This window comes from Urocampus carinirostris, chromosome 4 (genome assembly GCF_059441175.1).
Source record: "Urocampus carinirostris isolate Australia breed hairy pipefish chromosome 4, RoL_Ucar_1.0, whole genome shotgun sequence".
Classification (NCBI taxonomy): domain Eukaryota; kingdom Metazoa; phylum Chordata; class Actinopteri; order Syngnathiformes; family Syngnathidae; genus Urocampus; species Urocampus carinirostris.
In genome coordinates, this window is record NC_142352.1 from 52,117,818 (window position 1) to 52,228,267 (window position 110,450).

The window sequence follows — 110,450 nt, forward strand, 5'->3', positions numbered from 1 at the left end:
AGCCGTTAGCATAATTTGTAAATATGAATTCATTAAAATATAGCCATTACCAAAGATTTTGAGCATGAAGTAGTTAGCATTTCGCTGTTAGCATCACTTTTTAGAAAGTAACCATTAGCATAACTCATCAACAAGCACCATTAGCATAGTTTGTAAATATGAAGTTTTTAAAATACAGCCATTACCAAAAAAATTTAGCATTGAGAAGTTAGCATTAAGCCGCTAGCATCACTTTTTAGCATGTATCCATTAGCATAACTCATCAACATGTACCAATTAGCATAATTTGTCATTATTTAGTCGATAAAATATTGCCATTACCAAATTTTTTGGGCATGAAGAAGTTAGCATTTAGCCGTTAGCATCACTTTTTAGAATTGAGCCCATTCATTTTGCTGATTCGTTAGCATGTGGCCATTAGGATAATTTTTTAGCATGAAGCAGTTAGCATTTAGCTGTTAGCATCACTTTTTAGCCTTTATCCAGTAGCATAACTCATTAACATGTACCCATTAGCTTAATTTGTAAATATGAAGTCGTTAGCATAAAGTCATTAACAAAGCTTTTCACTATTAAGCGGTTAGCATTTAGACGTTAGCATCACTTTTTAGCATGTATCCATTAGAGTAACTCATTAACATGTGTCCATTAGCATAGTTTGTAAATATGTGTCCCGACGGATCACCACCTTATCGTGGTGGGGCACTTTGTGTGTCTCCATGACCCCTAGAGCTATGTCGGCGGGAGTCTCGTACTCCTGGCAGGGTTACCCAAGCCGAACAGGTCGAAGGGTAGAGTCCAGAATAAGAGTGATCCCAAAAGCTGGTGGCGGCACGCTTTGAGGCGGTTTCCCACAGACCGGGATCCCGGCAGCCGCCTGCAGTTGTAGGAAGATGCCGGTCGTCTAGGGTCTCCCTTGCCACTGGAACCATCTTCTTTACAATCAAGATAGTGGCGTTGGGGAAAGCACACCCCTTACGCCACTTTAAAAAACATCATTGCGCAGGTATCCTCTTTTACCTGAGTCTCCGACCACAAAAGTCTGGCGGCGATGGAGTATCCAGTGACGGGAGCAGGTTTGAATGAGCTGGAAGCTCTTAGCTGGACCTCTGCACGTCAGTGGCACAGGGCAAGGGTCGTTAGCAGCTGGGATTGAGTGGCAGCTGTTTCCGGCAGACCCCTGTGCGTCTGAGCAGCACTATTTAGTGGCCGCACTGCTCACCCCAATTGGGGAAAGGCCTAGAAATGGTGGCCTAAAGATTGCCCACTCAGCACAGTACCCCGACAGGAAACCGCGCCTGTCGGGACATTCCACTATGCGGTCGAAAAACAATAGCATTTAGAATTGCAGCGTGGAACATAAGGACACTCCTGGATACCAGTCTGGACAGACCACAGCGCAGAACAGCACTCATTGCCAACGAGCTGAAGCGATATAATGTGGATGTGGCAGCGCTCAGCAAGACCAGACTCCTTGAGGAAGGCTCACTCAATGAAGAGGGGGAGGGTTATACATTCTTTTGGAAGGGATACCCCATGGGCGGACACCATCTTCACGGAGTTGGTTTTGCAATTAAGAACACCCTACTGCTGAAGCTCACAGAGTCACCAGTGGGTGTCAGTGAAAGACTAATAATGACTCTTCGCATCCCACTTGCAAAATGCAGACATGTCACATTAGTTAGTGCCTATGCACCAACACTGCCATCGAATGATGAAGAGAAGGATCGCTTCTACCAGGCACTCGATGACATCCTCAGTCACATCCCGAGAAATGACAAAATCATGCTGCTTGGTGATTTCAATGCAAGAGTCGGAAAAAACTTGCAAAACTGGAATGGTGTGATTGGTGCCCATGGCATTGGAAAAGTTCATTCCAATGGCATGAGACTTCTTAGTCTGTGCGCGGAACATAACCTTACCATCACAAACACCGTCTTCCAACAAAAGAATAAATATAAGGCATCCTGGATGCATCCCAGGTCCAAACACTGGCACCTGATCAACTACGCGATCGTGAGGAGGGCTGACCTGAAGGACATGCTCATTACAAGAGCTATGCGTGGGGCAGACTGTTGGACCGACCACCGCATGATTCTGACAAAGGTCAGAATGCATGTCCGGCCCCTAGCACGTCAGGGTGGTTCAAAGAGGAAGACACTCAACTGTGCCGAACTCTCCAGTAGCGACACCCTTGACAACTTCCGTTGCTCTCTAACTGAGAGGCTGGCAAACATTGAGCAGCTGGTCATGTCAGAGGCTGGGATGGATGAGAAGTGGACCTATATATCTACCACCCTCTTTGACACTGCAGCCCAAACCGTTGGTTTTAAAACTAAAAAACACCAGGACTGGTTTGACCAGAATGCCGGAGAGATCTCAACCCTCCTTGACAGAATGCACAAGGCGCACAGAGCCACCCTGAACAACCCACAATCTCAATTCCATAAAAAGCTATGGCAAGCCCTTCGTTCCGAGGCCCAGAGAACTCAAAAAACTGCAAGATGAGTGGTGGATCTCAAAAGCCAATGAAATCCAGTCTCACGCTGATCGAAGCGATATGCACAGTTTCTATGATGCAGTAAAAACCATCTATGGCCCCAGAAACTGCTCCCTGGCACCTGTTAGATCTGCTGATGGAACATCTCTAATCAAGGATCAGGCTATGATAGTGGAGCGGTGGGCTGAGCATTTCAACACCATGCTCAACCAGCCCACCCCAGTGGACCCAACTGTCCTTTCAGAGCTCCCTGAACATCCTACATTGCCAGACCTCGACCTCCCGCCAACTTTCAATGAAATCCTGCATGCAGTCAAAACCCTGAAAAACAATAAATCCCCTGGACCTGACAACATCCCAGCTGAACTTCTCAAGCTAGGAGGCTACCTCTGTACACGGACACTGTTTCAATACATTTCAGAGGTGTGGAGACGATTGTGTGTCCCGCAACTGTGGAAAGATGCGAACATTGTGACCATCTTCAAGAATAAAGGAGATGAATCCATCTGCTCCAACAGTAGGGGTATCTCTTTGTTGGCCACTGCTGGAAAGGTCCTTGCCAAGGTCATGCTCCGCAGACTCATCTCCAAAATATTGGAACGCGTCATCCCAGAGTCACAGTGTGTTTTTCGAAAGGACAGGGGAACAGTCGACATGATCTTTGTGACACGTCAGCTCCAAGAGAAATGCCGGGAGCAGCACAAGGACTTGTTCATCGCCTTTGTCGATCTCTCAAAGGCATTTGACACAGTGAACAGGGACCTACTGTGGCAAGTCCTGAAGAGATTGGGTGTCCACCCAAGTTTCTCACCATTCTTGCACAGTTCCATTCAGGGATGACGGCCAGAGTGGTAGTTGGAAGACATAGCTCAGAGCCCTTTGGCGTCGAAACTGGAGTGAGGCAAGGCTGTGTGCTGGCTCCAGTTCTCTTCAACATCTTCCTCGTCTGTGTTACAACACTGCTACGTAGAAGGATGGAGAAGCAGGCTGGAGTTACCATCAACTTCAGGGTTGATGGTAACCTGTTTAACATCAGGAGGCTACAGGCAACTACCAAAGTGACTTCAGAGACCATCATTGAGCTACAGTATGCTGATGACTGTGCCCTGGTTGCCCATACACCGGAGGCTCTGCAAAACATTCTCTCGGCAGCTGTAACTGCATACACCAGAATGGGACTGACGATCAACACCCAGAAGACAGAGGTACTCTGTCAGTCCAGTGCTGACCTCTTACCAAACCCAATAATCCTCACTGCAGCAGGGCAACACCTGCTCATGGTGCCCACCTTCAAATATCTGGGGAGCATAGTGTCTGACACCTGCTCATTGGATGATGAGATCCAGAGCCGTCTCAAGCAAGCATCAGCATCTTTCGGTCGACTAAGGAGAAGGGTCTTTTAAAACAACAACCTTAGACTCCACACCAAAATGCTGGTCTACAGAGCTGTATTACATTACTGTATGGATGTGAGGCATGGACTATCTACAGCCGCCATCTGAAAAGCCTCGAGACCTTCCATGTAAGATGTCTTCAGAAGATCCTTGGCATCACATGGAGGGACAGAGTGCTGCACACAGAGGTGTTGGAGAGGGCGGGCAGCTGCAGCATGGAATCCATTATGGCCCAACGCCAACTCAGGTGGCTGGGGCATGTTGTTCGAATGCCCAGCCACAGACTGCCACGCCGTATCCTCTATGGTCAGTTACATCTAGGCCAACGCAGTGCTGGTGGGCAGAAGAAGCGGTTCGAAGACCAAATGAAGAACATCCTGAGGAGATGTCGGATAAACCCCTCCTCACTGGAGGAACTTGCTTCCTGCCGAGACCTCTGGCGCTCCCACTGCTCACAGGGAGTGGATTACATGGAGGAACAGCGCATGCAACACCGTGCAGCAAAGCGTGCAAAGAGACATGCTCGCCAGGCCACCCCTGCTCCCCCCAGCACCCCCTTCACATGCTCTGTCTGTAACCGCATCTGTGGATCCAGGATCGGACTGTTCAAACATCAGCAGACTCACAATTAAAAGAAGATGGTCATCATCGAATCGATGGACAACCCCAAGAGATTGTAAATATGAAGTTGTTAAAATATATCCATCACCAAATTCTTTTTGCATGAAGCAGTTAGCATTTAGCCGTTATCATCGCTTTTTAGCATGTACCTATTAGCGTAACTCATCAAAATGAGGCCATTAGCATAATTTGTAAATATGAAGTCTTTAAAAATATTGTTATTGCCAAAAAATTTTAGCATAATGAAGTTAGCATTTAGCCGTTTGCATCACTTTTTAGTATATACCCATTAGCATAACTCATTAACATGAATCCATTAGCACAATTTGTAAATATGAAGTTGTTACAATATAGCCATTACCAAAATTTTTTGGCATGAAGAAGTTAGCATTCGCAGGCACAACTACATTGCACTGTGCTTACAGCACTTGGCAATATAGTTGTGCCTTGCTGAAGCAATCACAACTAATAATAATAAAAAGATCTCGGGGGATTATATTAGTTGTGCACTTGGCAATGTAGTCGTGCCTTGCGGAGCCATCACAACTAATAATAATTTGGAAGAGATTAATAGTGTTGCATTGTCACTCAAAACACATTACAACTGTGCTTTCAGCTCAGTTAGTAATTAGTGTTGTGTGTTGCATTGCCATCACAACTAAATACCCAATTTGAAGACAGCATCTACTTATTTTGCTGCATTGATATTGAAAACCTTGACCATATTTTCTTCTCATGTCTAATTAAATTTACAAAGTTCTGGCAAGATATTCAGCTCTAGATCAATACTGTCATCGTGACGATCAGGTCAGGACCTCATGTCATCTGTGGTCCTGGACTTGTGTACTTCAATACGGTTGTTGTCAGTGAGGTATATCCTTACCTGTTACTCCTTTTGGAGTTTCAGTTAGTATTTTAGCCATGATCATTGATTTTTGCAATCCGGAGATGGAATAAAAGCTTGCTCTGTCCACTCCACGCATTGGCCCGGTATTGCAGTACCTCCGTGAACGGTGCATTCGCAATGATCGCAACAAGGCTTTAAGGGCTAGGACCTTAGCTTGGCCTTTTGGCTGAGAGTAAGGCCCAATCCCATTTCTCTCACTCGGCCCCGAGAACCCTCCAGTGAGGTCCCTCGATAGAGGAGTGCCCTCATCGAGTGGAGTGCAAAGTGGAAAAGGTTTGGACAAGACTTGCAAGGTTCCACCCCTGTCCAGGAGATGGCGGTAATATTAATTGGCTGTAGACCTTAGTGACGTATAGGCCTACGTCACATGTAAACAACTCGAGTCTCAACCTGTAGTGTGTCAGTTGGAGATTTCGTGCAACGTTAAGATGCCCGCTACAGCTGTGTTATTACCGATTGCCTGAAAGCTCATCATCTTTTCCGTGTCTCCAATCAACGGAGGAGAAATGTGCTATACTGAAGACAGCTTCGGCGCTATGTAGTGCTGATTCACCTTTACAAGGTACGTACACTCAGTAAAAAAATGACCCGTTCGGTCAAATACAGTAAGAGTTAACATACAATGCACGTTCACATAATACCCTATGTTTGTGTAGACATAAATGGCAATCTACTTATTAGTATCTTAATGCCATTTTATGACACATAGTAGGGGTCTTGAATGTGTGACATGACGAAAAGTAAACAAACACAAGAACAGTCCACCTGACCCTTAAGCTGACATAATATCGTCACCAAACTTCCCTGTACGACCCAAAAACCTTAGTTCATAAGTAATTTAATTCAAAAGAGTTGTCATTGGATATAAAAAAGGTGCTTGATTGCTGTTGTTTGGTCATGATTGTTTTCTGTTGTTGGTGTCAAGGGATTTGTTCAGACCAAAAAAGACAATCGACTTTGGCTTGGACAGATCTATTGACACTAACAAAGATATCATATAATGAAATTGTGAATATGCTTGATTGCAAATAGGATTTTCGAGAAGGGTTGTTCAAACCCTCACATTGTGTTTGCTGTTAATAACATCATATTGGAATATAATATTGTGAATGTGCTTGATTGCTGTTGTGATTGTCATGATTGTTTTTTTGTTTATTAGTGTCAATAAATTTGTTCAAACCAAAAAAATTTCAACATTTTTTCATGATGCTTACATTACAGTTAAAGCGGTCTTTTTCTTTTCTATGCCCACATTTATGTCTAAAATGTTTGTTTTCTATTGTGTTCCAGAGTGGCTGTCCCATAAGCATGGACAGGTTGGACAGGAATGTTCCCACCCTGTGCTTATGGTTGGATGTGGAGTCAGAACTCATTCAGGACTTAAGGTTGAGCAAGAAGGTTATGTGGGCCCTGCAGGAGCTGCTAAAGAGGGAACAGGGCCGTGGCTGGAGGTCCTGATCTACGTGTACTGGCTGGCCCACGCTCTGTCCTACCGTGTGGTGTCACGGGTCTTCAGGGTTCCCAGGTCCACCGTACAAAGAATTGTCCACAGTTAATATGGAATAAATTGCCCAAAAGCCATATTTTAGGCTCTTTAAGTCAGACCCACATTTGCATTATGTGCTTTTCTGCATTACTATTCAATAAACATCTTCATTTTGAGTAACACCTTGGTGGTTTATTTCATAATGATGTGAGATACTGCGTGTGAACTATGTGACTGTTGGACTGAAAACAACTACAAATCACTCCAGCTTAAATAATACTTTACTTTCAGAAAAACAAACTCACATTGGGCCAAAATACATAATAGTAAATAAATAATGTGTCACAAATTTTAGCAAAAATATACCAATACTTCCATGAAGCTGGAAAACACAAACTGGAACTTCATTGAGTTCTTAATAAAAAAAAATATTTTCCTTTTATAAAACAAAGGGAAACATTGCAGAGATGTCACTGTTCTGGAAATTTGTCCACGAGCTTCCCAAAAAGGACGGGAACCGCTCAGTTTTGGCCACAGTTTCTTCGAGACTTTTCCTCACTCCGGCAGACTCCACTTTCAAAAAGTCAAGGAGTGTATCGTGCTTCCTTTTTTTTCTGGGTGATTTGGGGTTTGGCGCCGGATTAGAAGGTGCCAACGACGTGCCCGGTGGTGTGGATGGCGTGGTAGCTGTGATGGTGACCAGCTCTTCCACGGGACGTTCTACAATGGCCTTTAGGTTGGGTGGAAAAAACAAGAATTACTTAATGCTGATGTATTGTACAAAAACAACTGTGTATACGATGCTCAACTAGTTGATGTGAGACATGAAATTGACATGTTATTCTTATGGCTGTATGAGCCTTCTATTGGCCAGCATCACATATGCTTTAGAATTGTCTCCACATTTGGACAACATTTTGAGAAGGTAATTCGTTCACTTAATATGTGTTTCCAGAGAAGACAGTGAACTATGTGATAGTAGTTTGTTTCAACTGTATTTCCACGTGAAATTCGGAGACATTACTCGTAATGCATGATGAAAACTAATGCATTCTGATCTCACATGAAAGAATCATATTGTAAATAAAACACGACACCCGAAATTGTGTGCAGTAAACAAGCGCTTATGTCCAGAACGGTATTCTGACTATGCTCCTTTAGCGACTGGCCATGTACATGAAAAGCACGACTCGTTTAAGATAAAAACAGGGATGGGCTGAACCGTGATTTTCTGCACAGTTATCCTACTTTACAGTTTGTAGCGTGAAGGTTTTTTTTTTGCCAGCTCCCTTGGTAGATTAGTGCACTTCGTAAAGTAGCGATTTTGCAATGTTCGTGTTTTAACGCGAAAATACGATTTTCTATTGCATTTACGTCTAACTAAGATATCTCAATACATTTTATTGCAAATACATGCGTGGTTGTGGAAAACTACTTACATTTGTGTGGTTCCTTTTCGGGCATGTTTGTTGATATTGAGAATTCGCAAAGCCTTCTGGGTAGTCACTTCGCTGCCAAGTGAGGTCGAGAGCCCCCTCGGTCTTGAAGTGGTTACGACTTGGTTTGAGGGCACTTCTGCCTCGGTCTTGAGAGTATCGGGACACACCCCATTTTCACGTGAACGCGCAAACCGAGTGACTAGGGCACATAGCGAGTGAAAGTGCGAAGAATGGGACGCAGCCTAAGTGTCCCGGCTCCTAGGCTTTGTAGCGTATTATGAACTGACCGATAACGGATAAGGGATAATGAATAACGAAGATAGAACAATAACCCTTAAAAATCCCCCCCACTTTATCCAAAGATCAAATTACATTTTGACTTTTCACATAAAACAAGAACGATGAAAGAACAATACATCTTATTTTCTGTATAGCAATGGATAAAAATCCAGATAAAAGAAATGGCAAAAACGTAGACGAACTTTTTCAGATTATTGTTAACGAATTTGTTTTTTGGGGGGTTCAAACCTTAAATATGATAAAGATTTGATCAAGATTCCCAATGTGCTAGCTATATATTATATGCTGAAGAATCCAAGTCAAGTCAAGTTAAGTTCCCTTAAAAAATATGTAAAAAATACTTTTGATGCAATGTTTAAAAAAGTGTTAAAGCCCTGATGTTTGTTCGCGCCCCGGCCGAGTCATTCCTAAGACTTAAAAAGTGGTCAGCGGCGCCCTCTGTTGGCTGCGGCTGCATCGGCTCGCTACAACGGGTCAGGTGCAATCGACATTTCGTTCTGTGTACATTGTTACACAGAATGACAATACAAGGAAATTATTATTATTATTAATTATTATTATTATATGACCACTCACTATAGAGCATTGTGTTGTCTGATGCGAGCAAGGATCAGTGCTACGTCGCACAGTGGGCGGAGTGTGTACCCACTGTGTAAATGAAATAAATTCTCGGCCTATGATTTTTTTTCATGTTGTTATAAAAACTAACACTAGTATGACAATTCAAGTATTTTCCAAAGTATTTGAATGAATATTTTTAACTGCATGAATGTTTTTCTACTGTTACTTAATATTATACACTGTCCCTTTAAAAAAAACTAAGCGCGGAACATGAATCAAAGAATAGTTTCGACACGGACGCACTTGCGAATAGAGCAAACATGAGTTGAAAGGCGTCGTGCTTATGGTCTTGTGCTTCCATCCTCCTTTTATTATTCTGTCCGAAGGCATGGCTTTATCTAAGATCGTTTTGGGTTTTCTAGACGAGGCAGAGTCTTGGAGGCTTTCATCCCAGCAGTTTCCCAGTAAAGTCGGCGGCAAGCCCGCGTGGCTGTGCCAGCTAGGCCTGCCCACGCTGGATAACTTGGAGTGCGAATCATGCCGCCTACCGATGGCCTTTCTGTTGCAGGTTAAGCCCCCTTATTGTTTGATTGTTATGTAGGGGGTTGTCGTCACGGGATCGAATTCATCTACCAGCCTTCCTGTGCAGAGTTTGCATGTTTTCCCCGTGTTTGCGTGGGTTTCCTCCGTGAAATCCGGTTTCCTCTCACATTTCAAAAACATGTATTTGAACATCATTAAGCTTCTCAGAGTGATTATTAGTTCGAGACCCCATTCAAATAGTATACAATCAAAATTAGCAAAGGGCATTGCAGTTATGAGTAGATGCAGACATACATTTGACCAGAAACCCCCTCAAATAATGTATACCGTAAATTCCGGACTATAAGCCGCTACCTTTTTCCCAAACTTTCAACCCTGCGGCTTATTCAGTGATGCGGCCAATTTATGTAATTCTTCTAACAGCCGCCAGCGGCGCTCGAGTACAAAAGGTCAGATTTAGACCGGTGGAATATATGCGCCGAGGAAGACTGCAGCTTCTCAGTTTGTGCACAATTTTAATTAGCATAGACATATCCTCACCGTGTAAATTGCAATAAGAAAGGCACATGACACAGCTTTCAAGCTAAAAGCAATCGAGCAGTCCGATAAAGAAGGAAACTGAGCTACTGCACGTAAACTTTACTTTGCGTGTGTGTTGCTAGCGTGTTTTTGAATAAGGGAACATGGAACGACGTCTATATGACAAAGTCTCTTTCCCATACTGGGGAAGACGACTTTGATGACGTCAGTTAAAAGGAGGAAGATGAGGACGGCTTACCGTGATTTCTACAAGTAACGTATATTTTTTTTAACTAACCTGTTTACCGTGTTGCGAGCGTGTTCCTAGTAGCGTTTTGCTACCCTTCACAGGCACGGATTGGAATGAAAGTTTTAATACTATTATTAAAGCGTTGAAAAAACTCTCGGTGTACCGTCTTTCTTTGTAAATATGTGTAACCATGTATAATATGTATTTGCAACAGTATATTTTTGTGATGTATTTATTTTAGAGACTTATTCTGATATGTTTTCCACGGACGAATCAAAAAGAAGGGGTGAAAACAATGGGGGCTGATGGGAAGTGGAGTAAAGGTGAGACATGTTTGTGGGCGCAGCGGACAATAGTGGATATATATTTTTCCCACCCTTACCTTTGGAAATATAATTTTTTTTCCTCTGATTATTTTCAACGGGACCCGGACTCTGCAGGTCTGCATCAAACCTTAAGTACCGGTATCATTTTCTGTTCATTTTGCTGGCTGTGGGTTTTGGACTGTGTACGTTATATTCAGTTACAATCGCGGGACTCAAAGTCGGGTTTGGGTTAATTTTGTGATTGTGTTACATGTTTTAATGTGGGCGCATGCGGCTTATGTACAGGTGCGGCTTGTGTATGTACAAAAGCGGTTAGCCTCCAAAATTGTGGTGGGTGCGGCTTATAATCAGGTGCGCTCTATAGTCCGGACTTTACGGTAATTCATTAACTTTGCCTTATTTCAGTTACAGTGTAGAGATTTCTCAAATACATACAAGAGCAATATAGCTTATTCGATTTACATAAGAAAGCTATCAGGATTGTGCATCCATCCATCCATTATCTGTACCGCTTATCTTTTTCAAAAGATTTACTTGGAGTATCATATGCAATATAAGTCCCTAGTGACACTATTACAAGTTTGAAATGTAATTTCCTTGTTTTGTAATTTTCCTTTATGAGGTAAAGTTCTGTTTTCTTGTTTTGATTTTTTTAATATGTCTTCTGCAAGGGAAAAAATGTAACAGGGGTGGGCACTTAAAAGCTTCGGCTTCAGCCTACTCCCTTTAGTCACATCCATTCATTATCTGCTCCTCTTATCCTCAGTAGTGTCGCGAAAGTGCTGGAGCCCATCCCAGCCATCTTCAGGCAGTGGGCAGGGGACACCCTGAAATGGTTGCCAGCCAGTTGCAGGGCTCACAGAGACGGACAACTCAATCGCTCATTCACACGTAGGGACTTTTTGGACCTGGCAATTAACCTGACATGCATGTTTTCAGAATTTGGGAGGAAACCAGAGTGCCCGGAAAACTCACGCAAGCACGCGGAGAACATGCAAACTCCACACAGGAAGGTTCGATCTCATGACCTCAGAACTGTGCCAAACATGCGCTAACCACTGCGCTGCCATGCTGCCCTCCTTTGGACACATGTTTATCTATAATATTATTGTATTACTCAGCTGTTTTTTGTGCAGATATTTTGTTGTTCATTTTTTTAATTAGTTGTTGATGCCGTCTTGTTTTTTTTCGCTGTGCTCAAATGAACTTTATTCATTCCTTTCCTCAGGTATATGCTCCGATCTTCGGTCAGGACAGAAGTTTCCACAGAACCCTCTTTGTGTTTTGTTGTAAAACTCCTGAGTGCTACACTCAAAATGACAGCGGTAGTGTGAAAGGTATGCTGATATGGTAGTCATTCTACTAAGGTTGACCAATTCATTGTGTTTATATTTAATTTTTAGTGTTCAGAAGTCAGATACCTCGGAAAAATGACTTCTATTCCTATGACCCACCTCCAGGTTTGTGGATTTTTGATTATCGATCTTGAAAAAGAACAACAACACAATTTGCCAATAGTGACAATGATGTACACAGCATAATAGTTAAAATAATAAACAGCCCTGGCTTCCTATACACTCTTTTCTTACAGGCGTCCATTAGTAAAAACAGAACTACTGTGCATTCTTTATTTTATGCAAGCAGAATATCCTATTAGTGGTCTTCGTATTGATAAAAAAATATCAAAGAGTCATTTCTTTATTTGAAATGGCCCTTCTTATTTGTAAAACCATTACCAGTAAATTACAAATAGTTGCATTACGTTAAACTGTAACGGGGTAAAATGTAGTATTGGTTAATGAACAGTGCCGTAAAAAAGTATTTGCCTGCTTTTGGGTTTTTAATCACTCACAAAGGTTTTTTATCATCAAACTAATTTTCATATCACACAAAGACACAACCCAAGGGAATACAAAATGCTGTGCTGAAATGTTGATTTAGAAAAAAAAAAAAAATATTATTATTATGGCAAAAAAACAACCTATGTGAAAAATTGCCCCCTGAAGCTAATGGCCAGTTGAGCCACCTTTGGCAGTGATAACAGTAATCAAATGTTTACGATAATTGGTAATGAGTCTTTCACAACGCTGTGGAGGAATTGTGGCCCACTCTTCTTTGCAAAATTATATCAAATCTATCATAGTGGTGGATTTTTCTTCATTTTATTTCTTTTGAGCCATTCAGAGGATGAGATGCCGGTGAGTTCCTGATAGTTGTCCTGCTGCATGATCCAGATAGCTTGGGTTTCAGGGCAAAAATTGATGGCCAGATGTTTATGACTCCACCATAAGAAAGACTCTGGCCAAAAATGGCATTGATGGAATGAGCTCCCAAGCGAAAACTACTACTGTCACAAAAGACCACAACAACTTGACCCACATTTGCCAAAAAGCTTATTGATTATCTTTAAGACTTTTGGAGAAACATTCTGTGGTCTGATGAGTCTAAAACTGTTTTTTTGGGAAGTGTTGGAGCAGCCTATTACATCTGGTGTGAAGATGGCACAGCATATGACCAAAAGAACATGATGCCAAAAGTTAAACATGGTGGTAGCAGTGTTGGGATCTCAGGACTAGGACAACTTGCTGTGGTTGACAGAATCACGGAATTCTGGTTTTACTAAGATTTCTTTAAGAACATCTGGGCATCAGTTTGTGCCTTCAAACTCAAGCTTTCTTGGATTATGCAGCAGCACAATTCAGATTCAGATTTACTTTATTGTCATTCGTGTACACGTGTATACAGAACGAAATGTCGATACATCTGACCCGCACAGTTTCTTTGAACGTCAGCCGGGATAGATAAGATTAACCATGTCTTCGTCAGAATTTTAGCGCAACAGTTCGTCATCTCGCGGTTCGATGCCACTTCCAGTTGTTAAATGGTCCAGTTTATTGTCCAGAGAGCGAACGTTGGAGAGGAAAATGGATGGGAGAGGCGTTTTGCAGGGTTTAGCCTTTAGCCTAGCTGTTAGCCCGGCCCGACAACCTCGCTTCCTCGTCCGGCGGTCACGCCGCTGTCTTGCCACTCTGCTTCGCTGCTTTGTAGGCCGCTGGGTCTTGTTGACATAGCAGTCCGTGGCTAATAAACACTCCCGAGTGGTCGTAGCACCGAGCGCTTGATGTCTGGATGATCGCATATCCAGCAAAAAAAACTGCGATCGTATCTTAATCTGCAGTTCGAGCCGACTTTGTGCGCCATCAAAACTGAGTCGAAGACTGGATCTTATGGCCGACGTGTAAAAAACCGTTGCGAGCCGATGCAGCCGCAGCCGAACAGGGGCGCCGCCATGATGAATAATGCGAAACATACCCTCAAGTCCACCTCTCAATGGCTAAAAAAAGGTGAAAGTTCTGGCCAAGTCAATATCCGTATTAAAATTCAATTAAGATGCTCTGGTGTGACCTAAAATGGGACGTTAATGCTAGAAAGCCCTGCAATATGGCAGATTTGAAACAATTTTGCAAAGAGTGGGCCACAATTCCCCCCCAGCGTTTAGAAAGACTCATTACCAAATATGATAAATGATGCACTGTATATCAATTCTTTACAGCAGTGTTGGGCAACATTTTCTGGCTCATTGTCTGGCAATAATATTCTCACAGCTAGCTGTTAGCATCCTCTTGCTAGCATCCACTCTTTGGAATTCACCATTTACCCATGGTTAAAGGTAATGTGGGTCTCATCTCATTATCTGTATCGCTTATCCTTATTAGGGTGACGCCGCGTCCGCTGAACTCGCTCCGCCGAATCTTTTTTTAAAATTTTATTTTTTAACCATTACAGACCGCGAAGTTCTGAAGCCGCGAACGTCGAACCGCAAAGTCGCCAAGTCCCACTGTATACATATATACATATACATGTATGTGTGTGTGTATATATACAATATATATATATATATATATATATATATACACACAAAGCACCGCATCCATATGCCCGGGCATGTATCCCTGTTACCCTTAAATTGTCCAGCCACCATGGCGTCACAAATTTTTATGCGTAATAATGTTTGATGAGAAAAATCATTTTGCATCATGTTTCCTGTATTATTCTACACATTCTCAGATGTTGAACCCTCTAGCAACTCATATCAGGAACAGTGTGTGCTGCCTGCATCGGGAGTGAAATTATGTTGGGTGTGTGGTTGCGTTGGCAACAAAGCATGCTCTCGCTGCCATGCCACCACGTATTGCAGCAAGCATCACCAGATGTTTCATTGGAAGAACACGCACAAGAAGGAGTGCGGCGGCCAGAAAATGCCAGCGCCATCCACTTTTCTCTTCCCGGAGTTTGAGCTTTTAACCGAACCAGGGGATGAAGACGATGACGAGAGCTGCGAAGGAGATGACAAGATGGCTGTCACCCAGAACAATGGGTGCTCTCCGTCCTTGGCAGAAAGTAATATATATTGTTTTAATATACAAATGTGTAACATTTCTCAATATACAATGGTGCCTCTAGTTACGAATTTAATTTGTTCTGGAAAGTAGCATTGTAATCTGTAAGTCGTGTCTTAAATGCAAATTAGCATATCCGTTCCAAGCACTGCAAAGGTATAATATAAAAAAAAAAATCTTTAATACTGCTTAACATAAAACAAATACAGATTAAAATTAAAAGACTGCACAATAAACATTAAATCGGAGGGACATGTATAAAAAAACACAAAGAATAAAGAGAAGGATAAAAATATTAATTCACTTTTTAACTGGCCTCCTTGTTTACTGGTTTTCAGCAGTGTTTTGGGCTTCGCATTTCTTGACAAATTGATCCAATGATGTCAGCTTTTGCTGGCTTTTGACGAGTTGTCCTAAATGTGCGGGCCAGGCGTCATAAAGAGTGAAAGCATGACCTGTCAACACTTTTTCGGGGTCAATCCTTTCTTCAAATTCTCAAGACTTCATGGAATTTTCCCCAAATTTTTAATTCGGGCTGATGAAATGATGTTTGCATTTTTCTCCTTGTCGGCCAGAAAAAGTCTCTTTTTTTCCCTTGCCCACTTTTCTGCACGTCTTTCGTGGGGTCCATGGTGAATCGTAGCGGTACCATGCAGTACAGACTGTATATAGAGCAAAAAGGTGATACCAAGAGCATGCTGAGCGGGATTCACGCATAAGCACCGGTTCACCCAGTAAAACCGAGTGGCAGATTGCAGAGTTTAAAAATGGCATATTTAAATGGCAGATATATTTGGGCTCTTCAAATATGATTGACATTGGATTTTTTATTTTAATTGGACTGGAGAAGTTCAAAAGTTGGCTTTGAAAGTTTTCAAAACGTGCTTTAATTAAAAAGGTTAAAAAGATGCACAATAACAAGTATAATGTTTATAATACCGACATATGGTAATGAGTCAGGTCATGTTTATTTGTATAGTCCTTAATCACAAAGTGTCTCAAAGGGCTGCACAGATCAAAGACTGTTGCAAACTATTATTACGGAGTGGGGGTGGGGGGATATTTGTAAGGTTTATTGTTCTATATTTATCAATTATCCGTTATCGGTCAATTGATAATACGCTACAAAGCCAAGAGGGCAAATGATACACATATTATCAACATAAAGTAGAGGTTATTCATATGCTATAGAGTAGAAGTGTGTTTTAAACTTAGATTTTAACAAACATAATGAGCGCAAATCCACTTTGTAGTCATGTGGAACATTAACATGTCCTTGTAACATCACCCCAAAATAACATTAATTTTCTGAACCGCTTATCCTAACAAGGGTCGCTGGCGTGTTGGGCCAATCCCAACTGTTTTTGGAATGTGGGAGGAAACTGGAGTGCCTGAGGGCACGTGGAGAACATGTTAATAGCACAAAAATCCAATAGCTGAAATTGTACCCAAGAGCTCTCCACTGTGAGGTGGACGTCCTAATGGCAACAGACTGGTCGCTCTTTTGTAATCTTAACCACAAAATGTCAGGTCGGTCCACGTGCCAAGTCAATACAGTGGCTTGCAAAACTATTTGGCCTCCTCGAACTTTGACCTTTTGCCACATTTCAGACTTCAAACATAAATATATAAAACTGTAATTTCTTGTGAATAATCAATAAGTGGGACACAATCATGAAGTGGAACACACTTTATTAGATATTTTAAACTAGTTTAACAGATAAAAACGAAAAACTGGGTGTGCAAAATTATTCAGCCCCATTGAGTTAATACTTTGTGGTGCCACCTTTTACTGCAATTACAGCTGTAACACGCTTGGGGTATGTCTTGATCAGTTTTGCACATCGATAAACTGATATTTTTGCCCAGTCCTCCTTGCAAAACAGCTCGAGCTCCGTGAGGTTGGATGGAGATCGTTTTCACTTCTTTCCACTGATTCTCAATTGGATTGAGGTCTGGACTTTGACTTGGCCATTCTAACACCTTATATGTTTTTGGTGAACCATTCCATTGTAGCTTTCGCTTTATGTTTTGGATCATTTTCTTGTTGGAAGACAAATCTTCTTCCCAGTCTGAGGTCTTTTGCGGACTCCATCAGGTTTTCTTCCAGAATGGTCCTGTATTTGGCTCCATCCATCTTCCCATCAATCTTTTTGTGTCCAAATCCAGCTTTAAACTTCTCCGCAACAGTATCTCGGACCTGCCTGGTGTTTTCCTCGTTCTTCATAAGGCTCGCTGCGCTTTAAACAGACCTCTGAGACTCACAGTGCAGGTGCATTTATACAGAGACTTGATCACACACAGGTGGATTCCATTTATCATCGTTAGTCATTTAGATTAACATTGAATCATTCAGAGATCCTCACTGAACTTCTGGAGTTTGCTGCACTGAAACTTTAAAATATCCAATAAAGTGTGTCCCACTTCATGATTGTGTCCCACTTATTGTTGATGCTTCACACGAAATTACAGTTTTATATCTTGATGTTTGATGTCTGAAATGTGGCAAAAGGTCACAAAGTTCAAGGTAGCCAAATAGTTTCACAAGCCATGTAAATATACAAACTCACAAAACTCTGCGAAAAGATAGTTGTTATGTGGTCTTTGTATCGAGTTTTTGACTGCATCAAATCCATAAGTTGTCCAAATCCGTTGCCTAACATTTTTCACTGGCAGTAAATTATCTACAAGAGTTCTCACATGACGCGGTTGATCATTCTCCATGCTGATGGCTTTAAACGCAAGAGTTTGGTTTGATTCATCCTTCACTACATCTTCAGAAGGCAGTAATTGTTTCTAACACTTATTTAAATTCTAATTTACCACCTCAAGTTCCGTATGAAACGTAGACGGGTGAGAAAAAAAAACATTACGTTAAAATGAATGGAACTTCTGTGCGGCACGGTAATAAAAAATTCCTGGCCAAGTGGTTGCCAACCATTGTTCAACAGGATAAAAATCTAACTGCATAACAAGTTTAACAAATTCCACTCATGTTGTGTAATTTCAATTGGATACCAGTTTGCCACAAATAATACTGTAGTAAATATGTATTTTATATATATTTAGAATTTGCAATTGTTTTGACTTTTTGATTATTTTTTAGTTCTGGCAGAGACTGATCTGAACAAGATGGCTCTGCATGAGACTGAAGAGAACAATGTGTTCCAGCGCTTTAAGAGAAGGATTGCTCCAGAGCCACGGCAGGTCTATAATTTTCTGTTTTAATTGTACCTAATGGGACATTATGTATTATTTAGCGCTTCTTAGTTAAGGCAAAAAATGTAATCGGAAAAAAACATGCTGATTTAGATAAGCAAAAATATATAAACTCTCATATAAGCGTGCATTTTTTTAAATACCTAACATCCATCCATCCATTATCACCAACGCTAATCCTCAGTAGGGTTGCGGGGGTGCTGGAGCCCATCCCAGCTATCTTCGGGCAGTGGGCAGGGGACACCCTGAACTGGTCGCCAGCCAGTCGCAGGGCACACAGGGACAGACAAGTTTCTCGCTCATTCACACCTAGGGACAATTTGGACCACCCAATTAACCTAACATGCATGTTTTTGGAATGTGGGAGGAAACCGAAGTGCCTGGAGGAAACCCATGCAAGCACGGGGACAACATGCAAACTCCACACAGGAGGTTTGATCTCATGACCTCAGAACTGCCGCACACGCGCTAACCACTTTGTCGCCGTGCTGCCCTAATACCTAACATATGTATATATGTTTTATTTATATATATATATATATATATATATATATATATATATATATATATATACACACACACACACAGGCGTATGCAAAAGTTTGGGCACCCCTGATCATTTTCAAGATTTTCCTTTATAAATCATTGGTCGTTCGGATCAGCAATTTCAGTTAAGTATATCAAATAGCAGACAAACAGAGTGATATCTGAGAAGTTAAATGAAGTTTATAGGATTTACTGAAAAGGTGCAGTAATTGCTTAAACAAAAGTAGGCAGGTGCAAAAACAGAAAAGTTACTTCAATATTTAGTAGATCCTCCTTTTGCAGAAATAACAGAACAGTCCAAATGCTCGCTATAGCTTCCTAGGGTCTGGATTCCAGTTGAAGGTATTTTTGACCATTTTTCTTTACAAAACATCTTCACTTGAGTCAGGTTTGATCATTTCCAAAAATGGACAGCCCGCTTTAAATCACACCACAGATTTTGAATAATATTCAGGTCTGGTGACTAATGTGGCCATTCCAGAACATTGGGCTTGTTCCTCTGCATGAACGCCTTAGTAGAATTTTCGCAGTGTTTTGGTGTCGTTGTCTTGAAGTATCCAGCCTCGGCGCAACTTCAACTTTGTCACTGATTCTAGAACATTGTTTCCAAGAATCTGCTGATACTGACAGGAATCCATACAAGCCTCAACTCTTAAGATTGCCAGTACCTGCACTGGCCACAAAGCCCCACAGCATAATGAAACCACCACCAAATTTTACTGGGGAGAGCAAGTGTTTGTCTTGGAATGCTGTGTTCTTCTTCCACCATGCATACCGCCCCTTGTTATGTCCAAATAACTCAATTTTAGTTTCACCAGTCCACAGCACCTTATTCCAAAATGAAGCTGGCTTGTCCAAATGTGCTTTAGCATACCTCTAGTGACTCTGTTTGTGGCATGTGCACAGAAAAGGCTTCTGACGCATTACTCTCCCATACAGCATCTCCTTGTGCCAAGTGCACTGAATAGTTGAACGATGCGCAGTGACACTATCTGCAGCAAGATCATGTTGTAGGTCTTTGGAGCTGGTCTGTGGGTTGAGTTTGACTGTTCTCACCATCCTTCGCCTCTGCTTATCTGAGATTTTTCTTAGAACTGGCTTGTTGTGAACTGGGGCGGCATTAGCTCAGGAGGTAGAACGATCGTTTTAGGATTAAGGGATCCCAGTTCGAATCCCGGCTTGTCAAGTCAAGTCATTTTTATTTGTATAGCCCTTAATCACAATAAGTCTCTAAGGGCTTCACAGATTAGTACACTATGTTACACAGACTATTTTTCAGCCGACAAGAAGAGTAGGTTATTATTCATATGCAATGGAGTAGAAGTGAGTTTTAAGTTTAGATTTAAACATTTCCACTGAGGTTGCAGATCGGATCTCAGGGGGAAGAGCATTCCACAGCACCGGTGCCCGGATGGAGAACGCTCTCGAACCAGCAGAACACTTCTTTGCTCTCGGGATCACCAGAAGACCGGCACTCTCAGATCGTAGGCTTCGGACCGGGACATAGGGGCAGATAAGATCTGAAAGATAAGAGGGAGCAAGTCCATGTATGATTTTGTACAATACTAAGAGAACCTTGAAGTCACATCTTTGGCTAACTGGGAGCCAGTGCAAGTTAGCCAAAATCGGAGTTATGTGATCGTACTTTTTTGTCCTAGTTAAAAGCCTCGCTGCGGCATTTTGTACTAGCTGAAGAGACTTGATTCTGGACTTCGGGAGACCGGAGAGTAGTGCATTACAGTAATCGAGACGGGAGGTAACAAATGCATGAATTATAGTTTCCGCATCAGACTGAGACAGTATTGAACGGATTTTGGCAATGTTACGAAGATGGAAGAAAGCGGTTCTAGTAATTTTCTTTACATGCATCTCAAAGGTTAGATCAGGGTCAAATATGACACCTAAATTTTTAACTGAGTCACTCTGTGTGATGTGACATTTGTCAATGTTCACAGCAGTTTTTGAGAATAAGTCACGGCATTTAGATGGACCAATGACTAACATTTCGGTCTTTTCAGAGTTATGACGCAAGAAATTGAGTGACATCCACTCTTTTATCTCAGTGAGGCAGGCCTCCAAATTTCCACAGTTTAGTGTGGAAGATTCCTCCAACGGAAGATAGAGTTGAGTGTCGTCTGCGTAGCAGTGGAAGCTGATATTGTACTTGCGAATAATGTCACCTAATGGAAGCATGTAAATGTTGAAAAGAAGGGGGCCAAGCACTGAACCCTGCAGAACACCGCAGGTAACATTAAAGGGCTCAGATGTCATTTCACCATATTTAACACAGTGCGTCCTATCTGAGAGGTAGGATCTGAACCACGAGAGGACGGTTCCTGAGAGACCAATCCATTTTTCCAACCGTTCTGGTAGGATATTGTGGTGCACTGTGTCAAAAGCAGCACTAAGATCCAGCAGCAGCAAAAGTGATGAAGCGCCAGAATCCATTGACATTAGGAGATCATTTGTTACCTTGATCAGAACTGTCTCAGTAGAGTGGTTAGCCCTGAATCCTGATTGCATGGATTCAAAAAGGTTATTCTCGGATATGAAAGCCTTCAGCTGCTGTGCCACTACTTTTTCGAGTACTTTAGAGAGGAAAGGTAGGTTTGACACAGGTCTGTAATTACTTAATATTTCTGGATCAGGGTTGGGTCGTTTCAGTGTGGGTTTAATAACGGCGGACTTAAAAGCTGCTGGAACTACACCTGAGGAGAGTGATATGTTTATAATATTTAGAACTGAAGGTCCAAGGACGCCAAAAAGACTTTTAATAAGTGAACCTGGGAGCGGGTCGAACTGGCAAGTTGTCGGTTTGGCCGCATTTACCACCTGTTTGAGATCATCAAGTGACAGTTCACTAAAACCGGCCATTTTCCCAAGGCAGCCACCCTGTCGTGCATCTGTAAATTTCAGTCCTTTAATATGTGTGGTATTAATAATTTCTTTAGCAATTTCTTCCTGTATGCATTGAATCTTCTTAGTAAAGAAGACCATTAAGTCCTGAGCAGAGTGTGTCGAACTATCTGCGATAGTCTGTTGCCTTGTAAGCAATGCTACAGTGTCAAAAAGGGCTTTGGGGTTGTTCTTTTGAGACGCAATCACCTTCGAAAGGTAGGCCGATTTTGCAGAGGCAAGGGCCGCTTTATACTTTAACAATAATAATAATAATAATTTCCTTTGTATTGTCATTCTTTGTAACAATGTACACAGAACGAAATGTCGATACACCTGACCCGTTGTAGCGAGCCGATGCAGCCGCAGCCAACAGAGGGCGCCGCCATTATACCAATTGAAATCAAATGAAATGAAATTAGGTATGACTCGGCCGAGGCGCGAACCAGCGACCTCCCAGTCTCAAAGCGGGCACACTACCATCTAGGCTAACAAGCTGTCACACCAGGTTTGATGGAAAACCTCAAGCTTGGTAGCGCGCCATTTTCTTTCCAATTTCCTGCATTCTTGTTTAAGGGTTCTAGTTTCATCAGTAAACCAAGGCGTGCGTCTTTTAGGACGTGATCCAAGGCGTGCGTCTTTTAGGACGTGATTTTAGTTTTATGGGCGCTATTGAATCCAGCACACTAGTCAGGGTGGTATTGAACTCATTCATGAGTGAGTCAATCGAGCCATTGTATGTAGGAAAGGACGCAACTGCTCCAGGAAGGAGTTCAAAGAGCTCAGAAACTGTGCCAGTGCTTATATTGCGTCCGCTAAATACTTCAGCTTTTTTAACACTACACTTAGCTAGCACCTCAAATGTAACTAAATAATGATCCGAGATAACGGTAGTACACGGTAACACCATAATGTTTGAGGTTAAAACTCCTCGAGTCAGAATCAAGTCTAGCGTGTTCCCATTTTTATGGGTTGGCAAATCAACCAGTTGATTAAAGCCAAATGCATCAATTAGAGACCTAAACGCAATAGTAAGTGAATTGAGTGGGGTGTTCATATGAATGTTAAAGTCTCCCATAATTATAATTTTGTCTGCATAGGTTACTAGTTCAGACAAAAGTTCAGCAAATTCGTCTAAGAAAGTTGTGTATGGCCCAGGTGCACGATAGATAGTTATTACATAAATTGACAATAGAGAGGACCGCATCACAAGAGCCTCAAACGCCTTGTAATTATTAGAGGTACGTGGATTAAATTTAAACGATTTTTCAGAAATTAGCGCAACACCACCACCCCTTTTCAACGTGCGTGCTATATGGCTACTCTCGTAGTCTGGGGGAGAAGCATAATTTAGCGCTAAGTACTCATCCGGGCGTAACCAAGTTTCACACAGACCCATACAGTTAAGTTTATAATCACGAATGATGTTATCAACAAGTAAAGCTTTTGGAGCAAGCGATCTAATATTTAACAGACCAAATTTCAGCTTTGCTGAATCATTTGACTTAGCTGAACTCTTTGTAGTCTTTGTCGAAATCTTCAAAAGCTGCCGCTCTTGTGGCTTTTCGTGTGGGTTGTCCGGCGAGGGATGAATGGTGGAATTAGCTACATCCTCGCGTCCTTCCTCGAGTCCATCTTGCTGCTTAGACTTCGCACGCTTCACACATCTACCTGCACGGCAACCACGCTTCTGTTTTCTGTCCTTACGGCGCCGTCGTCGTTTATTAAGCGAAATAGCCGTCCACAAGGATGCCGGGTCTCTTTGAAGTTCGCTCGGTATATCATAGGCGGTATAAAAAGTGCCCGAAAAGTCGAAATTTAGACGTCCCTACTGTAAGTATTTTTGGCCACACGTGTCCAAAAGTGAAAGCAAAAAAGACAAGAGAACGGCAATAAATAGAAGATTAGCTGGAGAGCAACGAGCCGCAAGCATGTATCCATGCGCCGCCATGTTGAGTGTCTTACATGCCGAAGTGTCCTTGGGTAAGACACTGAACTCCCAATACCCCCAATAAGCAGGTTAGCGCCTTACGTGGCTGCACAGATCACGGCCGCTATTGGGAAATGTGAAGCACAATGTAAAGCGCTTTGGGAAGTCATTGACTTGAAAAGCGCTATATAAATGCAGATCATTTCAGATCATTTCATTAGAACTGTGCCTTCCATTTCCTCATTATGTTCCTCACAGTGGAAACTGACAGCTGAAATCTGAGCTAGCTTTTTGTATCCTTCCCCTAAACCATGATGTTGAACAATCTTTATTTTCAGGTCGTTTGACAGTTGTTCTGAGGCTCCTATGCTGCCGCTCTTCGGAGAAGAGGCAAAGAGGAGAACAACTTGCAACTGGCTGCCTTAAATACACTTTCCCATGATTTGCTTCACATGTGTATGTAGGTCAAGGGTCAATGAGCTTACCAAACAAATTTTATGTTCCAATAATTTCTTCTAAAGGTATTCAAATCAAGAAAACAACAATCATGCCCAAATTTATGCACCTGGCTTCTTTTGTTTCAGTAATTACTGTATTGCACCCTTTCTGTAAATCCTATGAACTTGATTTCTCTTCTCAGATATCACTGTGTTGGCCTGCTATATGATATATTTCACTGAAATTGCTGGTCCGAACAACCAATGATTTATAAAGGAAAATCTTGAAAATGATCTCTGGGGTGCCCAAACTTTTGCATATGACTGTAATATATATATATATATATATATATATATATATATATATATATATATATATATATATATATATATATATATATATATATATATATATATATATATATATATATATATATATATATATATATATATATATATATATAACATGTGGCTCATCTAGAGCGAGCTGACATGATTGGGGCGGCAGTAGCTCAGGAGGTAGAGCGATCGTTTTAGGATTAAGGGATCCCAGTTCGAATCCCGGCTTGTCCGTGTTACTTGTCGAAGTGTTCTTGGGTAAGACACTAAACCCCCCAATACCCCCAATAAGCAGGTTAGCGCCTTACATGGCTGCACAGATCACGGCCGCTATTGGGAAATGTGAAGCACAATGTAAAGCGCTTTGGGAAGTCATTGATTTGAAAAGCGCTATATAAATGCAGATCATTCAAATGCAGATCATTTCATGATTGTCCGGTGATATGCTGATATGGGTACCTCCCAAAATATTTTGTGAATCGCCGGGTAAAAAAAAAATTGAAGAAAAAGGATGCTTTTCGTTTCGTAGTTTGCAAGCTTCCTTGTGCTTCGTAGCACTCGTTTTGGTTCCACTACACAATGCAGTGACATCTAGTGGTCAATTTTATAAAAATCTATATCAAATAGTATCCATTTACATCTACTTGAATGCCACCGGTTTTTGTCATTTTTACAGGTTTTGCGCTACAGTAGGGGTGGTTCTCCTTTGTGGGTTTCTTCGCAGCATATCCTTCTCGATAAAGATATTCCAAAATGCACCTGTGGCGCCAAAAGAATTTTTGAATTTCAGGTATTTTTCTTTGTGTTAAAATTTGTCGTCCACACATTCACACTCACCTTTGGGATTTTTTGTTTACTTGTTAAGGTGATGCCCCAGCTTCTGAACAGCCTGCGTGTGGACTCTACAGGTTCCAGTATTGACTGGGGGACTTTGGCTGTCTACACGTGTTCTGACAGCTGTGACCAAGGTGATCACTACTGCATTGAGTTTATTTGGAAGCAGGATTTCAGTATTGACAAATAAAAAAAATATTAATAGCCCTGGGACTTTTGATGACTGATTATCTATCTATATCTATCTATCTACCTTGGTCATGTCCCTCAAGAGGGGTGACCGACAACAAGACAAACACATACAGAAACAAAGAAAATAAAAAGGGAAAAAATATCAGAAATACCCCTGCCACATCATACAGGTGCCCTGCCCATCCCTTAGAACGCGTCCACACATCCCACTATCCTTTTACAACACCTCTACACTTATGCCTATCACCAACAAGAGCTCTAGCTTCCACTAGATTTAGACCTCTTTCCTGCAGTGCACTCATAACAAATATATATATATATATATATATATACTGGACTGTCTCAGAAAATTAGAATATTGTGATAAAGTTCTTTATTTTCTGTAATGCAATTAAAAAAACAAAAATGTCATACATTCTGGATTCATTACACATCAACTGAACTATTTCAAGCCTTTTATTATTTGAATATTGCTGATTTTGGCTTACAGCTGAAAAAAACTCAAAAATCCTATCTCAAAATATTAGAATACTTCCTCAGACCAAGTAAAAAAAATAATTTTATAACAGCAAAACTAAATCAAACATTTGAAAATGTCCATTGATGCACTCAGTACTTGGTTGGGAATCCTTTTGCACGGATTACTGCATCAATCCGGCGTGGCATGGAGGCAATCAGCCTGTGGCATTGCTGAGGTGTTATTGATGCCCAGGATGCTTCGATAGCGGCCTTCAGCTCATTTGCATTTGTAGGTCTGGTGTCTTTCATCTTCTTCTTAACTATACCCCACAAATTCTCGATGGGGTTCAGGTCAGGGGAATTAGCAGGCCAATCAAGGACAGTGATGCCATGGTCAGTGCACCAGTTACTGGTGGTTTTGGCACTGTGGGCAGGTGCCAGATCATGCTGGAAAATGAAATACTCATCTCCATAGAGCTTTTCAGCAGATGGAAGCATGTAGTGCTCTAAAATCTCTTGGTACACAGTTGCATTTACTCTGGACTTGATGAAACACAGTGGACCAACACCAGCAGCTGACATGGCTCCCCAAACCATTGCTGACTGTGGGAACTTCACACTGGATTTCAAGCAACTTGGATTTTGCTCCTCTCCAGCCTTTCTCCAGACTCTGGCGCCTTGACTTCCAAATGAAATGCAAAACTTGCTTTCGTCTGAAAAGAGGACTTTGGACCACTCTGCAACTGTCCAGTGCTTCTTCTCCAAAGCCCTAGTCAGACGCTTCTTCCGTTGTCTTGAGTTCAGAAGTGGCTTGACCATTGGAATACGGCTATTGTAGCCCATTTCCCGGACACGTCTGTGAACTGTGGCTTATGATACCTGGACTCCAGCTTCAGCCCACTGTCTTTGAAGCTCCCTCAAATTCTGGAAGCGGCTCTTCTTCACAATTTTGTTAAGGCTGCGGTCATCTCTCTTGGTTGTGCAGCGTTTCCTGCCACATTTTTCCCTTCCAACAGACTTTTTGGGGATATGCTTTGAAACTGCACTCTGTGAACAGCCTGCTCTTTGAGAAATTTCTTTTTGTGTCTTACCCTCCTGATGGAGGGTATCAATGATGGTCCTCTGGACAGCAGTCAGATCAGCAGTCTTCCCCATACTTGTGATGTAGTTTACTGAACCAAGCTGAGTGTTTTTAAGGCTCAGGAAACCCTCGCAAGGTGTTTCGAGTTAATTAGATGAATCAGGTGATTAGTTGAATAGCCTACTTGTATACTTTTTCATGATATTCTAATATTTTGAGATAGGATTTTTGAGTTTTCTTAAGCTGTAAGCCAAATTCAGCAATATTCAAATAATAAAAGGCTTGAAATAGTTCAGTTGATGTGTAATGAATCCAGAATGTATGACATTTTTGTTTTTTTAATTGCATTACAGAAAATAAAGAACTTTATCACAATATTCTAATTTTCTGAGACAGTCCAGTATATATATATATATATATATATATATATATATTAGGGCAGCACGGCGGCGCAGTGGTTAGCGCTTGTGCGGCACAGTTCATGTCTTGGGAACCTCCTGCTTGGGTTCAAATCCAGCTCTAGACTTCCTGTGCGGAGTTTGTATGTTCTGCCCGTGCTTGCGTGGGTTTCCTCCGGGCACTCCGGTTTTCTCCCACATTCCAAAAACATGCATTTCAGGTGAATTGGCCGGTCCAAATCGTCCCTAGGTGTGAATGAGCGAGTGAGTTGTCTGTCCCCGTGTGCCCTGCGATTGGCTGGCAACCAGTTCAGGGTGTCCCCTGCCCACTGCCCGATGATTGCTGGGATGGGCTCCAGCACCCCCGCGACCCTACTGAGGATAAGCGGTGTAGCTGATGAGATGAGATTTTATATATATATATATATATATATATATATGTATATGTATGTATAGTAAAGAAAATAAGTATTTGAACATCTGTGTATCATCTGGTAATCTGACCCTGAAAGACCTGTTCGTCCGCTTATTCGAAGTCCACCTGCACTCCATGTATCACCCTGAATTATATGCACCTGAGGCGTGTTCAGGAGAGTGAGTGATTGCTATCGCGAGCTATCGCTAGCTTCTGAACGGCCAGTGATTATTGAGCGCTCGCGTGCCCGAGTAATCACGGGAGAAAGACCGCTTACTTTGATTTCCAACATGGCGTCGACAGTGCAGAAGATGGAGGATCTCACCCTGACGAGTGCTGTTGGCGATGTAATATATCGTCTTACATTGCCTGGTAATGTTTGTGAACAATGCAAGACAGGTATGACCCTTCCACTGCGTTTAGGATAACCTTAACTGGGTCAATATGCGAACTGTCGCTCATATCAGCCAACTCGCTCAAAGCAAGCTGTAGAACGAAATCCATTGTACTGTCGTCGGCCATTTTGGATCAGTAAGGCAATCACAGTGAGCGATTACAACCGTTCAGCAGTGCGCGGCAAGCGATTAACAAGAGACTACATGTCTGATCACTCTCCTGAACACGCCTCTGTTTGAGGTTGTTAGCTGTATAAAGACAACTGTCCACCCCATACAATCAGAAAGACTTTAACTTGTGACATGGCGATGACCAAAGAGCAGTCCAAAGATACCAGAGACAAAATTGTACACCTCCACAAGGCTGGGAAGGGCTACGAAGCTATTGCCAAGCATCTTGGTAAAAAAAGGTCCATTGTTGAACCAATCATTAGAAAATGGAAGAAGCTAAACATGACGGCAAATCTCAATCGGAGTGGAGCCCTTTGCAAGATATCACCTCGTGGGGTATTAATGATTCTAAGAAAGGTGAGGAATCAACCCGTAAGTATACGACAAGAGGTTGGTCAATGACCTGAAAAGAGTTGGGACCACCACTTCCAAGGTTACTGTCATGATTTTATATCATGCATGGCTCGAAAAATTCCCCTGCTTAAACCATCACATGGACATACATATATATACATATATGTACATACAGTCGTATTCAAAGGTTTGGGCACCCCTGATCATTTTCATGATTTTCCTTTTTAAATCATTGGTTGTTCGGATCAGCAATTTCAGGTAAATATATCAAATAGCAGACAAACACAGTGATATCTGAGAAGTAAAATGAAGTTCATAGGAGTTAAAGAATGTTTGCAATAATTACTTAAACAAAATTAGGCAGGTGCATAAATTTGGGCACCCCAACAGAAAAATTCCATCAATATTTAGTAGATCTTCCTTTTGCAGAAAAACTAGCCTCTAAACCAGGGGTCTCAGACTCGCGGCCCCCAGGACAATAATTTGCGGCCCGTCTTAATATGAGCGTTATTAATGTTAGTGCGGCCCGCAAAAGTGATATGAATGACACTTGTGTGCGGAGCTGAATGAACCAATCACGGTTAGGTATATGGGTCTGGTGGGCGGGAGCTGAATGAACCAATCACGGTTAGGTATATGAGTCTGGTGGGCGGGACATCGGCCGGACTGTCCGGTGCCCCGGTCGAACTGAAATTTAACAGTAAAGCCGGGTATACACTGTGCGATTGTTTTCGGTCGCGGCAAAAGCTACAGCTCACACTGTACGAGTGAATCGCTCAGAAAATGCGTGGTCAATAATAAACGGAGCGGGCTTTCATGTCTTGTTCTCTGTGTTTGAACATGAGCATGACAGCTCATGCTGTCACAGCTCCGGACCAATACAGAGTCGCCACATTTTGCTGAGGCGCATGCGCAAAGTTAAACCCGTGAATTTAAACCCGAGACTGACTGCGGTTGAAGTGGAAAAACATATTACAGAGCCCCAAACATGTCTTTTTCAAAGCCTGCAGTGAAGAGAAAGGTCGGTGATGAGCACAGACAATTTCAGAAAAAGTGGGAAGTGCAATATTTCTTTGTTGAGCACAGTGGCGCCCCAACATGTCTTATTTGCACTGAAAAAGTTGCCGTGCACAAGGAATACAATTTGAGACGTTTGAACTAGACATGCTGAGGAGTACAAAAAATACCAGGAGAGATGAGAGAGTCAACCAGGCTGCCAGTCTTAAAACTTGTTTAATGAGGCAACAAGATTTCTTTAAGAAAGCAACCAACGAGAATAATGCAGCAGTCGAAGCTAGCTACGTAGTTAGTGAGATGATCGTTATAGAGCAGGAAAGCCATTCACAGGAGGTGAATTTGTCAAAAAGTGCGTGATACAGATACCAGCTCAGTAGCCTAGATGGTAGGGCGCCCGCTTTGAGACTGGGAGGTCACTGGTTCGCGCTACAACGGGTCAGATGTATCGACATTTCGTTCTAACAAAGAATGACAATACAAAGGAAATTATTATTATTATTATTATATTGTCTGTCCAGAAAAGAAAGGGCAGTTAAAAACATCAGCCTTTCTGCCAACGCCGTGGCAGAGTGCATTTCTGACCTGTCAAGTGACGATTATGATCAACTGCATGAGAAAGCAAAATGTTTCAGTGTATATTCAGTGGCTCTTGATGAGATCACAGACACTGCCCAGCTCGCAATATATGTCCGTGGTGTTGATGACAATTTTGAAGTGATAGAGGAACTGCTCACAGTAATTCCAATGCATGGCCAGACCACCGCTCAAGAAATATTTCACCAGCCATGTCATGCTATTCAGAATGCCGGTTTGCCATGGAAGAGTTTTGTGGGAATAACAATTGATGGAGCCCCATCAATGACAGGGAGGAAGAATGGACTGGTACCACTTGTTAAAAAAAACTGGAAGAGGAGGGTGTGGAGGAGGCCATAGCTCTGCACTGCATTATCCATCAGCAGGCCCTTTGTAGCAGATGCCTCAAGTTTGACAATGTGATGCCTGTCGTAGTGAAATGCATCAACCAAATCAGATCCAGGGGCTTAAAGCACAGAATGTTCCGTGCTTTTTTTAGAGGAAATTGAGTCAGAATATGGGGATGTGCTGTCCAGGTACGTTGGCTCAGCAGGGGAAACGTACTGAAGAGATTTTTTGTGTTGAGAGCAGAAGTGAAAGACTTCATGAAGAAGGAAGGGGTGGCTGTTCCTGTGCTAAGTGATCCCAAATGGCTCATGGACTTAGCTTTTCTTGTTGATATCACACATGAGCTTAATGTACTGAACAAGAAGCTACAAGGCCAGGGGCAACTTGTCAGTGCTACCTATGACAATGTGAGAGCATTCTGCACAAAACTTGTGTTGTGGAAAGCCCAGCTCTCTCAGACAAACCTTTGCCATTTCCCAGCATGCAAGGCACTCGTGGATGCAGGCGCATTATTCAGTAGTGAGAAGTATGTTGGGGCCATTTTGAAGCTACAGGAGGAATTTGATCACAGATTTGCGGACTTCCAGACGCACAGAGCCACATTTCAAATTTTTGCGGACCCCTTCTCCTTTGATGTGCAAGATGCCCCTCCTGTGCTTCAAATAGAGCTCATTGACTTGCAGTGCAACTCTGCACTCAAAGCTAGGTTCAGGGAGGTGAGTGGAGAAGCAGACAAGCTTGGGCAATTTTTGAGAGAGTTGACACCCAGCTTCCCTGAACTTTCCCGAGTGTTCAAGCGGACCATGTGCCTTTTTGGAAGCACATACTTGTGTGAGAAGCTCTTTTCCACCTTGAACTTCAATAAGTCCAAGTACAGGTCCAGACTTACTGACGAGCACCTTCAAGCCCTACTGAGGGTCTCCACTGCTTCCTCCCTCAAGCCAAATGTGGCTCGGCTATGTGAGAAGAAGCGCTGCCAGGTCTCTAGCAGCAAGAAGTAGGCAAGAGAAGCCTCATTTAGAACAGTTCAGGTTTAATGTTATATTCATGTTCAGAAAGTTTAAGGTTGAATAATCGTCTGTATCTGCTGTATCATCATTTTCATTTATTTATTTAATTATTATTTTGTGTTAAAAATAAAAGTTTGAGAACATTGGAATGTTTTATCAGCGCTTTTCTTGTGGAAATCCTGATGCGGCCCAGCCTCATCCAGGATCTGCCTCCAGCGGCCCCTAGGTCGATTGAGTTTGAGACCCCTGCTCTAAATGCTTCCTATAGCTTCCAATGAGGGTTCGGATTCTGGTTGAAGGTATTTTTGACCATTTGTCTTGACAAAGCATTCGACTTCACTCAGGTTTGATGGTTTCCGAACATGGACACCCCACTTTAAATCACACCACAGATTTTCAATAATATTCAGGTCTGGGGACTTACATGGCCATTCCAGAACATTGTACTTGTTCCTCTACATCAGGGGTCAGCAATCTTTTGGGTGTGGAGTGCCACTTTCAAATTCCCTTGTAAATCAGTGTGCCACACCAAGATTAATGACTCGCACAATTCTTTTTTCATATCAAACAGAGCTGTAATTTTACACCAGTCCAAAAATACAACATGGATATATATTGAAATTGTATAACTGACCAATTTTATCTTCCACTATTCTTGTTCATCAACAAACTAAAAAAATGAATGTGAGCAACATGTGGAAAGGCCTGTAGACATCATGACCTCATCACAACCTTTCATCAACAATGAACCACAATCAAGAAAGAAGTGATATGGACAGCTACCATACCATTCATCAATAAAATCTTATTCGAGAAACTATCAAAACTTGAAACACACACACTCACATTACGACTTATTCAGGAGTTAGCAGGGGGGTGGAGGATTTTGGCAGGCATTTTACCTGCCAAAATCTTGACACCCCTGCTTAAATGGACCCTGTTTGAGATATAGACTTGTGACTTCTAGGGTAACCTTCTGTGACATAAATATGTCAGCACAGTGATTTTGGGGTTATTCTGACTTTTTATTCAGGAGTTAGCAGGGGGGTGGGGGGGTGGGGGGGGATTATGGCAGGAATTTTGCCTGCCAAAATTTGACTTCCCTGCTAAAATGGACCTTGTTTGAGATACATACTTGTGACTTCTCGGGAAACCTTTTGTGACATAAATAGGTCAGCACAGTGATTTTGAAGAGTTTCAGACGTTTCTCATAATATTACTATTATTAGTAATAATGGTAATAATAAAAACAATCTAAATTTGTCGAGCACCTATTCAGTAACACATCACAAAGTGGAGGTATTCCTCTGTAGCTGGATCCCAAAGCCAAAAAAACATAAGTTTAAAGTGTGTCTTACTTTGCAAACAGTTTAGGCAGAGAAGTCCGATTTTAAATTTAAAAAAAAAACCCGATTTGTTTACGGCGCGGGATCCAATGCAACCAGGGTTTCATTCACAATAAAAATACATTACATATGGCTATTATAATAAATCAAATAAAGGCTATTTGTGTACAGTTAGTTGTGATCGTGGATATCATAGCGTACATTGATTCGTCTCCGGTGTTGGTGACTTGAATTAACATACGCATTTTGTAGAATACGATCGCGCTTTATTGTTTTAATAAACGCGTTATATAGACAGTGATCGCTTAATTGTTTTAATTAGCTTGGTTTAATGTTTTAATAAACTTATTATATATAATACGATCGCTTTTGTCAGAAGCGCAGCAGAATGCGCGTGCAAGCGAGGTGGGAAGGATTTTGAAGGGGAGTCGGATTTAGGCACTACACCGTACCTGGACATAGCGCGTTTTAATGTATCCGCCTTTTTAGACTCGTCCTTGAATTCATGTCCATTTTTCGTTTCGTAATGACGTTTAACACTTGACGTGCGAGGTACAATGCTCTCGAGGCATAATGCACAAACAGCGCGGTCATTTTGTGCAGAAAAAGCCCCAGTCATCTGTCTACGCTGGCTGAAAAGAACGAGATTCGTTCATTTATCGCGCGCCGGTGTTTCTATGGGAGGGTTAAAACACAGATCTCTCCTCTGCGAGACACCGCGCTGACACACGCTCACCTTATATGTCTAAATTTCAGGTGAAAATACGCATTTAAAGAAAATCTTTATTACTCTGCCGTGCGCTCGCGTGCCAGTGTTGGCACGCGTGTCATAGGTTGCCGACCCCTGCTCTACATGAATGCCTTAGTAGAATTTGAGCAGTGTTTGGGGTCGATGTCTTCTTGAAGTATCCAGCCCCGGCGCAACTTCAGCTTTCTCACTCATTCTAGAACATTGTTCGCAAGAATCGGCTGATAATGACTGGAATCCATGTGACCTTCAACTTTAACAAGATGGCCAGTACCTGTACTGGCTGGCCACACAGCCCCTCAACATGATGAAACCACCACCAAATTTCACTGTGGGTAGCAAGTGTTTGTCTTGGAATGCTGTGTTCCTCTTCCGCCATGCATACCGCCCCTTGATAAATCCAAATAACTCAATTTTAGTTTCATCAGTCCACAGCACCTTATTCCAAAATGAAGCTGGCCTGCCACTCCGGGCCTTAACTAGAACTGTGCCTTTGTTCTTCCATTTACTCACTATGTCCCTCATAGTGGAAACTGACATCTGAAATCCCTGAGCTAGCTTTTTGTATCCTCCCCCTAAACCATTCTGTTGAACCCTCTTTGTTTTCAGGTCATTTGACAGTTGTTCTGAGGCTCCCATGTTACCACTCTTCAGAGAAGATTCAGAGGAGAACAACTTGCAACTGGTCGCCTTAAATACCATTTCTCATGATTTGCTTCACCTGTGTATGTAGGTCAAGGGTCAATGAGCTTACCAAACAAATTTTGTGTTCCAATAATTAGTGATAAAGTTATTCAAATCAATAAAACAAGGGTGCCCAAATTTATGCACCTGCCTACTTTTAATTATTGCTCACTTTCTGTAAATCTTATAAACTTCATTTCACATCTCAGATATCACTGTTTGTCTGATATATATATTTAACTGGAATTAATTATCCTAAAAACCAATTTTTTATAAAGGAAAATATTGAATATGATCAGGTGTGCCCAAACTTTTGGATATGACTGGATATATGAATACCTCTATTTCAATTTCACCCTGGTCGTCCTGGAAGGGGGATTACCACTTGTGAAGCCCCTTCTCAAGGTTTCTCTTTTTACTCACGCTGACGTTTTGAGTTGTTCATTGACCGCATGTTGGTTTAAGATCAGGTAATTGTGTAATTGTAATCTTGTGCAGTTCTTGAGACATTTTTGTGATTAAGGGCTATATAAATAAATGTGACTTGAATACATAGATATATATGTACACACATACATAAAAAAACTAGCTGGGGAGCCATTAGCCGCTGCACTCTTGCACGCGGCATCGAGAAGACAATTGTCTGTCAGCTTGCTGCCACGGGTATCCCCCAAAAACTGGCGAAAGGCTGGGCAAAAAAATAGAAACAAGGGTGATTCATGGTTACTTTGGGTCTTTAATTTACATTGTGATATCTAGCAATTGCTTTTGGTTGCGCGACAGAGTCTTCTAACATCTACTGGTCAATTAATACACGCTGTCACTTGAACTCTCTTAAGACGGTGGCCTCAAACTGTAATCCTGAGGGCCGCAAGTTTGAGACCACTGCATTGATGGCATGTTTTCTGTTCAAAATTTTAGTTTGAATACTTTTTATGGTCGAGTGCTTCAGACTTGCTAATTGTGATTAGATTGCTGCCAAGAGTCTATATTGTGGCAGAAAGCATGATCTGTCCCTTTAATATGTTTTGAAATTAAAGTTGGTTTTCATGCTTTAAATATTTTCCATTACCCATATACCCATGCTGTCTAAATGGCTTATTGGGTAAATATTTATTAAAGAAGATAACTTGTGCAAGCCACACGGCGACACAGTGGTTAGCGGATGTTCGGCAGTTCTGAGGTCGTGAGATCAAACCTCCTGTATGGAGTTTGCATGTTCTCCCGGTGCTTGCGTGGGTTTTCTCCCACATTCTAAAAACATGCATGTCAGGTTAATTGGCCAGTCCAAATTGTCCCTAGGTGTGAATTTGCAAGTAAGTTGTCTGTCTGAGTGCCCTGTGACTGGCTGGCAACAGTTCAGGGTGTCCCCTGCCCACTGCCGATAGCTGAGATGGGCTCCAGCACCCCAGCGACCCTACTGAGGATAAGCGGTGCAGATGATGGATGGATGAATGGATAACTTGTGCCTCAGATGTGTTGGATTAAAAAATAAAACAAAGCAACAACAATCAATACCTAGATTTATTGTACATTTGTAAATTTTAAAGCTGCATTTTTCCATCAAATAAGCAGGAAACATTTAGAACAAATTTATGAAAGTAAATTAGATGCTATCCGTTTTAAGAGTTGGTGCTCAACTAAGAGCAGACCACAAGATCATATTGGAGAGAATGCCAACCAATGCTTCATGAAATATGCTAAGAAAGAAATTGGGAACTTTATACTACAATAGATATGATTGAAAAACTAATTTGGGGGAGTTTTCCAAACTCAAACCCAGAAATCCAGCATCTGTAAGTGACTACATCAGAAAGTAAAACGCAAAAATATTCAAAAGGGACTATTCTCACTGTAAAACAGAGCAGAAATTAGTTTAAAAAAACAAGTACAAAATACTTTAAAACAGCCTGGAAAATATTTGAAAAACAAAATACATTTTTCTTTTGGCCTTGTGTCCAACCATGGGCTTGAAAAGCTTTAAAGTGTGGACAACAACAAACACAGGTGCTAAAAATAAAGTCACACTTGTGCAACTGCAGTTAACTGTTACAGTCTCAATCTTGGTAAGAAGTGTTCACGTTGTTTTTCGAAAACCTTTCAGGATAGGGTAGATGTTCTCAAAGGCTTCATAGATTTCACCTCGTACCTTTGCACCTTTTGACACAGATGCAAAGACAAATATTACAAAAAAAATTGTTAGACTTGCATGAACATTAAAAAGGTGAACTGGGTATTATTAAAAATCCCTTAGAGCAGACTTTCATGTTTAAGATAAAAGATTACCTGTTAATACTACCTTCCCGGAAACAAAGATGAGCAAAACGATTCTGGGCTTGATCATTCTATAAATCAACCCAGGAAACAGCTCGGGTTCATAGCTGAAAAAAGTAGAGTATAAATGAAATCACAATATCAATCTTGTCAATACTATCCATTTACCTGGTTGTTTTTTGTGTCCAATAAAGTAATAGAACACACCTGCTGAACTGTTGATGTGTGAGTACCAAGCCTTCCAGACGTATAGGGAACTTCACATCGCAGCTGCCCACCATATTCTGAATCTTAAAGTCCAGAAATTTGGCAGGGAAACCAAGCTTTTGCACCACACGGGCGTATTTCCTGGCCGCTAAACGTGACTGCTCCTCACTGTAAAAAGATCCAGATGAAGCTTTATTAAATAGTGTTTTTGATGCTTCACTAGATAATATCTTCTGACCTCTTTGCTCCTGTGCACACCATCTTCCCAGAGCTAAAAATAAGAGCAGTTGTGCGGGGTTCTCGTATTCTCATGATGACAGCGGCAAAACGCTGAAATTGAAGCAATGTTGAGAAAACTAGTCACTCTACCAAATTGTTTTTCAACTTGTGTGCCGGGCGCACTAATATACCGTAGGAAATTTCCCAATTTTATCTTTCCATAAAAACATACGATTGTTCAGTATCTTTGCGGTCTTCAGTGATCAGCCAAGTAACTGACCATTTATCCATATCAGTAGGTGGCAATGGATTAATTTTTATATATTAATTATGATTATAGGGTACTGCAGGGATACGTATTCAATCACTTATTTTGTTTGCCGGCAGTGGGCAGGGGGCACCCTGAACTGGTTGCCAGCCAGTCGCAGGGCACACAGGGACAGACAATTCACTCGCTCATTCACACCTAGTGACAATTTGGACAGGCCAATCAACCTGACATCCATGTTTTTGGAATGTGGGAGGAAACCGGAGTGCCCGGGGGAAACCCACACAAGCACGGGGAGAACATGCAAACTTCACACAGGAGGTTTGATCTCATGACCTCAGAACTGTGCCGCACACGCGCTAACCAATGCGCCGCCGTGCTGCCCGCACAAAAAAATAAAATATTATTAAATTCAAACAACAACAAAATACACATACCTGCTGATTTTAATTATTTTCTTGTTTTAACCAAAAAGCTAAATAATAATAAAAAAAAAAATCTAATTCTAGTTAATACATTTTAGTTCCAGTGGCAGATATTTTTAGAAAATGTTTTGTATTTAGGTTAGTGATGGTAAAACTTGACAAATGGTTAAAAAATCCCAAATTACAGCTAAATGAATAACCGGTATTAAAATACAACCAAAAATTGTATATTGCCATTTTAAACAGCATAATTTAGCCATCCATCCATTATCTGCACCGCTTATCCACAATAGGGTCGCAAACGATGCTGGAGCCCATCCCAGAAGTCTTTGGGGAGTGGGCAGGGTTGCCAGCCGGTTGCAGGGCACACAGACAGACAACTCACTCGCTCATTCACAACTAGGGACAATTTTGGACTGGCCAATTAACCTGACATGCATGGTTTTTGGAATGTGGGAGGAAACCGGAGTGCTCAGATGAAACCCACTCAAGCACCGGGAGAACATGCAAACTCTGCACAGGGAGGCTGGTAGCTGGATTTGATCCCATGACCTCAGAACTGTGCCGCAAAGGCGCTAACCGCTCAGCCGCCGTGTTGCTATGTTAATTTGATCTTAAAAAAATATAAAACTGGTGTAGGCAAAACAATTTTTAAAAATATTGTCAACGGAGTGTCTCAATTTTTTGATTAAAAAAAAAAGGTTGGGAAACATTCTTCTTCTACCCCATTATATATAGTTCAGTTTATACAACTTTTTAGCAAACAGTACATATTTTGTTTATGATTCAGATTTTCTTCTAGAAGATGTCTCTCTTCAGTTATAATGTAGTTTAGAAACCACTATCTACAACAGTAATGTTTGAAAAAACTTACCTTGGGATTGTATTCAGCATTCCTTGCTCTTAGAGCAATGGTCTTCAGATCCAATTTACAGCCTAGGTTGACTGTTGACACTATGTTTCTGACAGGGACAGGATAAAAAAATGGTAAATAGGCCATTCCAGAGAAAATAAGACTTTGGAAAATGTTAAAAAAAATGTATTTAGCACATTCACAACTATGCATTTTCAATCTGTAATGTACTGTAGCTGTGGCACAATTCCAGAGCTCTCTGAGGCTGGTGTAGCTGGTGTGATTGGGGTCATGGGGGTCAGTGGGTTGTAAAGTGGGGTGTTCCCTGGAAGTGCCGTGGTAGTTGAAGGGATTGGCTGGGAATGGAAAAGCTGAGGAGTCTGCCCTGATGTTCCTGGAAGTCCTGGGAAAACACCACAAGTTTTTCCTCTCAATAGCATGACACCAAAAGTAAGATCTTAAGCCCGAGTCGGCCTAAAGTTATTGAACTGTGAAAGATGATGACTGTCGGACACAATTGCACTTTAACAAAGACTGATTTAACAATGCTGCTAGTGAGTTTTTAATGGTACCATGTTTGCACTTTTAATGTTTATATTGGGTTATTTATGGGTATTGGGTTTGTATCAATATTTTTTCTGAATATTTAATTTGTGGATCTTTGCATTTTATTCAACTGTGAATGGATGAATCAATGCTCCAAACAAAGTTTTGTTGTTCTTTGACAGTAGATATTCTTAATCTGAATCTCAAATGTCAATAATTACGTTTGGGTCGGGCTTATCGAGCAGACTTTTTTTTTAAGCTAGTAGCGTGGGTCATGATGTGGAAGAATTACTGTGATCAGTAAATCAGTATCTTGTCACTCACAACTCACTGTGATGTTCCTACGCTGACATCACAGTGAGTTGTGATTTGTAAAACCATTACCATGCTACATTAACGTCACGGTGCGCCGGGGCGTTTCAGGGCCACGAGAGACCATGGTCAGCAAAAAAATAACATATGTCGCCTCATCACTAAACGTACTAGGAGTTGGACGATATGCTTTGGTCACAATTCTATTGTATCATTAAACTAAGGCGCTAATTAAATTTATATCACAATTTTTAATAATTGGTATTCTAGTACTGGGATTTGATATAATTGAGGATTGCGATTCAATCTTATTTCTTTAAAAAGAAGAAACTTAAATCATAAACTTCTGGGCCAAAAAAAAACCATGAATGATGTTCAAACAATGCACATCAGTCTGTGTCAGTCAGTCTGGAAGCTGACATTTATTTACTATACTACATACGAAGACATTGAGTACCTAACATGAACACAGGTTCACAGCCACGAATTGTCATGAACGGAAATGTCAACGTAACACAAATGTGGTCCTTAAATCATCCCATTTACAGTTAACACTGGAAGATGATAAAATAAAATAGATCCTCTAAAATAAAAAACAGCACATGTGCAAGCTATAAAATTAAGATCAATATTCTTCAAATAGAAATTTGAGTGCTTGCGTCTTCGTTGCTCATAAGGCCTAGGGTTCCCAAGTTAGAGCAATTAGTTTAGCTCTGCACAGCTTTTCTTTGAAGCCTGACTTCACTTTATGTAGATTTGAGGAATAGCAGTCTATGAAAAAAACTTCTGACAATATAATATAACACCACTCCACATTGTAGACCATGTTCCAAAATACAATATTTCCCACCACGCTGTATGGGTGAAGCTCTTTGCACATAAAGTGTGCAACTGATGTCGTAATTGTTTTTTCTCTGTCAGAACTATTCGGAGGTTTGCTCAGTGATCCATCTAGTGTATGCTGACATGCCGCTTCGGGTCGTTTGGGTTGATATTGGGATGATGGTGCAAAAGATGTGCAGTCATGTACATCCTGTTACCACAGTATAATATGGATCTGCGACAAAGTTTGCTGACAGTTTTATTAGTCATGTCTATCTATCTATCTACCTACCATGGTCATATCCCTCAAGAGGGGTGACCAAAAGACAAACACATACAATAACAAAGAAAATAAAAGGGGAAAAAATAGCAAAAAACACACACAAACATTTTTGGACCATGGCCAACCCAATTGCCCAAACAAGTTAGGCACCTCGGCACGTAAGTTGGTCATGCTTTCGTCCCTCCAGATGAAATGGGACACAAGAAAGCGGCCATGTCACTCGGGTCAGGGTGACACAACACACTCTTTTGTTCAACAGCAGGGCCCGACAGCTTTCACTGGTTTACCCCTGCCACATCATACGGGTGCCCAGCCCATCCTTAAGAACGAGTCCACAATCCCACTATCCTTTCACAACACCTCTCCACCCATTCCTATCACCAACAATAGCTCTAGCTTTCACTAGATTTCGACCTCTTTCCTGCAGTGCACTCATAACACCATCCTTCCACGTCAATCACGGCCTTCCTCTTGGTTTCCTTCCATTGACTTCTGCTCTGTAGATCCTCTTCAACATTCGCTCCTCATCCATCCTCTCCATGTGTCCAAACCAACCGAGTACTCTCTTATCAATATGCTTGCTCAGTTGCACGACTACTCCAGTTCTGTCTCTCACAATTTCATTTCTCAATCTATCCAATCTTGTCACTCCTAACATAGTCCTAAAACACTTTATCTCAAAAATGTTCAATTTCCTTCTTAAATCTGAATTCAGGCTCCAAGTCTCTGCACCATACAAAACAGTCGGCACAATCACACTCTTATACAGTCCCCTCTTAACATCCCTACTCATACTCTTGTTGTTCATCACTCTCCTCAGAGAACCCAAAACCTTGCTTCCTTGATTCACTCTGTGCAATACCTTGCACTCCATTCCACCAACTGCAGCCACATCACAAGCAAAGTATCTAAAGCTTTCAACATCTTCCAGCACCTGTCCATGCAACCTGATTTCTTACGTCATGCCCACTCCATCACGTGAACACTTCATCACCTTACTCTTTCCAACATTGACACATCACTTACGCTTGTCACATACTCTTCCAAATTCCGTTATCAACCTTCTCAATGTTTCCTCAGAATCAGCCACAAGCGCCGTGTCATCTGCAAACAACAATTGACGTACCTGCCACACTGTTCCACTGTTGTCCATCATCTCTACACCTCTGCCAAATACTCTTGCATTCACCTCTTTCACCACACCATCCATATACACATTAAACAGCCATGGTGAAGTCACACACCCCTGTCTCACACCAGTCAACACAGGGAACCACTCACTTGTCTCACTCCCTACTCTTACACATGCTCTGTTCATATAAAAACTCTTCAATGCTTCCAACAACTTTCCACCCTCTCCATACATCACCATCACTTGCCACAACGCCTCTCTATCAACCATGTCATACGCCTTTTCCAAGTCCATGAAATCCAAACAAACATCCTTACCTTTTGCAAAATATTTCTCACACACCCAGGGATCAGAATGGAGATTTTCATTTTCAGCTGAAATAGCCAGGGTCCAGGAATAAAGCAGGGCGGATCTGATCCCCTGCACACCTGTCGTACTGCAATCACCTGATCCACACATCCTCTTCCTTTCATCAAACCACTGTGCTCCTCCGTCACCACCTCATTTGTTCTTTCTCTCACTGTCCTAATCAAGACTCTTCCATACAGCTTACAGACAACAAACTGATACCTCTCGAATTGCTACATTCATACTTATCACCTTTACCCTTATACAATGGCAACACACATGCACTACAACAAACAACAGGAACTACACCACTTAAAAAGCATACATTCAACAAGCGTACTAACCAGTCAATCATAGCTGTGCCACCATTTTTCAGGCATTCAGCAGTACAACCATCCAACCCAGATGTCTTCCCGCCTTTCATTTCTTTCACTGCCTCTGCACCTCCCATGTTTCCACAAGCTTCACATTTAAATCACCCAACATGGGCATTCTCTCCATACCATCGATCATCTTTAATACGCATCACCACTCTTACCTTGCAGCCACTCCTCAAAGGCACGTCTCTTTTCTGTCATAGCCTCTGATACCTCATCATTCCACCATTCACTTCCTTTCCTAATACCTCGACCAACTTTTCTCATTCCACACACTTCTTTTGCACTCCTCAACCACTTGCATTCAATTTCCACACTCTCCATTTCTCTTCTACTAATCCGTTTATACTCTTCCCTTATCGTCTCTTTACACTCTTTCCTTTTCTGCCTCACTCAACTCTGATATTTTCACTTCTTCCCTCAAACTCTTCTTTTAACTAGCCCTCCACGATCCATCTATTCTAAGTTTTCCTTCCACATAAAAATGATCAGACATACCACTCATTTCACCTCTGTAAACATGCACATCCAACAATCTACTTAACATCCCTTTCTTAACCACTACATAATCCATCAGTGCTCTGTCCACCATCTTGCCACAGGTATACTTATTCACGTCACTCTTTTTAAACAATGTATTTCCAATCACCAACTCATTTTCCCCACATAACTCAATCAATTTCTTCCCACTCTCATTTCTTCCTGGTACTCCATATCTACCAACCACATTTTCAACCGTTTCATCACCCACTCTAGCATTCAGGTCACCTAGTATTACCACTTTCCACCCTTCTTTCGCACTTGCCACACATTCAGACAGGTTCTTCCAAAACTCCTCTCTCTCTTCAGCGCTTCTTTCTGAACCAGGTCCATATGCACTTATAAACATCCATACTTCTACACCCCACTTCAACCTCACCCGCATCAATCTGGAAGATATCTCTTTCCACTCCACTAGTTTTTCCTTTGCTTTCTCACTCACAAGCACTGCCACTCCTTCTCTAGCATGTCCACCCGTAACTCCAGACCTTCTACCATACATACCTCCAGGCTGTAATCCACCCTTTCCTTTCATCTTTGTTTCACTCAAGGCTAACACATCAACCTTCCTTTTAGTCGTCATCCTTCCAATCTCCTCTTTCTTCCACTCAGTCGCTTTACTTCCACATCCTCTCACATTTAGTGACCCTATATTATAGGGTGGTCCTTAATGGGGGTCGAAATTTTTTGGGGGGAAATATTGGGCTCTGACCCCCCGCATATGTTCTTATATCGATAAAAACACACTGTGTGCAATTTTGAACAATTTGGATAATATTTAGAGGTAGCTCAACGACTTTGAAATTTCCCAAAATGGTAAAATTTTGGCAATTTGAGAAAAAAACGGAAATCTTAACCCTATGTGTACGGCGTTTTAGAACATCCAATTTCAGTCCATTGCTTATAATTGTAACACAAGAAAAGTTACAAGTAAATATAACAATATTGTATTTATTTTTACCTCAACAGCCACCACCCTTTCGAGGTTTCATTCACTGTGCGTGATCGGCATTTCCAAATAACATCCAAATTTGGGCGTCAATAAAATGAACTAAATTTGCAACTTCACCAACACAGATCATGTGCATTATGCAAAACAGTGTGAAAACAAATCTTACAGTTTGATGTGCATACAGTACAAAAACAATATGATAAGTGAAAATAGAACCAAGCCAACACCAAACAGTCTACCGAGTAATAGTCGAATAATAATTTCCAAATCACCAGTTCAGAGTTCACATAAAACAGGCCGATTGTCTTTGGAAAAACAATGCGTTTGCTCTCAGTTCAGCAATTACCTCAACGAATCATTAAGTTTATCATTGTAACATAGCCTATCATCAAATGTTGTGTATGTTCACAAAGTGTTCATTTCTGTTTCACGATGGTCTGTTTTTGAGTATTTGGGAACCTTTTGCGATGTTCTGCAACCACCAGTAACAGGTACTGTAATTGTTCTTCATTGTGGGTGAGACGACTATTGAAGTTTTGAATCAGTGCGACGCCTCGCTCTGCGTGGTCATTGATGACAGACAATGCTTTCACCTTGTCACATGCCTCTCTATAATCAATGCGGCCATTCCATGTGGTCGGTTCTGCATCCAAGAAGCTGGTGGAGATCTCGAGAAGCTGCAGCAGCTTGATGGTATTAGTGGTTGCAAAATCTGCGAGTTTCTTGTCATTGACGCACTTCAGATACACTTGGCCTTTAACTTCTGGTTCTTCCGCTCCTGGGGTTGACTTCATGGCACTCGAGATGTCAGTTTTCGTTTCATGCGATACGTCGGGATCAAAAAGGGACAAGCCAACAAGGACTTCAGAAAGATACCAGAGATGAGTTGCAAACTTTTTGCTTGTCGCTTGAGAGATGGCTTTGTTGATGTTCCCATAGTTCACCAGGTCCTTTGGAAAAGCGAGATCATGGCGAGGAGCACTGGCTGCCACAGGACACAGGAACCAAGCCTTAACATATATCCTAGCATAGAAAAGACACACGTCACGAAGACCTTTTTCCTCACGGGCAGTCAGTCGGAACTGGTGTCGAAACATCCACACCTTGAATGAATATATCACCTTGGCCATCCATCTCGCCTGATGCATCGCCCCTGGTGCCATAAACTTCACTTCTCGCTCAGGTATGCCTCAGAGATAGACAAGGACAAGCTCGAGCAACTCCCGGTAGTCGTCTCTTGGTTGGTTCGCTTGAAGGGTTTCAGAAATGAAACCGTTGAGGCTGTCTCTAACATCTGCGATGTTCTGTCTGGTGTACTCATCACTGTTTGCATTCTGAAAGTCACTGGAGTCGATGAAGCTCCATTGCGTTTTAAATCGCTTGAAGATTTGGATTTCTGGACTAGAAGACGATCCCATGCACGTCCAAATAGTTTCTCAACTTTTTTCACCATGTCTTGTGTGTGACGTACAGGAATCCGTGCTCTGAGCCAGAAAGATGTCAATTTCTCTACAGTGGCTGTTGCTGCAACTCTGATAGTCTCTTTGCATTCAATGTGTCGATACAAAAAATAACCCAAAACTTGTTGAATCGAAGGTAGTTTACACCCTGTTATATCCTCTTCATGAGGCAGAAGATATTTTTTTGATCTCTTCGATGAAGCCATCTTGATTTTTGTGACACGTTTGACAATCAGAACTAAGTGTGGTGAATATCTGAAACCACTAAGGCACTGTGATACTAATCGATAATAGAAAGCCAGTCAAAACGAATGCCACAATAATCCCAATCCATTTTGTGACAATTGTTCTCCTTGAAATCCGAAAGACAGTCAAAATTATTTACTGGTGTGGTCAGATAAGTATTTCGTTGACATGTATTTATGCAGTTTTATTATTGAACAATTATTTATTGTGCCAGTAACTTTGTACACTAGGTCTGATATAATGTGCGAAAAATCCTTATTTTTCATACCAAAATTTCAGAGGCCTTGAGCGACCTCTAAATATCCTTTGATTTTGATGAAACTTTGCCTAATTACGTTTTGTATATATTGGAACATATTCAAGGGGTCAGAGCATGAAATTTTAAAAGTCGAAAAATAAGGACCACCCTACCCTATAAGTAGGGTTTGTGAGACCTTTCTGTCTCCCGCCCCCCATTCTTTGCCTTGCTGTCTCTTAGGGAGCAGAGATAGAGGAGAGGATCCCCAGTCCCCTCGCTCCCTCCACTTTAGTCGCCTCTTGCGACACACAGCGGACCATGGTGGGAGAATTCTCTTACCTCTCACAAGGAGAGGGCCCCCTCACCACAGTCTAGCTCAGTCTTTCCAGGGAACTGAATAAAAACGAAAAATGTGTCCATACTTTGGGATTTCAAATTCATGGGCCGGCCTTTGTTCTCATTGCTCGCTTTCTTCCTCCATTTACTATATCAGTTTGCTTTCCCGTATTTTTACATACCAGATATGACTTCACAAAAATCAATTCGATTTTAATAATAGCCAAAAATAAAATAATGATTTATTTTTTTGTCCTAACTACTGTACTAAACTCTTGCAATGTCAATTAAAAGAACTCCTTCCTGTCTCTGTGATTATCCACCTGTCATTGTTCCTCTCTCTCTCTCGAAATGTCCCGCTAGATTCTTAAGGGCGTCTTGTTGCAGTGGTATGTGACCCAATTTTTAATCCCTCAAAATGATGGACGGCCTTAAAAGTCTCCCGTCAACTCTTAAAAAGAAAATCAACCAGTGATAAAAAAAATTGTGTTATGAGTTAATGTATCCTAAATGTACAACATATACAGCGCTTCACTTTTTCCACATTTTGTTATGTTACAGCCTCATTCCAAATTGTATTAATTTAATCTCTTATCTCAAAATTCTACACAAAATACTCCATTATGACAATGTGAAAAAGTTGTTTTTTTTTCACTTTTTTAAAATTTATTAAAAATAGAAAACTAAGAAATCACATTTACATAAGTATTCACAGCCTTTGCCATGAAGCTCAAAATTGAGCTCAGGTGCATCGTTTTCCACTGATCATCCTTAATATCTTTCTACAGCTTAATTGGGTCCACCTGCAGTAAATTCAGTGTATTGGACATGATTTGGAAAGGCACACACATGTCTATATAAGGTCCCACAGTTGAGTGTGCATGTCAGAGAACAAACACCAAGCATGAAGTCAAAAGAACTGTCTGTAGACCTGCGAGACAGGATTGTCTTGAGGCACAAATCTGGGGAAGGATACAGAAAAAATTCTGCTGCTTTGAAGGTCCCAATGAGCACAGTGGCCTCCATTATTCGTAAATGGAAGACATTTGGAACCACCAGGACTCTTCCTAGAGCTGGCCGGCCTTCTAAACTGAGCGATCGGGGAAGAAGGGCCTTAGTCAGGGAGGTGACCAAGAACCCGATGGTCACTCTGTCAGAGCTCCAGTGTTCCTCTGTGGAGAGAGGAGAGCCTTCCAGAAGGACAACCATCTCTTCAGCAATCCACCAATCAGGCCTGTATGGTAGAGTGGCCAGACGAAAGCAACTCCTTAGTAAAAGGAACATGGAAGCCCGTCTGGAATTTGCCAAAAAGCACCTGAATGACTCTCAGACCATGAGAAACAAAATTCTCTGGTCTGATGAGTACAAAGATAGAACTCTTTGGTGTGAATGCCAGGCACCATGTTTGGAGGAAACCAGGCACCGCTCATCACCAGGCCAATACCATCCCTACAGTGAAGCATGGTGGTGGCAGCATCATGCTGTGGGGATGTTTTTCAGTAGCAGGAACTGGCGGACTAGTCAGGATAAAAGGGAAAATAAATGAAGCAAAATATATAGATATCTTGGATGAAAACCTGCTCCAGAGAGCTCTTGACCTCAGGCTGGGGCGAAGGTTAATTTTTCAGCAGGACAACGACCCAAAGCACACAGCCAAGATCTCAAAAGATTGGCTTCAGAACCACTCCGTGAATGTCCTGGAGTGGCCCAGCCAGAGTCCAGACTTGAATCCGATCGAACATCTCTGGAGAGATCTGAAAATGGCTGTGCACAAACGTCTCCCACCCAACCTGATTGAGCTTGAGACTTATTGCAAAGAAGAATGGGCAAAACTGCCTAAAGATAGGTGTGCTAAACTTGTGGGATCATATTCAAAAAGACTTGAGGCTTTATTTGCTGCTAAAGGTGGATCAACAAAGTATTAAGCAAAGGCTGTGAATACTTATGTAAATGTGATTTCTTAGTTTTCTATTTTTAATAAATTCAAAAAAAGTGAAAAAAAACAACTTTTTCACATTGTCATAATGGAGTATTTTGTGTAGAATTTTGAGATAAGAGATTAAATTAATACAATTTGGAATGAGGCTGTAACATAACAAAATGTGGAAAAAGTGAAGCGCTGTGGATACTTTCCGGATGCACTGTAAGTGTTTATACGGTCTTGTTTAACTTAGAATTAGTTACAAAAGACAGGCTTTAATTTGTGATCATAAATCATTTTCCCCTCCTGGGACCTCAGATAAAATTTCTAATTTTATGTTTTCTTTGGGTGCATTTGGACGGGCTAGGGATGGGTCATGCTTTGATATCCGCCGGCCTGTGTTGGACTGGATTTTTTCCAAGACTCAATCTTATCTCTACATGAACATCTCCAGAAAATATTTATTAATCTTCCTGTTTAAGTAAAAAAAAAAAACGGGTCCATGGCGTATACCTGCACTGGCCTGCTGTGTTTGTTGTGCCTGCTGCTGCCGTTGATGTTCCTCCAATATAGACAAAGTGTTTGTGTTCTGAACAGGTTGAGGTGTCAGACCTGACCCATATGGCATCATGGGACTGAAGATGGGAATTCCTGGTGTCATGACACCCTAAACACAGAAAAAAAAGAATATTCAGGATGCGACTAGCTCTAAAGTTCCTCATTACCAAATCTCCTTCTAGCCACCTCGTCACCTCTGTCCAACAACATCAGTGGCTCCAGATAAAATCAAAGAATTACATACAAAATCCTTTAGCAAACCTATCATGTCATCCATAACCTTAAGTAACCCTTCCTTTTCGACGCCCTACACATCACCATTCCACTACTGTGTCCTGCGCCTGCCATCTCACTGGACCTCCATGGGGAGCAAAGCTTTGAGCTGCTCCGCTCCCCAGCTCTGGAATTTGCAAACACCTGACCTCCGAAACCAAGGTGCTCTTCTTCCAATCCAAACTCAAAACTCATTTTTCAAACTTGCTTATCCGTCATTAACTACCTCCATGCCCCCGCCCCTCTTTTTTTTTCACGGTAGTCATGTTTATTTTCATAGCTCTTAAATAAAAATAAGTCTCAAAGGACTGCATAAACCAACATTAAAACATCCCCTGATCTGAGACCTACATTAGTAAAAGGAAAAACTCAAAAACCTCAGAACGAGGAAAATGGAAAAAACCTTGAGGGGGGGGGGGGGGGGGGGGGGGCACATGATGTAATCCCTCTTCCAGGATGACCAGGGAGCAATGGATGCTATGAAAGCATCGGAGGACAATACACAGGTATCATCAACATGAAGTTACAGGTAAAGACAGAAATTGCAGACATCAGCTTCCTGCCCCAAAATCTTGACCAATGCAGCAGGTCCTAGATGCAATGTTGCGAAAGTGGAAAAAAGCTATTCTAGTAATATTTCTAATGTAAAACTGAAATGATAGATTAGGGTCAAATGTGACACCTATATTTTTGACTGAGTCACCCTGGGTGATATTACATTTGTGAAGGTTCAGACTTTTTTGAGAAAAAAAGTCACAACATTGAGCTGGACCAATAATTGACATTTCAGCTTTTCCAGGAATGAGAGGCAAGAAAAAAAACTGGCATCTATTATTTTATCTCAGTGAAACAGGCCTCCAAATTTTCCCAACTTAACTGAGAAGTTTCCTCCATTGGAAGATAAAGTTGAGTGACATCTGCATAGCGATGGAAATAATATCACCAAGCAAAAGCATATAGATACTGAAAAAGAGGGGACCAAGTACTGAGCCCTGGGAAAAGCCACAGGTAACAGTGAAAGGCTCAGAGGTCATATGATCGTATCTAACGCAATGCATCCTATCAGAGATGTAACCCACGAGGGGACATTCCTGCGAGACAATTACATTTTACCATCGGATCTAGTAAGATATTATGGTCCACAGTGTCAAAGGCACCACTAAAGTGCAGCAGCAACAGTGATCAAGAAGAAGTCCATTGACTTTGGTTTTATTATTGATATCACGGTTTCATTCTGTATACAGCAACCAAGGGTCCTGAATGTCACTTTTAAATAAATAGTATTGATATTATAATGAAGCCGTTATACCTGAGGGGAGGCCAGACCCTGAAAGGCTGGCATGCTGTTATTCTGTTCCATTTTCTTCAAGTATCACCCCAGGGAACACAAACACACGCTTAATAGCTTGTCTGGCAATTGCTCAAAAGTGTTGTGTCCAGAGTTTGTGTTGCAGGAGCAACAATTCTCTGGGTCGAGTCGTCCAAATGGAGTTCCCTTTCGGTCTTCGGTATGACAGTTGGACCCTGCAAGTAAATGTTTTAAATGAACATTAATGGCGGGAGATGACAGAAAACGTTTACAGCGCATTTACGCAAGGGATTTGATTCATTTCAATTTTTGTATTTCTGTAATTTTCTTCTTTGTAGTTTTACTTGCTACTGTACATTCTAGGACTTTTTACCAAAACAGTGGGCGCTAACCACGAAGCTACAGTTAGCAACAAAAGCTAGACCAAACCACGTGCTGCAACCCAACCTACGGGCAACACACATGTGTGTAAAAAGACAATGATACGCCCGCTAACTTACGCAATAGATAAACAATCGTAATGTCTTCAGTTCGCAGCTAGTGACATCCTTTACCTAGCTCCAAAGACTCATTCAGTTGAAGAGATGTGTGGTTCATGAACGAAGTGGCTCTATACGCCCACTCATTTATGTTACCAAAGAGAGCCGGAACATCAGCTGTTCTCCTTGAAACACTTCTTTCCCCTCTTTCGCTCTTAACCTCTTAAAGATGGAGAAAAAAAGAAAGTCAAAGCAAGAAAATGAGACAAATTTAAACTCATTTGAACAATATCGTCGGGTCAAAACCCAGACAGAGGAAGACGAATTGGTTCTTCACTTTTTTTTTTTGTCAGGACTTCTGTGTTTTTTACAGTCTGGATTACAGTTGAATTTTAAATAGTCAAATGTATTTTTCTAGTTTATTGCTACCACTGAAGAATTTCTATTTTTGGTATTTTGCATTTTTTTTCAGGGATTCTGAAGAGTCGTTCTGGAGTCGAAAGAGTCTCTTTCGGTAAGCCGAGCCGAAAATGCAAATTTTTCTAAAAAAAAAAAAAAGAAAGAGAGAGGGAAAAAAATGAGAAATTTCCACTACTCAAAAGTAGGTTGGCGACTACCGGAATAGCAAACTTTAACTTCCCGTGTAAGAGGTCACGAGCTTGCGCTAGACAAAATCAAGATGGCGTCGCTGGGTGACAAATCAGTTTGGGACGAAGTAGAAGATGGGATCGGTCAAGAAGTGTTAAAAATGTCTACAGAGGAAATCGTTCAGCGAACTCGACTCCTCGACAGCGAGATCAAGATAATGAAGAGTGAAGTTCTGAGGGTGACCCACGAATTACAAGCGATGAAAGACAAAATTAAAGAAAACACCGAGAAGATAAAGGTGAACAAAACCCTGCCGTATCTCGTGTCAAATGTGATCGAACTGCTTGATGTAGATCCAAATGATCAAGAGGAAGACGGAGCTAACGTCGATTTGGATTCCCAGAGAAAGGGAAAATGCGCCGTCATAAAGACGTCCACCAGGCAAACTTATTTCCTGCCGGTAATCGGACTGGTGGACGCCGAGAAGCTGAAACCCGGAGACTTAGTGGGTGTCAACAAAGACTCCTACTTGATTTTGGAGACTTTACCCACGGAGTATGACTCCCGAGTCAAAGCTATGGAGGTCGACGAGCGTCCCACGGAGCAGTACAGTGATATTGGAGGGCTGGACAAGCAGATCCAGGAGCTGGTGGAGGCAATCGTCCTGCCCATGAACCACAAGGAAAAGTTTGAAAACCTGGGCATCCAGCCACCAAAAGGAGTCCTGATGTATGGACCACCGGGAACGGGGAAGACCCTTCTTGCTAGGGCCTGCGCAGCTCAGACAAAAGCAACCTTCCTAAAGTTAGCTGGTCCCCAGCTGGTGCAGATGTTTATCGGAGATGGAGCCAAGTTGGTGAGAGATGCTTTCGCCTTGGCCAAAGAGAAAGCCCCGTCCATCATATTTATCGATGAGCTTGACGCAATTGGTACCAAGAGATTTGACAGTGAGAAGGCAGGAGACAGAGAGGTGCAGAGGACCATGCTTGAGCTTCTCAATCAGCTGGATGGATTCCAACCCAACATGCAAGTCAAGGTAATGCTTCAGAACACGAATTCAAACTTTAAAGAAGGATTCACCAAAGTTTGAAACTAGTACTGAAAAAGTTATATAAGGGTTAGGGATATAAATTTCTTTAATTCCAATAAATAATTTATTTATTACCCTTCTGGTAATAATTTATAACTTTCACTGATCTGAAGACACTGATTCTGGTATATGAAATTAAATGATCTACAAATTAGTTCGTAAGCAAGTGATCATTCAAAAAGTTAGGCATATTGATACTAGAATATTTTCAGGAACTCAAAATGTAAGTTTAGGTAAAAAGTAAAGGATGCAGGCTCTTGGATGGAAAGTAATGATGGAGGAAGTGAGGAGAAACTGCTAGCCTTCTCCCAATACATGCCTAATATTTTCCATATCCCGATCAGTTTTATGTGGTCTGTAGAAAATCATCACTTTCTTGCTGGCGGACATTCCCTGCTCTCAAGACTGCAGCACAGCTAATGATACTAGTCTGTGGTTTGCAATAATCTGTGGTCCTTGCAGCCCTTCGATACTCTATGATTAAGGGCTATACAAATAAACTTGACTTGATTTTAAAAAAGACTCCTCTTACAATTGCTGCCTGCTGGTGGAACCTACATGTCCCTTAAACAAGGGTTACTCAAATGATGGGTTGAGGCCCAAAAGTGGGCCACGGACCTATTTTCAGTGGGTTGGTCTTGGTTAAATAATGCTAGTAAAAGACGGTCTATCAAACTCTATAATAGTAGATAAGTATGATTCCCTGCAAATACTCCTCATTTCACACCACAGAAAAGAACGATAAAGTTTGTCTACAACACTAGTTGCAAATACGCAGGCAATATATAAGATATGGATTTTATGATCTTTAAGACATAGCCACAGAAGTGAAGCAGTTTGGATATAATTAAAAATGTAGATAAATGAGCATTAAAGTTAATTTTATTAAGTATATTTGGTTATTTTCTTATGTTCTGTGAATATGTTCTACTGTCTATGGTTTACACTGCACAATACTTTCAGTAAATTTGTGAAGTGGAATGTCGTCTGGATTCGGGTTACCGCCTGTAATTAGGGTGGAACAGTGAGTGCTGATTCAGATGAGTTGAGACCCTTAAAACGAGGACTAACAGACTCTGAGACATCGCCATGCTAACAAGTGTAAAAGACTGTGAAAAGGATAATGAGTGTCTAATTTCTTGACTCCATTCTGGGATTTTTTTTGCTGCTAATGTCATTACAGCATATTTTCATAGCACTATTGTTTTGATGCACTTACATCTTAGGCCTGTCTGCAAGTACCACCTTGTACTTTACAGACGCTGCCTTACTTACTAACGAGATACATTCCAGACGATCGTTCATTAGTTGAATTTGTTTTTGAGTTACTTCAGTGCTATATATTTTATGTTTAAGGTTTATATAAGTTTGTTTAAGGCTTTTATAAGTAACCTGGATTGTTTTGTACTGAAAACTAAACATCTTGTGAAATAATGCTCTATGAATAAAGATAAGTGTAACTTACTTTTGGAAGATAAGCTTCAAGAGGTCCTCCTCTGTGTTAGAGAGTGGCCGAAAAAAAGCGATCCAACCATTTTCTCAACCGCATCAAGCTTTCTTATTATACTTTCGTTTCAAAAGAAACAGCTCGCCTCTTCTTTACACTTTACACCAACTGTATTGGATGGATGCACGAGATATCAAACAATAAAAATGTAAACATTCTTAGCACGCTGGAGATAGAAATGACATTGTATAGACAGTATTGAATGTTTACACACGAAATATGAAGCAGATTTTTTTCCTTCCGGGTGGATGCTGGGTGACTTCCCACAGCGCCACACACTAGTAGCGGCGGAAAGAATTCCTACAGTAACGTCCTGTACTCGGAAAAAGGTGAACACAATACAAAATCTAACAGCAATGTCCGGATATTTTTTGACATCCCTGAAAAAAAAGGTTCGTATCTACCGTTCATAAGTCGAATATTCGTAAGTAGGGGAGCGTCTGTATACATTTTTGCCTATTTACCCTCTTATCATTTTTTTTTTCTCTTAAGTTTTATTAAATGTTTATCCTTGAGTGCCATGATGGCACACACGCACTAACCACGGCGGCACAGTGGTTAGTGCGTGTGCGGCACAGTTCTGCAGTCATGAGATCGAACCTCCTGTGTGGAGTTTGCATGTTCTCCCCGTGCTTGCGTGGGCTTCCTCCGGGCACTCCGGTTTCCTCCCACATTCCAAAAACATGCATGTTAAGTTATTTGGCCGGTCCAAATGGTCCCTAGGTGTGAATGAGCGAGTGAGTTGTCCGTCTCTGTGTGCCCTGCAACTGGCTGGCAACCAGTTCAGGGTGTACCCTGCCCACTGCCCGAGGACGGCTGGGATGGGCTCCAGCACTCCCGCGACCCTACTAAGGATGAGCGGTGCAGATAATGAATGGATGGATGTATTATGATTGTAGAGCAATAATCATGCCATTTATTTTGCCGTTGCAGGTTATTGCTGCCACCAACAGAGTGGACATTTTGGACCCGGCACTGCTGCGTTCAGGCCGTCTAGACAGGAAGATTGAGTTTCCCATGCCAAATGAGGAGGCCAGAGCCCGTATCATGCAGATTCACTCCCGCAAGATGAACGTCAGCCCCGACGTCAACTACGAAGAGTTGGCTCGCTGCACTGACGATTTCAACGGCGCGCAGTGCAAAGCCGTTTGCGTAGAGGCGGGTATGATCGCGTTGCGGCGCGGAGCCACAGAGCTCAACCATGAAGATTACATGGAGGGAATCCTGGAGGTGCAAGCCAAAAAGAAGGCCAACTTACAGTACTATGCTTAAGAACACTGTTGGTTCATGCTGGTAATTTGAAAAATGTTGTGAAAATATTTACAATGTCACAGCAAATTTACTTGAGGCTAATAAAATTGTATGAAAACAAAACACCTCATTTATTTTCTATGTAATATCAAAAAATTACCTGCATTTTTTATATGTGCACTGGATATCACCAAAGCTAAACAGCACTCTCAAAGCTGTATTTGCTGACTACCATTCATCAAACGGAGAACAATGAAAACAACTTTGTCATGGTTATTTTACTTAATAGTCACAGACGTGCTCTTTATGGCGATACAAAATAAACAATTCAATTTTAAAAAAGAGTACCTGGGAGTCATTGCAGTAGGTTAAAGCTTTAGCTGGTTTAAGATCAGGTAATTGTGCAATTTTGTAATTGTAATCCTGTGCAGTCCTTTGAGACATTTTTGTGATTAAGGGCTATATAAATAAATGTGACTTGACTAGCTACTTTCTGTAATAGATAGGAAACCTTACAGCATAATCAAAAAAATATAGTTGACAGTTGTAGTGTCAGATGTATCTCTGGTGATATTCTTAGCCTGGTTGTTAGGCTGGTCTGGAGCAGGCTTGCTGTAAAGAGTAAATTACCCAAAAAACGGAGCCAAGCTAAATTTGACCTGCTTTCATGCAACAGATTTGATGCCTAGTACCATATCCAGGCTTAATCCCATATTCTGATATCAAGCAATATCCCCAAGGTGTATGTGTGTGTATGGTGACTCCTCCAGATCACTGAAACACTGTGTGGGTCAACAGAGCCCAATATTTTGTTGGGTTGTACAGTGTCCCAAAAATATCTTTTTTTAACTCTCACCTTTTTACCATTAACCATTATCATGCCGGTTTCAGGAGTCCCCTGGGATAGATAGATAGATAGATAGATAGATACTTTATTCATCCCCGAAGGGAAATTCACTTTTCCAGCAGCATCCCTAAGCTGAGAACAATCAAAAATAACTGAGAACAATCGAAAATAACACGGGAGCTGCTGGAGTGGCTGCCATTCGTGACGGCGCCGGAGAAACGATTCAATGTTGGAGACTGCGTACTATGAAATTGATCATTATTTTATTTTAAATGTATTTCTCTTTAACAGTAAAAGACCTGTTAGCACCAGAGGTGGGTAGTAACTGAGTATATTTACTCCGTTACATTTACTTGAGCATGTTTTGGGAAATGTGCTTCTATGAGTATTTTTAAACCTCTATCCTTTTTCATTTACTTTAGAGAAATTGTGAAGAAAAAATGATACTTTTAATCCACTACATTCGGCAACATTGAAGTAGTTAATCGTTACTTAACAAATTCCCTCCACGCAAATACGTGTCCTACTTTATTATGACGGAAATCTCTGCCAGCCTCTACAATGTTTAACCAATCAAACATAGCAGCCTTGTCACGTGACCATTTTCAACTCCAGCGGGGGGCTTTTTGCAATTCAGATGAAACAGATCGAAAATGTCACTTTGCAATACCGACTATAAAACCACAGAAGAGGAGCATCCCTGGCCTCACACCAAAAGTTACTGAATAGTAGATTGGTAAAATTCCAAAGGGTGCCAAACACCAGCTACAATATGTAATGTCTCCTATGTTCGAGTTCATGGACAAACTTGTTGTTTTGCTTGCAAAGCCTGTCGAGATACGTTTTGGGGCTTTAAATGTGCTACTTGGTTCTACATGTGGTTTATTTTTTTGATTTATAATTTTTTTATTGTTTATCAAAGCTCTTGAATTTACGTTGATAATTTTAATCTACTTGCAATTAAATGTATTTTTTGTTGGACAATTTGACAATTTAATTATCTGATTGGTTGTTTAAAAAAAACAATACGACGTTGCTACAGTTACTCAGTATTTGAGTAAGCAAGTACTTTTTTAAAAGTAAGATCTTATACTCAATCAAGTATTTAGATGACTACACTTCTACTTGAGTAATATTATCCGGAAGTAACAGTACTTTTATTTGAGTAAAATATTTGGCTACACTACCCACTCTGGTAAGGACCCCTTATTAGGGGGTCCTATCCAATTATTTATGACGATTATACAAGGGAGGCTTGGATATTTCTGTGGTTACTGATGACTCATTCTTAATTATACCAAGTGGCTTATTCCGGGGTCCCCCAACCTTGAGCCAAGGCACACCTTTTCCATCACTAAATCTCAGGTTGGTGTTAAGAGCCTCTGTCAAGCTGTTTGTGTGGTGCCTGTAAGTACGTGCGTTTAATTAGTCTCACTCAAAAAGACTCTTATTTTTTCATCTTTTGGGGGGTTTGGGTTGGCGTTTCGACTGGATTTGGAACAGGACTTTTAAAAATCATTTTCATGCCACAGTCACAAAAAACTGTGATGATGACCATAAAGTCACACTCCAAGCTTACTGAGCCGGCTGATCAACTGAGGAAAGCAAAGATACTGAACAATGGCATGATTTTTGCAAAGATAAAATTGGATTATTTCCTGCGGCACACTAGACAATATTCATTGGCACATTAGAGTCCCCCGGCACAGTACTTGAAACACACAGGGTTGGGTAGGGTTACTTTAACTTGATTACTTTCCATTACTTTTGGATTGCTCCAATACCAAATATGCTAATAAAAGACAAAAGAAACTAAATATGAATACTGTTACTAAATTTTGTGCAGGCGTGGGGAGTAACGGAACGGCAAAAATGATGTTGGCAAGCTGTTTGGATTTATTTTCATTTTGTTTCTGTTGCATTTTATGTTAGTTTTGCCGGAGATCAAAGCCAGGAGAGAAAGCTTACCACATGTTGAGTCATAATTTTATTCATATTTAGTTTCTTTTGTCTTTTATTAGCCTATTTGGTATTGAAGTAATGCAAAAGTAATTGAAAGTAATCAAGTTAAAGTAATCCTACCCAACCCTGGAAACACATTCGTTTATTCAATTAGTACTGTATATAAACAAACGTTTTCATAATAACCCTGCCCCTCAATAACTAAAAAAAGGATAGATATATTCCATTGTCTGTTTCTATATAGCGCCCTATCTATTACGTTTACAGTATGTCTATGCACCTAATTTTTGAGGCGCGCGCACCAAACTCTTCTCATTTTACTTGAATGGCCGAAAGATTCCCTTTGTGTCCACCAAGTAGGATTCCATCCGGGAGAAAAATACTTTCTTAAAGCGAAATTAAGGTTGAAAAGATTACAGAAGAGTTTGACACCGCCATGGATATTAAGCATCAGACGGTGAGTGGAAACGATGTGCCTCTGTTTGAGTCTTTAATCTCAAAATCTCGTGAAGTGCATCGTGTCCCCGACATGTCTGCTTCCATATTGTTGACATGTGCTGCGCTATGCTAGGCTACATATAATTGTTGATCAATGGCGTGTCAAAATGTGATCTGCTTATAAAGGTTGCCCTATGTTTATAAACCGATTGTGCATGTTATCGAAGTTTGGTTTGATATTGGGTCCGAAATCTCCGAATTGGGGTTGCATAGGTGATCACGTTTAACGCCACGTGAGCAAATTCGGGTATTTAATGTAAAGGCACTGGAAGTTTAAAGCGGAAAGCAACAAACTCAAGTAAAATCCACGGTTTCTTTTTAGAAGTATTGTAGTATTACAACGTTGGTTAAAATATTTAGACATTATTTTTTAAGATCTTCCTAACCTGTTATGTCGTATGACACAACAATCTGATTTCGCAGTCATAATGGTATATTCCTTCTGCGTTACTTTCCACTTTTTAAAATTGCAAACAAGAAGTATATGATTTGGTTCAGTTCAATTTAACACAAAACACGATCACACACCGGTGTTGTGCCCTTTTCCTACTCCTATGCAAATTCCTCCCCCCCTGATCATATTCTATATAAAACGCTTATTAAAACAATAATGCAAGCTAATTATAATAATTGGGTGATCCTAGTCTATATAACTCGTTTATTTAAACAATAAAGCGTGATCTTATTCTACAAATTGCGTTTTTTAACGCAGATGAAAATGTCACCAACGTCAATGTACACTTCCGACAAAAGCAATCGTATTCTATATAATTCGCTTTAAAAAAAATAAAGCAAGCTAATTATTATAATTGGGAGATCTTAGTCTATATAACACGTTTATTTAAACAATAAAGTGCGATCCTATTTTACAAAATGCGTTTGTTAACGCGGATGGAAAAGTCACCAACGTCACTGTACGCTATGATTTCTGCAATCACAACTAATTGTACACAAATAATATTTATTTGATTTACTATAATATCCGTATGTAATGTTTTATTTTATTGTGAATGAAACCCTGGTTGCATTGGATCCCGCGGTGTAAACAAATTGTTGTTTTTTTTTTTTCATTTAAAATCGGAGGGGGGGAGGAATTTGCATAGGAGTCGGAAAAGGGCACAACACCGTTCAAAAAAATCTAAACTGTACACCTATCTTGATTGTGTGTGAAAGTGAACAAACACACTGGTAATATATCTGTTGATACTGGAAAAAAATGTGATTTGATCATCAACAATTTATTGATGTAAATGATTTTCTCACTAAGTTTGGTTTTCTGTAATGGCTGTATTATATGTCTGCAGTTCCCGAAAATTTATCATGTAGTCTTAAAAATTGCAATGGGATAGTTACACTAGGCAAGATTTACAACTACGGATTCTTTGCAATGCTATTGACCATTACATCATATGGAGAACCTACACAGCAGTAATTACTGTAGTTCTTGGTGTACACACAAAGTTTTTTTAACCTAAAAAATGAACTCAAAAGTTTTGGGTGTGCGTTATACCTGAGGTTTGACTGCATATTACTGTATTTGTGCAACTATTGTTGACCAGTCGAAAAATTGCTGACCACGATTGCAAAATATTGGGTGCAACGGGAATTAAAAATTGGTCGCGAGTTTAAAACGCCAAATCCACTTGACCATGAGTGATGTACCTGCCTTACATAAATTCAGTAAAATTATCTAATTATCAGACTTTTATTCACGGTACCTGCGATGGATGTTGCAGAGTGGAGAAAACAAACTTGTCAAATGCAAAAAAACAGATGGCAAAGGATCTAACATGAGATGAATCTCATTCAGATTCAGATTCAGATCTACTTTATTGTCATTCTAGTACACGTGTATACAGAACGAAATGTCGATACATCTGACCCGCACAGTTTCCTTGAATGTACAGATATAAATAAAATGTTGTATTGAGTTGTAGTATGGTTGATAAACATTGACATTTTGCTCCTATTTTATTCTCAAAATAAAACTTATAGGCAATTGAAATGTTAATTTTATTCACATATTAATGTGAGCTGTATGTAAAAAGTACAGAAATGGTCCTTAAAATTAAGATAACACGAGGTGTAATCATATCGACATGCTTTACTAGTAAACAGCGACTCCTGGAAGCTATGTTGTGGATGCTGTCTGCTTAAGCCACAGTGTCTGACGAGCACACAATCGCACTACATCACATAGATATTGATTTCAGTTAACCGTGCAGCCCTATTTCCTAGTTCTGTTTACTTCACTCTTGCATTACCTAGTCCTGATTACTAATACATTTCTTTTTTTATTTAGTTTTAAATTTTATTGTTTAATGTTTACACACTGCCAGAGATGCACCAATTTTGATTACATGTTGTTAATTTTGTACTCAATTGTCCTTTTTAATTTAAAAAAACGGACATTCAATTGTAGCTTCTGATCTGTGGCACTTGTGTTCTGTAAGTCTACAAATACTCAAGTATCATGTTGACCTAATAAAATTAAGAAGCTTTCTCTAACACCCTTTAATGTTAAGATCAAATCTATGGATGGCAAGAAACTGAACATAAAGAAAGAAGTGATTAACAAGCTGGACCTTGGTTGTCCAGTACCGAAAAAGAAAAAATACAAGCTTGCAGAGGACCAGGTCAATGGCCATGTAGAAGTAGCCACCGACCTGAACGGCAACACTGATATTTTTGAGCCACCAAAGAAAAAGAAGAGCTGTGAAACAGCCAAGGAGGTGGGTGTTGGTTATTTTATCAATTTGTATTACTAATTAATTGTATAACTATTTATGTTAAATCTTGGGGGGGTTTAGAAGAAGAAAACGAAAGCAACCGCTAAAGTTCAAATAAATGAACATTCCATGCCAGACACACCAGCGCCAACCCCACAGCAGTCACCATCCCAGTCTGACTCTCCAAGTGAGAGTGAAAAAGAAACGGTAAGACTGGTAATTATATTCTAAGAGGCAAATTGTGTGTATTACTTTAACAGGGGTGGTTAACCCGGTCCTGGAGAGCCGCACATTGTTTTGGGGGGTTCTCTGCTCCATCACAGGTGACGCCAATTTTCAGCTTGTTAGCAGGCTTTGTGAGAGCTTGATAACGATTCAAGTGATTGGAATCTCCTGTATTGGAGCAGAGAAACCTCCAAAACATGCAGGACATGCAGCCCTCCAGGACCGGGTTAGCCACCCCTGTACTATAAGAACATGAAGATGTAAGAACTTAAACATTAGTCTGATGGCTGTTGTGCTTACAACAACCCCTAGCAAAAAGTATGGAATCATCAGTCTTAGATAAGTACTCACCCTGACATTTTATTATCTAGATAGATAGATAGATAGATACTTTATTCATCCCCGTAGGGAAATTCACACTTCCAGCAGTCTACCCCGTTGTTTATTAACAGATTAACATGATGCCCTAGGGGTGCTTGTAGCGGAGTGGATGACGTCACGCTAGTCCAAAAGTTCGACATCCCTGCGGCAGATGGAAATCTTTTCTTTGTAAAAATCCAGGGATACACCACCTCGTGTTAGCAAGTCCGCCTCCTCTCCGATTCCCCCCGGCTTTCGTGTCTCTGTATAGCGGCGTTGAAGCCGGGTAGCTCCGGGTGGCTACACGTTAGCGTCCGGAATGCTAAACGTGAGCCACGTTTCCGCAAAACACAGCAACTGCGCTCCCTGTGCGCTTTAATGTTTTCCACCAGCACTCGATGATCTTTTTTGGTAGTGAGTTCGCATTTACCATGATTACGAATGGTACCGAAGACTTATAACGCCGCTAGCCGCTTAGCTAGCTCCGGCTCTTCTTCCACGATAGGCCCCTTCATTACGCCGGCACGAGAATTTTTCAGGGCAAGGAGTTGATTCCTTGAATAAACACATTTTTGTGCGCTAAAACCCATGTCCATAGGATAGAAGTAATCCAAAGTGTAGTTGTCAAAACGGGAAGAAAAACACCGAAGATAGGAGCAGACAATAAAACAATAAATCACAAAAAGTGAGAGATAACAGAACAAACCTAGAAAAAAGCATTCTCCAAGCTTTCACAGTTTTGGCTCTGTGGCATGTCATCTTGGAAAATAAGTTCATCATCCTCAAACATTATTTTAGTTAATGGAGTAATAAAGCTGTCCAAAATGTCAATGTAAACTTGTGCATTTATTTCAAATTTGACCCCAGCAATCTCGGCAGTGCCTTTGCCTGACATGCAGCCCCATATAATTAAGGACTGTGGAAATTTTTATGTTTTCTTTAGGCAGTGCTTTTTGTAAATCTCACCGGAACGGCACTAAACAAATGTTCCAGCATCATCACCTTGTCCAATATAGATTTGTGAGTCATCACTGAAGATAGCCTTTATCCAGTCATCCACGGTCCATGATTTCCTCTCCTTAGCCCATTGCAGTCTTGTTCTATTTTGTTTAAACGTCAACAATGATTTCCTTTGAGCTTTCCTATTTGAAAATTCATTTTCCGGTCGGCTATTTTCCACAGTTCTGTCACATATAGTGACTCCCAACTTCCTCTCTATTCTTCTTAATTGGTCTTGTTGTGCGTTTTCTGTTAATAAGTCATATGGCCTTTCATCGTTAGTCTTGGGGACTACATGTCTTCCTTGGCCTACCAGTACGCTTGACTTTAACAACCTTCCCATGCTGTTTGTACTTGGTCCAAATCTTTGATACCGCTGACTGAACTGCCCACATCTTTGGCAACCATACAGTAGAGTTAGCTTCTTCAAGAAGTTTGACGGTCCTATCTTTGGTCTCAAGACGTCACTCTTGTCTGAGCCATGATTCTTGCAAATCCATTTAGTCCAGGAGTCCTCCAAGGTGTAACTACTGCACTGTTTTTAACTAATGACTGACGAGCAGACTTAATCTAAGGCAGGTGCCCAATTAAGGAAAGGAAATTGACTGGGTATGTCCTTTTTTTCTACTCAAAATGCACTGATTCCAAATTTTTTTTCCCCTCAGAATCGAGCGATACCATATTTATTTCCCTGCAATTGCCCTAAAAAAAGTATCATTTACTGACCATTGCAATATTTTTAATTTTATTTAGTGTTTTTAATTGCCAATATGTTGCACTTTGGAATGACCATGAGATTTTTTTCATCTTTGTGATCTGAGTTTTTCTACAAAAGAAAATTCCATACTTTTTGCCAGGGGTTGTACATATCTAATTGAATTTTGCTCTGTCCCCATACTTTGTCCCCTTTCTATTTCCTTCCAATTGCTTAGGAGGAAACGCCAGAGCAGAAAGAAGGCGCTTTCTCCAATTTCAGAATTTCTGAAGGCACAATTCAAAAACTCAAAGGTGCTAGTCCCAATCCTTAAATGTCACTTGCATTTTAGGTGTTTTTGTTCGCTTTTAAGCTAGCTTTGACGGTTCCTTCATGTTTGAAATTTGCATATTTTTTACGCTATTAGGAAGCCTTGCTATGCTTGCCATTGTCCTTTGATCTAGGAAGCGCTCACCACCAGTAGCTTACATTTATGACGATTTACCCAGGAGCCTCCAATGTGGCGCTCCTAAGGACAACTGAGGTGCCCACAGATCAGTTCACAATTAGCCTGATAGCATAGTAACAATATTGTAAAACATGGTATTTCAGAAACGCGCATCAGACTGGTTACCCATTGTTCTAATTATCGACAAAAAGTAGCTCTTAGCTACAAAATGGTTTGGGACCTGTGATTTACACCGATTAACATTGAAGCTGGGGCGGCAGTAGCTCAGGAGGTAGAGCGATCGTTTTAGGATTGAGGGATCCCAGTTCGAATCCCGGCTTGTCCGTGTTACATGCCGAAGTGTCCTTGGGTAAGACACTGAAACCCCAATACCCCTAATAAGCAGGTTAGCGCCTTACATGGCTGCACAGATCACGGCCGCTATTGGGAAATGTGAAGCACAATGTAAAGCGCTTTGGGAAGTCATTGACTTGAAAAGCGCTATATAAATGCAGATCATTTCATTCATTTCATTTCATGAAGCGACCAATGACCAAGTAGGGATTTTGTGCCCTTTTTATGGTCACTTGATTGCTTTGTGCTCTGTCATCCAATTTTGTTTTTGGCACTCACACAGCCACACCTGTTTTCTTTTTTAGCTCGAGGAGTCTCCTACTTGTTTGATATTCAGGTCCAGACGTTTGATCACGTCTATGATGGGCATGATGTACTGGCCCAAGCCCGCACAGGAACAGGAAAGACTTTCTCCTTTGCAATACCTCTGGTGGAGAAGCTCCAGTTGGATAAATCAGAGGGGACCAGAGGTCGCCCCCCTAAGGTGTGAACACTCATAAAATTCATCATTTTGTTTTTGCTGTCTCCTCATGAAGGACAGATTTCCATCTTTTCCCCTCATACTGTATTTGCAGGTGTTGGTGTTGGCTCCCACAAGAGAATTAGCCATCCAGGTCGCCACAGACTTTAAAGACATAGCCAAGAAAGTAAACGTCTGCTGTTTTTATGGAGGTAGTGCGTACAACCCACAAAGTAAGTCTATTGTAAACAAGCTTGATTTTATTACAATAACTACTTGAAAGTAGTAAAAGTGGTAACTTAATGTGGATTTTCATTTCTTATCTCGACACGATATATCTCATAATCGATTAATATTATTTTCTCTCAACAGTTCAGGTTATCCGGAGAGGAATTGACATTTTGGTCGGAACTCCAGGCCGCATTAAAGACAACATTCTTAATCATAAACTTGACCTAACCAAACTGAAGCATGTAGTTCTGGATGAGGTCGACCAAATGCTGGACATGGGATTTGCTGAACAAGTTGAAGAAATTCTTGCTGCTTCATATAACAAAAAAGGTATATGTTTTTTATTTTTATATACAGAACTCACAACAAAGAGAAACTAAGCCTTAATTCAAATTTTTATAGTTTAAAACTCCTCTCTCATTTTGAGGAAATATTTCTATAAGCAGTGGCTTAAAAAGCTTACCTACTTTTTGACTCACCATTTAATGGGGTGAGCAATCCTTACTGACATCAGTGTAATTTTAACTTCAACATTTCTATTTTTATTTAGTGATGACTACACCAAAATTGTTCATGTAATGCCTTTCATGAGTTGCAAAACTGTTTTAAAGTAACTACTATGGATGTATAAAAACTGTTAACATTTTGTCGTAGTGTGAGAAAAATAGTGTTTTTTTTCTTTTTGATGCGTGTGTGTGTGTGTGTGTGTGTGTGTGTGCATGCGTGTGCGCTCCAACCAGATGGTGAGCCGAACCCCCAGACTCTTCTGTTTTCTGCAACCTGCCCTCCATGGGTCTACAACGTTGCCAAAAAATACATGAAGCATGATTGCAAGCGTGTTGATCTGATTGGTACAAAAACCAAGAGGACAGCAATGAATGTGGAAGTAAGTGGTTGTGTGTACCATAAATTCCAGACTACAAGCCACTACCTTTTAAGCATGGCGGATCAAATAGAGTGCAGTGCAGCTTTTATTTATTTATTTATTTATTTATTTTCAGCACTGAGGAAAACGGCGTTACTATAATGCATGCGCTCGAAATACAAACATAGCAATGACGCCTGAAAACATTCATGACACAACAGGGGCAGGATGTTAGGTATAACAGTAGTTAATTGAATGTTTACCACATAGTCTTTATATCTCAACTTATCCACCAACAAATTAAGTCCTCAATTTATACATCTGAATAGAACAGCAGTGGAAGTCAACTATCAAAAACCTATGATCGGCGTCAATGTCAGGTAGCTAAAGTTAGATTTAATCCTCAAGGAACAATAACAAGTGAATGCAAAATGGTCCAGTACTGCGCAACCACGAATGGCAACACAAACACGACTTCCACGTCTTTTGCAATCAGCCACTATTCTCCACAGTAAGGTTGCCTTGGTGTTTTGTCTAGAAATGTAGGGCTCAAATTTTACACGATGTAGCCCCTATTAGCGTTTTCTTTAGTCGCAGAAGTAAATATGTACCCGTCTTTGTAATCACCATTTTGAACGGCCCTGTTGGTGTTCTACAGCCAAATGTGTCAATGCTAAATTCCCAGCACTGTTTGTGCCTGTGTGCGTGGGCTTAAAATGTTGGATATGGATGTAAATTGTTTCATTTGTATGGCTGTTTAAGCCTGGCTTTAAATCGGGTGAAGCTCGAATAAATAATAAAATAAAGTTTTGTCGCGGATTCCATTCGGTTGTTCTCTGTAATCCGGGATTTACAGTTATTTGTCAGTTACAACTGTTTTGGCAAATGTAAGCCTTTTTAGTGTTCTACATAACACAATTTTGGTAGCAAAATTAAGTTCTTCATCCAAGCAATGTTCATCTATGGCATCTCAAGTATAAATTAGTCAGAAGTCAGTTTTATTTCTTTGTAAATTTAGAAATCCAACATAATCAATTAATAGCATTAATATGTTCCACTCTATGCAGCACCTGGCCATATCATGCCACTGGTCACAACGTGCAGCTGTGCTCGGAGATGTAATCCAAGTGTACAGCGGCAGTAACGGGCGAACCATAGTCTTCTGTGAGACTAAGAAGGAGGCCAATGAACTTTCCATGAATAGCTCTATCAAACAGGTAAGCAAATACTGATACTTTGATTTGACAAGCTTTACATGATGAGTAGGCTTGGATAAAGTCTTTAATTGGAAATTTAGGTCAGTTCACAATCTTTTGTCCACTCTTTGACTAAACTACAGTTTTTTTCACTCTTTAAGACACCCCCCCAAAAAATAGTATTTTGTCATATTTGCTACTTACAAACATTTGAGCTAAGAAAAAAAAACGTAGATACGAATATTGGTTCCAGGATGTCACCAAATATCCAGAGATTGCTGTAAGTTAGATTTTGTATTGTGCACCTTTTTCCGAGTACAGGACAGTACTGTAGTGCTTCTTCCCGCCACTACCGGCGTGTGGCGCTGTGTGAGCTTACCCAGAATCCACCTTGAAGAAGAAATTCGGCTTCCTCTTCCTAGTTCATGTGTAAACATGCTATATTGTATCTCCAGCGCGCTAAGAACGTTTTACATTTTTATTGTTTAATGTCCCGTGCATCCATTCAATATGGTTGGTGTAAAGTGTAAAGAAGAGACGAGTTGTTTCTTTTGAAATGAAAGTAGAATAAGAAAGCTTGATGCGGTTGATAAAATGGTTGGATCGCTTTCTACTACAGAGGAGGAAGTCTCCTAACTCTTCAAGCTCATCTTCCAAAAGTAAGTTAAACTTGACTTTATTTATCTTTATAGAGCATATTTAAGAACTGTTATTTTTTTAGTACAAAACAATACAGGTTACTCATACAATTCTTAAACATACTTGTATGAACCTTAAACATACATTCCATACAATATATAGCACTGAAGCTTCTTACGAACAAATTAAACTTACGATTGATCGTCCGGAATGTATCTCGTTCTTAAGTAGGACAGAGTCTGTATGAGGCCCACTGGACTGAGGGGCATTAAACTAAAATTTCAGTAAGTGGTACCGTATTTATTCATAACTGTTGTTACTTTTATACACTTATGGTACATATTAGTGCAGGGGTGGCCAACCCGGTCCTCGAGAGCCGCATGTCCTTCATGTTTTGGAGGTTTCTCTGCTCCAACACAGGTGATGCCAATTTTCAGCTTGTTAGCAAGCTTTGTGAGAGCTTGGAATCACCTGTATTCGAGCAGAGAGACTCCACACACATGCAGGACATGCGGCTCTCGATGACCGGGTTAGCCACCCCTGTATTGGAGCAATAGCTGATCAGTTAAAAAATGTCTCTGACCAAAATTGCAAAATATTGTATTCAATATGCAACCCATCTCTGCGGGTCTGACTTAACTGCAGATGTTAGAGTTACAAAAATTTTCTCGAAGAGTGCATTTAGAACGCGTAATGACTACACCCAGGTATTCGATTATACGACATCTCGCTGGGCACGTGATTAACTGAGAAAAGTTCACCATTATAAATGTTTAGCTTGTACAGACGCTCCCCGACTTACAAACATTCGACTTGGGCAATACGATAGATGCGAACATTTTTTCAGGATGTTGAAAAATATCCGCACATTGCTGTAAGTTAGATTTTGTATTGTGTGCACCTTTTTTCGAGTAGAGGACAGTGCTGTAGTGCTTCTTTCTGCCGCGTGGCGGTGTGAGAGGTCACCCAGCATCCTCCCCGAAGAAGAAATCCGGCTTCTACTTCCTAGTTCGTGTAAACACACTGCACTGTATCTCTAGTATGCTACGAACTTCGACATTTTTATTGTTTAATATCTCGTGCATCCATTCGATATGGTTGGTGTAAAGTAAAGAAGAGGCAATCTGTTTCTTGTGAAATGAAAGTGGAATAAAAAAGCTTGATGCGGTGGAGAAAATGGTTGGATCACTTTTTTCGTCCACCTTTTACCATGGAGGAGGAAGTCACCTAACTCTTTCAAAAGTAAGTTAAACTTAACTTAATTTATTTCTATAGTCAAGTCATGTTTATTTGTATAACCCTTAATCACAAGGAGTCTCAAAGAGCTTCACAGACCACAGTTGTCTAGCTTTGTTTTTCAGTACTTTGCTTTATTATTCAGCCTGGTTTGTAACCTTATAGAGCATATTATTTTATTAAAAGTGTATTTTTCTGTATTAAAACGATACAGGTTACTTATACAAGCCTTAAACATACATTTCATACAAAATATAACACTGAAGCAACTTGCGAACAAATTCAACGGATAACCTGAACTGTTGAGAGAAAATGATATTAATTGATTATGAAAGTTGCACAGCGTCTTGATCCAAAAATGTCACCAAATGATACCAACAAATTGAGAATATTTGGGATGCTGGTGAAGGGGGTCACAAATATAAAGGAGCAGATTATCGGCATACAAGGCCAGCCTTTTTTATGCCTTTGAATCCACTCATTGACTTTAAAGACAGGGGTCCAATAGCAAGAGATGAAACATGTACTAAAACAAAGCATTGCAAAAAATAAAATGGGTATGTCCACTCTGCCCTGTTGAAGGCCTTTTCTGCATCAAGAGAGATCACAACCTCTGGCTCAGACGAGACTGAGGAAGTGTGAATGATGTTGGGCAGCCGTGTTACATTGGCGAAAGAATGCCTTTGCTTTATAAAGCCTGTTTGGTCATATATCACTTTTGACATAATGCCTTCCAAACGACGCACCAGCACTTTGGCAAGAATTATGTCAACAGAAAGAAAATAAATTGGACGATATGAAGCGCAAGCTGTTGTGTCCTTGCCTTTCTTATGGATAAGCTATACAGTCTAATTGTGATCCGAAGGGTGCCCTCGGTAAATGACTGCTTGTACATGTCGGTAGGAGAGGTTTAAGCAAATTCGAGAATCGTTTGTAGAACTCAACAGAGTAACCGTCAATACCAGTTGAGGTACCATTGCGCATTGAATGAATGGCTTCCTTAATATTCCTAACGGTCAGAGGGGCCTCCAGTATCTTTTTGTCGGTTGGCGAAACTTTCAGTAGAATCAGCTTATCAAAGAAATCAAGTAATTGACTTTCAACATTAGGAGATTGGGACGTGTATAAATTAACATAAAATTACCTGAATGTTTCGTTTATCTCCAGAACAAGAAGTTGGGTAACTTGACGTATTGTACACTTTGGAGGCCAATCTAACTTTCAGATGGTGTGCCAAGAGACGAGCAGCTTTATCGCCATGTTCATATAATACCCCACAAGAGTGGAGTCTACGGTGTTCTGCCTCTAGTCAAGTGGGGATCAAGTTCCGTCCTGAGTTTCAACCTATCTTTGTATAAAGCAGATGAATTAGTGGTAGACAGTACCACATCCATTTTACTTATAGCTTCCTCCAGTTCCCTCTGACGGATTCTATGCTACTTCATTAGATATGTTGAATATGAGAATTCTTCCTCTAGCATAAGCTTTCAGAGTTTCCCAAAGTAACGAGGGGGAAATCTCCTCACTTTTGTTGGTCTCACTGTAAAACGTAATTGATTCTGCCATGTATTCACAGAAGTTCACATCAGCCAGTAAATGAGGGTCAAAGCGCCAGGGCCTATACTCTTTGGGTTTAAGGTCCCAACGTAACCCTAAAATTACTGAAAAGTTATCTGATGTGGTGTTGAGGCAATATTGAGTAAAGATAGCAGAGGAAATAACTGCTTTATTGACCAAGAAGTAATGTATTCGAGAAAATGATCTGTGGGTATGCAAAACAGGAGTACTGTCTAGCTGAGGGATTTAAGAACCTCCATGGGTCTACAAAACCATACAGTTCCATAAAGTCCATGAGGGCTGTTTTAGGTGTTGATACAGAACAAGCGCTAGATCTGTCCAATGACGGATTTAAAATGCAATTCATGTCACCCGCCATTATCGAAAAAATGAGAGTTCGGGTTTGGAATGGTATATCTAAATGTTCTCATAAAACGATGATCGTCCAGATTCAAGGCGTAGACTGAAACTAGGACCACAGGTTTCTGAAATAAAGTGTCAAGTCAAGTCAAGTCATTTTTATTTGTATAGCCCTAAATCACGAAGAGTCTCAAAGGGCTTCACAGATTGTTACACTATATTACACAAACTATTTTCAACCGACAAGAGGAGTAGGTTATTCGTATGCAATGGAGTAGAAGTGAGTTTTAAGTTTAGATTTAAACATTTCCACTGAGGTTGCAGATCGAATCTCAGGGGGAAGAGCATTCCACAGCACCGGTGCCCGGATGGAGAACGCTCTCGAACCAGCAGAAGACTTCTTTGCTCTCGGGATCATCAGAAGACCAGCACTCTCAGATCGTAGGCTTCGGAACGGGACATAGTGGCAGATCAGATCTGAAAGATAAGAGGGAGCAAGTCCATGTATGATTTTGTACAATACTAAGAGAACTTTGAAGTCACATCTTTGGCTAACTGGGAGCCAATGCAGGTTAGCCAAAATCGGTGTTATGTGATCGTACTTTTTTGTCCTGGTTAAGAGCCTCGCTGCGGCATTTTGTACTAGCTGAAGAGACTTGATTCTGGACTTCGGGAGACCGGAGAGTAGTGCATTGCAGTAATCGAGACGGGAGGTAACAAATGCATGAATTATTGTTTCCGCATCAGACTGAGACAGTATTGAACGGATTTTAGCAATGTTGCGAAGATGGAAGAAGGCAGTTCTAGTAATTTGCTTTACATGCATCTCAAAGGATAGATCAGGGTCAAATATGACACCTAAATTTTTAACTGAGTCACTCTGTGTGATGTGACATTTGTCAATGTTCACAGCAGTTTTTGAGAATAAGTCCCGGCATTTAGAAGGACCAATGACTAACATTTCAGTCTTTTCAGAGTTAAGACGCAAGAAATTGAGTGACATCCACTCTTTTATCTCAGTGAGACAGGCCTCCAAATTTCCACAGTTTAGTGTGGAAGATTCCTCCAACGGAAGATATAGTTGAGTGTCGTCTGCATAGCAATGGAAGCTGATATTGTACTTGCGAATAATATCACCTAATGGAAGCATGTAAATGTTGAAAAGTAGGGGGCCGAGCACTGAACCCTGCGGAACACCGCAGGTAACATTAAAGGGCTCAGATGTCGTTTCACCATATTTAACACAGTGTGTCCTATCTGAGAGGTAGGATTTGAACCACGAGAGGACAGCTCCTGAGAGACCAATCCATTTTTCCAACCGTTCTAGTAGGATATTGTGGCGCACTGTGTCAAAAGCAGCACTAAGATCCAGCAGCAGCAAAAGTGATGAAGCGCCAGAATCCATTGACATTAGCCAACGGCGAGCGAATAAAAAAAAAAAAAGCACAAGCCGGCTTCTTCTGGCGGTTCTGCCGGATCCGAGAAGAAATCCCGCCTGTTCCCTACTCGCTCATCGACGGTGCCTCTTTCGTTCGGTGTCGCGGTCGCGACGGTCACGCGACCGGCGTCGGCCCGTCATACCGTCCGGTGGCGCCCCCCGCCCTCCGTAGGTACTGGCAGTGCCTTCTTTTGATTTGTCTGGACTCGCACTGTGACACGTGGACCCGCACCCTTTCAGTGTTTTGCTGCCTTAAATGTTGATTTCTCTGTTTTGTACCGGATCAAACGCCCGTGGAGTTGCCAATTGTGCCAGGCCAGTCCAGGCAGCCATGCACTTTTCCCATCCAGCAGTATTTGAAGAAAAGGCGACGCCGTTCCTCCCCGTCCGCTCCCGGAAAGCATGCCTTCTTATGCAAATTTTCTAAGCCCGTGTCGGGTCGCGGGAAAGGGCGGAGAAGATTTTCTGGGCGGGGGTCCGGTCGGGACTGTGGCCTTCTCGTGTCGATTCCATCCCCCTCCCCCCTTCCGATCCTCCTTCTTTTGAAATCTTCCACGTGCTCGGACGCATTGTAGCGCTTCTATAAAAGAACAAGTGTACATGGGGAACCTTTGTAGAATTGTTTGTATTTTTTCATAATTTTTCGAAAGGAATGTGTTTATTTTTTGGGACTTGTGTTCCACACGTGTCTTCTTTTGGTGGGATTCTTACCTCTGTATTGAGCCTCTTCTTCTGCGGCGCCGATGCCGCCGATCGGATGGCCAGAGCCGGCCGGACGACTCGCCGGCCCGTCGGCCGCCGCTAGAAGCGTTTGACCAATTTCTAAAGATTTATTAGCAAACTGATAAAGTGCCCACCACAATAACAAAATGCCCCTCAGGATTTAAAATTGTTTTTATAAACTATCAAAATACAATAGCATAATAATCAAGCTAACGTTGTGGTTTATTCAAATGGTGCCAGTTTAAGTTCTTAACTTCTAGTTGTCTTTTTTTCTTATTATTATTTTGTGTTCTATTCAAGCTTCTTCTGTCGATGATTAGTAAAAGAAAGGTCTATAAATCTAAGAGTGTGTGTGTCTTGATTAAAGCATATTGAACTATCAAAACGGTAAAATTTACCACTTTTATTCACTACAAGTGTTTAAGGAGACAAATCTCACCTCACATCCATGAGGCTTCCCCAGTCCCTTAAAATCAGCTATGTCATAGACACGGCTGCACCAGGTCCAGGCTGGTTCTGAAACATGAGTGTCAAATATCATTGGAAATAGATGAGCTTTTAGACAACCATGTAGCATTTCCATTCAACCCAATAGCCGCTAAATCCCCAAATGAAGAAACAAAAAACAAAAAAATGAATTTAGTTAAAAAAAATAAATGAGTTCAGAAGCCTATGACAGTTTCCCCCGCGCAGCTGGTAAAACAATAGCTACAACAAACCAAAAAATCCTTCCCACGAATGAAAGGTTTTTCCACTCCCTGAATATCTTTACTAATTTTGATACCCCCTTTCAAGTCTTGGTAGTGGAAAATTATACAAATAACTAACATATGTGTACTTTCCTATCATAATCTACTTTCTAATTCTTTCTAGTCCCGCAACTCTTAAGGGAAATAAAAAGAGAGGGAGAAAACGAAAGACCGTCCTTGATAAACAGAATAATTGTAATTTTCACAGATGTCAACACATGGTGGGTATCTAAAAAAAAAAAAATCAAGACATAAGAAATATGATTTAAGTGAAATAAGTTATGTCAAAAATGATCCCAAACACTGCTATAAGTCTTAGCAACCAATAGTCAAAGTAGAAGTAGTAATAAGAATAACACATTAATTACCTGATAAACAAAATGAGAAGCTCTACTCATTAGCCAACCGTCGATGCTGAGCAACAGCAATGACGTGAGTTGCACCACCAAAAATTAGCAGACAGCCAATAAGGCATGCGGCAGTAGACCAATAAAGTGTATAAGAGGAAAAAAAATAATCTACCGTCACTGCTAAGTATATCACAAAAGAACGTCAAAATCAGAAATGGGCAAATCGGTACAGTCTTAGTGGGTGAGGTCAAGATAAGATAAGTTAAGATAATCCTTTATTCGTCCCGCATTTTGGAAATTTGTTACAGCAGTAAGACGGTAAATAATGAATAATGGCTAATAACGTGAACTGTATGAACAAGTATTTAGAAATATTTAATTAAAAAAAACATACTTGAAAGTGAACGTTCATATTGCCAAGCAATGAGCAGGTGAGCCGACTTCAGTCTGAAAAAAAAGAGAAATAGTTGTGGTGCTATGTGGGGCCCGGAACACGCTGGTAGTTCGCCGTGAAGTTGTCAGCCTTGTCCGTAAATGAGAACCTCCTCCTCGAACCTTCATCAAGCGTTATGAGCAGATGCGCGGGTAACAGTAGAGCAGGTCTCAAATCAAGTTTATACAACTCTGGTATGACCTCCCGGTATTTGGCACATTCCACATGCACCTCTGTAGCAAAATCCTCGTAGATTTGGATGGGAGTTCTACTATTGCAGCCTGCCTCGCCTTTTACGTGCCTCATTGCGATCAGCTTCTTCATTTGGTAGCGATGCAAGCTAACGACCACAGGGCGCAGGTGTGATCCTTGTTTGGAAATTAGTGCTCTGTTTGTCTGGTCCAACTCTGGTGAAGATTGGAACGTTGATTCGCCTAATACCTCCACGGGAAGTCTGAAAAAATGCTATCCCATTCGGGCCCTCGACAGACTGGAAGGCTGATGATCCGGCTGTTGTTGCGGCGACTCCTCCCCCTATATCCGTGATCTTAGGGGTTAGCCTAGCACTGCTATCCGCTAGCAGCACACACATTACCTCGAGAGCTTAGATTTGTTGTAGGCTTTAGGCTGATCCATCTTCGAGAATCATAATACGTTGCCAGTGATCTACTAGTGTAGACTGGATGCTGTCCAGTTTGACCTCCACTGCGGCGAAAGTGGTTTTAAAGTCAGAAGCAATGCTAGCTCTGTGGTCCCCCAGAAGGCCCGCTATATTACTCACACAGGCACTTGCATGTGGTTGGGACGCCGGCTTCAGCCCCACACCAAGTTATGCAAGATTCAGACATCATACTGATGTGGAGCCACCGCTGGGATCTTCTCGTATGTATTCAAAAAAGATGCGGGAATCAGCGACGTCAGAGAGAGACTTTATTGAAGCAAAAATCTCAAAGTCTCTCCAGATATGAATGGCTCTTTATAGCCTTAACGCAGCATGAGTAAAAAGTAGAGCCCGTCCCCTTTCACGCCACGTGAAAGGGGTTTTGTAATTATCACTTCTTAGGAATGTTTTCCTCTCACTTTTCTCAGAAAAAGTCTTGGGTCACCCTGCTTCCTGCCAAAATCTTACTGCAATATGTATTCTGTGTAGCACTATTTAGTTACTCTATATAACATGCTACAGTGGGCATTTGCACGTCACACTGGGTATTTGTATATTGTATTCTTTTGACTTTATTATTGTACTGTTCTCAGCTCAGGGATGCTGCTGGAAATGTGAATTTCCCTTCGGGGATGAATAAAGTATCTATCTATCTATCTATCTAGTCCTTCGTCCAAGGCCATCATTAATAATATTTGTTTGCCAAGAATTTCCCGTAATGTAAGCAATCTCTAAACCACAACAATACCAGAGAAAAAAAAGTTGTTGGGTACAAAAATGTCGCTCATAGGGTAAGGGGTGAAAAAAAAGATGGCTATCTTTTTAAATGGAAATTGAGTTGCAGGACTCCCAATCTCTGTTCCGCTCTCATGCTCACCCAATCAGAAGTCCGTCCTTCAATGTTTCACTCTCTAGCAACTAGCATTAAATCCGCTGCAATTGCGTTGCTGAAGATCCGGAGACATGCGTGGGGCGTACCTATTGTTTTTGTTTTCGGGTTTCAAGCAGATCCTCTAGTTTTAATCTAACGTTTCTACCACTGGCCACAGCTTATAAAAACAAAAGCTTACTTGGTAACACTAATCAGGAAACTTGCACTCACCTAAATGACGCAGTTAAAATTGATTTACATTAACGTGCTAATAACGAGATATTTTTGACAGTACTATTTCATAATATATGCATTTATAATCTTATCCACTGTCTTTTGCAGTATGTAAGGCGCATGGGGTTATAAGGCGCACTTTCACCTTTTTCGCCAAGTTGGGTTTTCTAGAGTCTAGGAAATATGGTACCTTCATTGAATATATGCAAATCAAGTCTCTTAGTCTGCAACGCCTGCTAATGAAGACTTAATTGTGATTGGTTTTAATGTTTTTTTTTTAAATATATATATATATAAACAATTTTAGTGTGATGGTGATTTCAATCGGTGTAATATTCTGGTGTGTTGACATCTCTCCCAGGGTACGCAGACCCTCCACGGCGACATTCCCCAAAAACAAAGGGAAATTACCCTGAAAGGCTTCAGGAACGGAACCTTTGAGGTTTTGGTGGCAACCAACGTGGCAGCCAGAGGGTTAGATATTCCTGAAGTTGATCTGGTAGTTCAGTGTTCTCCACCTAAGGTAGGACGGGCTGCTAAACTTCACATAGAACTTTAAATAACTACAGCTTATACACGTTTTTGTGAACCCGTTTTTACCTCTTTTTCCCTTCATAGGATGTGGAGTCTTACATTCATCGCTCAGGAAGAACTGGTAGAGCTGGAAGGACAGGGGTTTGCATCTGCTTTTATCAGAAGACAGAGGATCACCAACTACGCTATGTCGAAAACAAAGCTGTAAGTGTACTGTCAGACTTTGTAGTGTAAAATAAGCACTGCTTTTTTGTTGAGAAAGAGAGGGATGTTAATTTGGGGGGTTAAAGTGAATTCATATGAATTTTCCAGGGCATTTCATTCAGACGAGTGGGAGTCCCCTCTACAAAGGACATTATCAAGTCATCTTGCAAGGATGCTCAAAGGTGTGTTATGCACAACAGTCTACTTTGATTACACTGATTTTGAAATATACACCATTTGAAATATTTTTAGTTAAAATTATTATTTTTTTCATTCAGGTTCTTGGACTCAGTTCCAGCATCAGCCATCGAATATTTCAGAGAGTCTGCTGAGCAGCTTATCAAAGCAAAAGGCGCAGTGAATGCACTTGCTGCTGCCTTGGCACACATTTCCGGAACGACCAGACTTGAGCAGCGGTCTCTGCTCTCGTCTGATGCTGTAAGTTCTAACTGCATACATTTTCTTTCTCACGCTCACTTTTAAAAAAATTAGCACAGAATTGTGCTTATTAGTCATCCATCTGTATACCAAAGCCACATTCTCCTAGTGGGGGTGGCTAAAGTCGAGAACACACTCACATTCACCAAACCCTTAGATCTTCCCAACCGCAAATTAAACCCACAGCACAGGGGAGAATTGTTGTGCCTTGCAACACTTCATCAGCAGAGAGGCCCGTCAGCATACACTGGTTTACCTCATCCACATCATATGCATCTAGCAGTATATCAGTCATTCTTAACCATCCTTCACCATTCACATCTATACCTAGCACACACTCTTGCATCCATTAGATTAACCGACCTCACATCCAGAGCACATATCACACCATCCATCCAACTATATTTTGGCCTTTCTATCATTCTATTTCCCACCACTTATGCACTCCAAACCCTTTTAGTAAACAGCCTTCATACATTCTTTCCATGTGTCCAAACCATCTCAGAACATTTTCAACAACCCTTTCAGCAAGCTCTCTCACCACACCAGTTTTTCTTACTACCTCATTCCTCAACCTATCCATTTGTGTCATACATTGATCGTAATTCAATCAATGTCTTGTTCACAATATATATTGTTGCTTTTTTTCCTCATCAGGGCTTCACCACCATGCAGTTGGAATGCTCTCATGAGATAAATAATATGGGTTATGCCTGGAAAAGTATCAAGGAACAGCTAGGAGAGGACGTCGAAAATCACATTCATAGGATGATTTTCCTCAAAGGGAAAATGGTATGCATTGCTAAAAGTACTTTAAGACTAAATACTGTATATATTGTTTTCACTTCATTTAAAAAAACTCTGGCTACTGGCCATTTTTCTGTAAAACATTTGACCCAAGTCAACGAAAACAAGAGCAAATGACAGAATGCGTTGGGACGCAGTGATGTTAATGAATGTTATCTATACTTACTCATTGTAAGCCACAGTACTAATATATAAAAATGCGTTTTATCCAACAACCCAAAAGCAAACCAAATCCCACATGTAATTTTATCCTTTTTTTTTTCCCGTTAGGGTGTTTGTTTTGATGTCCCTGTTGCCAAAGTCAAGGAATATCAGGTAAGGCAGTACAGTAATCCCTCGGTTATCGCGGTTAATGGGAACCAAAACCACCCGCGAAAAGTGAAAATCCGTGAAGTAGCGACGCCCTTCAAAAATGCAAAAAAAAAAATTTTTTTTTAGTTTTTTAAATTATTTTATTATTATTTTTTAGACCCGGTTAATGGGGACCAAAACCACCCGCGAAAAGTGAAAATCTGCTAAGTAGCGACGCCCCTTCAAATATGCTTACAAAAATTATTTAAAAAAATATATATATTTTATCTTATTATTATTATTTTTTGGACCCGCAAAGCTCTGAACCCGCGAACGTGGAACCGCGGAGTTGCGAGGTCCCACTGTATTGTATTTACACTATAGTTTGAAAGTTTTGGGTCACTTAAAAATGTTCTTATTTTTGAAGAAAAATACGTGTTTTTTTTCAATGAAGATGCATTAAGCTAATCAGAAATACCCTTCATTCATGGTTAATGTGATATATAAGTATTTCAGTGTAAGAGGCCCATTCGCAGTAACCAGCACTCCAATGTTCTGATAGTACATTGTGTTTGCTAATTACAAAAAAATCTAATTAGTGATTATAGTATAGTGAGTTTTTATTTGAAGAATTTTTTGTTATTTTCTGGGAATTTGTCCTCCGTTTTGTCGTTGAATTTAATTTAAAGGTTTGTTGTTTGATTAATTAATTAGTCATTTTGTGGTGGTTTTTATGGGGGGGGCGTCATTTTTCTAGCATCAAAGAGTAGGCAAGAGAACCCATGTTTAGAACAATTCATGTTCACTGTTCCTTTTATAGTTTAGAAAATTATAAGTTAAAAGAATTGTTCACAGGCAATTGAACTGAAAATATTTTTGTAGTCCGCGCTATGGGTTTTTTCAGTCGTTTATATCTCCTGTATCATTATCATTTTATTTATTTATGAATGATTGATTTTATTATTCAACCTATTTTGTCTTAAACAAATGAACATATTTAAGAACATTGTAATGTTTTTATCAGAGCTTTTCTTTTAGAAAACCTGATGCAGCCCAGCCTCACCAGAGCCTGTTTCCTGTGGGCCCTGGGTAAAATGAGTTAAAGGCCCCTGAGATAGACTCGAGTAGCGCCATCATTTTTTCTCGTAGTGTGCTGGCCTCCCTTGGCCATGGTGGACAAACCAGAAGGAAAGCACAATTATAGCATAAGACTGACTACATTTTCATGTGTATCAAACATATTGTGGACAAAAATGAATGTGCTTTTTTTTTTCATTTCATCCATCACGCCTCTGCTCTTTCAACAGGATGCCTGGAAAGATGGTCGCCGTTGGCAGCTGACCATGCCCACAGAGCTCCCCGAACTGGAGCAGAAGCCGGCTAACTTGCAAGGGGACCGAAGGGGGGATAGAGGGGGAAGATTTCGAGGTGGAAGGGGCCATAATTCTGGGGGCCGCAGTGGTAATGATTTTCGTAGAGGCAACGACCGGAGGAGCGGCGGTAATGGTCAGAACAGAGGTGGCCAAAAACGCAGATACAGCCTAGCGTTTTGATCGTTAAACAGCCCACCAGTTGGGCTTTTGGACATTCTGCTTTTTCTTTGGGTCTGCTAGTCTTTGCTCATGTTTATCTGTTGACCAGTTTGATTTCTCTTTATTATGTATAAATATTTTAAAGTCTTTTTTTTTTTTCAAACTAAAAAAAGTTATCACCAAGGATTGCATTATGAACCAACAGCAGTCATTTTCAGGAAAAAAACTGGTTCCAACTCATTAATGGAGCGATGTTTCACCTGAGAAATTACTACATTGCTGAAAACTGAAGTGAATGTTGGGAAAGGAAAAGTGTGATCATGAGTGTTGTGTAACTGTTCTCACTGCATTTGGGGAAAGGTCAAACTTACAGCGTTAGTTTTTTGTGCTGCCCTCTTCAAATGTAAAATGATTTATTTTGCAATTGCCTTATTTGACTGCCTATGTATGAATATTGCCATTTCAGTGAAATGTGGTCATTAAAAGAGTTTACCAATATTGTGTATTTTCATTGTGTTACACATTACTAATGTATTGCGATAAGGTTCATGTTTGATGAGTTAGTCAGATTTACAGACATCACCCTGAATTTTTGCCAGCTAATCGCAGGACACACGGAGACATACAACTTTCCACACGCTCACCCATACCACTGTTGGGGATAAATAATGCTGTTACATTACGTTTTTTTTTTTCAGTAATGAGGTTTTGTAATTATTTTTTCCGTCGTTACCATTATTGATGGTCTATAGGGTGCCTTACTTTGTCTAGTAAAAATCAGCATAGATCAGATGGACATTTTCGGTCAGCTATTTAGAATATTATTCACCAACAACACATGAACTTGAACATGAATCATATTCAACCTGACACAGCAGCTGTAGCGACCCTCTTTCATGCACGACACAAGGTTTCACAATCTCTGGGTTTATTGCCTGCATTCAATAAACAAAACAATACAAAAGTCAGGGGCCTCTGTTCACGACTGCAATTATCTTCAACGCTTACAAACTCACTTAAGCTACGGCAAGCGCTGAAGCCCATAAAGTGCCAAACGAAAAAAACAGTCGCAGACGCCCATGACTTAACAACTGAATGAGGTACCGGAATATTAACAATAATACAACAAAAACACAGATTTTGTGAGAATTCAAAAAAACATTCAAAACAATCAAATTTCAACTCTGTTACACCCACCCCCGCCGAATTCTGGACAAAATCTGACACTTGGTTATAAAATCAAAATCAATATATAACAGTAGTCATTGGGTCACACATATTAGGACCGACTTGAGAAGTATCCTTTAAGGATTCAAATTCAGATCTACTTTATTGTCATTCTAGTACACGTGTATACAGAACGAAATGTCGATACATCTGACCCGCACAGTTTCCTCGAATGTACAGATATAAGTAAAAGTTGTATTGTATTATGGCTACGTATAGTATTTTACCATACCATAGTGCCGATAGTGCAAGAGGAGTAGCTAACCAGATGTGCAAAATGGGCATTCAGGTTAACAAGTCAGGTAAACAGTAACATTAACACTGTAACAGTAACGCTGTAAGTACAATAGTGCAGAGAGCAAATGTGCAAGGAGTGGCAAGCTATAAAGAACTGCCAGTAGTGCAAAAAGTCAGATTAGCAGCCGTTAAGATTTAGGTTAACTATATGTTAGATTGACCATTTAACAGTCTAATGGCCAGGGGGACTAGACTACTGCGGAACCTGGTGGTCCTGCACCGCACACTGCAGTACCTCTTCCCAGAGGCTAGCAGAGTGAACAGTCCATGATGGGGGTGAGAGGGGTCCCCGATAATGTTTTTAGCATGGGATAGGCAGCGCTTCTGGCCAATGTCCTGAATGGAGGGAAGTGTAGTCCCGATTATTTTCTCTGCTGTCCTCGTTACCCTCCTCACACTACCCCAGTCGGTAGCGCTGCAGCCTCCACACCACACAGAGATACAGCTGGTCAGGATACTCTCTATGGTGCCCCTGTAGAATGTGATGAGGGAGGGTGGGGGCAGGTGGGCTCTCCTCATCCTCCGCAGGAAGTACAGGCGCTGCTGTGCCCTCTTAACCAGTGATGCAGTGTTCACGGACCAGGTGAGTTTGTTTGTAATGTGCACCCCTAGGAACTTGATACTGCTGACAACCTCCACAGCCTTGTTGTTGATGCAAAGTGGGGCATGGTTGGGCTGGTTTTTCCTGAAGTCGACAATGATCTCTTTAGTTTTGTCAACATTCAGGACCAGGCTGTTGTCCCTGCACCAGGCCACCAACTGCTCCACCTCCTCTCTGTAGGCCAGGTTGTTGTCGTCCCTGATGAGGCCCACCACTGTTGTGTCGTCAGCATACTTCACGATGTGGTTTGTGGCGGACCTAGGGACGCAGTCGTGTGTCATCAAGGTGAACAGCAAGGGGCAGTGGACAGAGAAAATTCTCTGAACCAGCCACCGGCTATAGAATGCCTTACACATTCCACATTCACCCAAGACATATATAAGACATAAATGAGCACAAAACATTCTCTCCAAAACCAAGTTATTTCAGAAGAATTTTAAAGGGAAAAAATGTCATGCCCCAAGAGCTCGAACTACTGTGTTATGCATAGTCTAAACATTACACTGTAGGTGTCTGGTGACATCTTGTCTAGCCATAGTGTGAAGAAGCCTGTTGACTGGTCGTATAACACGACCCAGGCGTGTAGTGCGGTGTGGTGCAGACTCTGGTTGATTAGTGTGGCTAACGTTACCTCCAGAGACAGCAGCCACTACAGATTGAACATGATCATGCTCACTAAGAGTCGAAATGTCATCCCTAACAGCAGTGTCGTGAGTATGAGTGGTCAAGGAATGACCAGAGTGATCAGAACTTTCAGAGTTCAGCCCATGCACCCACTCTCTGGTTCTCTACCCAGACGCAGGCGTAAGATCTGTGTAGTTGTCAGGGCCTGAGATGCTTACAAGACTCTGCGCATCATCTGCCGCACATCCAGACCGGTTTAGCTGAGCAGGCACTCGAGCATGAGATTCTTCGGAGACAGTGGGACTGGTCATTGAAGAACAAACAGAGGCAGATGATTGTGCAGAGGACAAAGACAAATCAGACTGGAGAGAGGGCTGGTCTTGAACTGGGAGAAAGTTAACCAACATCAGCAGGTTACGGTGAACAACCTTCTCATTCCCTGTGATGGTGTCTTGAATTTTGAATGTGTGTGTTTGAGGGTTCATCTCAATAACAGTGTAGATGGTAGACTCCCACCTATCAGCCAATTTTCGCTTGCCCCTCTCATTTTTGTTCGCCACAAGGACTCTATCTCCAACTCCAATTGACGGCCCTTTTGCTGCCCTGTTATAGAGTCGAGTCTGTCTGCCCTGTTCCTTTTTTGCATGTTCCTGAGCAATTGACATAGCCTCCCTCAGGTCTTCAGACAGTTTTGCAACATATCTGCCGTAGGTGGTAATGTCAGGGTCAGACAAAATGTTCCCAAACAGAGTGTCGACTGGGAGGCGAGGAACTCTCCCAAACATCAAGTAAAATGGTGCATATCCAGTAGTTTCATGAGCAGTGCAATTGTACATGAATGTGAGTGTTTGTAAACGTCTTGGCCAGTCCTGCTTTGATTCAGGAGGCAGAGCTCTGATAGTATTGCCCAAAGTACGATTAAAACGCTCAACACTTCCATTTCCCATCGGATGGTACGGGTAGTATGTGACTTACGCACCCCAGATAATTGTAAAAGTTCTGCAACCAAATTGCTCTCAAAGCTTGGGCCTTGATCACTGTGGATCCTCTCCGGAAAGCCATAAACACAAAAATACTTTTCCCATAGAACTTTAGCTACTTGCCTTGCTGACTGGTCTCTACATGGAAAAGCTTGTGCCAATCTGGTGAAATGGTCTGTTATCACTAATACGTCAACAGATTTGTTGTGTGAATCTTCAGCGGACCAGAAATCAATACAAACAAGTTGCAATGGGCGGGAAGTGGCAATGCTTTCCAGAGGGGCCCTCCCTGCAGGCTCAGTGACTTTGCTGACTATGCAACGCTGACATTGACGAACATGCATCCTCACATCTCTGTCCATATGCAACCAAAAGAATCTCTGTCTGGCGATGCTCAGGGTTCTTGACTGGCCTTGATGGCCCGCACTGTCATGCACCCCTTTTAAAACTTCGGCCTTCAGGCAATCAGGGACCGCTAACTGATGGCGTTTTGCATTTGAAATCTGATTACGGGATACTCTGTACAAAACATCATCACTCAGAACAAACTTCTCCCAGTGCTTCAGGAGGCCCAGAACTTGACTTGTCTCGTGTGCCCTTTCACATCTAGACGGTCTTCGAGACCGTTCCACATAAAACCGAAGACGAGACAAAACTCTGTCCCTGGACTGAGCCTCTCGCAGGTCATCCATAGAGAAGGCAGGCAGACTGGGTAGTGTATCTGGAATAAGGTGGGGCATGTGGCTTATCAGTTGAGCTGCACGAGTTCTCGCACCAGAGTGTGTGACTGGACAACAGCAGCAACTTCTTGATTGGATACAGTCTGGGCCGACACGAGTAATGACATTTGTAGCTATAGAATGGGACAGCTTCTCTGCCATGACAGGCTGATCTGTAGAGTCTCTGAGAGTCTGTTGGACGGCTGTATCAGACAAAACCGCAGCTTCCGCAGTGAGATCATGAAGAGGTTCACTGACTAGTCTGTGGCCAACATTCTGACAAAAAGGGACACGGCTGAGAGCGTCAGCAACCGTGTTTTTGGGACCAGGCACATATTTGATTTCAAAATTGTAACTGGCCAGCTTTGACACCCATCTTTGCTCACAACAGTCCAATTTGGGTTTAGTCATAATGTGTGTAAGTGGATTATTGTCAGTCCAGACGGTAAACTCATGGCCTTTCAACCAATGGCTAAACTTCTCACACACAGCCCACTTCAGTGCAAGAAATTCCAAACGGTGAGCTGGGTAGTTCTTCTGTGACCGGGTCAAAGACTTGCTAGCGAACGCAATTGGCCTAGCCACTGTGTCACCTTCACGTACCTGGGACAAAACGGCTCCAAGGCCATCCAGTGAGGCGACAGTCGACAGCAAAAATGGACGACTAAAGTCTGGATGAGCCAAAACCACAGAATGGATAAGGGCCTTTTTGAGGTCTGTAAATGCCTGGTCGTGGTCAGCAGTCCAGTCACCTGATTTCAGTTTGCGGCCCACTACAGTGCATTTGGGCTTTCTGCCTTTCTTCTGTTTCTGGCCAGCCAGCAGATAAAACAAGGGCTTTGCGAGTGTTGAGTACCCCGGAATGAAGTGTTGATAAAAATTTAACATGCCCAAGAAAGACCGTACACGTTTCTCAGAAGGTGTCGCTCCATCCGACTCCATCAAGTCCGCCACAGTCATTTTGCTTATACTTTCAACTTTTTCTGGATCGGTTGACACTCCATGTTCATCAATAATGTGGCCCAAGAATTTTACAGATTTCCTTAAAAAGTGACATTTCCTGGGGGCCAGTTTCAGATTGTGGGCACGGAGTCTGCTGAACACCATTTCAAGACGTCTGAGTGCAGAACTTTCATCAGGGGCAAAAACTAAAATGTCGTCCAAGTAGCATAGCAGACTTAAATAGTTTTGGTCCCCGAAAATGGAAGTCATCATCCTCATGAAACTCCCTGGGCTATTACAGAGCCCCTGTGGCAACCTGTTGTACACATAAAGCCCCATAGGCGTAGTGAACGCTGAGCACTTCCTATCATCTTCGTGTAAAGGCATGTTGTAAAACCCAGACATCAAGTCCATTGTACTGAAGAAGGAGTTGCCACCAAGTGCTGCTAAGCAATCAGCCTGATGTGGCAGAGGATGAGCGTCGTTCAGAGTCCTCTTGTTCAACCACCTAAAGTCAGTGCACACACGCATATCACCATTCTTCTTCCAGATGAGAACTAAAGGTGAAGCATATTCACTTGTCGACTTTCGAATGATCTCTTTCTCTTCCATTTCATTCAAGACTTGGCGTAATTTTTGATACTGACTCGGTGGCACACGTCTGAAAGGGAGTCTGAACGGCTTTTGGTCAACCAGATGGATTCTGTGAACAAAGTCCTTCGCCTTTCCGCAGTCAAGGTGATTACGCGAGAAGATGTCTTGGTAGTGAATGATCAGCTCTGACAACTTGTCTTTACACTCAGACGATGCATCACAACAGCCAACATCTAGTTCACCCAGGCCAATAGACTGTAGCTTCTCCTCAGCATTACTTACATCAGAGCAGACAGGGGGCAATTGCACAACGGAAGTACTCTGATGACCACTGACCAGGTCTAAATCCTCCAAAGCAACACAAGGCACCAAATCAGCCAGCTTTGCATTGCGTCTCAAAAACAGCGGATATTCTGTAACATTCATGACCTTCAGTGGAACCCATCCATCTGCCCACAGAGGTGTGACGATTCTGGCGACCATTAGACCCTTGGGGGCTGATCGTGCCGACGTAGGTTCTGTCATCGCTGCACTCCCAGGAGATACTTTTGCAGTTTTTGATAGCTTCCCCCTCAAGAGGTACTCACGGCCAGGCTCAAGGCATGTGGCTGAATTGCAAAGCACTGTGCCTATCTTCTCGGGCATTTCACCACCACTCCATCTATGCAAGCCAGCTAGCTTTGAAAGAAATTGCTCCGTTTCAGCATTAGTGGATGATGGAGCAGAGATTGCTGTCCAGTACGCACTAAACTTCTTTGACTCATGCAATATGTTTCTGATAACATTAGTTCCAATGATTAGGTCATCAGGTTGCCCCTCAACAACAATTGTTGGCACAATCATTTTACAGTTATTGATTTCCATATGGATGTTGAAAGCTGACTTTGGGCACACTCGTCGACCCCCAACACCAATGAGTGTCACGTTGGTGGAAAATTCGTCTTCTGTACCTACTGCTCCAACAGAGAGCATCTTACGCAGAGCAGTCTCACTCACGGTACAGGCCATGGAGCCACTATCCAACATCCCCCCCAAAGTCATACTGCTCCCCACTCTAACTGGTACATAAAACAAACTATCGCTGCCCCCTACAGTATGTGTGTTTTGATAAACAATATTAGGCAACTGAGATTGTGTGAACGTGTCAGAATTAAAAACTGAATTGAAATTGAGATCAAATGGGTGGGAGAACTCATTTTGACCTGTACGGTCTCCCTCTGAATACAGGTCAGCTAGTTTCCCGAAACTGAACTGATTTGGGGAGAAACTTTGTCGGGGCAATGCTGCTTAGAGTGACCAGGGGCTAGGCACTTGAAACACAGATTATTCAATTTGCAATGATATAAAGTGGAGTGATCAGCGCCACCACACACCTTACATGGAGGGGAGTTGAAAGGACTTAGGCGCCTCTGAATACGCTCAGGATTGCGTGGCTCCACTCTAGACAAAACCCTCTCTAGCATGCTCATCATTCGGCCAAGGACATCACTGTCATCTTTCTGAGCAGGCTGTGGGACATGCAGTGGTGGGACATGCTGTGGTGGGACATGTTGTGATGGGACACGGACAGGCGGTGAGACATGCTGTGGGCGCTGGGCATGCTGTCGAACACACGAAAAATCTGTATATGGATCGGGGTTAACATGGTGGGGACAAATGGACTGGAGACCCGTCTCTATAGAGCCAGAGTAGGAACAACAAGAAGATTCACTGTCAAGCACTGCAGTCGGGTAATTCTTCAGTGGAGGGACACTGCAAGACCTAGTTGACGCCCCTGATTCCCTTTGATACTCATCTATCCTGAGTTGAACGTCCTTAGAAGTCCACTCATTAACAGGCTTGCATCTGAAAATGTTCGATAGCTGTGGATCAGGACAGTACTTTGCAAACATTTGTGCCACTTCCCCACCAAGGTTTTCCATTTTTCTGCCCAAGCGACGCAAACCCTCATCAGCAGTGTCTGCTGCTTTGTTTAGTCTGATCCAGTAGTCAACTGGATTTTCCTTTGGCGTGGGTAGCGTGGTGTAAAAATCTTGCAACGGGAGAGTTGACGAGGAATGACTAAAGTATCGTATTAGAATGTCATAAATGATACCTGGGTCTTGCCTCACATCAAGTGCCTCATCACTCCTGAGAGCTACTCTGACAACGTCTCTTGCCCTCCCTAAAAGCCTGCTTAGTATCTCATCTGCTTTTTCAGCTGTTGTATAAGACTGTTTCCGAAGCTGGGCTTTAGTCATGGTGATCCATTCTTGAATTGAAAACTTGTCAGAACCATTTCCCCTGAAAGTCACAATTTCACGTTCAGTCTTGACATGGACAATTACCGGTGTAGTGTTTACCTGCGTTGTGTTATGTGGTCTGGGGTCGTCTTTAGTCATAGCAGTCGCTGCTTTGCCAGTCATTGGTGTGTCATGTGCATGTGTGCGATCAATGAAACCAGAAGAGAGCAGACTAGCCAATACTGAGTTGCCTATCTGCTCTCCAATTCGGCCTACCATGTCAGTCAGGTGTTGCAGGGCAATGTTATCACTCATTGGGGTTGAAGTCTGCGCGCTCTCCCTCAAGAACTGTTCACTTGGAGACCAGTTTGGGCTCATACCACGCCCCCTGTCCCTCCCATCACTAACATGTTCTTGGAGACCACCTTCACTTCCATACCTACTAGTAAGTGTGTTTGCATTCAAACCATTAAAATGGACACCCCTGCCCCTGCCAATAGAAAAGCCCTGAAAATCGTCATTTTGACTACTATATCCTTCAGCCATTATACTTTCAGTAGTACAAAGAATAGAAAATAAAACAGGAAAAAAATAAAAACCAGAAATTAACTAATAATTTACGTATTGATAGCAAATGCACAGTGGCACAAATACATAAAACGAAATCAACGCACCAATGCAGTGCAACAGTACCCTCTAGTGGACACAAGAAGAATATGCAGCAACGCCGGGATCTGCTCAGAGGCTGATCAAAATTATCCAGTTGTGTAGTCACGGCACCAGTGTAGCGACCCTCTTTCATGCACGACACAAGGTTTCACAATCTCTGGGTTTATTGCCTGCATTCAATAAACAAAACAATACAAAAGTCAGGGGCCTCTGTTCACGACTGCAATTATCTTCAACGCTTACAAACTCACTTAAGCTACGGCAAGCGCTGAAGCCCATAAAGTGCCAAACGAAAAAAACAGTCGCAGACGCCCATGACTTAACAACTGAATGAGGTACCGGAATATTAACAATAATACAACAGAAATACAGATTTTGTGAGAATTCAAAAAAACATTCAAAACAATCAAATTTCAACTCTGTTACACAGCCATCTATCATAACACGATACAGTGCATGCGTGATGACGTTACACAATAGAAAACTTCCTGCTGTAATGCCACTAGTAAGAGCGTTATTAAATTCACAATACTCAACATCTCACCTGGGGAAACAAGTGTATGATCAGTGGTTCGTGTGTTTTTAAAGACGAATTGTTACAAAACCGTGGGATGGAGCATTCATTTTCTAGTCAGCTATTTGCCAATATTCAGCGGAACAGATGGGATGAGTTTTACCATCTGGGGGAATTCTCCCCTCCGAAATTTTAAGTTGGTTTGGCCCACCACCACTCTTCTGTAGCGGTTAAATTTACGCACAACAGAGCGAATTAAGTCAGGTACGATGATAGCTAGAGAGGTGCTATGTGGCGTGCAAACGAGAAAGCCAGGAAAAGCAAAAGAAACGCGTTAAAATAAAGACCGTTATCATTATTTCACTCATCTTGCACTCTTTGCCTTCCATTTATGTCCCCTGTTGTGTGTTGGGCTACGTGTTTACAGAATTTAGCAGTAAGGTATCTCCTCTCCTCAAATAAGATCGTCGTGATGGGAACTCTGTTTTTCGAGAAGCGGCTCTTTCGGTTCGCTCTAAAAAGCCTCTTCGGAATACTTTAGTTGCTTTTATCCAAATGTTAAAAATTATAATGTAACCAGGGATGTGATTTTTCCGCTAATTGGCGGAATTCCGCTTTTTTTTATCTCCAAAAATAAAAATTAAAAATTTCCGATTTTTTAAGTGGTAAAAAATCCGATTTCGTCTCTACAGCATTCCATTTTAGTGTTTCCGTAACTGATTGGTTGAAGTCTCCATGTTGACCAATAAACGCGCTTGTTATAAAGGCATAGGAGTATGCCATTGTTCATTTCTCACACGTTTTTGCCGGGTGTTTAAAGAAAGATGTCCGTGATCGAACGCAAAGATGCTCCGCGAGTTAAAGAAATTGATAAGATCGTAAAAAACAAGTTTCGATGGGACTGGTTAGAGGAGGACTTATCTACAAATGTTGGAAAGAAGACTGTGACGAATTTGTTCAGTGACTTTATTCGGAAGATCGATCGTGCCGGGAAAGCGCTTTGCATTTGGTGCCATGATACCATTGACTATGGTGGGAGAGGTTTCAAAGCTCTTGAAAGTCACGCAAAGAGCAAAAAAACACGTGAAAGAACTCCAGTCAAGAACAACAAATTATTCCATCGCTGGAAGTTTCGGTGCCCAAACGAAAACTCCAAAACTTTACGGCCTCCATCCCTTATTGACATCACAATCGGAAGCGGTAATAGAGAGACGTGATCCACCCCAACAACCTGTACCAGTTGCTGATAGAGTCGTGAATTTTGAGGTAGGTGGTAAACTTTTCAAATTTATTTGACAGTTTTCCCCTTTTTTTCGAAAATATTATAACGTAATAAAAATGGCCATAAATATTTAACAATTACAATAATAGATTTTCATGTGTACATTACACCAACACTTTACTGTAGGGCCTATAATTATTGTATTTTCATTTATCAAATATTCGGATACGCTGCTATTAAAAAGAATTAATTATAACATTTAAAATATGATTTAGGAAATTTAAAAATATTATTAAGCCTATAAGTAATCAAAATTATTGTCAGTATTTATATTTTTTAAATTAAGTACTTGTATGATATTCTACCATGAACCCCAAAGCATGCAGAATGGACATAGCCACATACAGTTCTATCCAGACTGTGAAATATGCCCTAAGAGCAAGAAAGACCACCTCTGTCAGCCATTTTGGAAGGAAAGACATTCTGATGGATCCTGTGCAGTCCAAACTGTGCCTAAATCTGAGGACATCCTCCAAAAGGTACAGGGAGGAGAAGGATGCAGAAGCAGCTATGTTGTCTGCAAAAGGAACAGAACTTGCTGTGAAACAGGACACCCAAATGAGCAAGGCTGCCTCAAGAAGAACCATCAAAGCTGCACAGAAGCAGGCTAGAAAGACCCATTCCAAAGCAATGAAGTCTAGGAGGAAGTAGTGTTTGTGTCATGTGAATGGATTGTGCTCAAGAATGAACACTTGTACAGGGAGTGCAGAATTATTAGGCAAATGAGTATTTTGACCACATCATCCTCTTTATGCATGTTGTCTTACTCCAAGCTGTATAGGCTCGAAAGCCTACTACCAATTAAGCATATCAGGTGATGTGCATCTCTGTAATGAGAAGGGGTGTGGTCTAATGACATCAACACCCTATATCAGGTGTGCATAATTATTAGGCAACTTCCTTTCCTTTGGCAAAATGGGTCAGAAGAGGGACTTGACAGGCTCTGAAAAGTCAAAAATAGTGAGATATCTTGCAGAGGGATGCAGCACTCTTAAAATTGCCAAGCTTCTGAAGCGTGATCATCGAACAATCAAGCGTTACATTCAAAATAGTCAACAGGGTCGCAAGAAGCGTGTAGAAAAACCAAGGCGCAAAATAACTGCCCGTGAACTGAGAAAAGTCAAGCGTACAGCTGCCAAGATGCCACTTGCCACCAGTTTTGCCATATTTCAGAGCTGCAACATCACTGGAGTGCCCAAAAGCACAAGGTGTGCAATACTCAGAGACATGGCCAAGGTAAGAAAGGCTGAAAAACGACCACCACTGAACAAGACACACAAGCTGAAACGTCAAGACTGGGCCAAGAAAAATCTCAAGACGGATTTTTCTAAGGTTTTATGGACTGATGAAATGAGAGTGAGTCTTGATGGGCCAGATGGATGGGCCCGTGGCTGGATCGGTAAAGGGCAGAGAGCTCCAGTCCGCCTCAGACGCCAGCAAGGTGGAGGTGGGGTACTGGTATGGGCTGGTATCATCAAAGATGAGCTTGTGGGGCCTTTTCGGGTTGAGGATGGACTCAAGCTCAACTCCCAGTCCTACTGCCAGTTTCTGGAAGACACCTTCTTCAAGCAGTGGTACAGGAAGAAGTCCGCATCCTTCAAGAAAAACATGATTTTTCTGCAGGACAACACTCCATCACACGCATCCAAGTACTCCACAGCGTGGCTGGCAAGAAAGGGTCTAAAAGAAGAAAAACTAATGACATGGCCTCCTTGTTCACCTGATCTGAACCCCAAAGAGAACCTGTGGTCCCTCATCAAATGTGAGATTTACAAGGAGGGAAAACAGTACACCTCTCTGAACAGTGTCTGGGAGGCTGTGGTTGCTGCTGCACGCAATGTTGATCGTGAACAGATCAAAGCACTGACAGAATCCATGGATGGCAGGCTTTTGAGTGTCCTTGCAAAGAAAGGTGGCTATATTGGTCACTGATTTGTTTTTGTTTTGTTTTTGAATGTCAGAAATGTATATTTGTGAATGTTGAGCTGTTATATTGGTTTCCCTGATGAAAATAAATAATTGAAATGGGTATACATTTGTTTTTTGTTAAGTTGCCTAATAATTATGCACAGTAATAGTCACCTGCACACACAGATATCCTCCTAAAATAGCTACAACTAAAAAAGCCCCACTCCAACTTCCAAAATATTCAGCTTTGATATTAATGAGACTTTTGTGTTCATTAAGAACATGGTTGTTGTTCAATAATAAAATTAATCCTCAAAAATACAACTTGCCTAATAATTCTGCACTCCCTGTATATTCCTGTAAATATGTTGAATGTTTTAATGAGTAGAACATAGAAAACAATATTTGTGATATTAAGTGATGTTATAATTCATCTAGAATGTGACAGAAAATATAAATTTCAGAACTTTGAATGAATTTCATGTTTCTGCATGGCCAGTGATTTAGTAGTTCATTGTGTATGCACATGACTCCGACAGATAACATCTTCTGCTATAACAAAGACATTTGTGGTATGTTCTAATATGAGTTACTTTTCATTTGGTCATGATACAATAATTTGTTCATGAAATTTGAACTCTTCAACATGATTTATGTGTTAACTTAGTAATCACATTAGTTAGATATGATGATATTCTCAGTGATGGTTTTTAAAAGCAAAGGCAGTCCAATGTTTTTTAATGTGACTGATTTTGAGTTGACTTACACTGTAATTTTATATGGGATAGTTCAATATACATTGAAAATTTATGCTGTTGTTTTGTCTATTTCTTTGTCATCTGAGTGCATTGAAAGTACTTAAAAACACGGAAAACCCATGAGCTCCGGGGGGCTTCGCCCCACTTGTCCCTCCACCAGGGCACTGCCCTGGACCTAGCTGGGTGCCCGCGGCCCCCAGACCCCCGGCTAATTTTCAGATAATTTCACTTTGGTCAAATCACATCCCTGAATGTAACAAAATGCCCAGAATTAGTTTTGGGGACGAATAAAGCTAAAAAGATAGCAATAAAAAAAAAACTAGACAATTCCCACGGCAATTGTAAGAGTTGTGATTGATCTGGAAGATGATCCCGGTATGTATATGTAACGGGCGTAATAATTTTTGTTTTATTGAAATTCCTGCTAAAATACTGTATGTGTATAGTTTTTGGTAAGTGTCCTGCAAGGATGAGTCCAACAGTGCCACCTGCTGGTATGGGGTGGAGTTTGGTTTTGGCTTCTGACATGTGACCGGGAGGCGGGGTTTGTTGGCAGTTTTCAGAGGGAACTGCTACTGGTAAGACACATTTTTTGGTGCTCCACAAAAGAAGTTAATTTTACACATTAAGGGGGGTGAGGGTCAAACAGAGTTGCTGGATACAACCGGAATGTTTGATGTTTGATCTTACATTACACATAGACCAGTGTTTTTCTGAATTGCTCAGTCCACAATTGAATGGATTTGGGAGTACAGTCCATAAACATGCCCGATTAAAGTCGCCATCGACGATAAAGCTCCGTTGGAGTGTGCAAGCTGCTGTTTATTGATAGCAGCGGGCAGGAGATTTAGCGCTATGCTAACGTTAGCATCCGGTGAAACGGTTAGCGGTGGAAAGTAAACAGCAAACACAAAGACCACAATTAACTCTCCCGGTACATAGAAGGGTCTGCACGATACTGCTAGAAACTCCATATCGAGTGAGCAGTGTGTGTCAATATATTGTTAGCAGTATGAGTTGGCATTAAGTTTTTAACTCAAAGAGATGTTTCTGTCATTTTTTTACTTGGTTCTGTGGGGGGACTCCGCAGGCAAAACTATTTTAATCCCCCGAGATCTTTTTATTATTATTATTAGTTGTGATTGCTTCAGCAAGGCACAACTACATTGCCAAGTGCTGTAAGCACAGGGCAATGTAGTTGTGCCTGCAAAGCAGGCAAAACTATTATAATCCCCCGAGATCTTTTTATTATTAGTTGTGATTGCTTCAGCAAGGCACAACCACATTCCCAACTAATCACCAACAGTGTTTAGAGCTGGCTTGCGCTAATATTTGTGCTGGCTATGCCAGCCCAACACTTTGATATTGGCGCACATAGCTGTTAGCATCCTATCGCTAGCATCCACTCTTTGGAATTCACCATTTACCCATGTTAAAAGTAATGTGGGGTTGGGCCCCCTCAAGCCACCCTGGACAGTCCCTGGTTCCTATGACTACCCTTGGGAAAAGCCTTGTTTACCATGGCTCCCCATTATATTGAATGGGCCCATGAATTCCGGATGGGAGAGTCTCAAAATACATTAGAGGGGATGGGGACTTTTTTTCGTCTCCGGGGCCCCGTAACTCGTATTGCTGTCAAAAGACAACCCACAAGAGTCCCGGTCGGACCGGAATTTTTGGTACATGAATCGTTGGGTTACTCCAAAAGCTCTGGGAGGAGATACCCGTTAAATTTTGGCGGAAGAAGATAGATATAACTAGACAATTCCCGCGGCAATTGTAAGAGTTGTGATTGATCTGGAAGATGATCCCGGTATGTATATATAGCCCCGGTTGTTAGCATTAGGAGTTAGCATAAAGTTTTGAGCTCAGAGAGATGTTTCTGTCATTTTTTACTTGGTTCTGTGGGGGAACTGGCAAGTTCATCTGAGATGGGCCTAACAAGGATATGCCTTGTGGAGGTCTAAGAAACACATTCATGGTAAAACCATAGTAATAACACTGTTATTACACATTAAAAACTTTTAAAATATACATGTTTAAATAGAATGGGCAGTTTGATTTGAATTGGCCCATCCGGAATGCATTGAGCCCATTCAATTTGCTGAGTCATTAGCGTGTTAGCATTAGAATAATATTTCAGCATGAAGAAGTGAGCATCTAGCCGTTAGCATCACTTTTAAGCATGTATCCGTTAGCATAACTCATCAACATGAGGCCATTAGCGTAATTTGTAAATATGAAGTCGTTAAAATATTGCCTTTACCAACATTTTTTAGCATGAAGAAGTTAGCATTTAGCCGTTAGCATCACTTATTAAACGTACCTGTTAGCATAACTTATTAACATGACACCATTAGCATAATTTGTAAATATGAATTCGTTAAAATATAGCTGTTACCAAAATGTTTTAACTAAGAAGTTAGCATTGCCAACAGTGTAACAGCTAGCTTGCGCAAATACTTGGGCTGGCTGTGCAAAGCAGGCAAAACTATTATAATCCCCCGAGATCTTTTTATTATTAGTTGTGATTGCTTCAGCAAGGCACAACTACATTCCCAACTGATCACCAACAGTGTTTACAGCTAGTTTGCGCTAATGTTTGGGCTGGCTAATGGTAATGTGGGTCGGGCCCCCTCAAGCCACCCTGGACAGTCCCTGCTTACTATGACTACACTCTGGAAAAGCCCTCGTTTCCATGACTAACCAATAAAAATGATTGGGCCCATGTATTTTGGATGGAAACCCATTATTCCGGTTGGGGACTTTTTTTGGTCTCCGACTTGTAACGCTGTCAAAAGACAAGCCACAAGAGTCCCGGTCCGGCCAGAATTTTTGGTATATGAATCGATGGGGTACTCGAAAAGCTCTGGAAGGAGATCTCCGTTAAAATTCGGCGGAAGATGATAGATATAACTAGACAATTCCCGCGGCAATTGTAAGAGTTGTGATTGATCTGGAAGATTGTCCCGTCATGTATATATAACCTTGTTTGTTAGCATTATGAGTTAGCATAATTTTTTTTAACCCAGAGTGATGTTTCTGTCATTTTTTTACTTGGTTCTGTGGGGGGACTCCGCCCCCCCACACCCACCCGGTACTGGCAAGTTCATTTCGGATGGGCCAATAATCGTTAACAACAAGGATATGCCTTGTGGAGGTCCAAAATTCACATTCATGGTAAAAACATAGTAATAACACTGTTATTACACTTTAAAAACTTTTAAAATATACATGTTCAAATAGAATGGGCCGTTCGATTTGAGTTGGTCCATTCGGAATTCATTGAGCCCATTCATTTTGCTAATTCGTTAGCATTTGTCCATTAGCATAATTTTTTAGCATGAAGCAGTTAGCATTTAGCCTTTAGCATCACTTTTTAGCATGTATCTGTTAGCATAACTCAATAACACGAGGCCATCAGCATAATTTGTAAATATGAAGTCGTTAAAATATTGGCATTACCAATTTTTTTCAGCATGAAACAGTTAGCATTTAGCTGTTAGCATCACTTTTTAGCATGTATCAATTAGCATAACTCATCAACATGAGGCCATTAGCATAAATTGTAAATATGAATTCGTCAAAATATAGCCATTAACAAAAATGTTTAGCTGTTAGCATACTATCGCTAGAATCCACTCTTTGGAATTCACCAATTACCCATGTTAAAAGTAATGTGGGGTTGGGCCCCCTCAAGCCACCCTGGACAGTCCCTGGTTCCTATGACTACCCTTGGGAAAAGCCTTGTTTACCATGGCTCCCCATTGTAGTGAATGGGCCCATGTATTCCGGATGGGAGACTCTCAAAGTACATTAGAGCGGATGGGGACTTTTTTTCGTATCGCTGTCAAAAGACAACCCACAAGAGTCCCGGTCGGGCCGGAAAGCACAGGGCAATGCAGTTGTGCTTTGCTGAAGCAATCACAACTAATAATAAAAAGATCTCGGGGGATTGTATTAGTTGTGCCTTGCTGAAGCAATCACAACTAATAAATATAATATCTCGGGGGATTATAATAGTTGAAATCTGCGAAGTTGTAATATTAGCGCAAGCTAGCTGTAAACACTGTTGGTGATTAGTTGGCCTGGCGTAGCCAGCCCAAGTATTAGCGCAAGCTAGCTGTAAACACTGTCGGCAATGCTAACTTCTTCATAGTAAAAAATTTCGGCGTAAGTAGATAGACATAATAATAAAACGATCTCGGGGGATAGTATTAGTTGCTGAAGCAATCACAACTAATAATATTAATAATAAAAAGATCTCGGGGGGATAGTATTAGTTCTGCCTTGCTGAAGCAATCACAACTAATAATAATAATAAAAAGATCTCGGGGGATTGTATTAGTTGTGCCTGGGCTTACAGCACTTGGCAATGTAGTTGTGCCCTGCTGAAGCAATCACAACTAACAAGAAGGAAAAAATAAAGTTTAAAAGAGAGGTAAAAATGAATAAAAATAAGTAAAAGGTTATAACATTGGTAAATGGTCTGAATTTATATAGCGCTTTTCAAGTCAATGAAGACCTCCCAAAGCGCTTTACAATGTGCTTCACACCCACACACCAATAGCGGCCATGCAGCCATGCAAGGCGCCGACCTGCTTATTGGGGGCATTAGGGATTCAGTGTCTTTCCCAAGGACACTCAGATCAAAAGGAGGAGCCGGGAATTGAACCTCTGATCAATTGGTCCCAAGGAAAACGTAGGGGAAAAAAACATAAACGAAAAATGCTAAAAAATGAAGGAAAAAGCTTGAGAGAAAAAAAAGAATGAGAAAGAAAGGAAAAATGAGTAAAAAGCAGTTTTTCCATGATTTTTCCACCTCGCAGATGCCTGCCATGTCATCGGGCTGGCATATGAATTTCTTTTGACTATTTCCTGAGCTAGGTGCATGTGAGCGGAGCTTCTCTGCTTAAAAAACTGTAAAAACTAGCCTAAGAAGCTCACTCTCTCAGGAACTTTTGGAGGCCTTCATGCTGAAAAGAAAATTCTCATATTTATAGACAATGCCATTGTTATCAACAAAGTTGCAGGGTCTAGTAATTTTCTTAGGAGAATATTTTTATTTCATTTACAGAAACACCTCGGTTATCGCGGTTAATGGGGACCAAAACCACCCGCGTTAAGTGAAAATCTGCTTGGATCACGCTGTTCATTCTGGGTACTTTCGGGCGCGATACGCACGACACCGCGACAAGCCGAGCGGGTCGGGCGTTCCGCGCGGAGGCCGGCCTGTCAGAAGCGCAGAATCCTCCCCCCTGCGTGTGGGGGGGAGGATTTTGTACGGGAGTCGGATTTGGGCACAACACCGGCGCGGTTTTGGTGCGGCTTCCGCTTCACCGCCCCCTAACCCCACAGGTCCCCCCTACCCCTTTCCCCCGCGGCCCTGTCCGTCGGCCGGAGCCATCGAGGGCCGTGTAGCGCCATGTAGAGCCATCGCGGGCCGAGCGGGAGACGTGACGTTGGTGACTTTTTCATCCGCGTTAACAAACGCATTTTGTAGAATACGATCGGTTAGCCATTTAACCGCATAATGTTTACATTATGTGTACAGTAATGCTAATTGTAATTCACCCTGGTCAATCCTGGAAAGGGGATTACCACATGTGAGGTCCTTTCTCAAGGTTTCTCTTTTCTCCTCACACTGAGGTTTTTGAGTTTTTCCTTGCCCGCATGCTGGTTTAAGATCAGGTAATTGTGTAATCTTGTAACTGTAATCCTGTGCAGTCCTTTGAGACATTTTTGTGATTAAGGTCTATATAAATAAATTTGACTTGACTTGACTTGATCGCGCTTTATTGTTTAAATAATATAGACTACGATCCCCCAATTATTTTAATTAGCTCGCTTTATGGTTTCAATAAGCGTATTATATAGAATACGATCGCTTTTGTCTGTAGCGCAGCAGAATGCGCGTTCACGTGAGGGGGGGGATTCTGTATGGGAGTCGGATTTGAGCACAACACCGGGAAACGAGAACGGGTCCGGACCAGTGTGTGAAGAGCCTCCATTTTAAAGACTAAGGTCGTCTCAGCAGAATTCCAACAAAGCATGGAGGAATGCCTTGTGGGACTTAGGGATGAATTATGTCAGCTTTACCTTGATGACAATCTCGTGCACAGTTACACCTTTGAAGACCATCTTCGTGATTTGCGAGAAGTCCTGCGTCGGTATCAGAATCATGGAGTCAAGCTGACACCAGGCAAGTGTACAGTGTTTAAAGAAAGTGTGAAGTTCCTGGGAAAACATGTTTCGAAAAATGGCTAAACAATGGATCTTTTCCCGCATAGCCAAGCTGCTGTATAACTTGCTTGTGACTGAAATTGACAGGAGGGAAACCCAGGGAGAGCTTAAAGACGAGAAAGAAGGAGATCAGACCAATTGGCATCCAGAAGCCCATCACCTGGACAGAAGAAGTATTCCACCTCCACCCTCCCATTTTGGGTTACCCACAATTTGAAGACCCATTTATTATGCACTGTGGTTTATCACAAGTAGGACTTGGTGCTGTCTTGTACTAGAGACAGCAAGGCAAACTTGTGGTCATCGCATATGCATATCTGTCAACCTCCATGGCTCCATGCCCTTACAAACTGTCGTATTTTCCCTTACAAAATACACAATAATCTTACAACATTTTTTTTTTCAAACGTGTTTATTTATGTAGTTTAACATGTTATATTGTACATGTGTTTCGTTAGATCATATATATTGTTAATTAACATTTTGTTGTGGGATACTGAGTTGCTCAACATGAATGAGGTTTATTATAAAAAAAGTTAAAAAATCAAGTAGCTTGGACGTTCACTGTAGAAGGAAAAAAATACATGCAAATATAATTAAGTAGAATAATACATTTCCTTATTCAAATTATTAACTCATTTTCTGCATTAAATTATTGTTGGTAGTAATATACTGATTGAAGGGATAACCACAAACATGTCTTTTTTTATCTTCTCATTTTATACTTCCTTTTTTTCTTAACTTCTTTATACAACATAATAATTCGTAATATAATGCATCAAAGCAAGTGAGACGTTTGAGAGACGGCTCTCTTTAATGAGTTGAGCCGAAAAAGCCGGTTCTTTGAAAAGAGACGGACTTCCTTTCACTACACAACCACCACATAAAATCTGAGGCGGCAGACAGTAGCACGAAAAACAACGATACAGAGATAGAGGCTACCGCGGTGAACTCGTTTGACTTTATTGATTTGCTTTTTCGTGGTAGTCGGTGTATTCGGGATGGTACCCATAATTGACAAATTTGCGTTTTTCTGTACGGATTTTCTTGTACCTCGTACACGTCTTAAAATGCATAATAAACATACTTTGTACGGCAAAAACGTACAGGTTGACAGGTATGCATAGGGATTCAGAACGCTGACAGAACCAGAAAAAAACGATTACCTTCACTCTGGTAAATTTGAACTCCTTGCCATGAAGTGGACGAAATGTGAAAGATTCCGTTTATACCTTTATTTTGCACCATCGTTTGTGGTCTACGCAGACAACAGCCAAGTTGAACGCAATGACACATAGGTGGGTGGCAGAGCTTGCAGACCTTAATTTTACCATCCACTATCGCCCAGGAAAGCAACACGGGGACGCTGATGGCCACTGGACATGGTTCGGTACATGCAGAAATACTTACAGGAAATCCAGCCTGAGGTAATGAACAGCGTGATCCAAGTACTTTAATTGCAAGCCGCAGAACACCAACCCTGGATTTGTCCACTCACCATTTCCGTAGCTAGCGCAGCAGACAGTGCACAAGTGCCACCCCTTTTGCAGAAATTTCCGCTAACAGCATGAAAGGTGCACAAGAGAATGATCCAATTATTAAAAAAGTAATCAGATGTGTCAAAACGAAACAGTGGCCGAGTATCATCAACTGTCAGGAGCATCAGATTGAGGGAGAGACGCCGATTTGTTCTCAACGAATATTGCGTCCTGTTCCGGAAAACATCGACTTGATCCCAGTTAGTCTTGTCAAAAATATTGTATCCAATGATTTACACAGAGCTGCACAATAAAATGGGACACCTTGGTGTCAAGCGTACTCTGCATCTGGCCCACTACCGCTTTTACTGGTCACACATGCAATGAGACATCAAGCACTGTGTCACCAAGGTGTACAGTTGCCTGAAACGTAGGAGACCTAACAAACCAACAAGGGCGGAGTTGAAGAGCATCGTTACTATGTAACTTTTTGAACTAGAGGCGATTGATTACCTTCACCTAGAAAGCTGCAAAAGTGGATATGAGTACATTTTGGTCGTCATGGATCATTATACCCGCTTTGCTCAAGCATACATCCGCACCAACAAATCTGCAAAGACAGCAGCCGAGAAGATTTTGGAGACTTTGTGCTGAAGTTCTGTTTACCATCCAGATTACACCACGACCAGGGCAGGGAGTTCTAAAACAAGCTGTTTGCTAACATGGAATTGTTCTGTGGCATTCAAGGATAACGCACCACACCGTACCATCCACAAGGGAATGGCCAGGTGAAAAGATTCTATCAGACACTGCTTTCCATGCTGCGAATACTGACTGAGGAAGCAAAATCCGACTAGAGATCTTTGGCCAAGGAATGCACGCATATAATTGTACCCGAAGCGAGGGTACTGGTCACGCGGCATATTACCTCCTGTTTGGGAGAAGCCCGAGGCTTCCTGTGGACATAATTTTTGGCTTAAGGACATCATTTTTGAACAGTTTAGAGCACAGCGAATATGTGAAAAATTGAAAACAAGGGATGACGGAAGCACATGGAAAAATAGAGAGAGAGCGCAGGAGCGCGACAACAAAAAGCTTCACAGACTTGGTTCCAGGGTGAGGGTTCTAGTGACAGATATGAAAGATATAAACTCTCTGTTGGCAGAATTATTCAGATAAAAACACTTATTGAAGTTTTGACCTCCCTCGCGAATGGAGCGAGCACGGCCCAGCTTCCCAGTTCCCCCCGGGCCGTACTGACAACATCCAGTCAGTAGGCGTGGTTTATTGATTTCACACATAAACAGGAAATTAAGTCACACATAAGCGCGACTTCACATAAAAAAAAAAATTGAGAAACGTATTTAAAAATAATGGAATTAGACTGATCTTTGAAACGTGACTGTGTGTGTGATGATTGTTTTCATATTAGGAATATAAACACGGGTTAATTTCATAGCATGGAAGTCTGAGAAATACACAACCAAAAACAGCCAACTTTACAGTACTCATCCGGAACTTTGCTAAAAGAGGAGTCCTCAGAAAATTGAGATCCTACTGGGAGGACCAAGTCTACGTTGTGACAAAAAAATTCCACTAAGACAGTCTACAAAGTGAGACCTGAGAGAGGTTCAAGACGAATTAAAGTCCTACATATAAATCTCTTGTTATCTTGTGACCTTCTCCCAATTAGAGAAAGACAACCTGAAACAAGAACAACCCTGAACCCGAACAAACCCCAGGAAAAAGCGAGTACAGCTGCAGTACCGACAAGACGGGCACAGCAGTTATCAAGAGGAAGACAACTGGGGATCAATCGATGTCCAATCAAGAGAAAAAGATGGCTAGTCCAGCATCAAGTGGAGTTTGTGCCACGGTCGGCGAGCCCAGAACAGTACCCAGACAGCAGAGTCCATCTTCATGATGTTGAATAGTATAAGATGTGGATCAAAGGAGTGAGAGTGAAAACCAGACTAATGGAGGAGCTGCAGAACCGAGTGAAGAAGATAACCACAGTGACGCAGAGAACCCATTGGTAGGGACGAGAAATTATCCTTTGAGAAACAGTCTTCTAAAACACTGACACACGATACATTAGGACAGCCCAGTCAAGTCAAGTCACATTTATTTGTATAGCCCTTAATCACAAGATGTCTCAAAGGACTGCTCAGGATTATCACACCATCGCCTGATCTTAAACCAACATGCGGGCAAGGAAAAACTCAAAACCTCAGCTTGAGGAAAAAAGAAACCTTGCGAAGGGGCCTCACAAATCGTAATCAGGATTAAATAGATTTAGCATTGGGTAGCAGTACAGAAACATATTGAACATCAATAAAAGAGAACAATAGGTAAAATGTTGACATTTGTCCGTAAAGTGCATGACAGCAAAAACGCCTCAAGCCTGTAACATAGTCCAAAAAGTCCATAACAGCAACAATGAAGCTTACCATCTCTTCTGCCAGCTGGTCGATGCAGGCGTTGACATGCTTCAAGTCCAGACGCTTGTCCGCTGACTCATCTCAAAATTGTCCTTCACCCTCATATCACCACCAGCCAGGCAGTCGAATAAAGACAACAAAATAGAAATATGAGCTAGGCATAATCAGAAGCTATTGAATAGAAGTGTGTCTTAACTCTAGATTTAAAAACTTCCACTGAGGTCGCAGATCTTATCTCCGGGGGCAGAGCATTCCACAGCACCGGGGCTCGGATATCTATTTTTTTTTGTTTTTCAATTGGAAAAACGATAAATTAAGGAGTGAGAAGTTTAGGAAAAATATGAGTGATTTTAGAGGCGTCAAATCAAGATAATGCCAGAATAATACAGAAAAAGATAAAATAATACCGAAAAAAAAGAAGCCAGTTTTCAGTTCAAAAATGGAAAATTAAGGACTGGAAAGACGAGGAAAAATCCAATTGAGTGAATTGAAATAGATTAATTCGAGATAAAGGCATTTTATACAAAAAATTTGAAAAATCATTAATAAATACTTCTGTCTAAAAATTACGGAATGAAAATGTATCGATTGGAATACAAATAAGTCGGATAACTTGTTGCAGATCAAGATACGTCTTTTACACATTGAATAGGTGAAGCTAAAGTAGATTAGACAGGAAAATAGAAATATGAGGTAGGCATAATCACAAGCTATTGAATAGAAGTGTGTCTTAACTCTAGATTTAAAAACTTCCACTGAGGTTGCAGATCTTATCTCCGGGGGCAGAGGATTCCACAGCACCGGGGCTCGGATATCTATTTTTTTGTTTTTCAATTGGAAAAACGATAAATTAAAGAGTGAGAAGTTTAGGAAAAATATGAGTGATTTTAGGTTGCAGATCTTATCTCCGGGGGCAGAGCATTCCACAGCACCGGGGCTCGGATAGAGAACGCTCTCGAGCCTGCCGACTTCTTCTTGGCTCTCTGAGTCACAAGTAGACCGGCATTTTCAGAGCGGAGGCTCTGTGCAGGAACATAGGGGGGAAATCAAAACGGAAAGATAAGAGGGGGCAAATCCATGCAAACATTTGTATGTCAGTAAGAGAACTTTAAAGTCACATCCTAAGTGGACTGGGAGCCAGTGCAAGTTGGCCAATACAGGAGTAGTATAATGGCTTTGTCAAGAGTCTCGCTGCCCTATTCTGAACCAGCTGCAAACTTTTAATGCTGGACATCATGAGACCAGAAAGCAATACATTACAGTAATCAACCCGAGAAGTAATAATCGCATGATTAGAACTTCTGCATCTTATTGGGACAGCATCAGACGAATTTTCGCATTATTAAGGAGGTGGAAGAAAACTATTCTTGTATTACTTTTTACGTGTGACTGAAACGACAGATGAGGATCAAATATAAACTTAGATTTTTGACTGAGTCACTATGGGTATTACATTTGTCTAGGTTCAAGGCAGTGTTTAAAAACAACTCACGACAATGAGCTGGAACAACAATCAACATTTAAGTTTTTTTCTGGATTAAGATGCAAAAAATTAAGTGACATCCATCTTTGAATCTCAGTAAGGAGGCCTTCAGATTTCTACAACCTAACTGACGAGTTGTCAGTTGGCAGATACAGTTGAGTGTCATCTGCATAGCTATGGAAACTAATATTATACTTTACTTGCGGATAATATCACCAAGCGGAAGCGTATGAATACTAAAATAGAAGGGGGGCAAGTACAGAGCCCTGAGGAACACCACCGGGGTCATCAGAATGTTTAGAGATCGGATTGCCGTAGTTAACACATTGCGTCCTGTCTGAAAGGTAGGACCTATACCATGAGAGTACAGATCCTGAGATACCGATGCATTCCAGACGATCAAAAGCCGCACTGAGATCCAGCAGCAGTAGCATTGATGAGAATATATTGCTAAGAGGAGATCATTGGTTACTTTAGCCAGGGCTGTCTCAGTAAAATGATTTGCTCTAAATGCTGTCTGGAAAATCTCAGTTCAGAATTCTGATATAGCAGGAATCTGAATCGAGCTTGTAGTCTCGATGTAAGCAACACAAAACTGCCGCCACTACTGGGCACTGATTTTTTTTTTTTGAAGCTGAGGTTAAATGAGTGTACGTTTGTAAATGTTCAAAAGAGTGTAAATAGAACTTGTTTAAAATGTTTATAGTGTATTTAAGAAGTATGTACAGTGGGACCTCGCTACTTCGCGCTTCGACGTTCGCGGATTCAGAGCTTCGCGGGCCTAAAAAAAAAAATTAAATTTTTTTTTTTTTTTTTTTTTTTTTTTAAGAGGCGTCGCTACTTCGTGGTTCCACGTTTGCGGGTTCAGAGCTTTGCAGGTCTAAAAAATAATAATAACAGAATAAAATAATTGAAAATAAATAAATAAATACAAAAAAATAATAATAATTTAAGCATTTTTGAAGGGGCGTCGCTACTTAGCAGATTTTTACTTTTCGCGAGTGGTTTTGTTCCCAATTAACCGGGTCTAAAAAATAACAATAATACATTTTTTTTTCTTTTTTTTTCTTTTAGGTGCACCGCTACTTCGCGGATTTTCACTTATCGCGGGTGGTTTTAGTCCCCATTAACCGCGATAACCGAGATCCCACTGTATATGGTAACGACGAAACATGTTGTGTTAGTTACTATAAAGTGATTACACAGGTAAAATGTCACAACCTCTTAGTGAAAATACATTTCCTACCACTAGGTGGAAGAAAAGGGCAGATATTCATAATGCACAATGATATCGGGCATAGCCGCGCTACTTGAAACTCGGACATACTTGTGACTTATTACTGTTGTTCAGCAGAGCGGTATCTCAAAAGACCACTGACTTCTGATACCTGTGTTTGTCGCTTTCCTGTCGAAGATGGTATTTGAAAGACATGCTGAATGTTGGGAGAACATTTGTTCTGGAGGGGAGGGTGTGAGACCCATGACATTGAGTGCATGAAGTGAATGGATGAATGTTGAATGGATGCTTGTAACAGGGAACAGCCCTCAGGCATGTTTTTGCATTATTTATTTATTTTAACATTATTTCAATTATATGTTAGTATTTGTTTGTTAATGTTTCCTTTTGTTGCACTTTAATTATTTAGCACTTTTCTATTAGTTTTGGAAAACCTTTGCACTTGTAGTCACGTTTTTAGATTAGGCAGTGGTGGCAGCTGAGGGGTCCTGAAAGAGAGAGGGTTGTTCCATTACAGGTTGACTGAAAGAGAGAGGAATGAGCAATAAAAGAGACGACCGGGTGCGCAAAAATAAAATGACAAATGTTAAGAAAGTTGATGAAAACGAAAAGGATTAAAACACTTTCAAACAATGCAAACTGGACTTATCATTGTTGTAGGGTAAATTAAACTATAAATGTGTCTTTTTACGTTCTCAATTCAAACTCGCTGAGGGTGATGTGACCTTATATTCAACCCATAAGAACAATGTATGGTATGACCGTCTGCTGATAAAACCCAAGGCCCTACATATCCTGTTTCACATGATGTGTGAATGTCACCATTGTTCATTGTGTTCAATCGTGATGCAGCTGACAATTTTTGACTTTCTAGTTAAAGTTTCCTCTGTGCTTGAGTTTAAATGAGATGGGTTGCTTTCAAACAGATCATGCCATGAGGCTCTTTAACTCCACCCGGCAGAGTAAAGGCCCACATTAAACCACACCACCTACATTGGATATTACCGAATCTTACTGCAATATGTATTCTGTGTAGCACTATTTAGTTACTCTATATAACACGCTACAGTGGGCATTTGCACGTCACACTGCAGGTTGACTGAAAGAGAGAGGAATGAGCAATAAAAGAGACGACCGGGTGCGTAAAAATAAAATGACAAATGTTAAGAAAGTTGATGAAAACGAAAAGGATTAAAACACTTTCAAACAATGCAAACTGGACTTATCATTGTTGTAGGGTATTTGTATATTGTATTCGTTTGGCTTTATTATTGTACTGTTCTCAGCTCAGGGATGCTGCTGGAAATGTGAATTTCCCTTAGGGGATGAATAAAGTATCTATCTATCTATCTATCTATCTATCTAGATATAACCTGTCACGCAATCTGTGTGAATGTCACCATTGTTTAATGTATATAAACTCATGATCCATCTGTCTTCAATGACTGATTTTATCCTGCTTTTCACTCTCACGACTGGAACTGCATAAAAAGGCGGAACAAACAGTGACTAACCCACATTTGGGCCAGAGTCCTTCTTGCAAGAAGATTAATAAATTGTCACTCAGAACCGAACTCAGACTTCTTTCTTTTTATTTTACATGTGGGCGGACTGAACCAAAGTAATAGAGGTTTAGATCCTACAATTGCCCCCCTTGAAGTATGCAACATCTGACCAGAGATTGTGATTTATTCTATGGAGTGAAACTCAATTTACATTGTTTACATTTGTTTTTGTTGTGAACAAATTACTTGAAGTACAGTAGGGTATGTCTTGACCAGTTGTCTTAGATTCTTATAGTTAGATTCAATTTATTAAACTTACTTTATTTTCTTTACTGTTAATTGTTATTTTATCATATTGGTTACTGTTTATTTACTTTGCGTTTCAAGTGTAGGATAAATGTGTTGCTGGGAAGGTGCAATGAATATTACCATGTCCTATAGCACAACTAGGCCCCTGTTCTTTTCTATTCAACTGACTTAAATACTATTTATCTACCCATCGCAGCCAAGGTGACATAACACACCCTTGCCTCAAACCTAATCTTTCCTTAACTGCTCGGTCACTTGACTTCCCACACTCTCACAAGCTTTACTATTCTCATACAAGCATTGCACAGCATGCAGCAACCTGCCAGCCACGCCATATATTGAAGGCAAAGGACAATCTGATGTCTTGCCGCGTGTTCTTTTCTGGGACCAGACCGAGTATTTGAACTTTGAAAAAATAGACCTGAAGTTTAGAACATTTATAACCAAGTAAAAAAAAAAAATAGATAAATAAAAATCACAGTGCACTCCAGACTAACTGATGGAGACGTACTCTCCCAACAAGGGCATGCAAGAATGTTTCGGCCCCTCTTTTATAGCGAAATGGCCGGACATGCAGCATTACAGACACTCATGATTCGGGCCTCACATTACAAAGCAAAAAAAGGAACTTTCTGCACAAGATTAGTACTGCGCATTGATGTGTCTTCAAGGTTATACATAATAAGGCCAGTTCTTGGGAGTACACTGATAGCTAGCTAGTAAATCCATCCATCCATCCATCCATCCATCCATTATCTTCCGCTTATCAGGGGTCGGGTTGCAGGGGCAGCAGCCTTAAAAGGGAAGCCCAGACGTCCCTATCCCCAGCTACCTCCTCCAGCTCATCCGACAGGATCCCGAGGCGTTCCCAAGCCAGCCGAGAGACATAGTCTCTCCAGCGTGTCCTGGGTAGCCCCCGAGGCCTCCTGCCGGTGGGACATGCCCGGAACACCTGCCGAGGGAGGCGTCCAGGAGGCATCCTTATCAGATGCCCGAGCCACCTCAACTGGCTCCTCGCAATGCGGAGGATCAGTGGCTCTACACAGAGTCCCTAACGAATGACTGAGGTTCTCACCTTATCTCTAAGGGAAAACCCAGACACCCTACGGAGGAAACTCATTTCGGCCACTTGTATCAGGGATCGTGTTCTTTCGGTCATAACCCAAAGCTCATGACCATAGGTGAGGGTAGGAACGTAGATCGACCGGTAGATCGAAAGCTTTGCCTTTCGGCTCAGCTCACTCTTCACCACGACGGACCGGTACAGGGTCCGAATGACGGCAGACGCTGCACCGACCCGTCGGTCGATCTCCCGTTCTGTCACGAGGCGTGGTGGCGTGGAAGGTGACCGGACCAGAACGGAGGCAGGAGGCATGAAGGGAGAACTCAAATGCGTTGACGATCCATAGGTTTTATTTAATAAAATAAAAGTCGCCTAATACTCCGAGGCAAAACAGAACAATACAGAGTTCCTCCGGCACGAACTCAACTGGACAAGACATAACAGACTAAAACAGGACAAGGCATAACAGACTAAAACAGGACAAGGCATAACAGACCGGGATTGTGAATAATAGTAATGAACCAGCACCCGCCAAACCCAAAATCCAGCCTTAAATAGCAGAACAGCAATCAGCTGATCTGCTTCAGCTTGAGTTCGGGGGCGTGGCATACTGGTCGTCATGGCGACCGTGACAGAGCCCCCCTCTTAAGGGACAGCTCCCGAGGTCCCAAAAAAGAAAAAATTACTACCTCGCGCCCCGGAATGTTGACGATCGCGATTGGGGCAACCCTGCTCCCTCCTCCGAACACGCAGGAACGGGGAGAGGCAGGCGCCATCTGCGTCGGGCGGATCGGAATCGGCGCTCGGCAGGGGGGGTCTGGTGGCCAACTGGACAGGGGATGACAGACAGGCAGAACCGACGAGAACAGGACAGATAAACAGGACAGGCAAAATCAGAACAGATAAACAGGACAGGCAAAATCAGGACAGATAAACAGGACAGGCAAGAACAGGACAGATAAACAGGACAGGCAAAAT

General features: G+C 41.4%; 4 protein-coding genes, 1 long non-coding RNA gene and 2 pseudogenes across 11 annotated transcripts; 5 read left to right on the forward strand and 2 right to left on the reverse strand.

Moving 5' to 3' along the window:
- Positions 1 to 5,394: 5,394 nt before the first annotated feature.
- On the forward strand, positions 5,395 to 5,539 carry LOC148368150 (U2 spliceosomal RNA; annotated as a pseudogene).
- Positions 5,540 to 5,576: 37 nt separating this feature from the next.
- LOC148368151 (uncharacterized) lies at positions 5,577 to 7,088 on the forward strand. The gene is made up of 2 exons (XR_015850222.1): positions 5,577 to 5,984; positions 6,713 to 7,088. It is a non-coding gene; the product is annotated as an uncharacterized LOC148368151 (long non-coding RNA).
- A 2,413-nt stretch (positions 7,089 to 9,501) lies between these two features.
- pdcd2 (programmed cell death 2) lies at positions 9,502 to 34,932 on the forward strand. 4 transcript variants are annotated; one of them, XR_015850373.1, is made up of 8 exons: positions 9,502 to 9,776; positions 12,075 to 12,183; positions 12,250 to 12,306; positions 14,915 to 15,247; positions 18,353 to 18,449; positions 25,289 to 25,402; positions 25,478 to 25,580; positions 34,563 to 34,598. XR_015850373.1 is itself a non-coding variant. In XM_088334878.1 (8 exons), exons 1-8 carry the CDS (start codon positions 9,552 to 9,554, stop codon positions 34,646 to 34,648), a joined length of 1,128 nt encoding a protein of 375 aa, XP_088191004.1. In that variant the 5' UTR covers positions 9,502 to 9,551; the 3' UTR covers positions 34,649 to 34,932. The 4 variants fall into 4 exon arrangements, 3 of the variants coding, with proteins under 3 accessions (XP_088191004.1, XP_088191005.1, XP_088191006.1); XM_088334878.1 differs by having other exon boundaries at positions 18,353 to 18,453; positions 34,563 to 34,932; XM_088334879.1 differs by lacking the exon at positions 34,563 to 34,598 and having other exon boundaries at positions 18,353 to 18,453; positions 25,478 to 25,650.
- A 1,211-nt stretch (positions 34,933 to 36,143) lies between these two features.
- tbp (TATA box binding protein) lies at positions 36,144 to 51,310 on the reverse strand. Of its 3 annotated transcripts, none has more exons than XM_088334882.1 (9): positions 51,091 to 51,310; positions 50,537 to 50,751; positions 48,910 to 49,063; positions 39,115 to 39,286; positions 38,905 to 38,992; positions 37,357 to 37,448; positions 37,119 to 37,286; positions 36,924 to 37,018; positions 36,144 to 36,794 (listed from the first exon to the last, which is right to left on the reverse strand). In XM_088334882.1, the coding sequence occupies exons 2-9, from the start codon at positions 50,585 to 50,587 to the stop codon at positions 36,715 to 36,717; spliced, it is 900 nt and encodes a 299-aa protein (XP_088191008.1). In that variant the 5' UTR covers positions 50,588 to 50,751; positions 51,091 to 51,310; the 3' UTR covers positions 36,144 to 36,714. The 3 variants fall into 3 exon arrangements, with proteins under 3 accessions (XP_088191008.1, XP_088191007.1, XP_088191009.1); XM_088334881.1 differs by having other exon boundaries at positions 51,037 to 51,310; XM_088334883.1 differs by lacking the exons at positions 48,910 to 49,063; positions 50,537 to 50,751; positions 51,091 to 51,310 and adding an exon at positions 42,296 to 42,662.
- Positions 44,612 to 45,617, reverse strand: LOC148368154 (uncharacterized; annotated as a pseudogene).
- A 334-nt stretch (positions 51,311 to 51,644) lies between the features above and the next one.
- Positions 51,645 to 55,574, forward strand: psmc3 (proteasome 26S subunit, ATPase 3). Its single transcript, XM_088334877.1, has 2 exons — positions 51,645 to 52,639; positions 55,134 to 55,574. The coding sequence occupies exons 1-2, from the start codon at positions 51,695 to 51,697 to the stop codon at positions 55,470 to 55,472; spliced, it is 1,284 nt and encodes a 427-aa protein (XP_088191003.1). The 5' UTR covers positions 51,645 to 51,694; the 3' UTR covers positions 55,473 to 55,574.
- Positions 55,575 to 58,536: 2,962 nt separating this feature from the next.
- On the forward strand, positions 58,537 to 80,874 carry ddx21 (DEAD (Asp-Glu-Ala-Asp) box helicase 21). 2 transcript variants are annotated; one of them, XM_088334884.1, is made up of 16 exons: positions 58,537 to 58,717; positions 61,284 to 61,490; positions 61,569 to 61,694; positions 64,004 to 64,079; positions 64,873 to 65,051; positions 65,143 to 65,260; positions 65,400 to 65,588; positions 65,999 to 66,144; positions 67,191 to 67,340; positions 76,932 to 77,093; positions 77,189 to 77,308; positions 77,417 to 77,490; positions 77,587 to 77,746; positions 78,404 to 78,538; positions 78,824 to 78,868; positions 80,152 to 80,874. In XM_088334884.1, the coding sequence occupies exons 1-16, from the start codon at positions 58,697 to 58,699 to the stop codon at positions 80,395 to 80,397; spliced, it is 2,154 nt and encodes a 717-aa protein (XP_088191010.1). In that variant the 5' UTR covers positions 58,537 to 58,696; the 3' UTR covers positions 80,398 to 80,874. The 2 variants fall into 2 exon arrangements, with proteins under 2 accessions (XP_088191010.1, XP_088191011.1); XM_088334885.1 differs by having other exon boundaries at positions 58,553 to 58,717; positions 61,357 to 61,490.
- The last annotated feature ends 29,576 nt before the right edge of the window (positions 80,875 to 110,450 follow it).

What these genes read in the sequence shown, in the direction of transcription:
- pdcd2 (XM_088334878.1), top strand. Translation starts at nt 9,552, where the DNA reads ATGGTCTTGTGCTTCCATCCTCCTTTTATTATTCTGTCCGAAGGCATG. An exon ending in TGACAGCGGTAGTGTGAAAG is followed by an intron (nt 12,184 to 12,249) that starts GTATGCTGATAT and finishes TTTAATTTTTAG; the next exon opens with TGTTCAGAAGTCAGATACCT. An exon ending in AAAGAATTTTTGAATTTCAG is followed by an intron (nt 25,403 to 25,477) that starts GTATTTTTCTTT and finishes TTACTTGTTAAG; the next exon opens with GTGATGCCCCAGCTTCTGAA.
- tbp (XM_088334882.1), bottom strand. Translation starts at nt 50,587, where the DNA reads ATGGAACAGAATAACAGCATGCCAGCCTTTCAGGGTCTGGCCTCCCCT. An exon ending in GGAATTGTGCCACAGCTACA is followed by an intron (nt 38,993 to 39,114) that starts GTACATTACAGA and finishes TGTCCCTGTCAG; the next exon opens with AAACATAGTGTCAACAGTCA. An exon ending in GTGTGCACAGGAGCAAAGAG is followed by an intron (nt 37,287 to 37,356) that starts GTCAGAAGATAT and finishes ATCTTTTTACAG; the next exon opens with TGAGGAGCAGTCACGTTTAG.
- psmc3 (XM_088334877.1), top strand. Translation starts at nt 51,695, where the DNA reads ATGGCGTCGCTGGGTGACAAATCAGTTTGGGACGAAGTAGAAGATGGG. An exon ending in AACCCAACATGCAAGTCAAG is followed by an intron (nt 52,640 to 55,133) that starts GTAATGCTTCAG and finishes TTGCCGTTGCAG; the next exon opens with GTTATTGCTGCCACCAACAG.
- ddx21 (XM_088334884.1), top strand. Translation starts at nt 58,697, where the DNA reads ATGGATATTAAGCATCAGACG. An exon ending in TAGTGCGTACAACCCACAAA is followed by an intron (nt 65,261 to 65,399) that starts GTAAGTCTATTG and finishes TTCTCTCAACAG; the next exon opens with TTCAGGTTATCCGGAGAGGA. An exon ending in GCTATGTCGAAAACAAAGCT is followed by an intron (nt 77,309 to 77,416) that starts GTAAGTGTACTG and finishes TGAATTTTCCAG; the next exon opens with GGCATTTCATTCAGACGAGT.